At 35.3% G+C, this 144,179-nt stretch overlaps 4 protein-coding genes across 6 annotated transcripts; 2 read left to right on the top strand and 2 right to left on the bottom strand.

Moving 5' to 3' along the window:
- Nucleotides 1-11,838: 11,838 nt before the first annotated feature.
- Nucleotides 11,839-42,604, bottom strand: LOC128990515 (succinate dehydrogenase [ubiquinone] flavoprotein subunit, mitochondrial-like). The gene is made up of 14 exons (XM_054412907.1): nucleotides 42,465-42,604; nucleotides 35,497-35,580; nucleotides 30,465-30,682; nucleotides 26,434-26,534; nucleotides 25,110-25,229; nucleotides 22,255-22,421; nucleotides 21,793-21,931; nucleotides 21,220-21,388; nucleotides 20,406-20,601; nucleotides 19,317-19,514; nucleotides 14,544-14,735; nucleotides 13,483-13,626; nucleotides 12,445-12,558; nucleotides 11,839-12,244 (listed from the first exon to the last, which is right to left on the bottom strand). The coding sequence occupies exons 1-14, from the start codon at nucleotides 42,522-42,524 to the stop codon at nucleotides 12,158-12,160; spliced, it is 1,989 nt and encodes a 662-aa protein (XP_054268882.1). The 5' UTR covers nucleotides 42,525-42,604; the 3' UTR covers nucleotides 11,839-12,157.
- A 17,438-nt stretch (nucleotides 42,605-60,042) lies between these two features.
- LOC128990521 (cytochrome c-2) lies at nucleotides 60,043-65,387 on the top strand. Its single transcript, XM_054412917.1, has 4 exons — nucleotides 60,043-60,162; nucleotides 63,121-63,185; nucleotides 63,897-64,038; nucleotides 65,089-65,387. The coding sequence occupies exons 2-4, from the start codon at nucleotides 63,147-63,149 to the stop codon at nucleotides 65,232-65,234; spliced, it is 327 nt and encodes a 108-aa protein (XP_054268892.1). The 5' UTR covers nucleotides 60,043-60,162; nucleotides 63,121-63,146; the 3' UTR covers nucleotides 65,235-65,387.
- A 7,634-nt stretch (nucleotides 65,388-73,021) lies between these two features.
- Nucleotides 73,022-94,377, bottom strand: LOC128990519 (60S ribosomal protein L19-like). Its single transcript, XM_054412913.1, has 6 exons — nucleotides 94,343-94,377; nucleotides 90,849-90,955; nucleotides 86,846-87,009; nucleotides 84,633-84,741; nucleotides 81,831-81,912; nucleotides 73,022-73,217 (listed from the first exon to the last, which is right to left on the bottom strand). Exons 1-6 carry the CDS (start codon nucleotides 94,345-94,347, stop codon nucleotides 73,085-73,087), a joined length of 600 nt encoding a protein of 199 aa, XP_054268888.1. The 5' UTR covers nucleotides 94,348-94,377; the 3' UTR covers nucleotides 73,022-73,084.
- A 1,726-nt stretch (nucleotides 94,378-96,103) lies between these two features.
- Nucleotides 96,104-134,294, top strand: LOC128990520 (uncharacterized). Of its 3 annotated transcripts, none has more exons than XM_054412915.1 (9): nucleotides 96,104-96,369; nucleotides 113,571-113,797; nucleotides 117,116-117,296; nucleotides 122,995-123,250; nucleotides 130,121-130,271; nucleotides 131,621-131,753; nucleotides 132,724-132,851; nucleotides 133,622-133,802; nucleotides 133,926-134,294. In XM_054412915.1, exons 6-9 carry the CDS (start codon nucleotides 131,631-131,633, stop codon nucleotides 134,022-134,024), a joined length of 531 nt encoding a protein of 176 aa, XP_054268890.1. In that variant the 5' UTR covers nucleotides 96,104-96,369; nucleotides 113,571-113,797; nucleotides 117,116-117,296; nucleotides 122,995-123,250; nucleotides 130,121-130,271; nucleotides 131,621-131,630; the 3' UTR covers nucleotides 134,025-134,294. The 3 variants fall into 3 exon arrangements, 2 of the variants coding, with proteins under 2 accessions (XP_054268890.1, XP_054268889.1); XM_054412914.1 differs by lacking the exon at nucleotides 96,104-96,369 and adding an exon at nucleotides 113,171-113,279; XR_008490535.1 differs by lacking the exons at nucleotides 96,104-96,369; nucleotides 131,621-131,753; nucleotides 132,724-132,851; nucleotides 133,622-133,802; nucleotides 133,926-134,294 and adding an exon at nucleotides 113,177-113,279 and having other exon boundaries at nucleotides 130,121-130,265.
- Nucleotides 134,295-144,179: the final 9,885 nt, after the last annotated feature.

Raw genomic sequence — 144,179 nt, 5'->3', positions numbered from 1 at the left:
CTTATTCGTTGTTCGTACTGACAATTTCTCTACTATTTAAAAGCTAAATTTTACGTTATTAAATCTACTCTCATTATAACTTTCTATAACTCACTTTTTACACCAGTGTTTATAAGATAAAAGTTTTAGGATCTTGAACTTTGAGGAATATGTGTAATCTGATTCTGAAACAATGATATTTCACTTGGACAAAAACACATGGAAAATTCTTGTTGGTAAAATGGTTTCGCCGAAGATTTCCAAATCGATACCAGATCCGCCCGCATCAATTAGGAGATTGCGGCGAACCAATATCTGGTGAGAACCGAAGTTCCTGCATATGCATGTCTACGCTGCTGACTCAGGCTTACTCTTGAATCTCTGGTTGAACTGTTTTATTTGACAATCTTCATTGTAAATTGGTTGTATTCATTAACAAGATATTGACGTCAACTTACATAAAACGTTTGAACTCTGTTTCTTCCTTTATCTAGGTAGCATGCGTTGTTTAATCGTTGTTTAAGCGTTGTATAATCTAAGGCAAAACAATGTATGCGTGTTTTTGACTATGTATGTGTTAAGTATTTTATTTATTTCGATCTATTAAGATTCTTTTTGACATACAATATTGAAGTGTTAATCTTGTATCATCGATGTTTGCAGACCTTTTGTAATCGACAAGTTGGTATAATTCCTTATCGTGTTGAATTTCACACCCATTGTTAAGATGTTTCCTTTTTCACATTCACCATTACGAGTATTCATCAGTCATATTGGATTTTAGTGCCATAAGAGCAATGCTAAATTTGACAGAAAATAATTCGAAGCAGGTGTTGTTTATAAAGATATAGTTTTGAAAATATATAATTAGGTTTACTAGTGTCCCTAGTGCTCGAATTCGAGCAATTGCTAAGTATTACAGGCGTTATTTTAAAACGAATAACAGTCATAATTTCCCATGTTAATCTTATGGAGAAATACGAAACTTTAAAAGGCCCCAGGGCCTCACTCTCTAATTATTTCCCCAAAAAGAAAGTTTCCTGCACAACTTCACGTTACGCTTTTTCCAATGACACCAAAAACATGTAAATCGGTTCAGTACTGTCGGAGGAGTAATTGTCACAAAAATCCTGCTTGCGTATTAAATAAGTATAGATAACATAGAGTACTAGGGAATAAGGAAATCATATTTCTTGTATTTGTTTTTGTCTTTTATTAATAAGTTATTTAATTAAAGGCTTAATTAATGAGCATTAACTAATTAAGTGGAGGGAAAATGGCAAAACGAAAATCTTTACTCCCTATAAAACCACTTAACCTTGATTTTTACAGCTCAATCATTATTTTATCACAACAGGTTGGTTTTTTAGAAATTCTATTACAAAGTTGACATTGCTCTTACTGATGAAGACTCTGTGGGCTCGGCGGATTATGCTTGGCACAACTTCACAATTGCTTGATGTAACGCCTGCAAACTGTGAGTTAGCAATGTAGCTACTGCCATCTTGTTGCGTTTACATATAATTGAAGGCTTTAAAATGTCAATTTTAGCAGCGGCTTGGCAGCATAATGAAGTTTACGTCTATTTGTTGTAAATAACAACTCCTATAAGTTTATACTGTTTCAATAGGCATATAGTTTATTTTAAAACGTACCGATATTTAAAACATATCATAGGAAAGGATTGATAGTTGTACATCATCTCGGCAAACATTTTTGTTGTCTTATGTGCTGCTTCATATGGTAAATAAAATTGTAAACGGCTATTGTTACTGTGGTGAAAGGAATATTATTAGAAAATAAACAAATTCAGGAGAAGAAACACAACTGTATTGAATAATTTGGAAACCAAGTATTTTTTCCCAAACCACAGAGGTTAAGAAGCAGAACATCCGAGGCACGTATTACATTACCGAAGCTCGCCTGTTTTGCATTTTAATTCTTCCCTTGTTTACTTTATGACCATTTAGGATTCTATTTGGTTTTAAAATAATTAAAAGATTATATCACAGGTTTTAGCGAATTTCCTATATAGGGAATAAGCTATTACCGTAGTACTCATGGTAAGACCTGGACGCGGGACCGATTTTTTTTTCGTTTTGAGGTCCCTAGAGGCCAAAAACACCATCCGTTCAAATTCATATATATATATATATTTATATATTTATATATACATATATAGGGTGTCCCACGAAGGGGTTTAAACGTTTGATTTTATATTACGCGCCCATTCATGCACCAAACTTTTTGAAACTTTACTCAGTTTACAAAGTAGGTTCTAAAAATATTCTGGAAAAATAAAAACTCCCTAACCTTAGTAGAAACAAAATGGTTGCATATTGACAAATTTACCAATGTGCTTTCTATAAAAACTACTTTCATGATTTATTATTAGTTATTTATTTATTATTATTATTTATTAGTTATTTATTTATTATTATTATTTATTAGTTATTTGATTTATTTTTAGTTTTCCATTAGGCTATGTTCTTTTTTTATTTAAAAGTTATATTGCCCTGGAAAGTAACAATAAAAATATTTTATAAAACCAAAAATACCTTTTTTAATGTTTTTAAAGTAACGTTTTCCAATATGCCGCCATTTTGTTTCTACTAAGGTTAGGGAGTTGAAAATTTTCCAGAATATTTTTAGAACCTACTTTGTAAGCTGAGTAAAGTTTCAATTTTGAAGTTCTAAGTTTCTAAGTTCGATGCATGAATGGGCGCGTAATATAAAATCAAACGTTTAAACCCCTTCGTGGGACACCCTATATATATGTGTCCATTAGCATGATAACTCGAGCAAAAATGATCCGATTTTGATGAAATTTGGTACAAACGTGTAAACCTTCGTTTATTTGAACGAGTTCGCGATCCAGCATGATCGGACCATGGGAACGGGGGTTTACGGGGGGTTTTATGGGGTAAAAATAGGTTTTTCCCATTTTTGACCCAAAAAACATAAAATTTAGCAATTTCTTTCCAAACCATTTTGTAGAGCTTAATAAAACAAATAATTTAGTATATTGAAGTGTTATTTTGCGCCTAATGGTTACGGAGAAAATTCCAAAAAGTTGTAAATTTAAAATTCCTATGTTATTCTTATGGAGAATAAGTGAACTGTTGTAGTTTGCTTGTTTATGAACATATTTTGATCAAATTTGGAAAATGTTATTATTTCTTACTAACTATTAACATTTTACAAAAAAAAAACAGTTTTACCCTCCCTGATGCAGCAAACCTAAGTAGGTACTTGTTAAACTAATTCTATTTAAATAGGGAATAAATGTTATATTTTTAAGTAGACATTTCAGTGTAAATCCAATCAGTCAAATGGAAATTCGCTTAGTCTGCAGGTTTGCTGCGGCGGGGGTATTTTTTTTTATTTACATAAAAAATTATCAGGACATATTGTATTTAGCTGACATAGTATTTCATTTGAATTAGACTAGTATTTTTGTCCAATAATCAATGTTTGCTTGTAATGCTGAACATAATGTAATTTATTGTTAGGTTATTGTTTTAAACTTTACTCTTTGGCTGTAAAATGCAACTAGTTGCTTGCTGTTCTAAGCAACGGGACAGTGATACTGGAGAGAATTATAACCTGACACCATCAGCGGTAAAACAACAATACACTCATCATTGAATATAGAATTAAACGCAAAACTGTTTCACCCCTTTACAAATTACGCCATTAATTATGTAAACTAAGACGTTTCAATTAGTTTCATAACGTTTTCATTGGGTTAGTTCAATCAGCTATGAGACAGAACAAAACTCAGGATAGTTCAAATTGACAAATTTATTAACTTTTTTAAATTCCACAATTAATTGTCATTGCAATGTTATGTGTAAAATTTTATCATAATAGGCCTACCATGTAACAACTTAAATTCGCAACAATTTTTCTAAAGTAGTCAACATTATTGAAGCAGAGACCAACAAGTACAACAAGAATCCTCACCACAATCAATTAGAATATTGGTCAGACCAAAATTGGTTCCGCACCCTCATGTTATTAATATGTAGAAGCAAACATTGCATTTATCACTGGAGTTCAAGGCAGCTTGTAAATTGCAATACTCCAACATGTCTACATCCACATCTAACTGGTTCGGTTCTAAATAAATACGATGGGACCAGTATACGAATCGAGCATTTATATAGGGTTCGAATCCGAGGCAAAAAAAATAATGCAATACCTTTTCACTTCTCAATTATGTATGTTTGATTAAGTCATTAATTGAATAAAACTAATTATTTACAATAAATTAAATTTGTTATTTTAGATCTACATCATAAAGAGTGATTTTACCTACCTCAGCCAGGTGATTAAACGTTTAACCGTTGATTATACACAGGAGAATAGACTTCGCATCCGATGTAAAGATTTTAAGCAAAAAAAGTGGTTCAATCTGTTGAGATGGTCTTAAACTTCATATTTTCTTGGCTTCAAAATTTTACATTGGATGGAAAGTCTAAGCTGTGTATAGTCAATGACTGTAATAAAGAAAGTTGGGGCTGTGTAAGTGGTCTCTAGAATAAGTTAACGCAAAGGGACAAAGCCCTATATTAAATTACCTTTTTAAATACCATTCACAGGTGCGGCTAGATCATAAGCTTGTTTAAATATGACAGCTCAAAAAGGGACATTAGTGAGAAACCCATCATTGCATCAAATGTACAGATAATTTAAAATAGGCCTAATTAATTTATGGGTATTATAAATTTCACACTGCAACAGTTTGATTTAAAAAAATATTCAATTTTCGATTAGGTCCATACCAGAAGTTTCATCCTGCACGGATGATACGAAAAGTACGGTAAATGAACTATGTAGGCCCTGAATGCTAAGGTACGTTGAATGTGAAATTATTATGGGCCTATTAAATTTAAATCGTAGATTTTAAATAGATATGTTGAATAGAGTTTTCCGATAGTTTGCAAACATAACGTGAATGCAACAACGTAAATCTAAAGTAAAACGTCATTCTGTATGTAATAGTTTAATCTAAACTCGACCAGTACAATGTATTGATAATCCCACCATATTGTTTTACCCCTCAATGAAAGATAACTGGTAAAAAGTAATTCTGTATGCAATGAACTTCTTTCCAGCATGTACAATTACACTGTGTTGACAATACCTGTACTGCTTTACAACACAAATTATTGATAAATCTAAAACTTCTCTCAGTCTGCAATCAACTTCTTTGAAAACATCAGCCAATACGCTGTATTGTCAAACTCACGTCTCTGTGTCATGATTTTTGAAGTTTGTGAAGTTTGATTGAGAACTTGTAAAAAGTCACTCTGAATGCGATACACTTCTTTACAACACCGACCAATACACTGTATTGACAATCCCTTCCTGTTGTTTTACTGTTTCACACTGTAAAAACAGTACGATGAGTTTATTGCACAAATAAACTTCTTTGGCAACATCAGCTAATAGACTTGGATGTATCAACCTGTCTGGTTTTATACTCTTTTCTGAAAGTTAGATTAAAGAAACAGAAGGTCATCGATATGTTCAAGATAAAATAATAATAGTGTTAAGTGTTTAAAATATAGAGAAGATTAGGTACCTTTATAGACCTGATGTTTCAATTAGGTACCATTAACGATAGTTTCATGTGGCAAAACTTCCTCCAATCGGTTTTCAATTCAATTCAAAACTGTACTTTAATGTAGTATCTGCAGCATATTGAAAGCAATTTTAAAATGTTTAACTTATATAGTGTATAATAGCAATTATTTGAAAGCATTGAATTATCAGTTTGTCGTGATGTTACACAGTTTAAGGTTCTGTGAAACGTTTCATCCCTAGAGGCACAGTAAGCACAATCTTGACCCAAATCCAACTTTTTGTGCCAAACTTCACACTCGGTGATTGCAGCTATTCACTCGGATTGCTGGGAATACTTGTGTAACAATTGTAACTCATTTTAACACGTCACAATCGGAAGCTTGGTAAAAACAGTTCTTTATAAAGGAATCCAGGAAATCTTGGACAATCTTGACTATTTAGAACTTTCTTTGTAATCAAAAAACTTAGTTCATATAACTAACAAACCATTTCTCACATATTATTCTAAAACATAAACGTTTATTTACACAATGCAATGTGCTATCAAATTTCATTTGTAAATCATACTCTTTATCATGATTTCGGTAACTTTTTACTAAATCCTTTTTTTCAAACGATCATATGGAATAAAAGGAGATACCCCTGCGGCAGCAAACCTGCCGACTAAGCGAATTTCCATTTGTCTAAATTGGTTTTCAATTAAATCTATTTAAATAACATTAGGTTTAACGAGTACCTAGGTTTGCTGCTACAAGGAAACTAATAAAGTGTATTTTTAGTAGCTTAGTATAAAATAAATAAATTTGCCAAGTTTGATCAAAATATATCCATAAACAAGCAAACTACAACATTTTACAATATTCTCCATAAGAATAACATGGGATTTTAAAATAACAATCTTTTGAATTTTCTCCGTAACCAATAATTGTACAAAAACACTTTGATATACTAAATTATTTGGTTTTTTAAGCTCTTTAAAAAGGTCTGGAGAGAAATTTTGAAATTTTGTATTTAGAGGGTCAACAATTAAAAAAATACAAACTTTTACCCCATAAAACCCCCCGTAAAACCCTGTTCCCATGGTCCGATCATGCTGGTTCGCGAACTCATTCAAGTTTATCCTTGTAATCACCAATAATCATACACTCATCTATTTTCATACTTGGCTTAAACCCCTACCTTTGTTTGTTCTCCTCAACGAGATCTTTCAAATGAGCCATAAGTTATATTAGCAAAATCGGTTGAGAATCCACAGAGGAGTCTTAGAACAAAATTCGTGCTTGCCAATTTTATAGAGCCAAACTTCATTTAAATAGGACAAAAATTGTTCAAGTTATCACATTCACAGACACATATATAACTCTCTCTCTCTATATATAATAAAAATCAAAAGTAAAGCGGTCCCGGGCCTAGGTCTTACCGTGCCACCTACGGTAATAGCTACTTCCCTATATGGAAATTCGCTAAAAATATACCATTGACATTGGATACTGCAAGTATATATCTTGTTTACGAGAAACAGATGTAGCTTTGATTTAGAAAAGTATCGGATTAATATGCTAGCTTCGCTCAATACTGCAAGCAGACAAGTGCATTGTACACCTAGTTGAGAGTGTAGCCTGCATGGTACCACCATTGTCGTCAGTATGTTTTTAAACATTTCAGTCATTTTTTGAAATAGCAATAAAATTTGTTCACATTACTTAGGAACTACCAAGACATCCCATCTATATGGATCAGCTGTCGCCAATTTTTTGTAGTTGTGTGAGCCAGTCACAGATTGCGCTAGTGTCTAAAACTCTATTTTGTACATTATTTTTCATTACTGACATAGTTGCTGGGTCACAACAGTTGCTATAGCTCATAATAAGTCATTCCATCAGTTTGACTTGGTAAAAACCATCATGTAATCGGCAGAAATCAGTAATTTACATCAGCGCAATCTGTAGGTGGCTCACATCAACTGAGACAAATTTTATTAAAAACCTGGCTACAACTTTAACATGGGGATGGAATGTCTAGAGGAACTATAGTTCGGCCGCTTAGAAAGCGACCTCCTCCAGCATTGGTTTAGCATTAGAGCGCAGGTCGTTTTCTAAGCGGCCGAACTATACCTAATTTCCTGCATAACCTGTCTGTCACATTTCTTTTTCAATTGGCATTCTTTTGGTTTACTTTTCCTTTAATTTCAAAAATAAATATTAACAGCAATTAAATTATTCAGCTGATCATAGTGTAACAAATTGTTCTTCATAAGGATAACATGAAGACTTCAAAAGCCACTGGGACGTAGCCCAAAGGAACTTTTTCAAGCGAGTAAGGTCAGTTTGCAAATCTATGTGACACGCTCTTTCCAATGAGACATGATGGTCAAAATCAGGTAATAAATGGCAAAGGAGTTCAAAGAACAAATTTCGTGTTGGCGTATTAATTATATAGAAGATATATTCAAATATCATTATATTTTATGACAATGCTTCCTATGTTGCAGTTAACATGAAACAATTGCTAGGGCACAGATATAAGATGTATCACTGGTACTCAAATCATAATCTGTTAACCTTTTAATATAACAAATATTTTAACTAAGCTTGAAAATATTTTTTACTGTTAAAATGTAAATAACAATATCCAAATATTAAATTGTTGTGTTCTAATTCCCAGAAAACACGTGTGATACATGTTGAACATCTGTATTTAGGAATAGCAGTGGGAGTTTAATATCAGCTTCATCCCTGCAGTGAAGAGCTTCTCAAACAGTCAGAGTATTTGTATATGTAAAGTGCAGCATGATAACGTGGGAGTTTCTGGCTGTCGTGTTTAATTTTGGCCTTCATTTACGAAACATAACAACTTATCAAAACCAGTTGACTACTGTATGTTCAATAATTTCGACCCAAGGTTTAAACACTGACAAATAAACCCTGGAAAAATTCTTTATTTTGCTATCACACCTAAAACCTTTTTAAATCAAACAACTAGATTATTGGGTCTCTTTTCTGAGGTCTTTTTGGGTCTCAACTCTATGTACACATGTTGTCACAGACTAAAACCAATAAAATTATTGTTATTTGCTAAGATACTAATGTAAGATTTTATTGAGCAAATTCCATTTTATACAGGGTGTTTTTTTATCGCACAACCAAGTTAAAAATACTGCAAGATACATTTTAATGATTAAACAACCTTATATTTTGGTATCAACGTTAATTATTCTAACTCTTCCAGATTGGGGAAAACGCCATGTTGTGTCGTATTTACAATAAATTCTTAATGGCCTGTACCTCACTCAATTCTTGTCCCACATTAATATTTGAAACATGTTTCTACGCCAAGCCGTTCTCTTAAATTAGTGGGGACAAAGTTTCAAATTAAATATTTAGATTCCCCCATGTTAATCTTATGGGAGAAACTCCAACTTTGATGGCCTGTGGGGCAAAGCCCGAGGATTTTTATTACAGGAATTGGTGAAAGGGGACGTCTACACAAAAAATACTTTATTTTGACACGTCGTTTGTAAAACTCCGTCCATTATTAACGGAGGAGTAGTGTTTCGTAAAAATCGCCTTCACGTATTATATATAAGGATTGTTGATTACCAGTAGTAGTTTTATTTGTCTGATTAGAGCAAAATCTTTGAACTTAGGTAAATGAATATCATATTTTTCTTTTTGCCTTGCAATCAAAATTTGTTTCATTGTATTCTGCTAATAATTAAGACCTTTAATTTGATATGCTTACGTTACATTTAAGATTTTCTTCTGACTCCTTGTGGGCCGTTCCCCTGAGGAGGTAGTTCATCACTGGATTATGTGTTAAATTATTTTTCACCACACTACGATGTTTTTAGCCGCTTTACAAATGTTTATTGGGGGCCGAAAGCTATGTATTGTTGCCAGCTGTCTTCGCCATTTGGGGGCCGAACAGGTTTTTACATCCCTAGGGCCGAAAATCAGCTGTTTGCTTATTTTATTTTGTCATTAATGCATTTAAATACTCAATCAGTATCCATAGCATTGAAATGGACTTGTTTTATTGTCACCACTGCCTGGCAACTATTTATTATTATTTTTGCATATTCCTCAAATTATTTCTTCACATAACCTTAAAGTTGACTGTTAGTGTGCATTATTATTGTGATGAATAGTGGTAATAGGGTATAGTGTGGTGAAAAATTGCGTTCGTACCACGGACCGAAATGGTTTTGCAGCTCTCAATCGTTTTAAGTTCCTTTTTTAAGTAAAAACTATTTCAAGCCAGCAAAACCTCATTTTCGACCCAAGGTATGAAATTAAATATAATATTAATACCCAGTAACTGTATACTATGTTTTAAAACTCTATTTGTATTACTTTTTGAAATATTTAATAGTCCCAGGATTTTTATTCTACCCTGTATACATATCTTTAGGGAATATTTGAAATAGGTAGTTTTTAGGATATTTTAGGAGAATGTCTCCACAGGCATGTATTGTATATCGTTGATTTTTTTTTATCCTGTGCATTATTACTTACAAATGTAGATTAATAGATGCCGAAAATAAATATTTTAGCCTCTTACTGCAACATGATCACAAAGTGAAAGATTCTAGATTGGAATTTACAAATTATGTTCTGGGCTACATTTATGGGGTCTTTGTCGTTGTGGGACCAAAACACTACACAATAAAGAACAATCCTCAGGCTGAGACTTAGACATAAATCTTTTCTACTTTAGAACAGACCTCATGTACATTGTATATAGACTTCATAGAAAACTATGATGGATCTGATTTTTAAAAGTGAAAAGATTAAAGTAAGTTTTTAGCTTTTCACAATCAAATTCTTATTAAGGACATTATTTATATTAGTTATTTGTGTAACTAGTGCACGAAGTGGCACTTGCTGCACATGAGAGATTGTTTACGGAAAGTTTCTAGAATGCAGCAAAGACAAAGACACTTTGCGCTCGTGTTACACATTATATTTTTCTACAGTTACTTTATAAAGCATATAAATAATAATCTTTCAAACACTAAACAACACGTTTTAAGTTTTAGGTTAGGTTAAATCCATGCATTGAACGAAAATAGAATGTTAAGTGTTAATAAAAAACAGGTCAAGTCCTAGTATCAATAGCCAAAGGCTGAGAAATGCTGCAACAGCTGATCGTAGTCATAGTATTTTTGCGTGTTGCCAACTTATTTTCAAGCGTACAGTGCGCCAAATAAAAGTAGACTGTTTTGTGTTTGTGTTGTTTGGTTGGAATACTGGAGTGAGACAAAGTAAAATGAGTGCAGAAAACGTAAGTAAATGCAGCAATTAGATACTTTGCATGCTATAATCAGTAAATGAATACCCGCTTTGTCAGGTAACTGTAGGAAATAGTTATTTTCCTACAGTCACCCGACAAAGTTGGCTTCCTTGTACTGTTTATAGTACAGAAAGCTGCTAATTGCTGCATATTTATACTTTGCCGTACGGTTTATACTTTGTCGTACGGTTTATACTTTGCCGCACATCAGGATTCCAACAAAACAACACAAAACAGCGTGGTTCTATTATGCACGTAATCCGTGTACGCTTGGAAATAGGTTGGCAACACTTAAAGATAATAATACTATGAACAGCTGATTGACTATTATAACTACGATTTAACCTGTCATTTCGTGTTTATAGTTTCGGTATTTCTGAACTTTCTGAACTTTTCTTTTAAACGTTTTTAAAACATGCCTACGATCTTAATAAACAAGAAAATACCTTTAAAGCATTTTTTTTTAGGCGTGGAAACCACTTCAAATTACAAAAACATACGGAACTATATTCTCAAAACGCGGAGCACAATTCTTGCCGAGAAAAAATAGCGGAGTGATACGGACCGCGGATACTACTTTTTCTAGGGCACCATTTGTGTTGCCAGCTGAACCTAAAAACGTGTTGTATAGTGTTTGAAAGATTATTATTTATATGCTTTATAGTGACTGTAGGAAAAATATAATGTGTAACACGAGTGAAAAAGGCCTTTGCTGCACTCGAGATCATTCCGCACTCGCCTGCGGCTCGTTTGTAAACATTGCTCTCGTGTGCAGCAAAGTGCCACTTTCACCACTAGTTACACAAATAACTATTTTGTAACTAGTGGGCGAAGTGGCACTTTGCTGCACACGAGAGAAATGTTTACGAGTGTGGAAAGTTTCTTGAGTGCCGCAAAGGCAATTTGCACCTGTGTTACACTTTATATCTTTCCTACAGTTATTATAAAGCAATTGGTGGGAAAAAAAACTAAATATGGGCTATTACACTTTTATTAATAACCAAACACTTAACTATCTATACAATCAACCAACACAATATAAAGTGTAATGGTGGAAATGGAATATTTACAAATTTAATACAAAACGGATCAATAAAACCCCCACTCCAAAATTCCGGCTAAGGTCGTTCCTTAAAAAAATAAATACTCTCACAATTCATTTATCTTTGGAGATTCGAGTGTGCGACATTGAATAAATAAAAGCGATCAGCAGTTCATGCTTTGATTAGAAGTTCAATACTGATTTTTATCGATAAGTACTGAAGTGTAATACTAAAGGTTGAAAGGATCACACTTAGTAAGATCTAATAGCTGGAGGTACAGTAGCTGCTTCCTTCTCATCCAAGGTCTTGTCAATCACAGGTCTGTATTCGAAGATCACCTGGACAGATATAAAAAAGTCTGGATTAAATTGAACTCTATTTATTTAATTTATTACTTAAATTTCAATTGAACAAAGAAACTTGGTAAACAAACCATTTTCAATTTATTTTTAAACCTTGATACAAACTCAGAATGATTGCATTTCAGAGCAACACTAGGATAAGTAACACATGTGTAGTTGAGTGTGGTTTACTGTACCTTTCCAGTTGAAATGTCCATCTTGGTGAGGGTATGCTTCCTCCAGTGCTGCTCCATAGGTTTGGGTGTCTGTCCCTCCAAAGGCTTGCTGTAGTCGTATTCATCAACCCTTAGCTGCACAGTAACACAACATTAGTCACTGATTACATTAAGATGTTTATGATCAAATATATACATTTGAATTTTACTTTTAAGAATTAATAGTCAGCTACAAACTGTTCAGCATTTAAGAAAAATTTCAGCATTCACTAGTTAGCAACAAGAATACTTTCTAAACATACTCTATACACTTTGCTTTGATGAAAATACCTATGAGTATTCTTTAAAATACTAAACCTAGACCTATTTGTCTAGGTTGTCTGTAAGAGAGTGTTCAGTAAGCTTCAGTACATCAAGGTCTGATCCAAACTAATTGGGAGTAGGCACTGTTTGGATTTGATTACCAAATGGTTTTATTAGTCATAAATGCAGTAAATTGTGTAAAAATTAAATTATTTATTCTTATGGCTTCAAATGGTCATTTATTGGTCACGACATCAACCCTTGCAATCATGACAACACTGTGTGATGGTCACGACAACACGCATATCACGTTCAATGATCATGTAACCACCGTGATCATTTCAAGTCAACATTGTGATCATCTTCCGTGATCCAAGCAACACTCATGATCATCTTCTGTTATAAAGTTCTTCTTCTTACACATCGGCCTTAAAAGGGAATTAGTGGAATGCCGTTAATAAATGGACCTTCAGCCAATGGCTATTAACATTATTTCAAGTTTTCCGATTCCATAAAAAGCTTCCAATCAATTCACTGAACTTTTTCTGGTCATAGTGGTCATCAAAATTATTGTACAATTTCTCACAGTTGGCTTGGATTAGTGGAATTGAGATTAGAAAGACTTTTGTGTGTTATTGTAAAAAGTCAAAATGGGTAAAACTAGGTATCAAGTTTTGACCAATCAGAAACAGAACACACAACAAAACAGGTCTGTTGAATGTTTGTATTTTATCAAGGTTTAAAATGTTTTCTTGCCTTAAAGTCATCTCTAGCATGGGCTCCTCGGGACTCCTTGCGGTTCTCAGCAGAGAATATAGTCTGCATGGCGTTGATCATCAAGTTCTGCAGTTCCAGAGTCTCGACCAGGTCAGTGTTCCACACCAGGCTTCTGTCATGAACCTGTCGTGAGAATATCATCACTATATATCATACAAATAAAATTAAGATTTACTTGCTAACTTGGTGGATTGATCGTTTGCTTAACGACCTTTAATTTGATGTGCATATCAACCTATGCTTACTTTAAAGATTTTCTTCTTACTCTATGTGGGCCGCCCCCTGGAGGAGAGGAAAATTGATAATTGCTTAAAAAGGTAGGTTTTTATGATAAATATCTAGATACAAAACTGTACCACCGTATCTACGTTGGTTAAAAAAAAATATTAAGCCGTTCCGGGACTTTTTTAGCACACTGTATGGATACCATCAACACACATGCCTAAGGCTTGGAACTGGCCTGTGGAGTGCTTAGTAAATTTAGTAAATTTTTTACAATTTAACAAAATTTTATTGAAATTGTCTCCTGTTTGTGTCTAAATACTAAATTTTTGTATAAATACCTGCATTCATGCAATCCAGATTGTTTCAAAAGAGCTACAAGTTAATACTCACATCAAGGTCACAAAAATAAACACAAATAACGTTAAAACAACATTTTTTATCGTCTTGTGGCGTCAACTTTGCCACAGCTGTTTAATTCTCTTCCTCATTTTAATACTTTATTGGTTTGCAACAGCTATTGATATATTTCTTGTTTTGTTTTTCTGTTATGTTGTACCTCAAGTAAACTATTCTTTTATCAGTGGAAGAGTCTCTTTCTAGTGGTGTACTAGGCCTATTTTATTTAGAGATTATTTATACAACATCATTGATGATTCTTTTTACCTTAATATGTGTGAGCGTGTTTAATGAATTGTTTATGTTGACCTTTAAACACAGCGACAACACATTCAATACTGGCCTGAAGCACAACATTTGACACTACTGTCGCTGATTTTTATTCATTAAAAACCCCAACATTACTCTAATTAGCCTACCTTGACATCAGAAAGGTCTTTGTAGATAGCCTCCATCTTTCGGCAGCCGGCCTGTAGACTCTCTGCCTCTCTGAACACAGCAGCATGGGCCTGCATGGTCTTCTGCATGTTGAGACGCAGAGTGGCCGTCGGAACTGCTCCATCGGCAAACCTCACCCCGTCCAGGTTAGCGACTGAAGCTTCTCCAGCATTCTGTAGCAATACCAACATAAGACAATACAAATTACTAAAGAGAAAGGAACACTCTGAATAGTAAACATTTTTATCATTGCTGTATATATTTTGTTTATTGATAGATACTCATTCTCACACCATAAGTCAGGCCTGAGTGTGTAGCAAGGAAATAAAAATATCTGTCAGTATAAATTGAATCTTTCGAGTGGCAGGAAAAAATAGACATTTCCAATTGTGTATTAGTACAATTTCCGCACAACCATCGCTTTTGCTATTTTGTAAAGTTATTGAAAAAAATGCTGCAGGCTTCATCATTTGTTACGGTATTCAGAGAAGAGTAGAAGAGCGGTGAAGTTTCTGTCCCTATTGCACTAACCTACCTAAACAGCATCCTAATGACATGCTTGTTATCATCTGTTAGATAATATAACTATTTTTGGGTGTCACTCACCTTATTGAAATCAGAACACAGTCCTTGTCACCACAGTTCATCGCACACGCACAAACACAGATTTCTAATAAGCGAGTTTCCATTTGCATGTTTTTATTTTCAATTAATTATAGCCTATTTAAATAACATTAGGTTTAATGAGTACTTAAGTTTGCTGCTACAGGGAAGGTAATAGAGTGTGTTTTTAAATACTCTTCGCAAAAACATGGGAGTTTTAAATTTACTTTTATTGAATTTTCTCTGTAACCAATAAGCATACAAAAAAACGTTGACATACTAAATCTTGTTTTTTAAGTTCTTTAAAATGGTCTATATATAAATTGGAAATGTTTGTGTTTTGAGGGTCAAAAATGAGAAAAACAAATTTTTACCCCATAAAACCTCGTTCCCATGGTCCGATCATCACTGCCTCGTATGCATTGAGTATAGGAAAAGATGCTCTTATATTTATTTTGTTCTCTCTGTGGTAATAGCTACTTCCCTATCCATAGGGAAATTCGCTAAAAATACGGCCAAAAGTATAAGTAAAATAAGTTCGCTATTGTCATTTTTTGTATGTGCTTTGTAAATTTCAAATTCTTCCAGGGTGTCCAATTTATTGCCTTTTGTACATGTGTGAAGGATTTCCAAGCCAGTGTTGAGGTCATTTAGGTCGTGATTATTGTCCATTAGATGTTGGGCAAATGTAGACTTTTGTTTGTCAGCTTTCGGTTTCGGATGATGCTCCTTATATCTAGTTTTAAAAGTGCGCCCCGTTTTTCCTACATAAACACTAGGACAACTAGCACATTTAATTCTGTATACCCCTGACCTGTCACCCTTATCAATAACCTTTCTCGTAACATTAAGTTTGTTCATAGTCTTGTTATTTGTCCTAAAAGTTAACTCTACACCATGTCTTTTTAATTCTTTGGCCAATACATTCTGTAACGAATGGGAATATTCCACACATACATACTTCTTATCATGCTGAACTTCATTATTTTTATTCCTATTTTTACACTTCTGTTTGTTAATTAATCTGTCGATCATATTTGCTTCAAACCCATTAGCTGTTGCTATGTGTCTAATGATATTGAGTTCTTTCTGATAATTAGTGGGTGACATGGGGACGTTTAGCAGTCTATACACCATACTGTTGTATGCTGCAAACTTTTGTGAGGGTGGATGGTAAGAGGTGTTATGTATTGTCTGGTTTGAAGTAGTTGGCTTCCGGTATATGCTGAAATCTAGTCTATAGTCTATTTTCTCTATGGTCAAATCCAAAAAATTGATCTTATTTGATTCTTCTACTTCCATTGTAAATTTTAAATTAGGTGATATGGTATTAAGATAAATGTGTAATAAATCCAGTTGTCTGTTATTTCCGTTGAACAAAAGAATTGTATCATCAACATATCTGTGGTACTGCAATATTTTTTGCTTTTGTTTGTTGTAGTCTGAAAATATAAATTCATTTTCTATATAATTTAAGTAAACATCGGCAAGAATACATGACAGCGGGGAACCCATTGCTAGGCCATCAGACTGTGTGTGACCTCAACACTGGCTTGGAAATCCTTCACACATGTACAAAAGGCAATAAATTGGACACCCTGGAAGAATTTGAAATTTACAAAGCACATACAAAAAATGACAATAGCGAACTTATTTTAAATGACAAACTACAATTCAAATCACATGTAATTTTCAATAGTATTTTAAGTCAGAGGAAGGATTTAAGACCAAGAGGGCAAAGTACAAATGATAATGCCGCCACTGACACGACACCGCATGAATGACTCCAGTCAGCTACTTGCTCTTGTGCGGATATGTCTAATCAACAGGCCTGTTAAGTAAAAAACCCCCGTTTATGTTTATGTATGTGTACGTCGCGTGTGACAGTTTGTGTTTTTGTATATTAACGATGCCACTTGGCTGAACGTCTGATGATGGCATGGATATGCTGAAACGGCCGTAACAATGTTTCAACTTCTATGAGCTGATTGACGAAGGTAACCTTATATTTGTGTTGATTGTTATCGACAAAAAGTACACGGTATGATCAGGCGTACATAAAGAGAGTAATGTATTCACTGGTAACCCCCCTCCCATATTGCACACTCAGTGGTTAAAGTAACTGGAAGTTACCTTTACAGAGCATCTAAACCTGGATAGGACATAGGAATATTAAACTACATCTGAACCCACAACATTTGATAATAGTAGCCAAACTTCCAGAGTTCATTAATTCTATGATTAATTCTATTAGTTCTACGATTGGTATAAATTTAAAATCCTTATATATAATACGTGAAGGCGATTTCTAGAAAACACTACTCCTCCGTTAATAATGGACGGATTTTTACAAACGACGTGTCAAAATAAAGTATTTTTTGTTTAGACGCCCCCTTTCAACAATTCATATAGTAAAAGTCCTCGGGCTTTGCCCCACAGGCCATCAAAGTTGGATTTTCTCCCATAAGATTAACATGGAGGAATCGAAATATTTAATTGGGAACTTTGTCCCCTCTAATGTGAGAGAACGGCTGGGGGTAGAAACTTGGTAGAGGTGTCCAAAGAAAGATCTTGGTCTGTAGATGAGTTATCAAAAGAAAAACTAACCAAAATCCCTTAGGACTCTGCCCCAGAAGCCTTTAAAGATCCCTTCACAGAGTTGTTTACATTTTGGCCATGTGAATAATACTTTTTAATGAAACAGCTGTACATTTTTAAATTGTATTTCAAACAACACATATTTATTGGGAGCTACTGAATTCTACGAAATAACTATTTGCAATATTATTTTCTGATTTTAAAATTGATTTTATTCTTTATCATGTCAGGTTTTGCAATATAACGTTACATTACGAAATCAGTGGGAAATGATTTTATCACAGCAATTCTGAAATTATTTTTTATTGAGCTATCTTATATCTATTGTACGGGTTGGTGTCTGCCTTTTTCACTACTTTAACCTACATTTTATCATTTTATTCTACACATATCAAATATTTATGTAGAAATATCTGCTCTTATCGTGTCTAATAAATTCCAAACATAGAAACCTTGCCTAAAATGGTACCCATCGGGACAAACTATTTGCACCTGCCTATATTACGAATTTGGTTGGCGCACTGGGTTGGTAACATTATTGAAAATAACACGACATTTTTGCTGTAAAATATTGTACAAAGAGAAAATACTATTTAAGCAGCTACTGTCATGACAGAAAGGTCATATTCCTTTTAAGCTTGATCACATAATCCTTTATAAGATACGTTGATTAACAATATGTAAACGTCAATATATACGTAACAGCCAATTTAAGGTATTTTTACTTTTTGGAAATGTCCCATTGCTATGTGATTTGCATTATTTGTTGCCAATGAAGCCGCCAAGACCATATGAACTAGGAGGCTCCTAACAGTTCAAAAATAAAGGCCAACTTCACTTCAAGTATTCCACTACACCTAACATTCCGTAGAGAGATTATATTGACAACTTTACGTTATTGATAACGCTGAGACAACTAACTGACATCCCGCATGTCAACAAATTCCAGCTTTAACAGTAACCCCACAATCAATTTCTCAGAACTGTGTTAGAGGGTTCATTCATTGGCACAGAAGTACGATATGAACTGACGTGACGTGAAGAAGGATAAATCAAACTTCCACTGTAACGGATCCCTTTGAAGTTAGAATAATATGTCTTCCCAAAAAATATTTCCTTTTCAAATAAAATCATATTACACTGATGAAATCACGGAAGTGTTTAACTACAAAAGATCCACCAATACGATTACTATTTAAAGGTTCTTCCAAAGGGAGAGATACCAGACAACATACTAATAATAACTCTGATGACTTACAGTATAGGAAATATTTTAATCATTGAATGAGCAACCAAATTTGGCAAACTAACGCAATTAATACCCTTATTGTTTTTACACTTATTACTCTTTAAACAATGCTAAATGCTCAAAATATGTATATGTCACCCAATTTATCGCAGTTACATGAATTAACGTAAGCCTTGATAGTAACCGTTGATTTCGACGGGTTTCGCCTAAAGTTTACTTAAGTATAGTGTTAAGTATAGTGTAACACTATACAGGCCTACTACCCTGTCATGATTTCAAATTATTGAAGATTTTATCAACTGACCGGACTGAGATCTCCAATCTTCTCGCCAGGCTTGTTCTCCTCAGCGATGGCCTTGGCACAGGCACGTCCAAACACAACCAGATCCAACAGAGAGTTGGCTCCCAGCCTGTTGGCTCCATGTACAGAGGAGCAACCGGCCTCTCCACAGGCGTACAGACCTGGCACAATGGCGTCCTCACCGTCCTTCAGGGTGAGCACCTACAGAGGATAACATTGTAAAAATAAATAAAGATACTCGGAACAATAACTCATAGAGTTGGTCAAGACCAACAAATTTGAGAAGCAGGTTAGAAAAATATTTGGCATGATATATTTTTCCCTGGATTTTTCCGGAACTGGATTTTCTTTAAATATATTGAAGCCCGAGCAAATAACATCGCTAAGCCACCTAGTTAACAAATTTCATCAATTTGAAAAGAAATAAAGCCTATAGACCTAGTTATTAATTTTGTGTAGGCCTAAACTTATTTTCCCTTTTGAATCTTTTTTTCCCTTTTTGTCTCACCTTTACGTCCTAGGACGCTAGGCTTTAGCCCGGAACTGTTTTACACATTACTTCAAGCTATTCCTAGAAGTTGGCATTATCACATAAAATCCATTGATGATTAGCGGGATTCAAACACAGCACCTCAGAGACCGAAGCTTGCTGTCCAATCCCTTAAATGAAATGAAAATACTTCTTTATTGAGGCGAACTTAGGACCTCATGGTCCTTTCTTAAAGTTAACCTCCAAACTAAACTAAAAGATTGAACTATATAGGCTTTTACAACATTGTGAAGTCTTATCTATGTTATGTATAGTTGTCCTCACAATTCTTGTGAATTACTCCAAAGTACGTTTTACTCATTTTTTTAGCTTTCTGTTTTCATACATTGGTATTTTGACTGAAATAATTGTTTTGAGACTTCGATATGGTCAAAATAAGGATAGTGGAAAAAGTGTAACAAGAAAGTAAAAGGAGTGCATTGCACGTCCTGATGATTTAGGACAGCTAGTGTCACTGAGACTGCTTCAGTGCTACACAAGGCTTGTGAATAGTTTACATGGTACCGTACGGTGGATAATAGAGTATAGCGGCTGTTACACACCTGACCCTTGTAGTTGGTGGGCACACCACCCATGTTGTAGTGCACGGTTGGCAACACTGGTATCGGCTCCCTGGTGACGTCCACTCCAGCGAAGATCATGGCAGTCTCAGAGATGCCCGGCAGCCTGGTAGCCAGCTGATCTGGAGGCAGATGGTGCAGTTGCAAGTATACATGGTCCTTCTCTGGGCCACAGCCTCTGTAATAGTGTATGGTTAGGAAACCTACATAGCAATGCATTCAGTTTAAAACATATTGGAAGTAAACCTGGATGGACATCTTGGTTGGTATTTCATAACACACAGCTATGTTATTACATTAAAGACGATACTGTTCTTTTAATCAAAAGGTGGTTCTGATTAGCAGGATGTTCTGAAGGTTTTGGATCAGCGGGACTGTGGTGTAAGTTAGTTGTATTGGGACCGAAGCAAAAAAGAATTATTTGAAGAAAAAAATTCATATTCTTAGTCACAAGTTGATTAGTATAAAAATAAAACTACTGTACATTCATCTATTTTATACTTTTTTAGTCTTAATTACAAGGATAGAAATTAATTTGACCAATGTAGGCCTATATTTTTTAGCAACAAATTTATGTAAATTTTTTTTACTATAATCTTTATTTTTATTTTGCAGTTTAAAAAAAGAATTATTATGTTGTATGACCCAAATGTACAACAATCTACCAATCTAATACAAAGACAAAGCTTAACAAGGTGTGACAGTTCACTAAACAAACTAGTTACCCGGCACAATTGCATAATTTAGTTTATCATATCCATATTTTTATAAAATGAACACTGTGAATGTGAGTTACCTGCCCTCCTTGATCTCAATGGTCATTGACCTGGATACAACGTCTCGTGAGGCGAGATCCTTGGCCACGGGGGCGTAACGCTCCATGAACCTCTCTCCCTGGGAGTTGATGAGGTAACCACCCTCTCCTCGGCAACCCTCAGTCATTAGACATCCGGCACCATAGATACCTGCAACCAAGTATAGTCCGTGTAAAACCTTTTATAGTCTCACAACAAATTAGGCTATTATACATAATTAAATTATACATAATTCAATATCAGTTATTATTTTTAGAGGGAACAACAGTGATTAAATTTCTGAAAATAAACACAAAACTACATAGGATTAATTAGAAGATGTGATTCATTCAAATACAGTGATGGCCAGTCCTTTAACTGTCCAAATTATTCCAGATGTAGTCATATTACTAATTCTAAAACGGCTGAGTTCATAAGCATCCTCTCCAAATGTAACTCATCAATTAATTTAGGCCTAAGTTGTGATTACCAGAACAAAGCTGGCAAAACATATTAAACGCAAAATATTACCACTGGCTAACACGATGGAAACAGTAACGAGTATCTGTACTAACCAGTAGGGTGGAACTGGACAAACTCCAAGTCCTCGTTGTAGAGGCCAGCACGAGACACCATAGCTGTACCGTCACCAGTGCAAGTGTGTGCGGAGGTGCAGGAGAAATATGCTCTACCATAGCCTCCAGTAGCTAGCACCTGAGACAAACATAGGCCTATATTGTTTACAAACTGACACAAGAAAGCTTAAGTACCACGCTTAAGAAATTACCAGGCATAAAATGTGTCTAAACTTTTCGTTTATTCCGCTCCTGAACCTGTACTTGTCCTTTGATCTTATCAGTTTGACTTGGTTAAAAAGTTAGCGTATTCGACAGAAATCGAGTTAAGTAGTTCCCCAGCACACTCTGTCAGCGGCTCAATTCAGCTGTGTTAATTCTAAAACTGAGGGATAGAATCTGTGGTTTTATCAATAATAACTGTACGAGTAATCCTAAAATAACAGCAAACTCTTTTCATACCGTGTTCTTAGCACGGAATCGATGGATGGATCCATCTTCAAGGCAGAGAGCAGTGACTCCCCGACACTCGCCTCCCTCCATGATCAAGTCGAGAGCGAAGTACTCAATGAAGTAGTTGCAATCATAGCGCAGTGACTGGCCATATAGGGTGTGCAACAGGGAGTGGCCTAGTGTTCAAACAAACACCGTCATGAACTAAACAGCTAACCACCATCGGAAAGGCATAGAGCGACATCTTTGTAATCAATTTGGAAAAGCGTTGTTAGATAACATGTCTACACAATTAACACCTTTTGAGGTGTTGAAATGAATGCGATAGCTAAATTAAGTTTACTTGTCATAACTGAAATAAGGTTGCAAAAACCAAGAATACAAAAAATTTAAGTTTATTTTAATCTGCTGAAGAAAGCAGTCACACACTCTTTATCTATACTATTATATAAAAATCTAATGGTGTCTGTCTGTATGTGTATTACTAATAGGTGCAAAAACTACTGAACCAACTGGGCTAAAATTTGACAAAAATATAGTTACCATACCAAGGACCATTATAGGAATATTCACATTTCGATACAGACCGTAGGCTTTGCCCCTTTGGCTTTAAAAGTTCTGATGTGAAGATTTTAAAAGTAAATATTGATTGGTCTCCATGGCTGTGATGAGAACACTAACAATGTTTGTTTACATTTGCTTTGACATTTAAATGTAAACAAGAAGAACTGCTAAACTGCATATTTCACAACTTCAGACAGCTGATACAAAGAAATTAAATATAATATTTTCCATAACTTTGAGGTAGGTTTGTTTTAATCTAACCTTTTATCATGGATTATTTATTCTAAAACTATGTCAATGATTATATAAAAAAATATTCTATAACCGTTGCTGTATCAACTCCTGGTATCAACTCCGGCTCTACTTTGGATTTTTTTAAAGCGTCTAAGTTATGAAAATAATATTATTTATATGATTTCATTGAAACAGTATGAAAATTACAATGTATAGATGTTTTATATGAATTTGGAGGCTACTTTAAATAAATTCTAACTGCTTAACATGTGTTAGATTAACTTAACATAACTTGCACATCACATTTTTTTTTATATATATATGTATGCTAAATTAAGTTATTGTGTTTTGCTAAACCTACGATTAAATTAAACTAAAGAATATCATCAATAACTAAATTGTACGTCGTTGATTTTTGTTTTTTAAAATCTGTTGTAGCCTATATGTGTAACTATAATAAATTATCAAATGGTAATACAAAAAACTCTCATTTTATCTTAACATAGCTTTCAGTGCTTTCAGTTCACATTTACTTTATTTGATAAATTTATTATTTGTGTTTTGCCACTCCACTGATTAAATTAAACCAAGGAAAATATCATAAAACTAAGCAGTACACTGTGTTCCTTTGTTTCTAAAATCAATGAAATATCTGTTACTATGTTTACTTAATGGTAAGTGTGCAATATGTAAAGGCAATGGAAGATGGAACTGATTAAAAAAACTGGTTTGTATATTAAGTTGTTTGTTGATATTTTTGTAGAGTAGAATCAGAGATGCAATGAAACATACTGTATTTGCTATTACATTTTTTAGTCCTTGATGTTTTTATAATCATATTAGTTTTGTCTACTGTCTTTAAAGCTAAATTATTTGTTTAAAATTTTTTATAGTATCTATAGATATAGTTTCTTTAATATTTCAAAAAACTGTATTGTCTTTAATGCTAAATTATTTGTTTAAAATTTTTTATAGTACCTATAGATATAGTTTCTTTAATATTTAAAAAAACTGTATTGGTAAGGCACAGCAATATTTCTAAAGTTTATAACAGCTGACTTAGTTTTGCTAATAATTTATTGTGAGTGAAGATACTGAAGATGGAACGATTTGTAATTTAATTTAAAGAAGAGAAATTTTTAAAAAATGTTCATTTAAATTTAATAATTAGTAATAACTTCAAAATTGAAATTTAAAATGTCAATAATAAATAAAAAGATATGTAATTAAGGGAGATGAAATGGTGGTACCGGTACCCACTACTTACCAGATTTAAAGTCATAACTTAAACGTTTCTAAAAGCGTTGGCGGATGTGTAACTATTATATGCAACAGATGTAAAGATTAAAATGTATCTATTTTGTGTCCTCTTCCCGTTGCAAAGCACGGGTACAACAGCTTGTTAGTTATATAAATAAAAATCAAATAAACAACTTGACCATGTTTTGGCCATCTTATCTTATTTACAGTAAGCGCCTTCTTATACAAATTTAGGGGTATTCGATGCATCGAAAATGCATTAAAATTCCGATTCAAATCGATGCATCAAATCACGATTCGATTCATTGGGGATCAAAAAACAATGAATTCGATTCATGAGGGAGTCAGTATCAATAAACAAAAAACTCCTGCAGAAAGTCAATGCAATAACCGCAATACAGGAGCGCGTTGTTGCGTTTCCTTTGAGAAGGATATATATTTTTTCACCTAAAATTCATACATGTCATATGTATGAATAAGCCTAATACCACATCAACAAAAATTTGCGTTACACAAATGTGGTAAATTTTAATTAGCCTATTGTTTTTTCACTCCATTGACAAGTATTAATAGAAAAATGCTGTATTGCTTTGAATCGAGTTGCATCGATTCAAATCAAAAATCATTTTCATCGAATCGTTGCTTCAAATCGAAAATATTTTGCTGCTTCGCACATCCCCAACACATTTAAACTGAGACCCAATCAAATATTAATTTGACCCGCTCAATGTAGCCCAAATAAATAGGATACATATGAGATTTACAAATCATAAATAAAAATACATCAATGTAATCATGACATGTACCTGTCCTATCTGCCACACAGCAGCACCTATGCGCTTGGCCACCCTTGCCAAACTTAAGACTCTGACCTCCAAAAGCTCGTTGGTAGATCTTACCATCGTTTGTTCGTGAGAACGGCATACCTGTAAAAATGTACAAGAAATATTACTAACCATAAAATAATTTCCACTAAAACATTTATGGCCAATGTATTTACAAATTTTACAGCTTGTAATTACAAGCATTGAAATCACTGAAAGAACTGAGATTTAACATCACCAATGTTTTGTGTATAATCCTGTCATTATTCAAATATGCGACCTATGTGGGACTATTTTTTCGTATTTATAATGTATATACGAGGTACGTTTGGAAAGTAAGTGTCGTTTCCCCTACTCTCCGGCGTAGTGCTGCGATCGCAGTTTAGCGCACACCCAGTAGTTACTCTGTGTCAACCGGAAGGAAATTACGCCATTTTGAACACGCTATTGTTATCGTACACTTTGTAGCGCTTGTTCGTAATGGCTGCATTAATTCAGAATCTTGCCAAATGTGAAATTCGATGGGTGATTTGTTTTCTGAATCCAAAAAACTTTAAAACAATTGACATTCACTGACAAATCTGTGAGGTTTATGGGGACAATGTAATGAGTGATTCAATGGTGAGAAGATGAGTTCGTCAGTTCAATGAAGGGCGAGATACAGTGCATGATGAGGAACGAAGTACACGTCCACCTGTGGTAAACGATGAACTGATTAGTGCAGACAATGAAAAGATTAAAGAAAACTGTATGTTTACGATAAGTGCTCTTACACGTGAATTTCCACAAGTTTCACAGTAATTTATGAGAAGGTTACTGAAAAACTTGGCTTTTGTCAACTTTGAGCACGTTGGGTACCTAAAACCCTTTCTGAAAGGGACAAATCAGCCAATGTGTATTGAAGACACTTCTTCAGGGCTTTGGCCTTGACCATCCTCTGTACAGCCCTGACCTCACTCTAAGCGATTTTCATTTGTTTTGCAATCTTAAGTCTTTTCTTGGCTGTCAGAAGTTAATCTGCGGTGAAGAGCTGAAAGAATGTGTTACCTCATGGTTAACTACACAGGTGGCAACATTCTACGAGGAGGGTATACTCAAACCTCTACCGCGCTATGACAAATGCTTCAAAAATCACAAGAGTTGTAGATATTTTTAAAATAAATGTCTTTTCTGTATCTGTAGCCTACTCATTATTCCTTTATTTCAAAATAAAACTTACTTCCCAAACTTACCTCGTACAATTTTTGAAATAAAACATATTTTGATTTGATTTATTTGACACTTTTGTTACACGAGAGAGACTTACCGTAGTTTTCAAGCTCGATGACAGCTTTAGGGGCTTCCCTGGTCATGTAGTGGATAGCGTCCTGGTCCCCCAGCCAATCAGAACCCTTGATAGTGTCATACCTGCAACACACATACTCATTAAGTATGAGGTATAACTAAACATAAAGATGGTACAATAATTAAAAATTAAAACTATAACAAACTATGTATGTTTTGAAAATAAAATTGGGTAACCTACACTAAGACAATCCATTTCAAGTAGGTAGTCCAAAGGTGGTTGCTTCAAGATTTTAATTTTTTTCAAATTTTTGTCCTTTAAATTAGGCTACATATCATCAGAAGTACAAAAAATACAATTGTTTTATTTTTATTTTATTTTTCTTCTGTATGGCGATCATTTTTTGTTGCTAGAATGCCCGTTATCAGCTATTTCAGAGCTCTGCGTTAAATTTAATTTAAAGGTCTAAATACCTGTTTAAAGTTTGATGCAATCATGTTACAAAAACTGATATTTAAGAATATTTTTTTTCATAAAGCAATTTTTGACTATGGGTTCAAAAATCTAAACAAAATTTAAATTTCAAAAGTTTAATGTTTTCTGGAAATAAAAATTTGGCTCAGATGTAGTACACAGAGCTCTAAAATCGCTGAAAACCGGCATTCAAGCAACAAAAAATGGCCGCCATACAGTAGAAAAATAAAATAATTGTATTTTTGTACTTCTAATGATGTAGTGATAAGAGTATGCAGTATCCTACTCTCAAGAATCAAAATATGATCCAAAAATTAACTTGAAGCAACCGATTAATTTATTTCTGGACCACTTGATATAGATGGTTCAAGGCTTGATTCCTTAATTTTGGGTTCCTTTGATAAATTATTTTAATCAAGATCTCCTAAGATCGTATAGAAAATGTCTAGTAATTATAATGATTGAGAATAGGCCATAAACCCATAATCTTAGGTAATAGAATGAAATAAAAATCAAGCCTGTACTAGTAGTACGCTTATTCTGCGCGTAACGGGATGAGTGAACATGAGCCGAGCGCAATAATGAAAGAGTCCACCCACACCTAGCCTACTTACCGGTGTCACTGGTGAACACAATAATGTTATTTGTATGGGCAAATCAACCAAATCTCAGTCAACAACAATCCTAACTTCTCGTCCACTAATTAACGAAAGTCATTGGTAATATACGTAATGGATTTCCAACAGTTATCGATATGAGGTAAATCCATCGTTCCTGTACAAAACGTCTTTTGATTAAATAAAACCTATTTCCATATCTGTTATGAAACCTATCATAAACAAAACTAAGCCAAACTGAACTAATCTAACTTAAATAAATTGCCAAAGCACAGTGTAAGGAATCTCCAAAAAAATATCGTATTGCTAAAAATGATGATTTATATCAACGATAGCACTATTATATCATCTAAAAATGATTAAAAATCCAAAAAATGTTCATCTAACTAATGAATCTAAATGCCATTAACGGTTCCCACACTAAGCACTGCTCGAATTTACCACTTCCATCGTCGTGGACCTGTTTCCCTCCCTTCCCCCAGCATTTTAGTATTGCATGTACAACCACCACAAACTTTTCCCACACTCAGAACTTCTCGCATTTACCAAATCCTTCCCCACTTCCTACGACGTGGACCTCTTTTCCTCCCTTCCCATGGCCTTTTGGTATTGCAGATGCATTTATCTAACTGCCACCAACGGTTCCCACACTCCGCACTGCTCACCTTGACTACTTCTTTCACCACTTACTACGCCATTGACCTGTTTCCCACCCTTTCCATAGCATTTTAGTATTGTAACTGTTTCATTGCAGATACATAAATCTAATTGTCACCAAATGGTTCCCAAACTCCGCATTTCTCACCTTGACGCCTTGACTACTTCCTTTATCACTTCCTACGTCGTGGAGATGTTTTCCTCCCTTCCCATAGCATTTTAGTATTGCAGGTACATTAATCTAACTGCCACAAAGGGTTCCCACAATCCGGACTGCTAGCCTTGACTACTTCCTTCACCACTACCTACGTCGTGGACCTGATTCCCTCCCTTCCCATAGAATGTTATTATTGCAGATACATTAATCTAACTGCCACAAAGGGTTTCTACACTCCGGACGGCTCGCCTTGAATACTTCCTTCACCGCTTCCTACGTCTTAGACCTGTTTCCCTCCCTTCCTATGGTATTTTAGTATTGCAGGTACATTAATCTAACTGTCACAAAGGGTTTCTACACTCCGGACTGCTCGCCTTGACTACTTCCTTCACCGCTTCCTACGTCGTGGACCTGTTTCCCTCTCTTCTCATAGCATTTTATTATTGCAGATACATTATTCTAACTGTCACAAAGGGTTTCTACACTCCAGACTGCTCGCTTTGACTACTTCCTTCACCACTTCCTACGTCGTGGACCTGTTTCCCTCTCTTCCTATAGTATTTTAGTGTTGCAGGTACATTAATCTAACTGTCACAAAGGGTTTCTACACTCCGGACTGCTCGCCTTGACTACTTCCTTCGCCGTTCCTACGTCGTGGACCTGTTTCCCTCCCATCCTATGGCATTTTAGTATTGCAGGTACATTAATCTAACTGTCACAAAGGGTTTATACACTCCGGACGGCTCGCCTTGACTACTTCCTTCACCACTTCCTACGTGTCGTGGACCTGTTTCCCTCCCTTCCCATAGCATTTTTAGAATGGCAGATTCATTATTCTAATTGTCACAAAGGCTTCCCAAACTCCGGACTGCTCGCATGGACTACTTCCTTCACCACTTCCTACATCGTGGACCTGTTTCCCTCCTTTCCCATAGCATTTTTAGAATTGCAGATACATTATTCTAACTGTCACAAAGGCTTCCCACACTCCACAGCGCTCGCCTTGACTACTTCCTTCACTACTTCACTACTTTCTACATCGTAGACCTATTTCCCTATATTTCCATAGCATTTAAGTATTACAGATACATTAATTTAACAATCATAAAGGGTTTCCGTACTCCTTTCTTTTCACTGCTCACCTTTTCGCTTCCTTTACCACCCTCTACGTCGTGGACCTGCCCCCCCCCTCGCATAGCTTTTTAGTTTAAAGATATACCAACATCTTTGAATATTTAATATTCAATGCCAACATTAAATTGAATAATGTAAAAAGCTGCTTTGTTCTAAATACATGCATATATATTTTTAATTTAAAGGTGAATTTTAATACTGAACATAAACGGTATATAACTGCCTACTAATATTGTTAAGTTCAATTTAATTATCTGAAAGTTGTGAAAATTAATTAGCTTGAATAACATTATTCTGAAAGCTGTGAAATTATAATGATATATATTCATAGACGCCAACTGTTTACTCCATGAATGAAATAGCTTAGAGTAAAAGTCATTCTCTCTGTCTTAAGTAGACAACAAAATTGTTGGTCGCAAAACGTAAACAAATAAAAAGAAGAAGAAGGTAGCTCCTAATGTTATTCTTATGGGACGAATTTAAAAATGTTTATTAATTATTTTATAATTAATACTGAGCGGAATCGTCTAGAATTTTAATGGTGTCTTCCCACTGGTGTCATAATTATTTGTGCAAAATTTGAACGCTATAAGTGCGACGGTTCTTGAGTTTTTGGTGCGAACGAACACACACACACACACGGACAAGCGGACAACTTTTCTCCGACTCCGCTATACACGATACATTGTTATATCATTTGAAAAAAACATCATGAACTATTCGCCAAAAGAATTTTTTTCTATTAGCCTATAAGCTTTCTGTAAAAAATTATAGCATTTCAATAACATCAACCATGTGAAGCATGTGAAATTTTACATCGGCCAAACGTCTAGTATTGTCGCAAGCTGGTGTAGTGGTAGAGAATGGGCTTCAGTCCCTGAGGTTCTGGGTTCAAACCCCGCCAATCACTAATGACTTGATGATGCAGCAACCCTCTCGGTTTAGTCTGATGTGTTTAAACCTTGACGTCCTGTGATGTGAAGGAATGACTAGGTATTGTCTAGTTTACTAACATGTGCCACTGCCAGTTGTCCTCCTCCATGTTGCCCAGGGCTGCATTGATGCCTCCCTGAGCAGCAACAGTGTGAGACCTGGTGGGGAACAGCTTGGTGATGACGGCTGTCTTGAAACCCTCGGCTACTAGACCAAACGCAGCGCGCAGCCCTGCACCTCCGGCACCAACCACCACCGCATCATACGTGTGGTCAATCACAGGGTAGTCCCGGGAGATCTATAACACAGCAATTGTAAGATGCAAAAAACCTTAACAATTTAAGAATTAAGGAAAATTCTAATGTTAAGTGTTTTGAATACCATTAGCTATGTCTGTTCTGTAATAGCATTGAAAAAGATACACAACTCTGACATAGACATCAAATTGCTTGTTAAAATTGCAGTAATTTGTAAGCCAAATAGAATTTTGTATAATTAAAACATCAATAGAATCCTGCTTTCCATTAAATACGTTTGAGAACATTTTTGCAAAAGTTTATCCATATCAATTTGAAAGTGATTAACAGAACTAAAAGTAAACAATAGGCATACAAAAATCCTCTTTGCCACGTTGTTAATTACAAAGTGTTTACAAATTAATAGAGGAGACTTGTGCACCTGTTGCTCGAATTCAAGCAATTGCGAAGCAGTACAGGCGTTATTTCAAAACGAATAACAGTCATAATTTCTGATGACTTTAAATTAGTCAACTCAAAAGCAATGTAATCAATCACTCCAGTTATCGAAACTGAAAACTAACTCACTCTGAAAAACAAACGCTCTTGTGTGTATCATGTGTTACTATGAACAGCTGTTTTAATTAATACAAATTATTCTTCAAGAAGAACTGGTAATATTGGAATTAATATTAATTTGAAATAACAACTTCACCAATATTTCTGAATTTTTAATTTTTATGAGGCCTTTCGCCAACTATGCTGGCATCATCAGACACATCACAAAACTTTTGTGATGTGTCTGATGATGCCAGCATAGCTGGCGAAAGGCCTCATAAAAATTAAAAATTCAGAAATATTGGTGAAGTTGTTTTTTCAAATTAATACAAAATTATTTATCTGTTTGAGTAAACAAAATTTAATCTCTATAAGAAATACATTGGGATTTTGATGGTCTGTGGGGCAAAGCATGAGGACTTTTATTACAGGAATTGGTGAAAGGGGGCGTATACACAAAAAATACTTAATTTTGACTCATTGTAAAAATCCGTCCATTATTAACAGAGGAGTAGTGTTTCATAGAAATGGCCTTTGCGTATTATATATAAGGATTTGAGGGCAGTTTACATGTCAATTGTTTACTCCACAAAGTTCATTTTAGTTTCTAGGTCAGACATAAACTGAAAACTCATTTGAGAAACACATCTTAAATGTAAACATTCTTGTCATCGAGACTGATTGTACAAATATACAATACAAAGGTTGGGTATGGTTAGGTTGGTTAGGTTGTTTACTTCAGTTAGTATTACAAAAATAATGTAGGCCTAGTAGTTTTTGGGATTACTAGTTTCCTGTCGTAAGACCCATTCTCAAAGCCAACATCAAATTATAGTCTATATCTCACAGATGTATTCATCAATAAGCTCACGTTTAAAACATAAATTTTGTTGAGCAGCTTGCGTCAGTTTATCCTGTAATTAAGTGTGGTCTGCGGGTCTGCCTAGCATTTATTAGGAAGGTTTTTTTAATTTTTTTTATCGAATTTCCCTATAGGGAAGTAGCTAGGCCTATGTACCTATGTAGATGGCGCGGTAAGACCTAGGCCTGGGACCGATTTACTTTTTTATTTTGATGTCCCCAGATGCATATTAAAAATGATATATATATATGTGTGTGTGTGTGTGTGTGTGTCTGTGAACAGGGGCGTCGCCTTGGGGGGGGTAGGGGGGGGAGCCTCCCCCCCCTAGAATCTGGGAAAGAGAAAAGTTGGGAATTTCCTTGCCACGAGTTGGGACAGTTGGGAAGTCAGATACAAGAAAAATATATTTTTAAACTAAACAAAATTTAAATATTTGCGAAAATCCATCAAAGATAAAAATTTCTTTGACTTGAACAAATAAACTTGACGCTTCTTTGATTTCATTTAACTTTGATTAAACTAGGCTAAACCATGGCTAAACACGCCTTATTTTAAGAAATCAATAATCAATTAGCGGTATAGCTTGTCGGAATTTCATTTACGAGAAATTTTGTTCCTTATTGGACGTATGTTGGCTACCTTGATCCTGTCCTGTGTTGATGATTCTGAATGATTCGTCTGCGAGACTACGAGTTTGAATTTTGAAAGTGCAAGCAATGTAGCTCTTCTGTTCAATTATGTTGTTTAATTGTTAGTGTTTAAAAGAAATTAAAAAATATTTTTCACGTCAGTCACATGAAATATATTTTATACCTTTTTTTGTGGTATTTGGAGCAGGCTAACTGACCGGAGTACTTACTAATAAGCAGATTAAAATAGTATTAAAGATAGGTTTTGTGTATCGGTATTACCTTTAAAACTCTTATTTTTTAATAACCTAAATGGAATATTTATTCTCTGAATATATTTTAAAAATCTACACAAGTTATTTATCATTCCTAATTAAGGATTTACAAAAATGAATCAACTAATCACTCTGAAACGGATCTACGTGGACAAAACATAACCTAAAATTTGATGTTTGACTTTCACTCTAAGTTTGATTTATGTCTTAGTTCTAGTTTGATGAAGATGAAGGTTGGCATTTTTATTGTATGTATAAGTTTATTATCAACCAAGCTGAACGTTTTTATTTTATACGAGTCTTATTTTAGGTTTATTCTTTTCTAGACTAGAATAATATTATTCACAACACTGATATTAATATTTCATCATTACAAACTTGTTTAGGCCTACCCTAGTTGTAAGTTTTATGAAAGTTAAAATGTTGATATTAACTTCTAAAAGTATTTTAATTTCATTATTTTGTAATAAAATATTTTTTCTATACTAATTTGTACTATGAGGCTTATTTTATATCCCTAAAATTTTACACTGCTAGGTCTGCTACCACAATGGTTCGTAAAGTTTTTTTTGGATTTGAAACATTACTTGTTCAAGTTTTTTGAAGTCATAAAATTTCATTATGAATTGGTAGAAGTTTTAGAAATTGAGTAATTTTGTATATATGTAAAACTAGCTATGTTTTGTTAATGCAAGTTTATAAATACTGAATTGAATGTTACTGCAGTGTAGTACAATAATTTGTAGATTTTTTTATAGAACAGAAATTGATTTCTAAAAAAAAGTTGGGAAATCTATGTTAAGCAGTTGGGAAATTTGAGGCTTCTCCCCCCCCCCTGGAATTTAACCAAGCAACGCCACTGTCTGTGAACACGATAACTTGACTAATTTTTGTCCTATTTTGATAAAATTTGGTTTGAAGGTGTAAGGCGGGATAAAACTTGAATGAGTTCGCGAATCAGCGTGATCGGACCATAATATGGTCCGATCACGCGAAATCCTGTAATCCATAAATTTCAATATATGGGGTAAAAATTGGTTTTTCTCATTTTTGACCCTCAAAACATAAAATTTTTCAATTTCTTTCTAAACTTTCTTAAAGAGCTTAAAAAACAAATAATTCAGTATATCAAAGTGTTTTTGTACAGTTTATTTGATACGGAGAAAACTCAAAAAATTGTAAATTTAAAATTCCCATGTTATTCTTATGGAGAATATTGTAAAATGTCTTAGTTCGCTTGTTTAAGGGTATATTTTGATCAAACTTGGCTAATGTATTGATTTTATACTAAGCTATTATTATTTTACTTAAAACATACTTTATTATTTTCCTTTGAGCAGCAAACGTAGGTACTCGTTAAACCTAATGTTATTTTAATAGATTAGGCCTAGCCTAATAGAAAATCAATTCAGGTAAATGGAAATTCGCTTAGACGGCAGGTTTGCTGCAGCGTGGGTATTTTTTTATGTTAACTTTATGTGTCAGTGTTTATTTATTTATAAAGACGTCTGTTGGATTTCACAGACTATAATTTGATGTCGTATTTGAGAATTTGATCTTAAAAACTGAAACAAGTAATCCCTAGACTACTATAAGACTGAACAGAGGAATGTTTGTAACCTATCATAAAAATCTATTTTTTCAGTATATGGCTATAGTTAAGTCAATGGCGACCAGCCTTGAACTATTGTTAAGAAATTTTTTTTTCTTAAAACTTCAAACGTTTCAAGATAATATAGCTGATAAAAAACAAACTATTTGAATTAATTGAGGTACATGACTTATTGTTGCTACAACAATATCTTTTGTGATAAAATTTCAAATTGCTCACTTATCTATATCATGTCTTATTAACAGCAATTCAGCAAGATTAAGTAAAAGTACTTTGATTGATAATTGATAAAAGAGAATACCTGATAATAATGAGTTGTGCTACTGACATCAAGCTATACTAATATAACAGTGAAACATGCAGCAAAAGCTGTTTTGCATGCCTAATGTGACAAAGCTTGTTTAAACACAATAGGAATGCAGACTATCCATGGATTAATGATGCTTTATAACAGGTCAATGTTACAGCAGCAAGACCAAGATGCTAGATATTAAATTTGAAGATGTTTTTAAATCAAAAAATTTCTATATCAGTGGCATATAGAGTCAATAGAAAAATGTTTCTGATAATATTTTGTTTCAAATCAAGGAAATGGAATTCTTCTTTGCAATAAAATGCTTTCTAAGGACAAAAGTTAATTAACATTTTTTTCAACTTAGTCAACCTAGACTTTGACAAAAAAATGTATTGTTAAACAAAAATTTAATAAATAAATATATGCCGTGTTAAATTTCTAACTAGGCTCTGTATTGTATGAGTAGCCTATTGAAATGCCCTTAACTTTTTTAAGAAGAAATATTTGAAACCATGAAAATTAACACATGCACTACCAACCATTCTCGGCTTAAACATGGTAATCAGAGAGTAATGACTGGTCACTGTGACTATTAATTTACTGATGTGTTAACAATAAAACTATGTAATGTTAGATGTTACTCACATTCTCTCCAGGTTTAGCAGAGTTTTGGCCATCGACAGTAAAATGGATCTTCCTGGTGGTGAGCACAGGTCTTCCCACTGCACTCTGCAACACATCCATACAGGTTTAATAGCTTAACATTATAATCAGGGCTTTCAAAGGGAAAAATTCAGGAGAAATCACAATGTTAAAGGACAAACTAAGTATTAAAACTAATGAAAAAAGTGTAGGCTATTAACTTAAGTTTGCTGGTGATAATAATGTTTAAAAGTTATTTTATAGATATTAAATTCAACTTATAGATATTTAAGAGGTTACTGTATGTAATAGCCTTTTAATTTGATGTAATACCAAGCTATCAGAATAGTTGTCGAGCCTGTTACTCACTTCTTAACACAAACTTATTAAGATCATTAACAAAAAAAAACAGAACTCATGTCCCTTGAGAAAACCCTGTCCTTAATTCTAACGGAATTAATAGTATTGATTTACGAGAGTTGATTGGGAGAAAGGAAGGAGGGGTAGGTAAAAGTAATTTAACTTTCACATGGCATCATGAGGATAAAAAAACAAGCCTGTATAAAACAGGCTTTCATCAAAAAAGTCCTAAAAATGGGTTAAAGTACTGAAATGCTAGATCAGATATTCAACAAACAAAGAATCACCCCTATCCTAAAAACCTCCGGGCCCTCCACAGTTTATTTTAAGCCCCCCATACACGGGCGAGCATGTTGGCGGACACGCTCGTGAACATGTTCGGCGTTTCCAACAGACGGTCGAGCATGCTCGCAAACTTGTTTGCCGCCACCACACAGTACTCACTTCTCTCGTGCTGTGACAGTCCGACGAGCCGAGCGCCGAGCCTAACATGCTCGTCGGTACGAAGGCTCGCAGACCCCACACACCGCCAACATGTTTGCCCGTGTATGGGGGGCTTAAGGAGGACCTCTCTAACCAAGTTTTACCACAGACAGGGGAACTCTTCATTAAATACACACCAAACCTTACCTAGACAAGATTCAAATCCTTGGTCTGTAATACTATTTCCTAATTGGGCAGATAACATCTTAGATCGCTCGGCGATCAATTAACATACAGGTCTAAGTATTACACCAAAAATTCAGACAATTCTTACAAAAACTTATTTGGATTGGATATGAGGAACAAAAAAAAACTATCATTTATCTAGACTGTAGGCATGGATTTTATATAAACTTCTGCATCTTAAATTTGGCAAAGAAATTATTTATAAAGGCCTTTTTTTTTAAGCATTTACCACAAAAACACTGTGAGGTAAGAAAGAAATGAAATCACAATTCCAAAAGAAATTATAAAATTCCAGAATGAAAGGACAGAGAGCCAAGTTCACAGGCTTTTTCAGATTTCCAGGACTGAAATTCCAAGTTTTACAGAACAGTACCAGGAGTATTGTATTAAACATTAAATTTATTAGATATGATATTTAGCTAAATTAAAAATATGTGTTATGCACGTTAATCAAGGTGAACAAATTTTGATGATAAAAAGAAAACATTTTAAAATACACTTTTAAATACACAGATTGCTATAAAAGATATCATTATCAGCTGTTTTATTAACTAATGCTACAAAAAGGCACTGACGATGATAACATGGATAGGCCTATTTTAAAGGGCTGTAGGGCAGAAACTGGATTTTCCCTAGCTTTATGACCAACTCCAATCGATTTCTCGTGGCCAACTACCTCATAATAAACAAAAAATTAAAAACCCTTGGACAAAAATAAAAGTTTGTCCGTACAAGCGCTTATTTTAGATTATAGGATTTAATCCAGTAAATTTGTATTTAAATTCACTCATAGCGAGAAAGTTTTGGGGTAGTTTTGATTTTTTCCATTTCTTATGTATTTTGGGGTGCTGAATCCGAATCTGAGGTTTGCCAACAAAAATTCTTGACGCAACATTGACAAAAATGAGAAAAATATGGAAAAAATGATATTTTTTGTAATATTTAGCTTATAACTCAGAAACTATCAACTTTTTGTTATTAATCTATATTATAAAAATTAAAGTACACAAAATTTGCTACAAAATGTACCCCTAATGTGGAAATCTCCGATGAACCGTTTAGGCTCCAGATCTATTTGAAAATTGGAACATTTTGTGTTAGTTTTTAAATTTCTCCAATTATTCTGTCAATGACACATATTCATTGTATATGCCCAGGCAAAGGTCTTATATAAATCCAAAGTGTTAAAATTGATTAATTTTGTGTTACTTAACCGTTGACTTTTTATTTAGTGTACAGAAAAGTTACACGAACTGTTGCCGTTTAAATTATCCTCGCTCAGTGGGTTGTAATGAGGCAGGTTCTGGCAAACGTTTCGATGCATTATTTGTGAGCATTCTAGCTTGTTCATCTGGAAAAAAAAATTAAAAGTAAAAAAATACACATAATAATAAGTGATACCAAAATCATAACTATCAAAATTAAAATAACAGCAATCTGTTAATCATGTAATATCGTATGCACCTGATGACGTGATATTTAGATATACGTAAATAATAAAATGTTATGTAGGCATATACTGTTGCCAAGCATTTACATTGTTTGTAGATTTAACAAGTTAATAAATAAAGAGATGTGCGTTTGGTACTATACTTACTTTCTTACTTACTTAGACTCTAGCATCACAGCCCATTGTACGTCCTCAATCGTATTGGCACCCATTATAAAATTTTCTGTGTAAAATTTCAAGACCGATGCATGGCTTAGAGTGATTGGCACCGTTACCATAGGCCAAAAATATTTTTTTTTTCACCAGAATGTAAATGTAAACTCTAAGCGAGTTATGTCCACACAGGTGCTTGAGTTGGGGGCAGTGAGGCAACGTTGGATTTAGTTTTCTAGCCAAAATTTGTATTGACTATCTTAAGTCAATTAACCCTTACCACTCTCATGTAGGCCTATGCCCTACGCCCTAGGACCTACAATCTATCAAATCTACACACAATGTAAATGCTTGGCAACAGTATATGCCTACATAACATTTTATTATTTACGTATATCTTAATATCACGTCATCAGGTGCATAAGATATTACATGATTAATTGATTGGTGTTATTTTAATTTTGATAGTTTTGATTTTAGCATCACTTATTATTATGTGTATTTTTTTTACTTTTAACCTTTTTTGTCCAGATGAACAAGCTAGAATGCTCACAAATAATGCATCGAAACGTTTGCCAGAACCTGCCTCATTACAACCCACTGAGCGAGGATAATTTAAACGGCAACAGTTCGTGTAACTTTTCTGTACACTAAATAAAAAGTCAACGGTTAAGTAACACAAAATTAATCAATTTTAACACTTTGGATTTATATAAGACCTTTGCCTGGGCATATACAATGAATATGTGTCATTGACAGAATAATTGGAGAAATTTAAAAACTAACACAAAATGTTCCAATTTTCAAATAGATCTGGAGCCTAAACGGTTCATCGGAGATTTCCACATTAGGGGTACATTTTGTAGCAAATTTTGTGTACTTTAATTTTTATAATATAGATTAATAACAAAAAGTTGATAGTTTCTGAGTTATAAGCTAAATATTACAAAAAATATCATTTTTTCCATATTTTTCTCATTTTTGTCAATGTTGCGTCAAGAATTTTTGTTGGCAAACCTCAGATTCGGATTCAGCACCCCAAAATAGATAAGAAATGGAAAAAATCAAAACTACCCCAAAACTTTCCTGGTAAAAACACAAATTAACTGAATTAATTTGGGAACCTGAATATTAAGAAATACTTAAAGTTAAACTTTGCAGTTACTAGAGTATAATTATATAAATGAATTGGTATAAATAATTGGTACCATAATTTTGATCAATAATGTGGAAGTTTAATTTGTGTTTTCACAAAACAACTACCCGTACGGTACCGTTTGATTACACAGCTTATTACAACTTTATACGGTATGCACTTACAAAGATATAAGTTTGACCCCAGAAGCATAATCAAAGTTCATTGATTACATAACCCTGCAATGCAAGACTAAACAAATCTACAGACAGATAACCTCTAAGTGGGTTAATTTTCATGAAAAAAGTCATTATGGAAAAAAAACATCAAAAAACGGTTTTCATTGCTGGTATCTGATAACTTCTGTGCTTCTATGAGTTTCATTGTCAGTTCTTCAAATCAAAATATTTTGAAGTTAAAGTTTAGTTCAACAGTATCAAGATACGGGATAGTATTTTCAATGGTGGTACTGACATCCAAATTTAATTTAACTTTACTTATAGGCTATTGTTATCAAAAAAATCTTAAGATTTAAGATTAAATTAGCCTACCAAATGAAAAAATTGTTTAGTCCTGACCTTAAAAAAACAAACAAAAAGTAAAGATAATACCAAGAAAATACACAATGGATGGACTATACTCACAAAATGTTGATATTTTTAGAGAAAAGAAATACAAAAACTGAATACTTAAACTACGATATTCTTGAGTATGGCAGATTGCGTGAAAATATTACAATAATATAGGCCTAACTTATATGGTTCTTATGTCTATGCAATCAGGGGTGATATTCCACTACGGCCGTTTCGGAGATAACTCCATCGTCAGGTGCGTAGTGGTACACTAAACTATAGTCTTGTCACATTTAACAAAAAAATCTTCATTTGCATTGCGTCATGTGGGGGGACAGGGGTCTAGACTTTACCTCAGCCCAGTCACGATCAATTGTCAATGTCCCTTCATGTTTTTCGTGTTTTTTGTAATGTGTGCCCGTTCCGTGTCTCGTGTTTTGTATATGTTTTATTTATTGAACTCTGTTTGTTAACGACCTTCGAATGAAGTGATCACTTTGGGCCTGAAGATGGTTCAAAATAAGAACCGAAACTAGTTGCCTAATTCAGCAACAAAGGATTGCTATTGCAGGTGTTGTAAACATGTGAGAAGGTATTTGTAAGTATAATAGGCCTACAGTAGGCCTAATCCAGAGGCTAAACAAAAACTATTTTAAAAAAATTGAATTTATTCTCGTAAAATACAAGTAATAGAGGCTATGCCACTGCCACTTCAATAACGACATGATTGTCTTCATTTCAACCCTCAACGTCTGTTAACTAATTAAGTTAACGTTGCCATAGTGCATAATCCCATCTAGTGCATAATCCGACAGTGCATAATCCCACAGTGCATAAAAGTGAAAGCGTGCCACAGTGCATAATTTCATGTAGACTATAAGCAACTAATAAATAATATGCGTAATTAAGGAAACCCTAAAAATGAGAGATTCCATGGTTGTAACAATATTTTCTTTAGCCCTAATACTGCAGTAAAGTAGTTATCATTGAAACCCTTTTATATTACATTAAGCTCAGCTAATCTAATCTAATCTAATCCAGGAACCTAACCTAAGTTTAACCCAACATCACTCTTAATTTTCAAAATTGCATTTGATAACAGAAAAGACATGTGAGGAAGATAGGTCAGACTTTATGTGGGTTCATGACTGTATTAAGTCCTTTAAAGATAGGTTAGATAAGGTAAGTTAAAGTTTAGGTTATAATGAGCCGACTCATTAATTTACGGTACATGCAGTCTGTTTAAGTGGGTGAAACAAAATAACTTAAATAGCACTGCAAGCAATTTTGATATTGTTTATTTCATTGCATTTCACCAACTAATTTCAATTGTGCAAAAACAGTCTAGAGGTAGCACATAAATTAAAGAGTCGGTTCATATAACCTAAACTTTACCTACTTTCCTAATCTAAAATAACTTCAAAACACTAAATACAGTCACGAATCCACATAAAAACCGACCTACCTTCCCCAAATGCCTATATAAGAGCCTATTATTTAGTTTAAAAACTAATTGATTGTATTCCGCATTAACACACTCACTCCTGGGTGTCTCGTGACTCTGCATACAGAGGAGTGTGAGGGCCGGTAGGCCTACTGAACCTGTTAACACACTCCCTCCCGTGTGTCTCGTGACTCTACGTGCAGAGGAGTGTGACGGCCGGTACTGAACCTGTTGAGGCTCTCCTTACTCAGTCCTCAGCCCACATACGGACCCAGCCAACCGCCACCAGACTACGCCATCAGTACCGGTACCGCTAAATGAACCTTAGATTCGTAATTTTAACCTACGTTTTATAGCCACTTAACTTAGGAATCTCTCCGACAAAAACCGATTGCATTTTTGGATTCAGCGTGAAAAAAACTGTAGGCTAGGTAAATTAAGTTAGACATATAAAAATTACATCACATCCCAATGCAGACACACTAAATAATTGCCAATCAATCAATAATTGTGACTTAGGCTATTACCGGTAACTTTAATTTTAGAGTGTAAATAAGTTAGGCCTATTGCTGTGCAGATCAGCATTCCTAATACAACATAAAAATACAATTTAAATGATCGTTGTTTATTATTAAGGCTAAAGTAGCCTTAAAATACAAGAACATCCAAATTGAATTCAGAAGAAACGGGAGGGTTGTCTTGTGAAACGTAACGTAAGATATCTTGGCGCTTCAGAGGCTAACTTAATCAAATAATGAATTTCCATAATCATAGATGGATATCAGTGATTACTGGTCTATTAAGGGTTTTCACAATCACTTTAAAAGACTTTTATAAATTCCTATCATGGATGAATGTAGCTTATAATAAGGCCTACAAGAGGAATTGCTACGGGTTAGGCTAAATAAAATATGCAGTTGATTGACTAATAATGTTATTGACTCATTATAAACATTAAATACACTATACAAATACTTGAAACCAATCTAAATATTTATAGAAAAAACTTATATAACCTTGTGAAATTCAAGGAACAGAAAAGCTTAAGCTGACTAGCTGACCAGGTGCCTTAATAACCGACATTACATAATCGGTGAAATAAAATAACAAGGACAGTTATAAAACAATAAACCAAATTTCTACCTATAATTATTATTTTTTCTTAGAATGTATAGCTTAGATATTTACCACGCTAGCAAAAGCAGAATTCTTCCCCAAGACACTGCACAATTTCAAAATTCCTGCCATGGTAAGAGTACTAACACTAAGGTCAGTCAGTCGCCTAATCGCCTCCTCTCCTCCTGATGGCGAATTGGTTGGTAGGGAAGGGAAAGTGAACTAGAAAGACGACAGCCGACAGGAACAGCTGATTGACATTTAGATTGTTTTTGTTGTGCTTCAGGATACCAACAAAATAAAATGTATTCAACCAAATTGACAATACAATAAACTATATATATATATATAATCCAATGTATGTTTGTTTGTTTGTTTGTCCTTTATGGACTCCAAAACCGCTTGACAGATTGTAATGAAACTTTCAGGCATTATTAAGCATTATTCAAGGATGGTTTGTGTGAAGTTTGGTGCAGATCCGTCAAAAGGGCTCCGCCCCAGTGGAGTGGCTCTGGAATTTCCCATGTTAACCTTATGAGTACTCATATTTAAAGGGAATCAAAGAATCTTAATAGCTGGTTCAACCATAGACAAAAAGAACTGTCAGCCGTGCTGCGGTTGCCATGGTTACCATAGGTTCCGGCGCACACCGCTGTAGTTTACGTAGCGCGTACGCCGTAACTACCGTGATGCTCCAAGCGTTGTGCGCCAGAACGATAACCGCAGCACAGCTGACGGTCTACAACAACTAATTTGCTACTAAAAGGTGAGTGAGCGTAACGAACGAACTTCAACCTGGAGGCGAGTTAGCGTAGCGAACGAGCTAAGCTGAAGGCAAGTGAGCGCAGCAAACGAGCTCCAACCTAGAGGTGAGTGAGCGTAGCGATCGAACTTCAACCAGGACGTGATTGAGCCATGCGAACGAGCTCATCTTGAAAATGAACGAGCTTTTGACATAAAACCACATTAGGACAGGACGACGTCTGTCGGGCCAGCTAGTAGAGTATATTTTTTGGCTCGTAATACATAATTACACGAATCCTAGAAAAATACCGGTATGGATCATAAACATAAACAAATGACGTTGTTGGCCCGAATCCTATACTAATAGCATTGAACATATGTTTTCGCAGTTCCATTTATGCAATGTTAAATAATGTTTATTTTGGGGGCAAAAACGTCATTTGTCAAAGCTGAGTCCGTAGTATGAATTGGGAAGTTCTGAGGTTTTCTTTTCAATGTCTATCAACATTAGAAGGAAATGTGACAAAAATCACACAACGTTGTGTTTTTGGACATTATTTGTAATTTTAAAGGTTTCATTACAATCTGTCGAGTGGTTTTGGAGTCCATAAAGGACAAACATACAAATATACAAACATACATTGGATTTTATATATATAGAATATCAGATATTAAACTCAGCAAAGAAGCGTGGGGTCTCATAGCTTATAATGTCATAGCTTATAATCGTGAATTTGTTCCATAGCTTATAATCTTGAAAATGTGGCATAGCTTATAATCAGTTATAAGCTATGCCACACTTTCACGAAAAATTATAAGCTATGCCACAATTTCTCTAAAACGTTATAAGGTATGAAACATTTTCAGTTTCACAACTTATAATGGTCAAATAGTGGCACAGCTTATAATTCCAAATCTGTTCCATAGCTTATAATCCTGATTTTGAGTCATACCTTATAATTCTGATTTTGGGGCATAGCTTATAATTGAGGAGAATGTTGCATTGTGGGAATGGCATCAGCTGCTCGCTTCAGTCAGGTCTACCATATATACGATATTTTATGGTAGGATACGATAATTATTGTAATTGACCGTACTGACAACTGCGATATGGTATTTTATAACCTAAACATTTATTTATTTAAATGTTATACACGATTTTTATACGAGAAATGGCAACAATTACATGCTATAGGACAATGAAAATGCAAGAAATATTTATAGTGAGAAGTTAAAAGATATAAAAATGAAGTGAAGTGAAGGATAACGGCATTAAAAATTATTAATGAATCTTGTCAATGGTCCGGCTGGTGTTGACAGAAGATAAAGGAGAGGAACAATAATTATTAATAAATTAAATTGTAAACATCAACAAATTCCAAAACTATTTAATTGTTGTGTTGAAATCCAGTAAGTTGTGTTTTAATCTAATCCTGTTCCTAGGCCTTGTTATTCAAAGTAACAAAATGCAGTAGGCTATTGCTATTATTTGCTTGAGTGTTATTAGGTTAAGTTAGTAGGTACAGTTGTCTAGCCTACTTAAGCTTAAGTTAGCTGTGACTTAAGTTACAGATTTCCTGTGACAGGCATAAACAATTAACTTAATAAAAGCATTTTTCAATGGTCTGTCATGAATGGCCTTGGATTGAATGTTGACAAGTGTGTAGTCATGCATACTGGACCATACATTATGATGCAGGAATTGAGTAAATCTGCTATAGAAATCACCCTTGATGGCATGAGATTGTCTGTTTGCGACACTGTCAACACACTTGGTGTTGTACTTGACAAAGACCTCTCTTTTTCTGACCATGTCACATCTGCAGTTCAACGTGCAGTGGGTAGACTGAGAGGTCTTAGCAGATTTAAAACTCTACTGCCAGAATATGCCAAAATGGAACTCATGCGGTCCTTGGTCCTCCCAGCCTTTACATATTGCTTTCCTGCATATGGAAACAGCATCTCTAAGGAGGATATGGCAAGAGTTCAAAGAATTCAAAATTCTGCAGTAAGGTTCATTTTTGGCCTTAACCGCTTTGACCACGTGTCCTCCTTCCGAGATGCTGCAAAGCTCATCCCAATGGATGAAATATGCAGGAGGCTGACCTGCTGCCTGGTCCACAAAGTGCTCACGCTGGGAGAGCCTCAGTACCTCAGCGAGAGGCTTAAGTACAGGGGGGAGATCTGCCTGCGTGGTACTCGTTCCGACCGCAGGCTTCACTTTCCTAAAGTGAGGCTTGAGGTTGGAAGAAAGTCATTTTCTTATTTTGGCCCGCAGTTGTATAATGGCCTCCCTCAGGACATAAAGAGCTCCAAATCGTATGGCTCATTCAGGGCCGCAATGCATAAAAACAAATGTAAATTATAAATGTTTTTTCTTTGTAGTTTTTTGTATATTAAATTTCTGTATATATTAGGTTAGTTTAGTTTTAGTTTGACTTGAGTAAGTTTGAAAATCATGTATATGAAACTCGCTTGTAAATAAAGGCCTTTTTAAAAATTTCAGTGAATGTATTCAACGATCGAATGAGTATCAAGTGTTCGAGTAGGCCTATATTCCCAGGCTATCAAGTTTGGTTATTAATGAAATAGCCTAATTGAAATATCGAATAATCTAACTGATATTTTTCATTAACTTAGAATGAGTGTAGGACGTAAACTAAAGTGCAGCCTATTCAACTAATGACTTAGGCCTACATTCTTAAACATGGTGTAGGTGTATTAACTTAAGTAGGAATTGTCTGTTTTTGAAGCACTTAATTACAAAACAAAAGTAAAAGAGGCTAAGCAGGCTTCAGTGGCTGCTTCTATCTCCAATGCAGCAAATCCTTGTAAAGCAGCTTGGGATTTTATTAAAGCCACCAAATCAAAGCCCGCTGTTAGTGGCAAAACCTTTGCCCAAGCCGAAGAATTTAATCAATATTTTGTAAATTCTGTAGAGGAACTCATAGGGGGTTGTAGCACATCCCTAACGCCAAGTACTAGTACCGATAATGTAGAAAATAGTCTTAAATCAGTCCCAATTGTACCTTTTAACTTTTCTTGGAGGCCTGTGACGCCAACTGCTATCATTAACATTGTGCATAGCTTCAAACTGTCAAAGAGTAAAGATTATTTTGACATGACGATTGAACTACTTAAGGGTATAATTCATGTAATTGCCTCTCCCATGGCTATCATCATAAACACCTGTTTGTATGAGGGGGTGTTTCCTGACGCCTTGAAAATCTCCAGAGTTGTACCAGTTTTTAAAAAGGGATCTCATGATAACTTGTCTAGTTATAGGCCTATAGCTATAATTCCCATTCTGGCAAAGGTGTTTGAGGCTGTCATGCTGGAACAACTGTATGAGTACTTTGAAGTCCATCACCTGCTTGTGCCTGCGCAGTACGGCTTTAGGAAGGGCAGATCCACTGTTTCGGCAGTGGACTCCCTTCTTCAGGTAGTGCTTAAATGCTTTGAAACCAAACAAAATACTTCTGTCTTGCTCTGTGATCTTTCACGAGCTTTTGACTGTGTCTCTCACCAAATTCTTCTTATGAAACTTGAAAGATATGGCCTGCAGAGTGGTGCACTCGACGTACTCAAATCTTACCTTAGCAATAGACAGCAGATAGTATGTTGGAATGGTAGAAATTCCACCCCTTTGGCAGTAAATCATGGTGTCCCTCAAGGCTCCATATTGTCACAAAATCTCGGGATACACCTTTTGTAACAAAAAAATCAAGAAGGTCTGGTATTTTTTGACGATCAGAGGGCCAATATGTCGGTTCACCTGTCGATAGAGTATCAAGGTTCCGTTCTTGGATTGACTGCAGTAGTTGTCGACCCCTAGGAGTTGCCAGACGGGAGCCCCATGTAGGATGTTTGGCATTGTAGTCTCCTCCTGATAAAAATTTAATAATAATGACCTGACGCATACCAATAATAATGACCATTAATAACATTTCATCTTCAAGCGTTCCCCATTCACAGGTACGAGCAAGAGAATATAAATCTGTCACAAAATCTTCTGCAGTTTCTGTTAGTCCTTGTTTTCTACGTAGAAATTTGGCTCTTTCATAAATAATATTCTTCTTTGGATTGAAGTGCCCATCAAATTTGTCCATGACTGTTTTATACTTTGTTTCTTCGTTGGTCATTTTGAAGGATGAGAATATTTCTTCTGATTTTGGGCCCATTGCATATATGAGTGTACTCACTTGTTTTTCTTCAGATGATTGATCCAAATCACTAATTGTTCTAAATCTTTCGAAACGTTTTTTCCATGGTGACCATTCCGCTGGTTGGAAGGAAAAAGGTTCAGGCATTCTTACTTGTGTATGAGCCATGATAAACTTTTTTGATAATGGTAGATACCACAAAAGTTGTTGATATGTTTGTATAGGTAAAAAAGTTAAATTTCAGTGTCAGTATATTAATTAATACATAAATAGTTGAAACAACCAAAGCCTTTGGTTACCCCAAACTATGCAAATACCGACTGCGCCATGTATTAAACCCATTAAATCAGAATTGATCATGATAGAATAATCTAGGTAAAAGTATTTTATTAGTATCAATTAACTCCAAGTAAACAAAAACAATTAACACATGATAATAAACTAAAATGACAATAGTCAGTAGAGCCAACCATTACAGAAGGTGTAAGGCGGGATAAATCTGAATGAGTTCGCGAACTAGCATGATCGGGCCATGGGACCGGGTTTTAATGAGTTTTATGCAGAGAAGGGGCTTAGGCCAAAAAATGGGGTTTTCTAATTTTTTACCCTTAAAACACAAAATTTATCAATTATTCTCTAGACCTTTCTAAAGAAATTTAAAAAAAATAATATGTCATCATGTATCGTGTTGTGTATAACTTAGCGGAGTCGTGGATTAGTTGTCCGCTTGACTGTGTGTGTGTGTAAGTGTTCGCATAAAAAACTCAAGCTAACCGTTGCATCTATAGTGTTAAAAATTGCACAAATCTTAATTATGACACCAATGGAAAGACACCGTAAAATTTAGACAATTCCGTTCAGTAGTAATTATAAAACCCTAAAAATACATTTTTAAATTTGTCCTATAAGAATTACATTCTTCTACTTTTTATTTGTTTATGTTTTGCAACCAACAAAAAGCTTAATTTATATTTTACTCTATATAAATATATAGGATATATTTATTTTTATAAATCAAACTTGATAGCTTTATTTTACACTAAGTTAATGTTTTAATAAAAAACACACTTTATTAGTTCCACTTGGGTAATGACACTTGGGTCCGAGAGAACCAGTGGCCTTCGAGTTTTTAAGTTTTTATTTACCAATCCAAATATATGTGGAAAGAAAATATGCCCTACCTTGATTCATTGTTTCTATATTCTGTTTTTAAATTACTTTTAACAAGAAGAAGGCCTGAATAATGTACACTGCCTATTTTTGTTCCAGGTAAATTTTCTAGTTTAAAGCTTGGAGCATTACAAATGTTTGGTGTTAATGTATGAGAGTACTTCACATGTAAACAATATTGATGAATTGTCTGCTTATTTGGGGCCAAATAAGAAGGAGGGAAATTTTCTTGGAAAAGAATCGGAAGCAATAAAGATACCGGTAAGTAAGTTTGGCTAAGCTATCAATATGACTAAGAAGCATTTTCAGTCCTTGTTTAACATTAACTTATGATATGTGCTGTGGCGGTTAAGTTTTTATATTTGGGAAAAAACACTTTAATCAACTTACAGCACTGTTCAAGTTTCAGAGTTACCTATGGTGACAGAATAATACAAGGCATGTTATTTAAGTAAGTACTGTTTTTAAATTTCTCCGTTTCAGTGCTGCGATTGGCATTTTGGACATTTGTGCTGTGTATGTGCATGTATTGGCAATCCTGCGCTGGAAATTCGGCAAAAATCGGCTGTGTTTACATCCGGTTTAGAGCATTCAAAACGGTGCCGCCAATTGAGACTGCCGTCGCCTGTGAAGTTTGCGATGTACCGGTAATTAGATTTCTAAGTGCTAAAGGTGTGAAAGCCATTTAAATTCATTGACAGATTAGTGAAGTGTATGGGGAGAAAATTATGAGTGGCGGAATGGTACCTACGCAGGTGGGTAAGGGCATTTAAAGATGGCTGCACCAACGTTCATGAGGAGCAACGCACAGGGTAGCCATCTGTCAAATTGTCATGGTGATTTCCAGGATGTGAATCCGTTATCTTCGGAACCGGAGACTTACGCTGTACAACTACACCAGTCTAAATATGTGGAAAGACCAAGTTATTTGTTTATAGTTTATTGCCCCCACACAACTGGTAACAATAAAGTAGTTTCACATCTTTTTGTGGTAAAAAAAAATTAATACCAGCACAGAATTAAATTAGTTATTTTTCCCCAACACCCATTAAACCTTAGATACATCGATTGCTCATACATAGGAGCTTGAACAAAAACAATTATACTAGTTTGATGAGACACCGTGCTTGTCAGATCATGTGAAATGAGAAAGGCTACTATCTTATTAGTATTATAAATGTGAAAGTTTGTGCGTTTGTTTGTGTGTTTGAAGTTCAATCACGTGTTGATTACTGGATGGATTGGGCTCAAATTTGGTATGATGATAGCTCACATTCACGATTAACATAGAGGCATAATTTTTTCTCAAAAATCCTTTCGGGCTCCACCCCAGTGGCTCTAGAGTTTCCCATGTTAACCTTATGAGTACTCATATTTAAATGGAATTAAAGAATTTAGTCAGCTGTTTCAACTAAAAAGGTTGGTTCTATGATATGCAAAGGCATTTAAAGTTATAAGATTTACCAACAGGATGCAGCACTATTATTTTTTTTTTCATTTATGAAAACAGCTAATTTGAACTAAGCAGCAACAAAAAACTGTGATACACAATGAGAACTGTCTGTTTACAGTTATGTTTATGGTTTTTAATTTCACGAATAATTTTTGATATTTTGTGAATCTTTAATAATTAATTTTTTTCTTTTGTTTGGGTGAGGTGGTAGAACATTATGGCTATGGTAGATGGTAGATGTGTAATACTATATTCATAGACAATAGAGTAAATATAGACAGTCAAAGAAAGGTTTTGCAATCTGCCGCTAGAGCGTTTTTGCCGTTTGATATCAGTTATCAGTATTCGATTCAGTGTCGTTGTCGACTACTTGCCAGCTGTTACCAGCACTACCACTCTTGCAAACGAAATGATTACTATTCGCTATTGTCATCTTCTGCAATCGCGTCAAAATCATGAACATCTTCTGCGGCTGTGTAGACATCATCATTGAATGCCGTGGTCACGAAACGTCATCGTCATCCACAATTGCAGCAAAATTGTGAACATCTTCAGCGGCCGTATATACAATCGTCTTGCGCGATCGCAGAAAAGACGTGATCATTTCATCATCAACGAAAACGTTGTCTAGCACAGTCGCGGTTTAAGAACATCTCCCGCGGTCGTATAGACACATCATCCATCGTCTTGTGCCGTCACGGAAACTTGATCGTTGTCTAGCGCGATTGAGGTAAAAACATGAAATTTACCGACTTTGATATCAAAATAAAGACTAAATCCCAACTTTTCAAGACCATTTTGAAATTCAATACTAATACCTGACTTTCCCGTTTTCCCTGACTACTAGACATCCTGGTTAAATTTTATTTTGACCTTGCAAATATAAAACAAAACCTTCCAATAAACCACTTCCTAAAATTATGGATTAATAAAGAAAAACTTTGAATCATTGTAATGAAACTACAAAAGTATAACAAATATATGTTTTAAAAAATACAATAAAAGATGGCATTTAAATTAATTTACTGCTTAATATTAAATAAGTCAGTAAACTCCAATTCCGGGGGATTCCTCCAAAGTTGTCAACACTAACTCCCAACTACCAAGTTGTTATGGAAACGGTCGCTAGCACTTGATGCTGCAGCGGCGTGTGTCGTAACTACACATTACCCCTGGCGGTCGGTGCCGGAATATACGCTAACCGCAGCACAGCTGGCCACTCTACTCCTGCCCAGTATGGTCAGACCAACTAGCACATGGTTTTATGAAGCCGTACTTGGGCTACCGCTGTATGGTTTCATCATGACATGTATTTCAATCATTCACTGGGTTATAATTTGTATGTATTTGAATGGATACATTTAATACTTAATTGATAAAAGACTATGAAAACCGTTTAGTGCTCTATGGTGTTCTATAGTGCTATGGTGGACACAAGAGCGTAATCTGATTTGGTTCTACAGTACTTTACTTTACTTTAATTTTAATAGTAGCATGCTGTTAGCAGGTTTGTGCTGTGCTGGGCAAGTGTGTGCAATATCCATGGAAAAATTATGTTGAATCCTCTCACCTTGTGCAAGGATCCTTTAGGTCAATCTCAATTTCTCTTGCAGCAAAGTCCAGGACAAATTAACCACCAAGCTAACAAGACACCCCTTTCTCTATTTAGTTTTGATAACAATTTTGAGTTATTGTTTATTTGTTTCAGGATATCATGACAGAAGAATGCAGAAGGGTTGCTCAGCTATTAACTTCGCCTTATAATCTTTATTTATTTCAATTGTGTTGTAAGAAGTATTTTTTAAACAGTAAAACTTTCTCCAATTTATAGACTACCTAATATGATTCATTGTTGTGTTTTATTAAGGTCTTTACCCTTATCTAAAAAATATTTTATAAACCAAAATGTTTAATGTTGTTCGCCTATTATTCTTGATGAAACATTAAAATACACTCCATTATTGAGCCTAATCATATTGATTTTCTACTTAAAAAAAAGTAAGTAACACAACCAAGACCAGTCCTTAAATAAAAGTACTTCATAATTATACCAGTAAGACATAATGGATTTCCAAATTCCTCCCTAGGAGTTAATCTGCATCCGGACAACCAAATTTTTAAGATTATTATATTTAAAGAATAGGCTTGCTAATACAAATATTATGTTCATTTATAACTTTTTTCTCATTATCTATACATAAAATTGATTAAAATATGTGAATGCGACTATTATTACTGGTGGGGAGGGGGCGCCACAACCACGTTTGCTCCGGGTGCTGCCAACCCTAGGGATAACCCTGATATTTACCTTAGGCGGCCTAAGGTAAATATCAGGGTTATCCCTGATTATGCGGCCTAAGTTAGGCCCCTTTTATGCTCAAGTTTGGGTTGCAACTAAGGCTTGGTGTGTTGCCCAAAACAAGCGACAAGCAAAATTTAAATTTCTTTCTTTTGTACCGAATGTGATGCAATATAAACAGCAAATTAGAAACGCAAATCCAGTCAGCTGATTAGACATAGGCGACTTACCCAACGGCCCTACGACGTGGTGGGGAAAGCTTCTAGCCAAGGGTCTGTCTCAGTGACCAGTGTGTCTCCAACCTTCCTATACGTGGGGTGAGTTGTTAAGTGGAGTCGTGCAAATCAATTCGTAGTTTGCAGTGTTAGTTGGCAAAAATTTAATTTTCAACAAACCCTAAAGCCTATATCCCGCAGGGATATAATTGCCAGGGATATAATTTGTTTGGAATTAAATTAAGTTAGGAAAAACTTATTTCATCCTCACCAACTTATACATACCGCTCCCGAAATTTCACGTCTTAGTTCAACCAAAATTCAATTTGTCCGCATTTTGGAAAAAAACTCATCCGTATTATCTCTGATTCCTTAAGTGTTTTGTGTCTGACGTCCAGTTGTAAGTAACTATATATTATTTATTGTATTAGTGTTATAATTACTCTTAGTGGGTCGTACAAGCCGTTACATTTTATGTTATGTTTTGGCCTCCTGTTCTTGAGCACATGTTTTCAGATTCAGATACTGATAAGTACATTTTGTATCCATTTTGATCTAATTAATTGGTATTGATACATAGTCAGTGATATTATTTTTTATTCCAAAAAATAAATAAATGTTCAATTATTTGTGATAAAATTAACGTAATTTTATTAAAATGTTTGTATTATAATCATCATTGCACACACATTGTTCCCATAACACAGTATTATTCCAAACAAAAGGTTACAAGAGTATAATTGCCAATGGTGAAATTAATTGGAAAATTTAATACACTTGGAAGGGCTGCAGGTTTGATTCTGGCTTGCGATTGTAGTTAGTGGGAGTGTATTCCAATATAGACGTATCCGCCATAACACTCTTTAGCTATAAATAATAAATAATCTTTCATACGATTGCCTTGAATTACGTACAGTTATACTGTAACAAATTGGACAATGAGATCTACACTTCAATTTTATAGTCTTTCAGGGTGGCTATAGTGACGTGGAAATGTCAGGGAATATTAAATATCTGGAAAAGTCAGGGAATTTTGTCATAAGTCAGGGAAAATTGTAAAATGTTTAAAATAATTGTTAGTAAAGTTCGATCTGGTGAAAGTACGTATGCCGTGTCACGGAAAACTAAAAAATATGTTTGTACAAATAAATTTTGTGTTTTTGTACAAATTAAATTTTGTTATAAACTGTGTATCATCTTATCAAACTCTGTTTAATTTTATTAAAGCAAGCTGCAAAGTTTAAATACTGTATAAGCTACAAGCCTGTATCTATAGATTTTATGTATTTTTTTTCATGTCAACAAACATAAGATATTCTTCAGATAAAGATTAGTCCTTTTGAAGATTTAGTTAGTATTAAAATTGTAATTTTGAATTTGTCGATCAGGGAAAGTTTTAAAAAATCATGGAATCGCCAGGGAAAAGTCAGGGAATTTTTCAATGTGATTTCACTAGACAAAAAAAACTAGCATTTGTCTTTGGATTTTGTGAGTGTTGGAACGTCTCAAACATTAAAATTTCAAACCTTAATGTCACTGTCGCGGCTATATTGTAACCGCGCCAATCACTTCATTCCTCTACTGAGAGGTTCGATATATGAGTGAAAATTTAAAAACGTACGTTTTCATGTCCCTGACCTTTTACTTCGTAGATACTGGATTTGTAGTTTATTATTATGTGTTTTAATATTTTTGGGACGGGGGCAATATGTTACACACATTTATTTGGTTTTAAATAGGTTCTAGGTATTTTTTCGTATTTTTAAAGTCTCAAAATTCACGACCATGACGTGTCCCTAGGGTACATTTTCCAACTTTCACGCTGTTTTTAGGCTAATTATTCATGCCGAAATATATAAAGCCATATTTTTATGTCATCAATGGTTATTCAACTTACAAAAAAGGAGCACATTATAATTGAGCGGAGCGAGCGAAGCTCTTATACGTCGACTCTTATGCATTTCGTAATACGCAAACTCCTCCTAGACGGCTGAATCAATCGTTTTTAAATTTTGCATGGTGATAAAGACCATATCGGTGAGTGCCAACATCTATATGGCGTTAAAAAAGTCTCTCAGGAATCCGCCCCACTGGGTCTCAAAGTTTCAATGTAATCCTTATAAAAACAGTATTTGACACATAAACAAAGACATATGATCAGCTGTTGACTTTTGAATACGGTAGATAAAGAAATAGCTGATAGCATTATTCCACAGATATTAGAACAGAAACGGTATGGATCATAAATATAATCAAATGACGACACTAGCTTGAGGTCCGTGACGTAGGAAGTGGTGAAGGAAGTAGTAAAGGTGAGCAGTCTGGAGGGTGGAAACTGTTTATGACGATTAGATTAAGGTATTTGCATCCCTAAAATACTATTGGAAAGGAAGGAAACAGGTCCCCGACGTAAGAAGTGGTAAAGGAAATAGTAAAGGCGAGCTGTTCGGGGTGTAGGATCTGTTTTTGACCATTAGATTAAGGTATTTGCAATCCCATGATGCTATGGGAAGGGATGGCAACAGGTTCGTGACGTAGGAAGCGGTGAAGGAAGTAGTAAAGGCAAGCAGTTCGGACTATGGGTTTATATATTTATGACGATTAGATTGAAGTATCTGCATTCCTAAAATGCTATGGGAAGGGAGGAAAATAGGCCTGCGACATAGGAAGTGGTGAAGGAAGTAGTAAATGCGAGTTGTTTGGAGTGTGGGATCTGTTTATGACCAATAAATTAAGGTATTTGCAAACGCAATAATGCTAAGGGAAGGGAGGGAAACAGGTCCGTGACGTAGGAAGTGGTGAAGGAGGTAGTAAAGGCGAGCAGTCTGGAGTGTGGCAACCTTTTAAAACAATTAGATTAAGGTATCTGCAATCCTAAAATGCTAAAGGGAAGGGAGGGAAACAGGTCCGTGAGTAGGAAGTGGAGAAGGAAGTATAGTAAAGGCGAGCAGTTCGGAGTGTAGGAACTGTTTATGATGATTAGATTAAGAAATCTGCAATCCTAAAATGCTATGGGGAGGGAGAAAAACAGGTCCAAGACGTAGGAAGTGGTGAAGGAAGTAGTGAAGGAAGTAGTCAAGGTGAGCTGTCTGGAGATTGGGAACTGTTTATGACGACTAGATTAAGGAATCTGCAATCCTAAAATGCTATAGGAAAAGAGGGAAACCGGTCCGCGACGTAAGAAGAGGTGAAGGAAGTAGTAAGGTGAGTGTGGGAGCTGGAAACCGTTTGTAGCAGTTGGATTAATGTATCTGCAATGCTGAAATGCTACGAGAAGGAATGGAAGCATGCCCACGACATAGGAAATGGTGAAATAAGTAGTAAAGGCTAGCAGTGCTGAGTGTGGGGAATGTATGTGGTAATTAGATTAACGTATCTAAAATACTAAAATGCTATGGAAAGTGATGAAAACAGGTCCACGACGTAGGAAGTAGCTTATGAAGTAGTAAAGTGTGAGCATAGCGTGAGAACCGTCTTTATCAGTTAGATTAATGTATATTTAATCCTAAAATGCTATGAGAAGGGAAGGAAACATACCCCACGACGTAGGAAGTGGTGAAGGAAGTAGTAAAGTCCGGCAGTGCAGAGTGGGGGAACCGATTGGGCAGTTAGATAAATGTGTCTGTAATACTTAAATGCTATGAGAAGGGAAGGAAACAGGTCTATGACGTGGGAAATGGTGAAGGAAGTAGTAAGGCTAGCAGTGCGGAGTGTGGGAACTGTCTTTGGCAATTACATTAATGTATCTGCGATCCTATAATGCTGTGGGAAGAGAGGGAAACAGGTCCACGACGTAGGGGGTGGTGAAGGAAGTAGTAAAGGTAAGCAGTGTTGAGTGTGGGAATGGATTAATGTATCTGCAATGTTAAAATGCTATTGGAAGAGATTGGAGACTGTAGGTTAAAATGATTATGAAGCAGGAATCGTTACATATTTTCGATACATGCAATCGTTTACAATCGAAGTTTACAGCTGAGTTGACAACAGCGGATTTTTACTCCATAGAGGCTAAAAACTATTTTTACTCCCTAAAGAGTAAAAATACTACTTTAGACCCTCAACGCATGCATAAAAACGACAATATAATATGAACCCTTGATGACTCCGCTCAATTTTGTGGATGCCTCTGCGAACGCTACCTAGTTTTATTGTCATTGCAAACTGACTACCATGATAAAATAAGTCTGTCCCTCGATTTGGCGTCACGACCATTTGGGGAAAATCTTCTACTTTGGAGCACGACAGTGGCAAGCCTGGCGTCGATGGAGTCAGTTGGTTTTAGAGACTAGTTCGGGGTGTACGTCAGGATTGTAGTGCCGGTCGTTTCGAGTTGAAAGGAGGAATTACAAGATTAATAAAGGAAAGATTGTGTTTTTTGTAATTTTAGTGTGTCCATGACCGTACATAGTCATTCGATGAAGTAGACATGGTGTTAATTTTTGTTTATAAGATATTTCAATTGATAGATTAATCTAGAAGTCCACTTTGTATCCTCGAACATGAGGTGCAGGGCAACCGCCAGAACAGAGCCAAATAACACGTAATTTCACGACCAAAGTTTCACGACCATCGCGGGTTTTTTCACGACCAATCTAGCCTTATGGATTATAGTGTGTTTGGTCGTGACAATAACTTTAATATAATTGTAAATTGAACAGTTTAGTTCAATTGAAACACATATTTTTATTATAACTAACAGTATAATTGAAGGATTGTTTAGAAAGATTTAGATTATTTCAGAAAATTCACGACCGTACCGCTTGTCCCTGACCATCACGTTTATGATTTCTATCATAAATTAATTTAAAAAATTAAAATATCGTCATATTTTAATGTTTTATACAAAAAAGAAGCACACCTCTATACAAACATAAAGATTTTTCGGGTCTCGGGTAAGTTTTTTCGGAGTTATACAAACTTAAAAAGACATTTAATGTTTTTTTTTCAATTTTTTGAGTTTTTTATTTTTTTCTAGAAAGACCAAATATACCAAAAGCTCAATGACCTTTTTATTGTATAATGGTCATAAAATTAAATTAGTTTATAGCAAAACATAGTTCTAAAAATAATATTAACTATTTTTAATTTTCATTTAAACGTCTGTTATGGTCGTGACAGGATTTTGTGTTTTTCCACTAAAGATGCTCTTTTAAAAAAAACTACCAAAGATATTGCGTTACCATGGACATTTTATGAAACTTAAAATGTTAATGAAATAAAAATAATAATAAAATTTTTGAAAAAAGGGGGAAACAATTTGCAAAGTGTTTTTCCTGAAAACGTACGTTTTTAAATTTTCACTCATATAGTAGTGATAACTTTAATGGCAAATATATTAGGGTAAAAGGCCATACATTTCGTAACACATCACCTTGTGTCATCGTTATATTATAATTATATTCTCCACTGAAGTTGTTTTTAAATATATGGAATTGTGATTTATTTACTGATTACCATTAACCTTTGGTATTTCAATCCTAGCATAAATATAGTTCTTTCAAAGAGTCGTAATTATAACCATAATAAGAATCCACTACAAAAGATACACCTTGGGTGCAACACTAAGTTTAGTGTGGTAGTGTGCAAGGTAGTCAGTGTAGTCTTAAGATTGTTTTCAGCCTTGGAAGAACTAAACACTACCAAAAGAACGTCCCCTAAGGACTTCTGGGTGTAATTTTATTCCACAGGGCCCACTAAATTTTTATTTAACATCAAGCTTCCACTGCCAACACTCTGTTGTAATATTTTTGTTCACTTAGTTCTTCCAACCCAGGGGCAACCAATTTGTAAAGAACCAGTCAGTCGAGAGGTATTTGAGAGTATTTACGAGTAAAAATATATTTCAATATTTATATATTAAATATCTTGTTAGAAATCCGTTTTTTTCTTTACACTTTTACTTAGTACTGAATCATTTAATCAATACAAATAAAATCTTAAATGAACTTATTACATTACTACATTATGACTATTTTGGTAACTAAGTGCCTTCTTGTGTCAAGTTTTGCTAATGACGTAGTCGAGTTCAGTATGGATTTTAGAATTTTAGTACTGTTTATAAATACTTGGATATATATCATTTTTGATATTACATAAATTACATCAATGGACAAAACTATTGTCAAACGTATGTTTCCGATCTTTGGGAAGAATATTTTAATTTTTCTTGCAATAAAAAATCATGCTTGGGTTACTTTTTAACAGAAAAGTTGCATTAACTTTTGAAACATAATGTTTACAGAAATGGGGGTTGCACTGTTTTGTAGTTCTTGTCCTGTGACACTGACCGCTACATGACAAGATCGTTTTATTTGGCTAAATGAAGGCGTAAACAAAGAAATAATAAGAAACAAATTGTAAACAAAACATGACCTCTATAATCTACATTGCACCGTACAGAAATAAAACTAAAATTTGGGCTTAAGCTGCTCCATAAGTATGACAAATCTATTAAACATGTTTTGATTATAGTTATAGATCAAACATTAAGTCCCTTAGAAGACTTGTCATTCTTGTTGAAAAGCTGAAGCCAATTTTATTGCTATTCTATGCCAACTGTAGAGGTTGTGTTTTTTTTACAATATGTTTCTTAATATTGTTATTTCAGTTATTTAAAACCTAATTTAACCAAATAAAACTATCTAATCAAAAAAAAATAACTGGTCTCCTAGTTATATAACCAAACAGTAAAGCACAAATCATAAAATTACCCTAATATAATAGAAACAAGATTTCGTTTACACTAGCGATCAGTGTCGACGTACATGAAATAGACACGAAAAACAAGCTTCACAATCAACAATGGGAAGAGAAGTCTACTTATGTTGCATAGTCTACGGTTTTATCTATGAAAAAGTATTTTTACACCGGTATTACACAATATTACAAAATAAATATTACCTATACAATAGTTATCATGCATAGCATAAATAAGCAACACGAGCAATATCAAACTTATGATAATATATTTCAGCTTACATAATTAAAGTAAAACAGCAGATACAACAAATTATTCTATTATTCAACAAAAACCATGTAATATATACATCTATTACATATGTCGTCCAGGAGTAAAAAAAAACTTGAAATACTTTTGGTTTTGCTACGTTGGCTGCACTTAACGCGACTTCTTATTGCCGAGTAGCGGCTGCTAGTCGATACGATAATTTGAGGACCATCGCACGATAATTTTTTTGTCTACTCAGGATCGATCAGCTGTCCCATCCGCTATGACGTAATTCCCGCGCGTTATAAGCTATGCCACGTTTTTAAAATTATAAGCTATAGAACAAACGAGATTTTATAAGCTGCAGCACATTTGAGCTATGCCATTATAAGTTATGCCACATTTTAAGAAAACCGTTATAAGCTATGCCTCATTTCTACGATTATAAGCTATGGAACAATTTAAATTTTCCATTATAAGCTATGCCACATTTTCAAGATTATAAGCTATGCAACAAATTCGCAATTATAAGCTATGACATTATAAGCTATGACATCGTACCCAAAGAAGATGAGGTTATGGGGATTTCATATGGTGACGATACACCACAATCAACTGTTTTCTGTTAAGTTGTCTAAACTGAAAGTTGCGTCAGATTTGCCTGTAATTTGGTCTGCGCGTGCAAATCATAGTTTTTTGTTCCGGAAGAAGTCTTTTGAGCTTTCTGCTGTGCTCGCTTGCGGTTCGGTCGTAATCGCTAAGGTCAATCTTTTTGACAAGGTAAGTTGCCTCCCATTACCATCGATTATGTTAAAATCACTTTATAATAATTCTATAAAAGGAGTTAACATTAACATTTTAGTTAATAGAATTTTTATTACGCAATCCAATCCATTTCCACGTATTTTTCTATGTCTTGAGGTAGGTAGGTGGGCCTACATGCAATTTAACCCTATTGATTTTTTTAGAAAGACTAAACAAATTTGGTGTAAAGCTTAACATTAGTTCATGGTCTTAAATTTTGTTGTTTCGTTATGATAAACCTGCAAAATAGTTATACGCAAAGTTAATTATTTGCCAAGGTCAAATGATGAAATTGGGGTCACAAGTTCACATGTTTAACCTTGACACATTTTTGCCCTATTTTACCTCCCAAAATATAAATAATTAATTAATTATTAATTTATTGGAAATTGCGATCTCAGGCTAATACCTTGTATTGTAACTTAGTTGCATAATCAACGAGCAAACTAAGAATAACAGGCCTATCTTGTTTTAAGAGGGATTTCAAGGTTAACTTAGTCTTTAAGCCGCGTTTACACCGGAGTTTCAAACAAAAAGTTGCAAACTTTTATTGCAAACAGCAGTTGCAAACAGTAGTTTCAAATAAATGTTTGCAATTTATATTTCATGATTTGTTTCCATGTTTTATGAAATTGTTTGAAATAATTTCGACCTTGATTATGACTCGCCTCGTTCTGGTTCCTCGGATCAGTCCTTCCAAGGATTTCAAGTGTAGAGGATGTTATTTTAGCCACGGCGGCGTGTGTCGTGTTGTCAAAGAAACGTAGGCCGAGACGATGCTGGGTGAACATAAATTAAAATTATTATTAATTTTTAAAGATTACAAGGACTTAATTATAACCCATTTAATTCACATGAGACGTTATTGTGATTTTTAAATTAGACGACCTTGTCATTTGAGGTTAGTGTTAATTCATTGACAATCAAACAGCATTTTTTCCGATTAATTTACTGAGTCGAGACACATGGTGGTGCGAGTGATAACGTGAGTGAGAGTGGAGGTGGCAGCGTAGGGGATGGTGGAGAAATCTTTCTGTTTCGTGTTTCAACGGCTCATATTGACCGAAACTATTGTTGCAAACAGAGAGTTTGCAACTCCCTTTGATCTTTACCGACTTCAAGTGGAAACAAAAATTTCTGTTGCAAACACTGAAAAACTGTTTGCAACAGCGAAATGTTTCGCCTAAAAATGTGCGTTTTTAGAGATGTTTGCAATTTCTGTTTGCAACTCGTGTTTCAAACTCCGGTGTAAACGCGGCTTTAAGAACTTACTTTTTTGGGTACAGTTTCGCAGAAAAACTACGATATATTATCTGATGAAGTATTAGTTTGATATAAATAACTTATCATATTGCATTATACTGGGTACTGGTACACTTCCATATCTGTTGGATCTAAAAAACCGAATGAGTAATAGGTATTGATTATTCGATTGTTTAATTCGATATATTGTTTGGTTAGTTAGGTTAGGTTAACCTTACCTAACTAACTAACCAAACGATATATCGAATAATCGATCGATATTTCCATTCGGTTGTTTGTGCCAGTGCCATCAGATATGGAAGTGTAGACCTACCCCATATACTTTTTATAAGATGTAGGCTAATTAAAGACTTAACGGTATCTATTGAATAACTTACTGGTTATTCAGTCATGTTTGTATATTTTCAGCCATAAGAATAAGCCTCTAACTCAACAGGGTCTTTTCAAGAAGACTCTTCACGGTGGTTACGTTATTTTGGTTTATTTGAATTTAGCCTGGTTTATTAACTTAGTTCATAAGTTAATAACAAGCGAGAAAAACCATTTATAATTTCAAAGAGAAAAATTTATAACTTAAAGATGTCAGTTTAATTCTTTTTGTGTTTACTTTTTTATGATTTTAGATAGGCTGAAAGTTTTATTTTTTAAATGGTAAGTTTTACTCTAGTACCTTGTTTGTGATTATCATAAGTTAAACTAGGCCCAGGCCTAAACTGAATGAAATTTAACTTAACCAAACGTAAACGTCACAGCGCTCTGTTAAAGAGTGGCAGACAACTCAATGTGAAAAGACCGATAACATAAATTCAATTTTTATATCAATGAAAATTTTATCGATATTTAAGTAGCTTATATCGAACCAATATTTCATTCTATTGTATTTGCATACCTATTTTATTTGTAACTGTAGGCCTTATGCCTTATTTAAGATTAGGGCTTACATAACTTAAAAAGCATTGCCAATCCTGCTTAGGTACCATCTATTATACTTGTTCCACTAAATTCATTAGAAAGATAAATTTATTCGATCATTAGGCCTAAACATCATACAATCATGCAATAGATCATGTCAATAATCAAGCTAACTTACAGCTATAAAAGGTTTTTAAAATAAGTTACATTGCTTAATAAATAATACAGGCAGGCTTACTCAATAATAGTCTATATGCATTATAAACGTGAGTATAAAAAATAAGTTAGATCACAGTTAAGCATAGCTTATAATATTTTGGCCCATGAAGACTAAGATATTAATAGGCCTACCTAGTTAAAATTACTTGCATACCAAAGTTAATACTTTATTTACTGGTTTGTACTAAGTTAGTAGGCCCTCTAATTACATGTTTAAAATGGAGATTAGCTTTGTTATAAATCAACGTAAACTTATTTGTTCCTAGCCCTGTTTTGATAGCGTTTCCATATCACCTATAGTACCATGATTGACCCAGAGGTGAATGAAATGAGTTGCGTTAATCAAAGCATCGGATTATTTCATTAACTGTGATTATTAACTAACTTAACCAGACTTTGCCTGCCACTCCTAACGCATATCTTTAATCACAGTTCATGAAGCTCTGCACTGTTCATGCATTAATGATTCACAATGATTCATGTTCATGGTTGTACAGTGAGCAAGCCCTGATTATAAACTAAAGTAAAATTATTTTACAGTCAAGTTTCCTCGCACTTGAAACAAAATGAGTGTACCGGCTGGAGATGCTGAGAAGGGAAAGAAGGTAACTTAATAATTCATAATAACTAAACTAGTTGTTAAATCAAGTAAAGATTCAATTTATAATTCAATTAAATGAGATAACAAAAATAAATTTTTTCATCGAGAAGTTATGGCAAATTTTATCTTGTCAAAATTTTATAAAAAATAATGGTTTCTAATGAAAATTAGCTTGCCTAAGTAAGTGTAATAGAAAATAATGATGATATTTTATGGAATATTCTTAGCATTATTTAAAAGTTAAAAAGCATTTTACCATCCACAATTGAACAAGCATAACTGCTTAATGATCTTTATTTCATCACCTTTTTTTTTATCAACCTATTGAAATGGGTTGACAATGACGTTTGCCCTTGTAATGTTATTTATTGACATGTATAAGAAATCTTGTGTGAAGGTCCAAGTTATCAATTTATTGCAGATGGCAGTCGATTTGTTTTTATCAAGTGATTTAGGCCTATCTGCCAATTTACTGTTTCTCATAGCTATTGACCTATTATTGTTATCATTCTTTTTAACATTGGCACAATTCACTATTGTACAATAATTATTGTTATGCCTCTAAGCATCTAGGGTACAGTAAATGAAAATACACAATATTGCTTATGTACAGTATTATATTATTGTACATTCTATTATTGTTATTTTTAGTGTGTCCCCCCAATTGTGAATGATATTGGTTTGTTACTGCTAGTTTTGATGTCCTGGTGTGTAGGTGTTTGTGCAAAAATGTGCGCAATGTCACACAGTCGAGAAGGGAGGAAAGCACAAGGTTGGACCTAACCTGAATGGCCTCATCGGCAGAAAGACAGGTCAAGCCGCTGGGTTCTCCTACACGGACGCCAACATCAGCAAAGGTCTGATCATTCTCCGCTACTCATATAATCATCTTAGAATTACCATAAAATATCTTAAACTGTTTAAAATAACAACATCACAAATATTTTATGAATACCAAGAGTTTTGTGATGTGTCTGATGATGCTGTTTAAAGGCCTCATGAAATCAAAAATTCATTACATATTATGTTTTTATTTTAAATTTGACTCAACCCAATATTACCAGTTCTTGAAGATCTTTAACTGTGATGACTCATGCCTATACAGTGCTGTTAGAGTTTTAAGAGTCCTTGGAGCCTAGACGTTCTAACTCATAAAACAATTAAAAAACTACCAAGCAAATTGCTAATCTGTATACTAAATATTTAAATTACAATCACTTTGGTATTTAAAAAAATATTTTGAAGTGGTAAATAATTCTTCAGCGGCTGTTTAAAAATAACAAAATTAACATTGCTCTTATGGCGGGCAAATCCAAGATGCCCGTTGGCACATCCAGCAAATACATCCAAAACAAGAAACGGCATTTTTAATCCCACAGTTCAACTTAATAGATATTTGTACATTATAATCACTTTGGTGTTTGAACAACTATTTTTGGATTATAATTCTTCAGCAGCTGTTTGAAATTATCCAAGACTGCTGCAAGCCTGCAAGGACTCTTAAATAAAGTTAATCAAAGAAACAGCTGTCATATAACCTGATATCTCGTAGTTTGTCTTAACAACTCTACTTTAACTGTAAAAAATGTGGTTTCCATAGCTCCAGTAGTTTATTTTTAGTTAAGTAGAAAAATGCCTGTAAAGTGCATGCCTAACTATGTTTTACTTACATACCAAGGAGATATTCAGAGTTAAAGTTACCTACAGTCTACAGAATCAGGTTTAGGTGAATTAAAGAACCCAATATCATTTGCATGACTATTCAAATAACTGCCCAAAGGTTTGATTCTATTTAAAAAATTAAATTAATACATTTGAGTACCGGTAATTGAACACTTTTACAGCAATATAAAATGTTTTTAAGAGTTTGTTGTCTTTGTTACCAATAAATTTGATGTTCGTTGCAGGTATCACCTGGAATAAGGACACATTATTTATTTACTTGGAGAACCCCAAGAAGTACATCCCCGGGACCAAGATGGTGTTCGCTGGAATCAAGAAGCCACAAGAGCGAGCTGATCTTATCGCCTACTTAGAGCAAGCTACAAAGTAGAAGAATAATAATTGAACATGTGTAGGAAAAGTTATACAGACATTCGTGTCAACCACAACCAGCAGGACTAATATTGAAGCTGTATTAGGATCTTATCATTTTGCTGTATTATATATATTTATTTTCTGTATAGTAAATTATTCTTTTATCTAAGGTGTGTTTAAATGTAAAACTATTCCAAAGAAATAGGGATGCAGTATTCCTACATACATTCTGTTAATGTTCCAAGTAAAAATTTAAACAAGTTTTTGACATAGAAGTAGAGGCAATGAAACTATTAATTCTCTGTTATTAAATAACTGCCACATTATTACATTATGATTTTCTATGAAAATTATGTGTTAATAAAATGTTACTCTGTTATTGTCAAACAAAACTGAGTCTCATTTAGTCCTGTCTTTTCAATTGAGTCTGATCCTCTTTATAATATGACATAAAAACTCTAAAATTGAAGCCCTAATACTCTATCTTATTTTGAATTAATCCCAATCTAGATTGTATTATTTGACTGATTCACTATGATTGTAATCCTAATATAAAATTTAATACTTAAGTTTACAGTGTTTACCCCACACCTAATGGCAATAGAGTTTTTACATACTTGCCAGTGATGATTAGGCTATGACAACATTTTCTAAATCAGCAATAATAAATACATATCAAACCGTTTTTAATTAGTGCCGAACATTTTAATATTTTATTCTTTAAATGAACACTGTGATAAGTTTGTTGTTTCATTTTACTAAATCGTTTACAACTTAATTGCTTTTATTGGGTAACTAATAAGCTGATTAAATTGTTGCAACTTATACAAGTCTTTGCACAAGTAAGAAAATGGAAATACCCTATTTATAACAATAGGAATATTAAGAGATTGTTGAGTTACATAAGCCAAGGTTAGTGAAATAAGTTGCATAATCGTAATAGTCTGTCATTATTGGTCTCTGTCTCTACTAATACAGAAGCAGGTTTTCCCTCTCATCTACTTATATAGAGTCTGGGGTCACATGAAGACTGTTGAGTTGTAAATAGCAATTTTAATAGTCCATTGAAAATATTTTCATCTCAATGGAATAGCACACTGACATTTCAGAACCATTCATTTATTTTTGCAGAAACTGTTTTGTAGCTTAATCAAATGTTAAATGAATTCCAAACTTGTATTGTGTTGAAAAATATTTATTTACATATCCTGGCTAAGGTAAAAAATTAAATTACCACATTTAAAAAATGTATGTGTCAACGTTTTGTTTGTACATGATCTCCTGTATGAAGTTCCGTAACACAGTGAGGCAAGCGGCCAACAGTTTGAATTATTTTGGGAATGCACTCCTCAAACTGGGTCACTCAAAGCGAGAACAGGAACTTTTGTCTGTTTTGTGTGTTGTGTTTATTTAATCTTTTTTGTTTATTTTCCTGAAAAAACTTATCAAAAATAATTAACAGACATATTTATTTTATAGAGATAAATATTTGCCAACTAGTTATACCTTGACCTATAAGTCCTTGAGCTTGGCATTTTACACATTGATTGAAATGTTGCTTCATTTTTCACTTGTATCTAATTTCTTATCAGTAAGGAATATTTGTTCAAGCCAATCAACAATCAAGTTTCCACATATAAGTAAAAGCTAGATGATATGTAGTGAAGATATTTATTTGCAAACACGTTGTGGTAGGTAGGCCTACCTCACAATTGATCAAGGTTGACACAGGAAATGTTCATGTTGTACAAAGGTTGTGTAGATATTGAAGATCAAACCTGCTCTCTCCATTCTGGTTATAGTGAAAATATGTGACAATCCTAAGAAGAAGAAGCAAGTGTTTAGGCTGCCGCAAATGTGGTACATTCTTCACATAAAATGTACAATACAGCAGAGAGCCTTATTACCCGAGGTAGCCTTGCGATGTCGCCAGTGACAGTAGCTGGCGACGCACTTGCTACCATACCTAGTAGCCAGAATTTGTCTAGTTTTATAGCCAGTGGCGACCATTGTGATGGGGCTTGGTAGCCAAAGACTGGCTACCTTCGTGTAATAACATCCATAAGAATTAATGTCCCATGACAAGCTGAGTAGCCAGTTCGGTAGCTGGCGACGTTGCCCGGCTACCTCGTGTAAGCTACAGTGTCAGTCAATGTGATCAGTCCATACCAGTCTGTTGACTCTAGGACTACGTAAAACTAAAAATTATGGACGGAGCAATCTTATTTGGAACTAGCAATCTGCCCGTTCTATGGGTGTACTCAGGTGAAAACTTAATTTAATTTATAACAGTTGGTTAGCATATCAAGTTAAAAATTTCTTTCCAAATATGCAGGATAAACCATTATACACGTAGCCCAACTGTTGTAATAGAATAGAAAATAAATAACTCTCTAAATTAATTATTTTATGTTAATTTATAAGATTCGAAGTATTAAATATTAAGTAGGGCCTACCTATCTTCTGGACATCTTACAAACAAAAGCTCTTTTAAAACAATATTTAGGCTCTTTCAAGTATTTTATAGCTTTTCGGGAGCTGATCTTATTCATTAGTGTTTTAAAAAGTAGTTAAAGTTCTCCAAAGAAATTTCCGGACTTGCAGCCACATGGAGTTGCCCATGTAAAAATGCAGGAAAGGTAATATCCAGCTGGTAATATTATACCTTAGCTATGAACTGGCCTTGAGTATTAGTGCCATAGCTAAAGCTGAAATTACCAAACATTGAGTTCTTTGAATTTAGAATGGCAGCACTTAGTCTAATAGATTTGAATTTAATTTGGGTATCAGAGTTCGTTGCTTAGGCTTACTTGAAGAACAAGTCAAAACCTTACAGCCTCTAATGCTGTTACACAAACATTTCACATGTAACGTTCCATTACGGTACTCGATCAATTTGATAGTATGTTAACATTTCTTATCAACACTACCACTGATTTTTGTGTAATGTGGGGGCAGTTCACTTAGACAACAGACAATTTAAAATATTGGTACAAACTATTTAATATTTTTCCTACCTAACAATGTACATGTTCTCTCACTGATTTGAGAGAGCAAAGTGGCCAATTCGCTCACCAGTGAGACAATGTTAACATTGTCTCACTCTAATTACTTTGTCTCACTCCAGATTTGCAACGTGAAGGCACGAAATAGTGAGCGCGTAACATGAAGAAAAAGTCGTATGCGCGCGAAGTACGTTGGCAGCACTGGCTGTAAATCAGCTGGTCAGCTGTTGTACTGTTGTATCATTAAATGTCACATTAAAAGTTCACTTCTGTGTAAAAATATGTTACGTTTCTTTACCAATTTATTTGTTTTATGGTAACTGTAGGAAAAATATAATGTGGAACTCGATTGCAAAGTGCAATTGCCTCACTAGTTGCACAAATAACTATTGTTGGATATCAGTTTTTTTCCTCATCATCTGATATTCCAGCAAAACTTTCGCAAGTCATGGGATAATACAATATGTTCGATTTTAAGCAATCGACAAACTCTTGGGGTCTTAAAAGTTAAACAGCCTGTCAAAGTTCAACATGTAAGTTCTCTAATAGTTTTTAGATGGTTTGACTCATCACTGTTCACTGATACACCGGATACTGAGGATTCATTCACTCAGATGGGCTTACTTTAACTAGCGTCTCGGGGGGGCTGGTCAAAAACCAATGAGAACCTCTTCTGTGAAGGAGGGGGGAATTGTGGGAGAGGCCCTCACGTCGATTTAAGGAAAACTGTAAAATAAATTTTTTAATTATAAAATTAAAAAACGAATGAAGGTTTACTAATCGAAAAAATAGTTCATTCTGGTCATAAAATAAAATTATAAATGCCTCAAATTCTAACAAAAGATGTAGGCCTACTTAAGACGTAATCACATTCTAAGCGTCGTTGACAAAAAGTTAGTGTCACCGTTGGGATTCGATCTGGTTACCTCTTGGACATCAACCAAGTACTCTAAACACTACACCACGCACACAGATGGCTGTACTTTGTATCGTTGCGGTAATGGTGTTCCCCCAAGAGAGGAGAGTGACATCGCGCCCCCCACCCCTTCGCAAAAGAGGTTCTCATCGGTTTTTGACCAGGTCCCTGAGACACTAAAGCTTACTTTATACTCTCTGTTACACTTCACAATAAAAAACCTGAAATTAAACTAATTTACCTAACCCGCCATGTTAAACTTCCCTATCCCAAGCGTGATGTATACAACTTCCTTACTTCTCGAGTGATGTAAAGTTGGAAAAAACTCACTCGGTGATGTAATGAAACCCATTTAAATAACATTGAGTGGATAACTTAAAAAATATACCTCTATGGAGCCAACGACCTTCAACGCTAGAAATCAGCTGTGTGTTTGAATTTTATTGTTATGCTTTGAAGAATTTTCCTAACCTAGCTTTTGTTTGTAAATGAACGTTACTGTTAGAAGATGAGTGAAATTGATAATGAAGCATATTGCTCGTAACCTCCTGAATATTGTCGGGTCAGGTAAAATCTTGTACGTTACACGTTACGCAAGAGCGTGTTTACATCACTTCGGTGAATTATGCAACTCGCCTTCGCTCGTTGCACAACATTCACCTGCGTGATGTAAAAACGCTCTTACTACACTTGTAATGTAAATAGCTATAAAACCCTTTGCAACTTGTATCCTTGGGTTCGTCATGTTAATGTTTAACCCAGTAGAAGCAATGACTATACACAGAATAGACTTCCCATGTAATGTATTTAATTTGAATTTTGAATTTGAATGTAAAAATTTGAAAAAAAACGTGGTGCTATCTCTTGAGATGGTCTACCAACTAATGGCAATATTCTGTGTTAACCCTTCCAGGACTATGGACATCCGTCAATCTTTGTTTACTTTCCGGGCTGAAAACAGATATATCTGTCCCGAGAAATTTCTTTTCTGGGCCAAAGACGGATAGATATCTCCGTCCAAAAAACAAATTGATATACAATGCTTACAATACGGTAATAAACATTACACTGCATTATAAATGGGTTATTTTGTTTTTGTGGTTGGCAATAATAATTGCCGCAGCTGTTTCGGCTATTTTGCACCATTGAGTGTGCGTAAGTAAATATTGCTGTCACTTCACACATGGGTTGTTAGTGAGTGATGTTTACATTTTGTGTTTTGTACTTTATTTTTATGTTATTGAGCTTAAGTTACTAATGCAAACTGTATGAAATTGGAAGATCTTATTGAGATGCTTAATAAAAAGTATGTCTGAGGGGGGTTTTTAGTTTGCAGTGAAAATAATAGTATGGAATGTGAAGGAGGTTTATCATAATAAACCTGAAAAACAGTCTTTACGTAGTAGAAGTCTTGGCGGGGAATGGGATTGAGGGCATGGTAGCGGAACTGAGTGGTTTAGATTTTCTTCAGAATGATAGATACATTTTTATGGATAAAAAAATAAAGCAAGGGAAGGAATAGCCTAAGATTGACGGATATATCCGTCTGCCGCCCACAAGAATATTCAAGATTGTTGGCAGTGTTCTTATTTTGAGATTATCGCTCCGTCCACCTTATGTTTTTTGTGGGCCAAAGACGGATATATCCGTCAAATCAAATTTTATTTTCTTCATAACTTTTGTACAAAAATTAGTTCAGCCCTAAGGAAAATCTTTTTATGATCCATGAATTATTTCAAGTGAAATACAAAACACAACCACTTTAGTTTTTAATTTTTGTCAAAAAATAATTAAGCTCCAGCCTTTCATTTAATTTAGCCCTGGAAGGGTTAAGTGATAATGATAAATCAATCAGGAGTTTGCTATGATACTGCATCCATACACGGTTAGGCAAAAGTCTGGTACCCCCCAGTTAACTATTTAACCCGTTGCAGTACGAAAACCAAACTCGGCACATGTGGGACGGGTGGCGTCGTCCTGTAATCCAGCTACTAGGTCACGAATTGTGGATATTTATAGGCATGCACTGTGGATGTGATACTCCCTGGTGTGGATTAACGTCTGCACGAGTGAGTAATACGACTTTCCGCAGTACTATCCTGATAATTAGACCAATTCGTATATACCAAGGAAAAAATGTGGTTCGGATTCCACTATAAACTGTAGGTCCCTTAGTTGCCATTAGCTGTATGGGCTATTAACCAGCTGTGTGTAAGGAATGTCGGCCTTAGTCACTAACAAGACTACAAGATCGCGCCACTCATCCTACACTCATCTCCATTCATACTGGCTTAAAATACCTACTATGTATGGTCGCCATTTCATCGAATAGTATTAACATGTATTAAGTATTACAGCATGAGAAATTGCACTTTTTCATCACAGTTACAACTTTGCCCCAGCCCCCAAAATCAGGGTATACGTCTACACTTTAGAGGCACTTAAACAAGCAGGCTAGTGTATTAAAAAAACGGGACTTTCCAGAACTATTTTTACATGTTACAGCTGTATTGTTACTTACAAATTTTTTTTATCGATGAACTGAGGATATTTTATGTAAAATTTGACCACTTGTTCAAAGGTGGAAACCCATCTATGCAACTAAAGGAAAAAAATGTTCTTACAAGGTGTCTACCAGTTGATCAAACTAAATTTCAGTGATTGACACATTAACACGTTTTATAGAAAATTTCATGAGATGAAAAATTCATTCTCTCATAGTAATGAGTTGGAATTTACTATTCATAAAATTTTTCCCTGTATTAAGAGAAATTTGCAATTGGACTCAACTGTGTAAAAATGAAATCTCCAAAACAGTTTTGTCCTTACAATTTTAACCCATTTGCGTCATGTTATTTATTTACCAAAAATCCCAGTATCAATTAAACATTAAAAAGAAAAAAAAAATATTAGACCATTTTTTATGTTTTATAATATTTTATAGCTGAAAATAATAATGAATATATTGTATACAATTATGTATTTTATATGTAGTACCGGGGGACCGAGCCATGGCTCGGTATAGTTTATTTCGGTAAGTCAGGGGCTCAGTCGTTAGCGTTACGGACTTCGGGCCCAAGGCAGCGATGTTGTGGGTTCGTATCCTGGTCACTGTCGCAAACATTTTATCAGTAGAGTTCACCTTCGTACTGTACCGGCTAACCCCTTGCTTTGCTAGATAAGTTACTTGAGCAGTTAGTCTATGTGGACGGGCAAGGTTAAAAGAGGCCGCCAATCTCTTAAAAAAAGTTGATTTTGATTGTAAAAAGATTTTTAAAGAAACTTGCGTTTTATGTACAACTTATTTTGGCTTTTATTATTTAAGTTTCAGTGGGATTTCAATTTAAATTATTATGGAAATTTTTCTGAATACACAACAAATTTTGTAAACTATAAAGAGTGCATACAATTGTAAAATCTTCCCTTAAATAAGAGTGAAACATTGAGTTGGCGTACCAGTAAGTCAGCTGTGATACCGGACATAACGTTCTGGTACGTCATCCGATGCAAATGGGTTAAGCCAACAAATTACTATTCATGCCTCCCTGATCTGAAAAAGTAGTCAAATGTTACTAGCCCTGTAGGAGTGTTAAAGGAGAGTGATTTCTATGGATGAACAGTATTGAACTTTAACTTCGGAACAAGATAACATTTTATATCCTGATATTCAAAGCGGGATTTCCCCCTGCAACAAGGGAAACTTATAGTCTTGAAAAATCAAGCATTGATCATAAAATCTTGTATAACAACCTTGAAGACAAACTATAACTAATTAATGTTGGATCTCATAACTAGCTTCAAATTTGAGAGTCAGTGTCCTCTTAAATAGAGTCAGTACTACAGCTTGTAATAGTAAGAGAGCAGGTTCCAAAAATTAAACGATTCTTTTAAGGATTTTTGTATTTTCCCAACAAAATATTCTTAAAAAATCAGATGAGTTAAAATTTACTTCTTCGCCGCTGCCGCCTCATCTTCCTTCTGGTAGGACTGCAAAAGTTCTTGCTTCTTCTGTGTTAATCGCTCGGCACGTCGCTTCTTGGCTTCCTTCACCTTCTGTCTTCGAGCCTCTGCCTGGTCACTGTAATCAGATAGGTACAACAATTAGTGAGTGTTGCTTAACAACATACAAATTCTCTTGAAAACTTGTAACATTAAATGAACCATTGGCCTATTTTAAGGGAGCCTTTCCAGGATGAATAACGTGCAAATAAAATTTAAGGGCAATTCCAGGTGTTCATGCCAAAACTCGCATCTAAAAAAAAGTTGTACTTGTGCATTATAAATTGTTCACAGAACAAAAATTAACTCATATTCAAGAATAAAAATACTTTTACAACCTCATTTTAAAATGTTAGTGATGGTTTTGGTACCAGTTTGTTGTCATTAGAAGTTACCGCAGACATAGTGATTATAACCAATTTTTTGTTTTGTTTGGAACCAAGTATTTAGAATGTGATTTTTCATTTTGCATTGTATTAACAAATGCCCTCTTCCCACCGGGCTTCCTAAACAAGTTCCAACATTATCAACATTAAAGGTATTTAAACCACTTTAATTCAAAATATATCCATAAACAGGCAAATTACAACTGTTTATTATTATATATTTATTGAGCGGAGCGAGCGAAGCTCATAAACGTTGACTTTTATGCATTTCGTAATACGCAAACTCCTCCTAGACGGCTGAATCAATCGTTTTCAAATTTTGCATGGTGATAAAGACCATATCGGTGAGTGCCAACATCTATATGGCGTTAAAAAGTCTCTCAGGAATCCGCCCCACTGCGTCTCAAAGTTTCAATGTAATCCTTATGGAAGCAGTATTTGACACATAAACAAAGACATATGATCAGCTGTTGACTTTTGAATGCAGTAGATAAATAAATAGCTGATAGCATTATTCCACAGATATTAGAACACAAATGGTGGTATGGATCATAAATATAATCAAATGACGACACTAGCTTGAGGTCCGTGACGTAGGAAGTGGTGAAGGTGAGCAGTCTGGAGTGTGGAAACTGTTTAAGACGATTAGATTTAGGTAGGTATCTGCATTCCTAAAATTCTTTGGGAAGGAAGGAAAACGGGTCCGTGATGTAGGAAGTGGTGAAGGAAGTAGTCAAGGCGAGCTGTACGGAGTGTGGGAACTGTTTATAACGATTAGATTAAGGTTTCTGCATTCCTAAAATTCTATGGGAAGGGAGGAAAACTGGTCCGTGACGTAGAAAGTGGTAAAGGAAGTAGTCAAGGCGAGCTGTCCGGAGTGTGGGATCTGTTTATGACCAATAGATTAAGGTATTTGCAATCCAATAATGCTAAGGGAAGGGAGGTAAACAGGTCCGTGGCGTAGGATGTGATGAAGGAAGCAGTATAAGGCGAGCTGTCCGGAGTGTGGGTACTGTTTATAACGATTAGATTAAGGTTTCTGCATTCCTAAAATTCTATGGGAAGGGAGGAAAACTGGTCCGTGACGTAGAAAGTGGTAAAGGAAGTAGTCAAGGCGAGCTGTCCGGAGTGTGGGATCTGTTCATGACGATTAGATTAAGGTATTTGCAATCCTAAAATGCTATGGGAAGGGAGGAAAACAGGTCCGCGACGTAGGAAGTGGTAAAGGAAATAGTCAAGGCGAGCTGTCCGGAGTGTGGAAACTATTTATGACTATGAGATTAAGGTATCTACAATCCTAAAAAACAATAGGACGGGTGGAAAACGGGTCTGTGTCGTAGGAAGTGGTGAAGGAAGTAGAAGTAGTCAAGGCGAGCTGTCCGGAGTGTGGGATCTGTTTATGACCAAAAGATTAAAGTATTTGCATTCCACTAATGCTAAGGGAAGGGAGGTTAACAGGTCCGTGACGTAGGAAAAGATAAAGGAAGCAGTAAAGGCGAGTTTTTCGGAGTGTGGAAACTGTTCATGACGATTAGATTAAGGTTTCTGCATTCCTAAAATGCTATGGAAAGGGAGGTAAACAGTTCCGTGATGTAGGAAGTGGTGAAAGAAGTAGTAAAGGCGAGCTGTTCGGGGTATGGGATCTGTTTATGACCATTAGATTAAGGTATTTGCAATCCTAAAATGCTATTGTAAGGGAGGAAAACAGGTCCGCGACGTAGGAAGTGGTAAAGGAAATAGTCAAGGCGAGCTGTCCGGAGTGTGAAAACTATTTATGGCTATGAGATTAAGGTATCTACAATCCTAAAAAGCTATGGGACGGGAGGAAAACAGGTCCGCGATGTACGAAGTTGTGATGTAAGTAGTCAAGGCGAGCTGTCCGGAGTGTGGGATCTGTTTATGACCAATAGATTAAGGTATTTGCAATCCAATAATGCTAAGGGAAGGGAGGTAAACAGGTCCGTGGCGTAGGATGTAATGAAGGAAGCAGTATAAGGCGAGCTGTCCGGAGTGTGGGTACTGTTTATAACGATTAGATTAAGGTTTCTGCATTCCTAAAATTCTATGGGAAGGGAGGAAAACTGGTCCGTGACGTAGAAAGTGGTAAAGGAAGTAGTCAAGGCGAGCTGTCCGGAGTGTGGGATCTGTTCATGACGATTAGATTAAGGTATTTGCAATCCTAAAAGGCTATGGGAAGGGAGGAAAACAGGTCCGCGACGTAGGAAGTGGTAAAGGAAATAGTCAAGGCGAGCTGTCCGGAGTGTGGAAACTATTTATGACTATGAGATTAAGGTATCTACAATCCTAAAAAACAATAGGACGGGTGGAAAACGGGTCTGTGACGTAGGACGTGGTGAAGGAAGTAGTCAAGGCGAGCTGTCCGGAGTGTGGGAACTGTTTATGACGATTAGATGAAGGTTTCTGCATTCCTAAAATGCTATGGAAAGGGAGGTAAACAGTTCCGTGACGTAGGAAGTGGTGAAAGAAGTAGTAAAGGCGAGCTGTTCGGGGTATGGGATCTGTTTATGACCATTAGATTAAGGTATTTGCAATCCTAAAATGCTATTGTAAGGGAGGAAAACAGGTCCGCGGGTATCTTGGTATCTACAATCTTAAAATTCTATTGGAAGAGAGGGAAACAGGTCTACGACGTAAGAAGAGGTGAAGGAAGTAGTAAGGTGAGCAGTGTGGAATTTGGGAACTGGAAACCGTTTGTAGCAGTTGGATTGATGTATCTGCAATGCTGAAATGCTATCAGAAGGGATGGAAGCATGCCCACGACATTAAAAATGGTGAAAGAAGTAGTAAAGGCTAGCAGTGCCCCCGCACACCCCACACCCCTGTGGGCAATGTTTGTGGCAATTAGATTAACGTATCTAAAATACTAAAAGGCTATGGAAAGTGATTAAAACAGGTCCACGATGTAGGAAGTGGCTTAGGAAGTAGTACAGGGTGTCTACTACATTCTGGATAAAAAAATTCATGGACAATTCCCGTACATTTAAGGACACTTTGCCGTAACCTTTGTCGGTGTCATTACCGAATAATTTTCCTGATTTGTCAAACTGTATTAATCTTGTTATTCACTGTAGTTGTACCAGAGTGAAAAGTAAATAATAATAGATAAGAGTTAAATTTCAAAATAGAAATTTATTTAAAGTAAACAAACATAGGCCTACCTATACTTTAGGTAAAGCTTTTATAGTGTAACAGAGAAACGCAATCATTGTCTCCTGCGATAGGGACAAATATCTCCATCGGTCACGGAAACTTCATAACATAGCTTATCCGATCCAGGCGGATTAATTTGGTATGATTCGCCCTGGCACAATGTTAGGTTCTCGACTACTTTTGAAAAAAAAAATCTTTAATGCATATTGTTACTCAGTTCTTAGTACAAAATCAAGGTATGGTAAGCGGCTACCAATAAGCACAGAGTAAGATTATTGTATTTTCATTTGAAAAGTTAATATCGACACATTACAATCATTAGTTGTTTATCTTAGGCTCAATTACATTTTCTTAATATATTTTACAGCTCTTTCAAGAAAAATACCCAGGCCTAGACCTAATTATTTAGGAGGGCCTATATTTTTAAACTGAGTAACAATGAGGTTATAATAGCAGCAAAGTCACTATCATCATTCTAGTTCATAAGATTTAGATTGCTCAAAGCATACAACTCAATAAATAAATATGGGAAACAAAAAACATTGAAACCTGAATAGCCAACAATATAAGACAAAGATACAGAAAATGCAATGACATAATTTGAAACCAAGTAGGCCAGGCCTACATAGCGATAAAACATTAATGCAAACAACAATGCTTGTGGTTTTGTCAATTGAAAATAAAATATCTATAAAAAAGGGTTTAACTTACAAAATAAGACTGTAGATTATTTACATGTTTAATATGAAACCATAAACAGTTTTATGATGGCACTAGGCAATGGCCGCAAAAGTAAGAAGTGAAATTTAACAGCCATTATAAAACTATTATTTTCATAATAAAATAGGTTTGGGGTCTAATAATAATTACCCTAGTAATAAATAAAGAAGTTGTAAAGGAATAAAAGTGATACTGATACAACTTTTATGAGCTAGCTGCTGAGTCAACAGTTCTTGGAAGTACTTGACTTGACACTTGATTGTAGTGATAAAATATTAATGTGTTTGAGATTGCTAATGGGATTTTTATTGCATAATTACTCTAGTAATCAATTATGAAAATGTAAACAAACATCTGATAAACCTTTTATGTGCTCCTAACCAACTAGCGATCAATAAAATTATGGCCCAATAAAAATTTAAGGACATAGTCTGGCATTTAAGGACAATTCCCGTACATTTCATGGCCAGTAAAAAATTAAGTACAATTCCCGGTTTTCCCGGATTTCCCGGTTGGTAGACACCCTGTAGTAAAGTATGAACATATTAGGAGAACCGTCTGTGGCAGTTAGATAAATGTATCCTCAATCCTAAAATGCTATGAGAAGGAAAGGAAACAGGACCCACGACGTAGGAAGTGGTGAAGGAAGTAGTAAAGGCTGGCAGTGCAGAGTGAGGGAACCGTTTGGGCAGTTAGATAAATGTATCTAATACTTAAATGCTATGAGAAGGGAAAGAAACAGGTCTATGACGTAGGAAATGGTGAAGGAAGTAGTAAGGCTTGCAGTGCAGAGTGTGTGTGATCTGTCTTTGGCAATTACATTAATGTATCTGCAATCCTAAAATGCTATTGGAAGAGATGGAAACAGGTCCACGACGTAGGGGGTGGTGAAGGAAGTAGTGAAGGTGGGCAGTGTTGAGTGTGAAATGAATTACTGCAATGATAAAATGCTATGGGAAGAGACTGTAGGGTCAATCCATTTCAAGTGGTCCAAAGGTAGTTGCTTCAAGATTTTTAATTTTTTTTATATTTTTATCCTTGAAAGTACATATCATTGGAAGTACAAAAATACAATTATTTTATTTTTATTTTATTTTTCTACTTTATGGCGGCCATTTTTTTTAAAGTCGAATGCCCAATTTCAGCGATTTCAGAGCTCTACGTTAAATTAAATATCTCTGGTTCTACCAATCCTAGAACATTAAAATAAAAACCAATCTCTTCAGAAAGATCTAAACTTTAATATGGTAATATAGTTATGCACTTAAAACTAAATATATAGGTCTAAATACGTGTTTAAAGTTTAACGCAACAATGTTACAAAAACTGATTTTTAACAATTTATTTTTTCATAAAGGCAATTGACTATGTGTTTGTTATTTTTTTATCTGATAGTTATAGGAGTGTACTCCAAATTCTCAAAGTTTCAAGTTGTGGACTTGCATAGGGTTTTAAATATAAATTTTCAAAATCTTAAAATTTTCAAAATTTCAAAAGTTTGACGCTTAATATCTCTGTTGGGCATGAAAATAAAAATTTCAAATTTGGCTCAGATATAGTACTAAGTAAGAGTATTATCCTGTAATAATTTTATTTTGTGGACTCAACTGGTTTTAATGTTATGAAACATTGAAAAGTACTCAAATAAGCATTATACGTGTAATAGCGTAGGAAGCATAATATTATATTATAATACACTATCAATGTATTTGTTTAGTAATGTTATATTTTAATAATAGATTTTAAGCATTTTGATGTTTTAAAACACTATACTTTGTTGTCTGCCACAGTAAAAATCTGTGAAAGGGTTGTGTTCAGGGAATTGGTAGATGTCCTTCAATATTGAAGTTCTAGTTTTTTTTTTCATTTTTTGCTAATTCTTCATTGTCTACATAAAGGAATTGAATGCCTTAAAGGTGTTTTTAACAAAAGTTAAACATAGCCTATCCTTAGCATTCAAAATTTGGTTGTCAATGGTATATTGTAGACTCTATTAGTGACTTCACTCTTTGTAGTGCCTCCTACACCATCGGAAAATAATGACTCTACTTTAAATTTATAGAAATGGTTTTTAAATTAATATTGTTTTGGTTTTAAACTCTATGTGATTTATTTTCTTTTAATTCATTTATGTTCATAAATTTCAATTAATACACAAGTCAGCCATGTTATCTTATGGGACGTCTGGCGCTAAACAACACTACTTGTGACGTTGCAAATTCTACCAGGCCACGGCCTGGATTTATAGGTGGCCGTGGCTATACAGTATCATAAAACAATTTTTTTACTGAAATATTCAGTCACAGGTACTAAAATACCAGCTGCGAGGCATTTTTTGATACACTACTGCGCACGGAAAAAATGCCTGCAATGGTGTAGGAGGCACTACAAAGAGCGAAGTCACTAATAGTCTACAATGTACCATTGACAACCAAATTTTGAATGCTAAGGATATGTTTAACTTTTTTTTAAAAACCCTTAAAGGTATTCAATACTTTTATGTTGACAGTGAAGAAGTAGCAAAAAATGAATTAGAACTTCGATTTTGATTCAAAGGACATCTACCAATTCCCAGAACACAATCCTTTCACAGATTTGTAGGTACATACCTGTGGCAGACAACAAAGTAGAGTGTTTTAAAACATCAAAATGCTTAAAATCTATTATTAAAATATAACATTATTAATAAAATACATTGATAGTGTATTATAATATCATATTACGCTTCCTACGCTATTACACGTATAATGCTTATTTGAGTACTTTTCAATGTTTCATAGCTTTAAAACCAGTTGAGTCCACAAAATAAAATTATTACAGGATAATATTCTTACTTAGTACTATATCTGAGCCAAATTTGAAATTTTTATTTTCATGCCCAACAGAGATATTAAACGTCAAACTTTTGAAATTTTGAAAATTTTAAGATTTTGAAATTTTGTATTTAATACCCTATGCAAGTCCACAACTTGAAACTTTGAGAATTTGGAGTACACACCTATAACTATCAGTTAAAAAAATAACAAACACATAGTCAATTGCCTTTATGTAAAAATAAATTGTTAAAAATCTGTTTTTGTAACATCGTTGCGTTAAACTTTAAACAGGTAATTAGACCTATATATTTAGTTTTAAGTGCATAACTATATTACCATATTAAAGTTTAGATCTTTCTGAATAGATTGGTTTTTATTTTAATGTTCTAGGATTAGTAGAACCAGAGATATTTAATTTAACGTAGAGCTCTGAAATCGCTGAAAACCGGCATTCGACTAACAAAAAAATGGCCGCCATAAAGTAGAAAAATAAAATAAAAATAAAATAATTGTATTTTTGTACTTCTAATGATATGTACTTTTAAGGATAAAAATATGAAAAAAATTAAAAATCTTGAAGCAACCAATTAATTTATTTCTGGACCACTTGATATGGATTGACCCTGTAGACTGTAGGTTAAAATGATTATGAAGCACGAATAGTAACATATTTCAAGAAGTATTCAATCGTTTACAATAGAAATTTACAACTGAGTTGACAACAGCTGATTTTTACTCCATAGAGGCAAAAAACTAATTTTATTCCCTAAAGATTAAAATGCTACTTTAGACCCGAAACGCATGCATCAATGTTTTTACTGCAATATGACAAAAACAATATAATATGAACCCTTGATGACTCCGCTCAATTTTGTGGATGCATCTGCGAACGCCACCTAGTTATTTTTTAATTTTTCTCTGTAACCAATAACCATACAAAAACACTTCAATAAACCAAATATTATTTTAAGCTGTTCAAAATGGTCCCGAGAGAAATTGATTGGTAAATTTTATGTTTTGATGAGCAAAAATGAGAAAAACTAATTTTTGACCCTGGGCATGAAACCCCAACCCAGGTTCATCGTCATATCCTGCGGTCACAGAAACGTTATCGTCGTTTCCCGCAGTCATGGAAACATCATCGTCGCCATGCGCGATTGCGACAAAATAACTAAAAAATCCTGTGGCCGTTTAGAGTTTGGACATCATCATCGTCTCCCGCGGTTACGGAAACATCATCGTCTCCCGTGGCCATGGAAACGTCATAGTCGTCTCCCGCGGCCATGGAAGCGTCATTTTCATACGCAATCAAGGCAAATTGAAAATTCCCGGTAAAATACAAAAATCACGCATAATTTCCTGATTTCCAGGTCAGTGGACACCTTTTCTGAAGGTGAGGCGTATAAAAAAGTGTTGAATTCTGGATACACTCTAAATTGTGAGGTTGTTCTGACTTGGTGAAATAATTAACTGAATCTAAAAATACTCAAGGTGTTTCAATACTTGAACAAATTCCTCATTAAAGTAGGTGTCCAGTAGTTTAACTTGACGAGACAATTAAATGAGACGAAACAATTTTTACAGCTGAACATTACTTACTTCAACATCTTTGTCCTAGCCTTCTCTGCCTTCTTCTTGTGAATGAACTCCATGAGTACACGCTTGTTCTTGAAGACGTTACCTGAAAAAATCCTTTGAAATCATAAATTGGTATGGAATCATTTATCGCCAGTTTAGCACCATAACTGAGCAAAAGATATCATAGGTATATCATATATATATGATCAAAACTTATCATACAACTCAACTACTGTTTACCATATTTTTATTTATTTCAGTCGATTCTCATATGATAGAGATATTGTGTCCATGGAGCATTGTAAACATTTTAAACATACAATGAATAAGTCCATAGAGACACATAAAACATCACAAAAGTAAAAGTAGAAATTTTCAAGGTCACTGACCACTTCTTCAACCACTGGAGATTGGAGAAATGGCAATGTCAGTTGCAATTTGAATCAATCAATTATTTAAGATTTAAGACACCACTATGTGCGTATTTTAACCCAAATATGAGTGAAGGAAGAGTGTAGGATGAGTGGCGCGATCTTTGTAGTCTTTGTTAGTGACTATGGCCAACATATTCCTTAGACACGGCTGTTAATTAATAACCCATACAGCTAATAGCCATGGTGGAAGTAAATAAGGTGTGCTATTGCGCATCGTGTCCGGGTGATGGTGGTACGGGGCGGGGTATCGTGACGTCACCTTGGGGGCAAACAGCCTCGCAGCCATAATCGAGCAGTGACACTGCTCTAATAACATCATAATTTTAAATAGTTAGTACTTTCTTAGCTACGAAGAATTATTTATGTCAAGCGGCAACGGAGCGTGCTCTCAGCCGAGGCTATCGTTTATTGGATAAAAAGGCCGCGCCGTAGCTATATATTAAAAGGATATTACATTTTCAATCAAATATGTAATATTAACATGTTAAAGATACAATGAAGTTTTACATTAAAATGCGTTGCAACATTTCACTTTTTTACAAATTAACACTCTTTTATAACAGTTTTTACTAAGAAATTTGTAGGAACCTAAATGAATAACAATTATTTACTTAGTTTATTCTATTTTACAATCTTATAGATAAATTTTCAACCTGGAAGTAATCATGTAAAACATTTATCAGCTCTGGATTTTTATAAACTTTTTAAGTTTCTCAACTTCTTTCTTTTTTCTCCACTAGCAAGATTACATTTTCTTAGCTTTCTGTTTCTTTGCTTTATTTAGATATAGGTTCCTAACCTTTGCAGAACTGATATCTACTGCAACTCGTAGTAACCAAAACAAAAACAACACACGTGACCGTCTCCCACCCACCACCCCCGCATCTGAGCCAAAGTTGCGACATAGATAACAACCCCAGTGTAATAGGATCCTAGCAGTCGAGTTAAACCGATAATATGACAGTTTTTTTATTTATTATAGTAATACAATGTTTACAATGTATACAATCACCCACTTATTTTAAACGGAATATATTTTAATACTTTGTTATACTTGTCTTTGCGTTAAAAAAAATTTATTATCTAAACCATTTCAAGCAAACTTTGTTTTTTGTTCATCAATAATGGTTTGCAACACAGTTAAAATTAAGAGTAATTAAGATATAATTAACACAGCAATTATATCTTCTCTGTGAACTATTACAAAATAATCTGTATTTAAAATGGAAAACCCATACTGAAGTCAACAGAACTACAATTTACACACATAAAATGTAATACAGGAATAAAAATATCACCACTACCATATTCATAAAACTACATTATTTGTTGGATGGTAATGTGTGATTATACGTGGTAACTGACTCGACTCGCAGCGCACGCTCCGAACTTGAGCTCATATAACTACGCATGTCTCAGGAAATAATGCCTCTAACGGTATATAGTTAAATAAAGTTAAATTTGAATCATTATCTAAAACTGTCCCGCTGTTCAAATGATTCTAACCAAATAGTACGTGATTTGGTAGCCGACTAACTTTTTCATGTTTAGTTTTAAGAAAGGCCAAGTATAAAGAGTGATTTCACGGTTATATTTGTACAATTACTAACAACTTTTTCACAACACGCATTGTCCACTTGTAATTTTTTTATGTCCATGTAAATTTTATATTTTTTTCTCAATTCTAACTGTTCAAAATGTGTTCAAGATGTTATTCAAGCAGCGTCACACTGAGTTATATACGCGCGTGAGGCGGTTTTCCCCCTAAGGTGACGTCACGTCGACGAGTCTCAAACTCGTCCGGCTGAATAGCACACCTTATTTACTTCCACCATGGCTAATGGCAACTAAGGGACCTACAGTTTATAGTGGAATCCGAACCACATTTTAGCCTTGGTATTAACGAATTTGTCTACTTATCAGGGTAGTACTGCGGATAGGCGTAGTACTCACTAGTGCGGACGTTAATCCACACCAGGGAGTATCGCATCCACAGGTCATACCAATAAATATCCACAATTTATTATTTCACGGTAATGCTAAATCTTTCCTTTATGAACAGAACCTTTAAAGGATTGTGTGCTAGAGAAATGAAAGAGGATTAAAAAATCATGTAACTGAATTCGGTAAACAACATTGAAAAATACCTAAATGCACAGCCCGTAGAAAGATGACTATAGTCCTACCACTTAGAAAAATACCACGCACCTGTTTGAGTTGCGCAGGTTCTTTTTTTAAGTGGTAGGCCTATAGTTTATTAGGAGGTACCGATTGATCAAGTTTTGACTTTTATAAAAACTAAAAACCTTTTTCTTAAAGAAACTTTTTAAACAAAATAAGTGCAACATATTTGAATGCAATATCACTTATTTATTTAATAGTAACAAACCTTTTGCTTTCATATACAGTTGGTGATAGAGGTGACGGTCTATCTTCTTGGCTTCCCTGTACTTCTTTAGTAGCCTTCTTAATACCCTCATTCGGTTCACCCACAGAGTCTAAAACACAGCAAATGAATATTCGAATTTAAGTTTTATAATACAATTTTTAAAGAAGAAACTTTATATTTAAATACAATTAATAAACCACTCTGTGAAATAAAAAAAAAATTATAAAATGAAACAATTTGGTAAAAGTTTAGCAGAATCATGAGGTTTGAAAACATATTCTTAGGAGGATTTTTAAGCCCGACGCTCGAGGAGGGAGGAATGGCATAATATTGAGATTAGAGAGTGCTACAAAGATCCAGACATCATAGTGGAAGTCAAAAGTATATGGTTGAGATGGTTTGGACACTATGAGGAGAGAGCAAAACCCCACCACGAAGAACAGACTTGAAGGGTGTCTAATTTATTTCCATTTTTAAAATCAAGACTAATTCCAGACTTTTCAAGACTAGTGTTTTCAACAATTTGGTGATTTGTCGATACAAAAACTTTTTGATTCTCTATACCAAACCGATACCGTACCTAAAGAATACAACTTTTTTATAGTTTACCAAATTTAATGAATTGTTTATAATACACTAACCCCCATCTTTGTGTCACAAAGTATTTTTGAGATAATGGGGAGTTTTTGAGAGTAAAGAAAACATAAATGCAGCAATGAAAATTCTAGCCAGCCAATTTGAGTTAAAACCCTTCTTAACACATTAGGATCAAAGGTAAATGAAGATCTAACAAACAACAACAAAAAATCAATAAGAGAATTTTATTATTGGGCCTACTAGAGGTGAGCCATCCTCAAATCTTGATCATCTCCTGCGGTTGTAGGGACATTATCGTCAACTTTTAAGATTAGTGAAAAATCCTAAATATCCTTCTCAGTCATGGAAAGATCATCACTGTCTTTTGTGGTGGCATCAAAATCATAAATATGAAAATAATCACCGTCATCGTCTCGAGCAGTCACGGAAATGTTATCAACAATTCCCACAATCGTGGAAAAATTACGAATCTCTCCCACGTTCATGTGGGCATTATCATCGTCTTTTCTGCAATAGCGCCAAAATTCTTATAATCTCCCGCTGTTGTATAGACATCATCGACTCCCACGGTCACGGAAATTTCATAGAGGTCTTGCACGATCGTGGTCAAAATACTGTCTGTCACGGTTATGTGGACATTATCATATTGTCTTCCGCTACCGTGATAAAAATCTGATCATATCTCGCGAACATGTAGACATCATTATCGTCTTCACGGTCCTGTAGACATCAGCATCATCCCGTGATAGCGAAGAATTTATGATCCCCTTTCCCGTGGTCGTTTGGACGTTATATCGTCGTCTTACGTGATCCCTGAAAAATTCTGATCATCTCTCGCCAACATGTAGACATCATTATTGACTTACTTGGTCACAAAAACACCATCGTCGCACAAATGTGGTAAAATTTTGAGCATTTTATTACATTTTACATGGTCCATAAAATTTCTGACTGTGATAACAAAATAAAGACTAAATCATGACTTTTCAAGACCGTTTTAAAATTCAATACTAATTCCCAACTTTCCCATTCCTCCTGACACTACTACACACCCTGATTTGATAGAAACCCCGAAGGCAGAAGACCACCAGCTTAACGCTTAGCTTAGCGAGGACGGTCTAAGCTAAAATGGAGGGATGAAGTCCAAAAATATATTAGAAGACCGGGTTTGTGAAGGAGTGAAAATAATACTTGCAAGAAAGAGACACCTGGAGGCAGCTTGCGTGAGCGAGGCCAAATACAGTCTCTTAGGGTACCGTAGCCACTCCAATGAGGCCACAAAGTAATGAGGTAAAACTACACTTCACAGGATTAAAACAATTGATCCATTCCATTTTACAACTCTAGTTTTAAAATGAGCGAGAAGTAGAGAATTATGTTTCAACCTCAGACATAGTGACAATGAATAATCCTCCACTAACTTAATTGGGAATAAAAAACTTCCATGTAGGAATATTTGAGACGTTAACAAGCCCTTTGAATAAAAACGTTAATTTTATGAACATTAATCATATTTAAGGATATAACTGAATAATATTTTAAAGATTGGTGTAATAATTTATAAGACTCCACTTAAATATGAGAACATTATTATATCATTAGACAGCTTCCCTTACCTTTTGTGGCATACGAGCGTTGGCAGTACCCTTCCTCTTACCAAAGCCACAATGACGACCCTTTCTTCTGGCCTCAGTGTTTTTCCTGACTCTGGCTCTGGAATGGACTGCAACTGGCTTCTTGATGATCAACCCATCTTTGATTAATTTACGAATGTTTTGGCCTGGAATTCATAGATACAATTTAGTATTAGAGTTAATTGGAGAGAGTCCAATGAAACAATAGCATTCATTATGAAAGATTAGTATGAAATTTATGAATTCTTTGTTCATACTTTAGGCAGGTACAGACATTTAGTGACTGTACCGTAACTAGGTAGACGTAGAACACCGAACCCTTGAAACTTACAATAACAAAATTGGTTAAGATAAGGTCTATGCTATCAGTAGGCTTCTATTACTGGTTTTTACTAACAAAAATCCTGAAACAATTGGGAATAAATTTGCCAAAAATAGGTAGAGGGTTAACATTATTTGAATACACAATTAAAGTATATACTATACAATATGCATACCCTACAGTAACTATAATATGATCTGATGATGATACTGTAGGCTATTATTGTAAACTAAAATTGGTTAAGTAAAATTTCAGAATCAAGATATTTTTAGTCTATATTTTATTTGTTTTTGTGAATAAAATGTGTAAAACCATGAGGGAATAAATGTTACCAATAAGTAAGGTAGGGGATCAATGTAACAAGTAAATAAAGATTTATATTAAAAGTATGGTCTGTGCAACTTTACACATAATTACCTGTATATATAGAGTAATTAAAAAATAATGGTGCAAAACTAAACGGTTGGTACGTCTGTTTCCGTGATTTCAAACAACTAATTGTCACAACAATGGAAAGGGTGTGTTTATAAGTTTGTCTACAACATTACAAGGTTATGTTTTGTCTCAGCTGAGTACCACAAAGCCTATTAACAAAATCGAAGAATATCTTATTTATTTATTCTTTCAACGGTAACACCATTTTCAAGCCCGGCGCATATTGAGACACAGTCGGAGCAGCGCTGGGCAGTGTTTTGTAAACCACGTGTTCGCTAGGACACGCGCATATTATGGCGCAGCGCAGGGCAGGGCGCAATATGCAGTCCCACACGTGGACTGCGCGCACTTGTGGTCGAGTCACAAGTGTCTGTGCCGCATTGATCACCTGCGCCGGGTTGACTAGTGTTTTGTGACGGATCTAGAGGAAAATTAATAGAAATTGTGCGTTTTTATCTAGTTTTTACGTTACCAGTCATAGTAAGTATGTAAAAGAATGAAATCTGGAAGAAAATACGAACATCAATAAACATTGTAAATTTGTTTGCCCTTTCTTTCTTGTTATCTAGTGAAGAAGTAACAATAAATCTAGATCAGCACATCTGACTCACAACTCAAATCCTAATATTTAACAACATGTTCACACAAGTAACTGTATCACTCATATACGATAACTGTATGACACTGCTTCCCAATATGCGATGTCAACTGTGCAACACAGACTTTTTGCCCAATTCTGCCCTGTGCTGTGCTGCACTGCCCGGACCGTGCCGCACAGCTCAATATGCGCCTGGGTTTACATTATAATATACATTAAATAGGATTAATCACTTTATAAACATAGCATAATTACATAGCATATCAACAAGAATCGAAGCTATCATGGCCAAGATCGGTGAGTTTTGGCTTGTTAGTAAGCTTCAATGATTGTAATAACTGCACTTTGTAAGGGTTTTGTCTCAAACGCTTGCGTAAATTTGTTCACTGCGGTAGTTAGTTCCCTACAGGCTTTGACTGTTGAGGTGCGTAATCTTGCTTTGATACTATTCACAGCGTCTGGCGGGAAGACGGCTCAAACTCTTTTTGGCACACAAGCATCCAGTTGTCAAATTGCCTCATCCAACAAGCTGTGCATTTTCAACGAGGAGCTGCCTTTTTAAATTTGGTCCAAAGTTTCGCAAAGGTTTCGCTGAACTCTATCAATAGCATTTAGTAAGAGCAAATTATTGAACATGAAATGTTTTTTCTTGTTTTGTAGTAGCCATTTGTTGGAAGGCATCGTGGTAGGCCTATTCAACTAAGCAGCTAAGATATAAAATAACATTGATAAAAAAAATATACAAACATACCCTTTCTATTCGTGTAACAATCAGCTGTTTGAAATGACGGAAACAGACATACCAACCATTTAGTTTAGCACCATTTGTTTCAAATAACCCTGTTACTTAAATAGCCTTGGCCGTCTTAAAAAAAAACCTGGATTCTTCTAATTCCATGATATAACAAATTGTACTAAATCCACTAGAACTCGCCCTAAGACACAATAAAAATCTCACCTCTACATATCGAACAAACTGTATAAGCCAACTTGATTTAGGAAGAATTTTTGACATTTAACCTCTACTTAACAAATTTTTTGCATCTTTCCCTTGAACGAAAAGAAACAAAATAAATGCCAATCGTCGCTAGATATTAACGCTCAGTCAGATTCTATTTTCTTGTCTCATTTCAGTTCATTGTGCAAGTCAGTGGCAGTGGATTGTGCAATGGTTGAGCTTCAGAGATTATGGGTGAGAAAAATAAGAGGAAACAATGAACATTAAGCGTGGATACTTTGTGCAAAATTAAGTGAGTTAAAACAATCAAGAAAAAAAAAACCAAATTGAGAAAGAGTTTAACATATAGCTTAGCACTAATATTTTTATAAACAAAAGATAAGTTTTACGACTGAAGTTTACTGTGTTCGGAAATTAAAAGGTTGAAGGTGTGAGCTAAAGGATGCAGCCTAGAGGAGTGTATGCTTGGATGGCCAAAGCAACAACCAGACAAAAGTATTGCAATAAGCGGCCCAATTCTTCAAGAAAAGTCCAAGCAATTAGCTACTGAGCTGGGACATGAACAATTCCGAGTTAGCAGCGGATGGTTGTGAAACTCAAAAAGAAAAATTACATTACGGTACTCCCAAAAATATTGTGGTGAAAGTTCAAAAGTTGATAGTGGTGTTTGTTCCGAGAGGAAAGAAGAACTTTTCATGCTCTAATTAGACTGGATATGAACCAAAATATTTACAATGCTGACAAATTGGACTACCAGATTAAGTCTGACTACAGTTAAAAATCAGAAGTTGAGAGTATTCAAAAATATTACAGTGTTGGTTGGAACACTTCTTTTTATTTGAAGGTGATGCTGTACTTCTGTAGTGTACTTTACCATTACAATAGGCCTATGCATAATAGTAGTGATTTTATTAAAACCAAAGAGGGAAGCGCACTAACAAACTTATTTATTTCAAGTTAAATGGAACACAACAACATCGAAATCTACAAAAACCTTCCCATGGATCAATAGCATCGTTTGCCTCAAGAGCAAGAACAGGACAGTTTCACAATCCTATTTCTTTCAATTTAACCTCACAGAGTCACCCCTGTGTCTCGTTTGTCAATTGGAAGAAGAGACTCTAGAACACATCCTCCTGCATTGTCCCAGCAAGTCAGATGGGAGAGATGAGCTGAAGGGAAAACTCCAACCTGACTGTTCTCTCAAAAGATTCCTGACTGAGCCTAACTGTTGGAGATTAGCAAGCCATGTACATGAGAGACACCGTGTGGTCAGCATCACTTAAAGCTGGAAGCACGCACCAAGAAGTTGTGGTTTAATTGCCTACTACTGAACAATAACTTACATGTATACTAAACAAAAAATACACCCACCGCAGCAAACCTGCTGAAGCGAATTTCCATTTGCCTGATTTGATTTTCATCCATGTCATCTATTTTTTAAATTTAGGTTTAATGAGTACTGTAGGCTACCTAAGATTGTTTAAAACATCTACAATACCTATATACCGTCAACTTATTGTGCCAATATTAACTTAAATATTGCCCCTATATTAACTTAAATATTGTGTTTTAACAAGGTCAAACCTCGACCCAGTGAAATTCCTGCAAACCTAACCCCAAAATAAGTCAAATGATTTAATAAACTATGTCATTACAAAGAAGCACTTACGGGAGTTTGTGTTGGCAATTTCGTTGATTTCATTGGGATCAAGCCACACCTTTTTTTTCCCACATCCCATAACAGAGGCGGCAAGCCTCTTCTGCAGCTTTAACGTACTGGAACATAGAAAATAGAATCAGTACTGAGTAAATGTGGATAGCACATAAATTTGATACATGTGAGTTATGTGACACTTTGTGTATTAACCAGGAGTCTTCTGCATTAAGTTACTTGTAAGTTTGGTGAAAAGGCAGGAGCTCCACGTCACCGAAAGTAGGCCTATTTTCAACTTAACTGTGTAACCTTAATTTACTGAGTTTTTGTTAGTTTCTACGTCGGTTTAACTGGAAAACCCGTTACCTATCCGGACTGGCCTCGGTCCTGATAAGAGGGAGTCTACTATGAATTTGAATGGAGGTTGTTTTCCCTGGGGACCTCATGAAACAAAAAAGTAAATTGGACCTGGGTCCAGGTCTTGAGAAAATCTATGGAAAGTAGAAGACCTGGTACAGTAAGTTAATAGCTTTTTCACTATATGGGAAATTTGCTTAAAAGGTCAAGCAGTGTATTTCAGAAACAATGTTGGTGAGTGAGCGTAGCGAACGAACTTCAACCTGGAGGCGAGTTAGCATAGCGAACGAGCTAACCTGAAGGCCAGTGAGCGTAGCGAACGAGCTAACCTGAAGGCAAGTGAGGGTAGCGAACGAGCTCCAACCTAAAGGTGAGTGAGGGTAGCGAACGAACTTCAACCAGGACGTGATTAAGCCATGCGAACGAGATCATCTTGAAAATTAAGAAGTTAAACGGGGCAAAGCCCGCGGGATTATAAATAGTCAAAGGCAAGACAACGTCTGCCGGGTTCAGCTAGTACCATATAAAATCTAATGTAGCCTATAGTTTGTTTGTTTGTCTTTTATGGACTCTGAAACCGCTTGACAGATTGTAATGAAACTTTAAGGCATTATCAAGCATTATTCAAGGATGGTTTGAGAGAAGTTTGGTGCAGATCCGTCAAAAGGGCCCCGCCCCAGTGGCTCTGGAGTTTTTTTTTATGTTAACGTTATGAGTACTTATATTTAAATGAAATTAAAGAATCTTAACAGCTGGTTCAACTAAACAATTTGATTCTGTGATGTTCAATAGCATTAAAAAGTTAGGCTAATAGGTTTACCAACAGGGTGCAGCACTATTATTTTTTTAAATTTATGACAACAGCTAATTTGCAACGAAAAGGTGAGTGAGCGTAGAGAACAAACTTCAACCTGGAGGCGAGTTAGCATAGCAAAGCTAACCTGAAGGCAAGTGAGCGCAGCGAACAAACTCCAACCTAAAAGTGAGTGAGCATAGCGAAAGAACTTCAACCAGGACGTGATTGAGACATGTGAACGAGCTCATCTTGAAAATGAACGAGCATTTGACATAAACTTAAAACCACATTATGACAGGACGACGTCTGTCGGGCCAGCTAGTTATTAACTATAAAGGTAACCTAATAACCTTAACTTACAAAGGCTAAAAACAAACCAGGACTACTATACGCCTAACTAACAATCAGAAGTTAAGTTATGAAAATATTTTAAAAAAACAATCCACAATTTCTTTTAAAAATCTATAAGTTTAAGAACATTCAAGGCCTACCTACCTTTACATAACCAGAATTTAAAATTAATAAGTTAAGTGCATATGGGGAATAGGCTATCAAACAGAATTTTGAAATGTTTCACAGCAAGTTTAGTTTGTTAAGAACAATATTTATTTATCGTAGTTGTCAGCTGATAAGTTTCAATTTGTTAATATCAATATATAAAAAGAAATCATCGATAATAATGAATGTTCCCTTTAACAGAAAAGTACCTATATAGCCTAAAATTTGAACAAATGGTATTGGGCCTCTGGGGACATCAAAATGAAAAAAGTAAATCGGTCCCGGGCCTGTGACTTACCGTGCCACCTAATAGACTACTTCCTGTTCCCAATAGGAAAATTCGCTAAAACCGCTAAATTTGATACCGTAGCTATAAAATCGAGCTAGGCTCAACTTATAGGCCTACCTTGTGATACACAATATTTTGAAAGCGGACTATGGACCTAAGGGCGCAGCCCTAAGTTAGTATCACACTATAACTTAGGCTATATCACTATAAAATATACATAGTGCCTGACACCTACATCAAGAGAAAATCTTTGTGTTGCTAGCCTAGTTAGCCTAATTAGCGTTTTGGATTTCGGTGCTGGGGGGTCAGGTTGAATTCCCGGCACATGAACAAAACTTAAATGGGTTTGGACTGCTTTCCTTCAAGTTTGCGTTTGAAAAAACTTGGGCCTCAATTAGCTTAAAAGTTATAGGCTAAATGCCACTGGGGTAGACAACTCAAATCTATGTTTAGGTGTTACTAACTACTAACCTAACCTAACCTAACCAATCCTAACCCAAAATAAAGCCCGCATTCTACAATGGCTTAGAGTCACCCGCAATGCTAGCGCCATGCGGCAGTACTTAGATAAGTAGCAAGCGGCCGCTTTTCCTGTTTTTATTTTACTTAGTAGTGGTCCGATCGTAATACAAATTTCATATTCTTGTTCAGGAGGAAATTCCGCACAATTTGAGTACCCACAACATGGGTTTTGGGCAAAAAATGATTTTACCCGTTTTTCCCATTTTCCTGGAAAACGGGACGTTTCCGCCAAAAATGAATATCGTTTTTGGAATCAGCACTAAAAAACGAACAGATTAAAAAAAAAAATTAATTTTTAGAGCGTTGACTGGAGGTCAACAGAATTACCAAAATAATAATCACGAAAAATAAAACATCCCTGGAGGTTACTTCCGTGATGCGAGCTCTGGAAGGTTAATGCTGTCTGGGTCTAACATATAAAAATTCTCAAGAGTGTTTCGAAGTTCAGTGATTTGGAACCTGTAAATAGCCTAGGCCTTAGTTAGGGTAGTTTGTTAGGGACAATAAGTAGGCCTAACCTGACATTTAAGGCTGAGTTGAAGAAGCCAAGGCCTAAACTTAAGTTACTAGACTTGACTCAGTTACATGGGGTGGGAATGTACATTATGATCAATAAATATAGGCCTACTTCATACTGGATACTGGACAAAATAAAACTCTCAAGTTCGGGATGAATCTAGCCCAGTTAATTATTCTCTCTCAGGCTAGGCTCTGCACCCCCCCCCCCTATTTGAAGAAACCCTTGACTCTTTCAAAATGTTGTTTTTAACAATATGTAGTAATTCAGCTCGATATTCTAGCAAATTGACTGCCTGTTTCCCAATTTGTATAGTGAAAACATTTGGCAGGCCGTACGGCTACGTCGACACCTGGTTGAGAGACTGGACATTTTACGAGAAGTTTCACTTTTGGAGGGTACAAAATGTTCGTAACTTGCTGAGGCTTAACATAAGAGTTAATATGTTTTGTCGTCGATGTTAACGTTTCATTATAAGATTCATATTTTATAAAAATAAGTAAATTTATTAGAAAACAACGTGGTCTTACCTCATGGCTACACTACTTCGGGAGCATAAAGGAAATTGAACACAGGCTGTTCACCGTTCAACATGAAATATACAGGTGTGGCAACAGTATTTCACGTTTTGGTATGTACACGTATAGTGTATGTATGTAAGAACTGTTTTGTATGTGATCTCCCCTTCCACTAAGGTGATCTCCTATCTTATACAGATGATGAACTCCTATGATTAAAAGGATTTATTTGTATAATCAATCACATGTATTATTAATCTCATGACTCTTTGAAGATATATAATCAATGATAGTAACAAACATGTTTTGACACCTAGGAAAAATTTAACTACATTATTAAAATGTTTAGTAGCATTCCCGTATAACGTTTAAATGTTTACACGAATTCAGGTTACTCTTGTGTACCACAGCTCTTTGTTGCTAGTTGGTTAGAATTAGCTGTAGCATTGACTATTAATAGTCAAATGCTGTAGTCATAAATGCAAAAAAATAATAGTGCTGTACCCTGTTGGTAAACCTTATAACTTATTTAATGCTATTCACGTTCGCTACTGCAATAGTACGACGTGAGTACGACATTTTTCTTTCACATGGAACAGCGACGCACATATGCGACGGCCGGTTTCTACCAAGGCCTCGCTGGAAAATCACTAGAAAAAAGTTTTTCTAGTGGAGCCTTGTTTCTACCTATAGACTGCCGTCGCATATTTGCGTTGGGGTTCTAATGTTATTAAAATGCTTATATCTTTGTAACGGTCTATTTGAAGACACTGAATTCCCTGCAGTGGTCTACGGATATGTCTGACGCACAACTGCGTCGCTTATGGTCTGTGGATATGATGATTGGTGACGTCATATGATAGTTGGAAAAAGGAAAAACCACTGGGAAAAACTGGTCTTTACTTTTCTGCATCACTTTATGTACAGTATGCATCGTATGTATGCAGTTCAGCAGTATGTATGCTAGTATACTGCATTCATATGTAGCTTTTATATTTATTCAGTTATAAACTGTTCTTGAATAATCTGTTTTTTACTTACTTTCACCTCAAACACAAACAAAAATGAACTGTCGCATATATAAGGCGTTTGGGCTATTTCAAGAAAACTATGATAATAATCACTATTTTCTTCGCTGTAGACCGGGCGTCGCAAATATGTGACATTACAAAAGGTTATCAAAAATACAAAAAACAAGAATAAATTAATAATTTACAAACACGATTGCAGCGTATTACCACAAAGGATTTAAGTTTTACAGGTTTTCTCCCGTGGTCTTGTGTGTACTGTCATAGATAAAAGGAGTATTATAGACAATCTATGGTACTGTTAACCAAATGACCGCCGGTCTATGTGTAAGATTCAAATGTATACCTCGGTCTGTGGCACGAATACTAGAAATATTTCTCTAGTATTCGTGGTGTGTGGCAATGACCGCAGCGTCACATATATGCGACGCTGAACGTGTTAATAATATTATAGAAACAACTCAAGACTGAATGCCAAAACATAATTGTCCGTTAAGTTATTTTTCAATACTAAAATAAACATTTGGGTAAATAAGGTTTATAATCAGTAGTATATAATCAATGGTATACTAATTTATGATTTATACGATTAGTAGGCTACAGTGAAACATATGTTCTTCAAAATTACTGTAGAATAGAAATTGAGTGTTTGTTTACCACTTTGAATGTTTTGTTTTGGTTTGTTTTTGGTTTGTTGTCTGATTTCTACTAGTATATTGTTGTTATTGTTGGTGGATTTGTGTGTATTTCAAGTTTTCTCTTCAGAAATACAATTTTTTACAATTATAAAACAGAAAACCGAGGTTAAAATTAAGTCAAACCCTATCAGATTAATAATGGATCTTAAAATTATTGAGTTATTAGAAGGCATAACATATTATTTAGACAAAACTGGCTACTTTAGTACACTTGAGAAACAATTTGAAGAATTTCATGTGACAGATGTGTCATCTTTCCCTTATATAAAATGTGATATACAAATAGATTTCCTTAAACTAGGAGTGATATCAGGTAACTTGATTAAGGAACCAATTTGGTTGGTTTTTGATTGCTTATTGTTGAATTTATGTAAGTTAAGCTTAGCCTAACAAACATTTTGCAAAATAACCAACCATTTATATCAGTTAAAAATCATCAAAATATTGCGTACAATATAGGCCTATTTTAACATTTTAAAACAGAATTCCAGCTTTTAGACATTCCAAGAATATATATTTCAAATACAATATATATTATACAACATGGATTATACAATATATTATTTTGAGCTGTATTTCATAAAATCATCAAATTGATACAGTTGCAACTTAGGCCTAGGGTGTTTAACTTAGGCTATGTGGGGGGGGGCGGACATTTTTCCTTATCGCTTTGGATTGGCTCCCTTGAAAACTTTCCTATGGGTGCCTATAATATAATTTTCTCCAAAACATTTTATTAAAATGGTTGCTTGTTGATCCCTTTTACAAACTTATAGATTATAAAGTGGTGACTCTATTGTCAGCCAATTTCTTTTAGAGAGATATCTTAGTTTTATGACCGTAGTCTTAATCATTAATTTTCAAGTCTGGGATTCAGTAGCCACTGTACTTATTTTTCGTGGATCCCCAAAACCTAAAACACGGTTTTAAATTGGTAACTTAAGATATGAACGTAGCCAACACCAATTTGAACATGATACTTATTGTCCTACATAATTTAGGCCTAGGCTAATATATTTTGATAATTATTTAGTTTAGCCTAGGTGCCTCCAAACTAATTTTTTATTTTGATGTCTAACGTTATAGTTTTTTACTTCCTGAATCCAAATATAGGCTACCATTATTTTTCACATTTATTTATGTCTAAGCGTACTTCATCACTGAGATATTAAATAAAGGCCCACTAACTACATTGTCTTCCGTGTTATCCCCAGTTGTAATAAACTCCATAGCATAATAAATTTAATGCTGTGAAGTGCTTCTTTACTTATAAACCTCTTGTAGACTATTTTGTGTCTTAAAACCAGTGGAATTTTGCAATTTTTTCAGGAAACAGTCTAAGCCCTGATTGTGTTAGTACCTAACATTGACTTTTTGTGAGACAGAATCATTAATTGTTACCGGTAGCCCAATAGCAAATGACAACTGGGTCCAAAACCAATCTTGCTTTTATTCAAACCAGCTAAACTTAATCAGCCCCAGCCCAGCAACCTGAAACATAATTCTATAAAATACCTATAGGCCTATTGAAAATAATTGAAATATTTTATTAAAACAAATGTAAGCAATCATTTTTTGATCAACCTTTTTACTTATTCAGGGTTGTGGGTTATCTAAGTAGGTATACATTTCCTTTTTTATACGTGTTTAAATAAAAGCTCAATAATCAAAGAAACTGGAAATTGGCCTTGTCTAAAGTACTGTCAAACTACTCTTGCGAGCCCACTGACCTTCCCACACGTACTAATAGTTGGCCATATATAGTCCCGATTCATAACAGTGGAAATCCTTCAGAAGTGGTGAAATACAGGCCAATCAGTATACTAAGTACCGTCCATCGGAAAAGTGTTTGAGATGCTGGTTTTGACAAGATCCGAGTCATTTCTAAAGCCGCTTACTAGCCACCAACCTCCTACTTTTTGAAAATCATTTCCTATCAGCCATGAGAAATGGTAGGCAAATGGATGTCACCTTGTTTTATTTTGAGAAAGCACTTGATAAAGTGGCTTACACCCAGGATAAATCACTAAGTGGTTGAGTGGACTTGTTGCTAAACTCAAAGCCTATGGCGTTGATTGGCTACTCCTTGACTGGAGGGACTAATTTACGGGACGCCGCCAGTGTGTTAAACTGTCTCACTCCAACTCGCTAGAATGTTGTCAGACAGAGGTCCCTCAAGGCTCACTATGTCCATACTTATTCATTGTATTAATCAATGACCTTGTAATGAACTGAAGGTGCACAATCTGCTCTTTACCGATGATGTTAAGATTTTTACAGAGGTGTTGAGCTATGAGGATGCTATGCTTCTGCAGACTAGCCTTACATCCATTAATGAGTGTTGCATTTCCAACAAAATGTCCCTGAATATTACCAAGTGCTCAATCATGACATTCGGCAGATTACGAGAACCGTCACACCACATTCAATATGCAATAGATGGTCAGTTGTTAAAACAAGTCTCAGTGGTCAAAGATTTGGGTGCTACCTTTGTGGCGAATCTTACCTTCGGCAACCACATTGACGGCTTTGACGGAAACCCGGCTTTTGGGTTTTCTCTTTCTATTAACCTGTGGGCTGAGCAATACTTGGGCGCTCAGGACTCTTTTCTACTTTCTTGTTCACCAGCTTCTTGAATAGGCCTATGCCTGCCCAGTTTGGTCTTCTTATCTCATCGGGCAGATAAATCAGCTTGAGAACGTTCAGAGGAAGTTTTTGAGATTGGTTGGAGTTTGCCAGGGTCTGCAATATTGGGAGGTGCCCGAGGCACAAATGCAGGAGGACCTAAATCTCCAGGATCTTTAAGCGAGGCGCTGAGCATGTGACGTGGTCTTCCTCTCTAAGCTTTTAAATGAGCTTTTTGATTGACTGTCCTGCTTTGCTGTCTGAAGTAGATATTCGTGTTCCATCTGGAACAAGATCCCAAGACCTATTCGGAAGGAGGCACTATGCACGTGGATATATATACCATGGATCCCTAGCAAGGATGTTTCGTAATGGGAATGTCTTCTGTACCAGTTTTGATATCTCCTCAGACAGCCAAACTGGAAGAGCAATCAATCTGGAAGAGGGTTCTGGCTGAAATCCACCGCTCATCATAGTTATGGCCATCCACAATCACTGCTAGTATCATTGTTTCAGTCCAATATTTTTATACCAATCTTGTTATTTTATATATTTAAAAAAAATGGCTTTTCTTTTCCGAGTTCGTTTGGTTCTCCTACCCGACCGATTTTCATGATTGAGATCTCAAATTGAAGGTATGCACTCACAGATTTTCCATCAAGCATTGGCATATATTTATCCATAATCCCAACTCGGCTTTTACGTAAACAAAATTTGCTCCTCATGTATTTCTTATTGGAGTTCAAGTTGTTGTTTCTTTTCCTAGTTCGATTGGTTCTTCTACCCGACTGATTTTCATGATTGAGATCTCAAATTGAAGGTATGCACTGACAGATTTTCCATCAAGCATTGGCATATATTTATCTATAATCCCAACTCGGCTTTTACGTAAACAAAATTTACTCCTCATGTATTTCTTATTGGAGTTCAAATTGTTGTTTCTTTTCCTAGTTCGTTTGGTTCTTCTACCCGACCGATTTTCATGATTGAGATCTCAAATTGAAGATTTGCAACAAATTTGCACTCACAGATTTACCATAAAGCATCGGCATATGTTTATCTATTATCCCACTCGGCTTATACGTAAATGAAATTCGCTCCCCATGTATTTCTTATGGGAGTTAAATTTGGTTTCTCTTTTCCGAGTTCGTTTGGTTCTTCTACCCGACCGATTTTCATGATTGAGGTCTCAAATTGAAGGTATGCACTCACAGATTTGCCATCAAGCATCGGCATATGTTTATCCATAATCCCGCTCGGCTTATACAAAAACTAAATTTGTCCCCCTTGCTTTTCTTATGGGAGTTAAATTTGGTTTTTCTTTACCGAATCTTTTAGCCCTTCTACCCGACCGATATTCATGATTGATGTCTCAAATTGAAGGCATGCACGCAAAGATTTCACATCAAGTATCGGCATATATTTACCTACTGTATATTACTCGACCAAAAAACATAATTTGATTCATTTTCAAATTCATACTTTAATTTAAGATGTATTTCACCAGTTATAAAATAAATAAATTGGGCGAGTTTTAAGCAAACGCAAGGTGAACAATCAACATAAAAATTATTTTTCATAAGGCTTACTCAACAAAAAAACTTAATTTTATTCATTTTAAAATTCTTACTTAAATTTAAGATGTATTTCAACAGTTATAATTATATAATCCAATATATTTTTGTCTAAAAACCTTCATTGAAATACTGGCTTTCGTTTAAGCTATTAGTTATTCAAATCGGACGAGTTTCAAACAAACGCAAGGTGAACAACGAAGAATGAACATAAAAATTATTTTTCATAGGGCTTTTCTATGATTAAAATCCATAGCTTACTCAATCAAAAATCATAAATTTGATTTTTTTTATACATTATATTTTATGTTAATGCAGTCTTTGTTATTTTTGATAATTTATACATTTATTTATACTTCTTGTTTGTTGTTCATGTTCATTGGTTGTTATGTATTGATTTTTCTTTGAAATTTATATTTAATATGCTTTGTACCTGATATAAATGAGCTCATTTTTTGTAAATACAGTACTTAAGCCCGTTGTTTTCCTATTTTGTTTCGGGTCGCCGGAATTTTATCCCCCTGGAATTTTATCCCCCTGGAATTTTACCCCCTGGGCAAAGCTGATGTCACTATGACATAGTAACCTGAGCGCTCTAAAGTTTGTTCGTGGCTTTTACCACCGCGGATTTGGAAATCTAATGAAAATATACAGAGCGTGATGAGTTAGATTAGATTACATAACGAACAGTTGGTCCCAAAAATCAAATCCCGAAACTCGATTATCAAAATTAAAATTCAAAACCTGTTTGGTTAGTTAAGGTTACAAATAAATTAAGATAGGCTACTTAATAATGAAATGTTTACTATTATAAATTAAAACTCAAAGAAGAAAATTAATCATTCTCACTTATTTCTATTTCTAACCAGGGGGTAAAAATCCGAGGGGTAAAATTCCGGCCTATACACTCTAGGTTTTTATAATTTGATGTCTTCTGATTAAATTCACAACTGTGAAAATATACATTTAAAATTCCACTTTTAATCCATCAAACTGATGTTGTGCAACTCAAAAGTTCGCGGCCAGAATTTTAACTCCTGGTTTGTGACGTCAGTTTTGCCCAGGGGGTAAAATCCAGGGGGATAAAAATCCGCTACCCCGTTTTCCTATTTTGTTTCTGCTAAATTGTATTTATTTGTATTGCATGTCATTTACAAGAAAATTTGTATTTGTATTTAACTTTTAAGTTAGTCATCATTGTCCTTATTGTAAATTGGTTTTTGACCGTTGGAAGGTAAAATAAAATAAAGTTAGTAGGTTTAGTCCTACTGAACAGGGGTATCTATTTTATTGTAATTTCATCATCATATAGGTATCCTAGCTTAATAGATGGAGCTGCATGTGGAGTTGATAGGTAAAGTAGGACATTTTCTAACTGCAATTGAAACTTCAGATCTAACAAAAAACCACTAAGTGGTAACACTTTCCCCGCCAAGTCAGCAATCCAAAAAAGATAATAAATCATTACTTTTTCCGCCAAGAAAAACAATGTAATGTATGTAAGTTTGGCAACTTGCCGGCAGACTTTTGCTCGATCACTTTAAAAATACCATAAAACTAGTTTCATTGAGCAAGTATCTCTCCCATTAGTACATTGCTAGGTGAGAGCTTATTTTACAAAACTTGACCTTATTTGTGCCACATTTCATAAAATCATAATAGTGATGGTTTTATATTTACTGATTACCTCGAAATTATTATACTTAGTTGGACTAATTAATTAGAGAAGTTGATTTGTGAAATTATCCACGAACGTAACTTAAATGAAAAAAAACCAAGCAAAAGTCTGCCGCCAAGTTGCCAAACTTACATACATTACATTGTTTTTCTTGGCGGAAAAAGTAATGATTTATTATCTTTTTTGGATTGCTGACTTGGCGGGGAAAGTGTTACCACTTAGTGGTTTTTTGTTAGATTTTATTTATTTTTGTAGAAAATTAACCGTTCAAATAAAAATACTCTTTTCTCTGAAAAAAAAAAATAAATTTTAATGCTAAAGTTGACTGAACTCTCGATCTTCCGGTAGTCTTTGCAGAGGGTACCGGTTTTGTACTCTCATCCTGCACTTTTTTGACATTTTTGGTCTGGCACCACTTCCTGTCTCTCACATAAGGAGCCGAAGAGGAGTCACAACTTGTGTTGTAAAGTGGAAGGTCAGACCTGTACTTCTGCCTTAGTCTGTTGTATTCGAGAATGGCGGATTTCTGAGGCTTCACATCTCTTGGGTTAAAGTTAATAAGATGAAGCCCTTCTAATGAAGTCACTCGTGACAAGGCAACATATGATTGGCCACATGTAAATATGGACTCCCCAATATCAATTATTACGCTATTTAAGCTGAGGCCCTGGCATTTGTGAATTGTAACCGCGTAGGACATCGATATCGGGAATTGCTCTCGATACACAAATGCGTTATCCATAACTTGAAACTTGACGTTTACTCGCTGTAGGTGATGGGTAATGCCACAATCAAAGTTAATTGTCACTGAGTCTACGTCATCAGAATTGTCTGTATTAAACCTCAACCCCGTTACTGTTCCAATGGCGGAGTTAACTAGCCCCACAGTGACGTCAATGTTTCTAAGCAACATAACTTTAGCACCAACCTTAATAGGAATAATTTTCTCCATACCAGCCGTTCTGCTGCAGTCAGAGTTGTAAGAGGACAGTATCTTTTTAACTTTGTTTTGTTGACGAGGTAGACAGTCAACTGAGTCTTTTGCAACCAAGTTGCAAACAAGGACCACTTACAAACAAGGACTGTTGCAAATGTTGCAACAGGACCACTTATTCTATTGACCATTTCATCATTTATTATGGAGCATTGGTAACCAGTTGAACAAAGACACACAGAATTGTTGGGTAAAGCAGACAAGTAATCTCCTAATAGAGAAAGGTTTTCACAAGCAGTTTTTCCATTAAGATGTATTTTCTTGCTTTCAATTAGACGGATGTCCTCAACGGTCATATTGCCTACTCTGACTTTGCTTAACACATCAGCAAACTTAGAATCTTGAGCTTGTCGCATGTTTGTAGTAAGTTCATCATAAGAGAACTGTTCAGACCAGATGTTAACACAAGACAGAGAGCCAACAAAAGAACTAAGTTTGCTACTGTCAAGTTCAATGAATGTCGAGAAATGAATGAAGGGGAGTCTTCGTGTACTGGTGGAAGTTGTAAAAGGTCTCCAAAGAGCAGTATATGTTTTTTACCAAACCAGCCGTTACTTTGGTCTGAGGTGTTGAATATTTCACACAATCTGAGATTTATGTACATCAATGTTAGATTGGAGACCATGGACACTTCGTCTATTATGAAGAGCACCACATCTTTCAGGTTGGATCTCAACATTTTTAAAACATCATCAGTAAGAGCTTTGTACTTTGGAGTTTTTCCATGCTCAACTGGCAGCTGAAACACTTTGTAGATCGTAGAACCATTGATGTTGTAAGCACTTAGTCCTGTGGGAGCTGATATTGATGTAGAGGCTTGAAGACATTTTTTAGTCCAAGAGCTGATAGTTTTTATGAGAAAACTCTTACCAGTACCTCCCACACCACTTACAAAATGTCTGAGAAATTTATCTGTCCCATCAGAGTTTGCAACAACTCGTTTGACATAATCAAACACTCTCTTTTGGTCGTCATTGAGTTTTTGGTATTTTTTCTCAAACGGCTCGTCATTCGGCGACCAATTGCTGTCCCTGACAGGCTGGGATGCGGGGACAGGTTCATTAAAGGGCTGAAAGGCTATATTGGATGGATCAGCAACCTCTCCTTCTTCTGCATTGATCTCTTCAACTCGGTTTTGAATTTTGTCTCTTGCATTCTCCGATGCCGCAATAATGTCTTTTAAACGTTTGTCATAGTTGAAGGCTTGAGTGAGAAGTGTCCGCTTGGCCATAAAAGCATCTGTGTATGTTTCATGAGACTCTTTCAGCTCATCAGTAGATCTCCAACAAAGAAACATAAGAAGTAATGCATGGTAGTATTTTTCAGGATCCTGAGTGGGGCTGTACTTATAGTGATTCAGTAAGCATGGTCTGACTCTTTTAGTGAGGAATTTGCCTGAATTCAACTTATGCACTTCACGGTCGCCTTTAGGTGGTTGAGCAGCTATATCGTACCATCTCACAAAGTCGTATAAGTTCATATCTTCTAGTTCGTCTGGTCTAGTTAGGTAGTGGTCATCAACCCACGACTCGTAGAATATGTTCGATATCTTTTACTGTTGTAACAAAGTAATAACTGCTGCTTCTACTGTTCTGTTAATAACAGCATGTACAAATTCTTTGAACCAATGGGCCATCTTTGATTTGATATTTGTTCATCATTGGCTGTTGTCCAACCTGAAGATGTCTTTATGGTACAAGTGTAATGCCCTCGTGATATTGCATCTCCGTGATGAAAAATTGCTGCTGTAGGTCTATATGTTTTATTACCTATAGTCACTTGAGCACTTGGGACTCTACTATGTTTGTTGCGGTTATCTTTTGTAGGTTGTTGTCAAAGATTAAAAATTGTAAGATAACACAGCGGTTTGACTTTGTAACGTGTACCTTGCCCAGGCTCGATCCTCGTTGGCCGCATTCATCATTACTGCACACATAATCTAACAAGGGCTCCCAGTTGTTTATCGTAAGGCTTAAAAGATTTTTTAGCGTTACCTTACCAGCCACCACGGGGATTCTGATTATATTGTCTGTCTCTTCTTGCCCTGTGAATGTGTAATGACAGTGCTGGCATTTTGTGGTTTTCACCGTGCTGTATGAGATGGCTTCTATAATGCCCTTGTTTGTCTCCAATAAGTCCAGCAAGAACAAAGCACAGTCTTGCTGCTCTGTCAGGGTATATGTATTGTTGTTAGGGAGATTTCTTATAACCACTGTATCTAAAACAACCTCCGAGGGAGAAACTTCGTAATCATGAAGATGTTGTTTTAACTCAGGACAAATTAGTTCAGAGTTCTTTATTATCTCTCTGATGTACGGAACAGAATACAGTATCTGAACTGCAACATTCGCATAACAAGACACACGATCATTGTTCTCAAACCCTCTTAATGCTAAAGTTGACTGAACTCTCGATCTTCCGGTAGTCTTTGCAGAGGGTACCGGTTTTGTACTCTCATCCTGCACTTTTTCGACATTTTTGGTCTGGCACCACTTCCTGTCTCTCACATAAGGAGCCGAAGAGGAGTCACAACTTGTGTTGTAAAGTGGAAGGTCAGACCTGTACTTCTGCCTTAGTCTGTTGTATTCGAGAATGGCGGATTTCTGAGGCTTCACATCTCTTGGGTTAAAGTTAATAAGATGAAGCCCTTCTAATGAAGTCACTCGTGACAAGGCAACATATGATTGGCCACATGTAAATATGGACTCCCCAATATCAATTATTACGCTATTTAAGCTGAGGCCCTGGCATTTGTGAATTGTAACCGCGTAGGACATCGATATCGGGAATTGCTCTCGATACACAAATGCGTTATCCATAACTTGAAACTTGACGTTTACTCGCTGTAGGTGATGGGTAATGCCACAATCAAAGTTAATTGTCACTGAGTCTACGTCATCAGAATTGTCTGTATTAAACCTCAACCCCGTTACTGTTCCAATGGCGGAGTTAACTAGCCCCACAGTGACGTCAATGTTTCTAAGCAACATAACTTTAGCACCAACCTTAATAGGAATAATTTTCTCCATACCAGCCGTTCTGCTGCAGTCAGAGTTGTAAGAGGACAGTATCTTTTTAACTTTGTTTTGTTGACGAGGTAGACAGTCAACTGAGTCTTTTGCAACCAAGTTAACGACAGGACCACTTATTCTATTGACCATTTCATCATTTATTATGGAGCATTGGTAACCAGTTGAACAAAGACACACAGAATTGTTGGGTAAAGCAGACAAGTAATCTCCTAATAGAGAAAGGTTTTCACAAGCAGTTTTTCCATTAAGATGTATTTTCTTGCTTTCAATTAGACGGATGTCCTCAACGGTCATATTGCCTACTCTGACTTTGCTTAACACATCAGCAAACTTAGAATCTTGAGCTTGTCGCATGTTTGTAGTAAGTTCATCATAAGAGAACTGTTCAGACCAGATGTTAACACAAGACAGAGAGCCAACAAAAGAACTAAGTTTGCTACTGTCAAGTTCAATGAATGTCGAGAAATGAATGAAGGGGAGTCTTCGTGTACTGGTGGAAGTTGTAAAAGGTCTCCAAAGAGCAGTATATGTTTTTTACCAAACCAGCCGTTACTTTGGTCTGAGGTGTTGAATATTTCACACAATCTGAGATTTATGTACATCAATGTTAGATTGGAGACCATGGACACTTCGTCTATTATGAAGAGCACCACATCTTTCAGGTTGGATCTCAACATTTTTAAAACATCATCAGTAAGAGCTTTGTACTTTGGAGTTTTTCCATGCTCAACTGGCAGCTGAAACACTTTGTAGATCGTAGAACCATTGATGTTGTAAGCACTTAGTCCTGTGGGAGCTGATATTGATGTAGAGGCTTGAAGACATTTTTTAGTCCAAGAGCTGATAGTTTTTATGAGAAAACTCTTACCAGTACCTCCCACACCACTTACAAAATGTCTGAGAAATTTATCTGTCCCATCAGAGTTTGCAACAACTCGTTTGACATAATCAAACACTCTCTTTTGGTCGTCATTGAGTTTTTGGTATTTTTTCTCAAACGGCTCGTCATTCGGCGACCAATTGCTGTCCCTGACAGGCTGGGATGCGGGGACAGGTTCATTAAAGGGCTGAAAGGCTATATTGGATGGATCAGCAACCTCTCCTTCTTCTGCATTGATCTCTTCAACTCGGTTTTGAATTTTGTCTCTTGCATTCTCCGATGCCGCAATAATGTCTTTTAAACGTTTGTCATAGTTGAAGGCTTGAGTGAGAAGTGTCCGCTTGGCCATAAAAGCATCTGTGTATGTTTCATGAGACTCTTTCAGCTCATCAGTAGATCTCCAACAAAGAAACATAAGAAGTAATGCATGGTAGTATTTTTCAGGATCCTGAGTGGGGCTGTACTTATAGTGATTCAGTAAGCATGGTCTGACTCTTTTAGTGAGGAATTTGCCTGAATTCAACTTATGCACTTCACGGTCGCCTTTAGGTGGTTGAGCAGCTATATCGTACCATCTCACAAAGTCGTATAAGTTCATATCTTCTAGTTCGTCTGGTCTAGTTGGGTAGTGGTCATCAACCCACGACTCGTAGAATATGTTCGTTGAACTTGGGTCCATACTTCGTATCTTGTCGATTTTTTGTAGTCTTTTGCGTCTGGTCATGCCTACATCCAACCATCTTATTGTTGTCTCCGGGTCCGTGCCGTACAATGGAATGCCCAACAGTGTGTCACTAGCTTCTAAAGAACCACACTCACGGTTGTTTAAAGCTCTAAGGCCAACGTTAAACAGTCTACTAGCTAATGATTTTGTAGAATTAATCTCTGTAAAAACTTGGCCAGCATGACTTTGTTCACTTTTGGTAGTGTACTTTGTGACATACCAATGTAGGATAGAAGTGCTTTCGCCTACATACTGGATGTCCACGTTTCCATTCCAAGCTAGCAACACGGCCGGGTTGTAGTCATTGACAAAGCTCTCGCTTGGTGTTCTGGGTAGGTCATAAAGACGTGACTTAGACTTGAGAGCTTTTCTGCCAGCTACAGACTCGACAACGTCACGCAGAACAAGATTCCCTGTGATTGGCCGGGGGAACCCGAAACGACAAGCCTTACGAAACCCGGTTTTGGTTTTCTTTGTCCGCATACAGTACGAGTTGTGGTGATGCATTTGGTAACTTGTAACTCTGTTGTTGAGAGTAGGTGAAACGGATGCATTTGGAACCTTGCAAGTAATGTACTTAAGGATAAAGTCGGCTACTTCTGCGTTGCTGGACGTCCCCATTACAGGAGCATTTTCTACCCACAGAAGAAGATGGAAATGTTGGAGACCTCTGCTTTGGTATTCTCGCCTGTAGAAGTAGTGACTTACTTTTCCTAAAGGAGCAGCATCAGAGACAATAAAATCCAACATTGCCTTGAACTTTATATGGATAAACCGTGACGCACTGATAGGATCCATAGCCACAAGTTCACTAGTTTGTTTTTTTTCTGCGCCTGGAACACTCCGGTTAACTTCCCTAATGAACAATGCCATGTCATCCCAGTTCCAATCGCTTGGGCTTATGGTTAAAAACCATGTAGCTGGTCCATAATGCTGAGCCATGCAATTGACATCATTTCTAGGCTGTATCCAGTACTGGCTAGTGTTCCTGAGTTTGGAGAATACTGATGTCAGGTTCCCCTCTAATTCTCCCGATGCAAGGTTGTTCAAACAGTCTCTAGCACTAAGAGAGCCACTGAATCCAGTGACGTTGAGCTTGTGGAATACTCCTTGTCTTAACTGCCGAAGGTTTGCATCGTGCAGCAAATAAAAAAGGTACTGCTGATTCAGTCTGAACTGAGAATGCTTTGAAAGCAACCGACATTTGATAAATTCAGCAGAAGAGAGTTTAGTTTCTCTGGAATGAAACTGGCCAAATTTACCTTCGGGATACAAATCAGGGAAACAAAGCACGTCAATCTCTTTGTTTTCATGACTAATCGGAGGTTCATTCACTTTCAGCATCTTATAGAGCTCGGTGTCATCACTATAAGATTTTGACTCATGAAGAGCGTGGATTGTATAGTGAGACTCTTCTGAATCCCATTCCTCGTGAGTTACCTGAGTTAATATAGCACGTCTATGTAGTATTTCCTGAGGTGGCAGTTCGTTTTGATGGGTAGATTGAAACAAATTTGTGTCATCATTAAGGTTGAAGAGTCCTTCTGGATCTGTAGGTAGTACGATGCTACCATAATGAGCGTTGTTTTTCTTTAAGAAAATTAAGGCTGCGTGTACCTTATCCACACTAACCAACATTTGCCAAACTTTCTTTGCTTTGGTCGGTACCCCTCTGACCAAAACGTACAGCTCGTGGTTTGGATTCAGAGGGTCACTTGGTTTGGGCAATTTTTGCAGGGTTTCTTGAAGGGGTAGTGGCAAATGAAAACTTCTTCCAACGACTTTAGAAATTTGTTGCTGAGCTCGACTTGTTCTTTTCCCAACTGTGTTCATTTTTGTAACAACCTGAAATGCTTTGGCTCTCTGAATTAAAACTTTTTCATAACTGTTAAGGCAAGTTAGCTCTTTCGGCTGCGCACAAACATAGAGATCGTTAAGAATGCAAGTAGGAGGCATCTGACCTTTCCTTAGTTTTTCGAGGCAGCCCCGACAAATCCATCCTGTTTTGCACTCTTCTTTCTTTATGTCTTTTATTCTTTTCCATATGTGTCCTACAATTTGATTTTTTAGGTTTTTCAAAAGGCTTACTTGCTGCTTACTAAACAACTTATCGCATGAGACACAGGGAAACACTGGGGTTTCAGAAGAACGCTTCTCCAATGCCTCAAATGCTTTTTGATATTTTTCGAACAACTGAGACTCAGATTCAGGGACCTTGCTTTCACTTGTGTCATCTGTAAGAAAGGCTTTTGTTTGCTCTTTAAATTCCCTTTCTATCGAAAACAACACGTTCACCTGCACGTTAAGAATACCATTTTTAATTAGCATAATCTTCTTAGTTATTTTCAACAGTCGGTAAATTTTGGAGACAAGACTACGAATTGCAGGAAAGTGAGGATAGATTGTTCTCAGAAAAGGAAGTTTCGAAACACATGCTCCTGAGTAACAGTCCAAAGAGTGAGGATGAACACCTACACGAGATGATACACCACTTTGACATGAGTGCTCTCCCATGCTGACAATAAGCTTAGAACCTTTAGTGAGAGAGCTGGCAACTATTTCATTGTAAAGAGATTTAAGTTGCTCTAAGTGGTCAGGCTCAATGAAGCACATATCTGAGTTGCATTTCCACTGTTTCTTTGGAGAACTATGAGCTGTGCTGGGCTCATTACCAACAGTTATTTGTTTACCAGGAAACACTCTATACGTAAACTCCCACAAATAAGGCTCCGACGTGGAAACATGAAGACTGTGCCCACACAACGCCTCAACATTGTCTTCAAACGTGCTTGTTGCAGATAGCTTAGCAAGAGACTCTTTAGCACGATTTTGCAGGCTAACAAATAGCTTAAGGAAATTGTTTTTGTAATTTTTATAAGCATGCAACACCCATTTCAAGAGCTCTTTAGCCCTTAGCAACCTTTTGGTATAACCTTGCTCAAGTATTTTCTTTGCTATAAGTCTGGCTATTTTCTCACAATTTATTTTCCCCAAGAAAATATGTGAAGCTGCAACAGTTTTTTTAATTTTCCTTTTTGCATTTTGTAATGATTTTCTTTTCCCATCAGATCTATTTCTAAAAAAAAAGCGTCTGCTTTGATAGGCTGCACACTTTCGCACCCTTTCGTGAAAAACCTTAAGTTTATATCGCAAGCGAAAGTGGCCAGGGTGTTTTGCACAAAGTACTTTGTAACGTCTCCTGCGATTAGATTGTTTCATTTCTTGTTTTGCACCGTAGTTTAAACGTTGTTTAGCTTTATAATATTCTGGATCAGTAGAGTATTTCTGACGCACTCTAGCCTTGTGTGGCTCAGGATCAGTAGAATACTGCTGACGCTTCCTAGTCTTGTGTGGCTCAGGATCAGTAGAATACTGCTGACGCTTCCTAGCCTTGTGTGGCTCAGGATCAGTAGAATACTGCTGACGCACTCTAGTCTTGTGTGGCTCAGGATCAGTAGAATACTGCTGACGCTTCCTAGCCTTGTGTGGCTCAGGATTAGCAGAATATTGCTGCCGCAACCTAGCTCTGTGAGGTTCAGGATTAGCACTGTACTGCACACTTTTTCTTAACCTCTCAGTTTCAATATTAGCTAGATAACGTTTTCTGGCTTTGGATTTTTCTCCTTTAACATGTTCAAGGTACCAAGCTTTAGAAGTAGAACTCTTATTAGTGGATTGTATGCTAGCTTCTTCTGTTTTTCTTTTTTTTATAGCAGGGGCGTTTTCTAAATACCATTCTTGTTTTCTTTTTCTTGCCAGTCTTTCTTTAGAAGGCATACTGATGTTAGATTAGAAAGAAAGTAAATGCAATTAAAACATGGACGTGGTATCTTACCAAATGATCCTAAGAAATGTTCTCAATCATCTCAATGTTCTTGAACTAGATCTCTTCACTAAACATAAACAATGCTGCTCTTTTTGTAAAAATAAACAAGACATCAAATTTTTTTTATTTACAGCTGGTAATTAAAAATGGTTATAAATAGTTTGGGTGAAATATATAGACCACGGCACAACTACATCTCATTTCATTTCAATAATATTGTTTGTGTAGAACTAAATTCTACATTTTTTGGTCTTATCTGCTATAAACCAATTAAAAACTTTTTGACACACCTACCAAAATTACTATTTAACAAAAATTGCTACGTTGGAAGTTTTTGAAAACATGTGTTAAACGTATAGTCAACAGGGTGGTTGTTTCTATTTATGATTTTGTCAAGAATATGTTTATTTTAAACTAAACACACACTTTGAAACTGTATAATCTAGTCATCATCCATTAATATAGGTTCTGTGTCTGGGGCTGTAAATTCAGCAATGTTCATCTTGAACAACATAAAATGCGTTGGTGTTACATAAGTGTTCTGATAATTAAACCCGTATATCTAAAGACTAGTGTAAATTGAGCCCTTATTATAGAAGTAAAAATGTAATCAAACAGTTTAGGTTTGTTGGAAATAGCATAAGGCAAAACGAATATTGAAAAACTAATTAATCCTATATTTACATTTTAATTGCTGGTTTAACATACGTAAAGTGACTTTCCCGATTCTTTTATTTGTTTTAGTGTATCAAAACATAAAACAAACCTTAGTACTAGTACTAAGTTTCAAGTTACTAGGTTTCATATGTTTTGATAAGTAGTATTAAACTGTTAAAAATGACGAACTGCTGTACCAGTGTACCATCGGTACACTGCATTTTTCAATGGAAAGTATCGGGGAATATCACTGCTCTAAGTAATTTTATATAGTAAGTAGTTCAAATCATTCGGTATACCTGAAAAAATACTTTATGAAAGTTTTAAAATAATTTTTCAGCTGTTCCTATGAATTTCTCTAACATTTAAATTAATTGAGATTTAATCGCAGCTGGTCCTTCTTTTGTTTTGATTTTAATCCCATGTTATTTAAATGGGCCAAAATCGTACTTTGAGGGCTTGCCAAGGGTTTATGGTTCAACTCACCGACTTGAGACCCTCAAAAGGCACATCTACACGTTAAGGGCTTTCAAACAACATAAAGAACATTAAAATTGAGCCAGTGGTTTGGGCTGTAGGTCCGTCAACATTCAAGGAGAAGGAGAAGGAGGAGAAGGAGAACACGGAAAATTTGTGAATTTTCAAACTAGTTTTTCTTGGCTCAAACACAACAGTTTTTTAAATTCTTTTTTTTATTTTGTTGAGGATGAGTGCCCCTATCCAATAGATGAACAATTATTTTAATAGCTTTTGTTTCTTCAGAGCTATAGACGAGTGAAAAAGCCACTTTGTCACGTCAAGTATATATACACTGCAGCAGCTGTGTACCGCTGGGGGACTTGGCGGGGCGGAACGCTGCCGCGTTCCTTAATCTGCTTTGATTGTGGAATTTGTTAACACTTTCTATATTGTGAAGGCAGCTTTTACATGTTTATTTGTATTTCATAAATATTTTATAATGCATGGGACAACTGTTTCAGGAAAAGTTGCCGCAATATTGTTGAAAGAACCATATCTGGCACAGCAACTATTCAATAAAGTTGTAAATTTAGCAGTCAAATCAATGAAAATTCAAGATAACGTGAATGTTGGCCTAGCTCAGATAAATATAGAAGTCACAATTCCCCTGATAAAAGATATCATGCTGTTTTCAAAAAGATGCTCTCCTACATCATCTGGGTTATTTGTTTTCCGAGGAGTCCTAGTGTCCTGCACAAAACCAACAAAGTACTGGTGCGTCAATAAAATAGTTCGGGGTTAAATATTTTACAACTCATTTCAATCTTATGTCCAATAATACCAAAGTCATCATAAAGATTAAATTGACCTTATAAGTTATTTGTAATTTAAATTATAGAAGTTTTATATTATGGTTTTTAAATAAATTTAATCTAAAAATTATTTAATTACTCCTCTACCATCTACAAATAAAATCAATACTGATTTTATTAACTTATTTAAAGTTAATCTTTAAGATTGGTAGTAAAATTGCAATTTTGTAGAATAAAGCCATATTTTTTGCAGTCGAAGTGCAGTGTACCAATGTCCACTAAAGAGCTGTTCAGGTCATACTGGAGAAAGAGTATTCGGAGAAAAGTCTGCCGGCAGCATCTGCTGCTATTGCGGCTGTAGCAAAGAGGAATACTTACGAGCCAGAGAGAACGGAGATCAAGTCTTAGCTGTATTTGTAAATTTAGATGCCTTCCAGGTGAACTTTCACCGAAATGAAGGAATCACAGTTTCACTAAAAGGTAACTAAGGTTCGGTCAAGTTTTGTCTGTAAAAGTACTTGCTAATTTTAAATTTTTACTTTCAAATTTCTGCTGGACACTAACCGTTTTACCTCTGTAAAATAAATCAGAAATGCACCGGCCATAATCTCGATTTATGCACTTATAGCTGTTCGAATCTGCTTAAACTAGATTTTCTTGTCACTATTTGAACATTTGTGACCAACTTGAACTGACTGATGAAAGGACTGGTGGAACCTGGATTATAAATTAATTCAGTACCTATTTAAATAATTTGTATATTTGTACTTTTCACTTCAGTCTTTGGTTTATTTATACTTGGACTTAGAATTTTTCATTTATAATTATTTACTTATCATTTCAGAACTATTAAGTGTACAAAGTGTTAGCACTTTGTGTTCAATATTATATACCCCTGCTGCAGCAAACCTGCAGACTAAGCAAATTTCCATTTGCCTGATTAGATTTACACTTAAATGTCTCCTTAAAAATATCACATTTATTCCCTATTTAAATAGAATTAGTTTAATAAGTACTTAGATTTGCTGCAACAGGGAGGGTAAAAGTATATTTTTTTGTAAAATGTTAATAGTTTAGTAAGAAATAAAATTTATTTTCCAAATTTGATCAAAATATGTTCATAAACAAGCAAACTACAACGGTTTACTTATTCTCCATAAGAATAACATGAGAATATTAAATTTACCATTTTTTGGAATTTTCTGCATAACTATTAGGTGCATAATATCGCTTTAATATACTAAATTATTTGTTTTTTAAGCTCTACAAAATTGTTTGGAAAGAAATTGCAAAACTTAGTGCAAATGTTTTTTTTCGTGTGCGAAACTAAGTGTGAGGTATCGTTGGCTCAGTGGCGGATCCAGAGGGGGGGCAAAGGGGGCGACGGCCCCCCCCTCGGGCATACATATATATATATTTTACTGCATCTAGGTAATACAGTATACACATTGAGTAAAATAATTTGTCACACTAACTTTAGACAAAGAAATTATATAAAACTGCCATTTTCGAGACTTAGTTTACACAAATGTTTTGGGCACCCTCCCTTGTGACTGTTTCTAGATCTACCACTGTGTTGGCTAGGGGTCCACTTGTCCTCCTATGAATATTACACACGTTCCTAGTTAGTGATCAGTCTTGTTTAGTGAATGGCAAGCTACATTTGTATTGCAATTGAATACAATGTAAACAATTATTTTTATTTAGGAGTTTTAATTATGAAAAACTGTGTATCTTTCAAACAACACTCGACTTAATTCCAATTATAAAAAAATATTAAAATTTTAAGATTACAAAGTAATATATATATTCCTTTGTTATTGTTTTGTTGATTGGTTTTTGGTGTTTACAATATTTGAAATACAGTTTTTGAGATATTTGTAAAACAAATTTTTCTTGTGGGTTAGGTTAAGTTTTTTGTCATACTTCAGAAAAACCGACTGTTTTCAATACTGCAACACTGTACTATATATATAGCGTTGGGGGCTAGAGCAGTTCATATTCTCCATTGTGGACTTAAGAGAATCTAGGTAAAGCCGACATCAGCAGTTCATTATTATAGCTATAAAAAGTTGTCTGCTAGTTTCAACAAAGTAATACTATCCTATTATTACTAACATATTTTGTTTGTTTTTATCATCGTGTTATATTTCAATAGAAACATAGCCCTTTAAATATCGACATTTAATTTGCAATGTAAGAGGATTCAAGTAACAAAATATGTAGGCCTATTTATTATTGTGTTGGAGGAGTGATACATATTGCATCTTTAATGTCGTTCACAAATGATCAGTGAAAAACTTCTCGATTAGCATCGTACGTGTTATTGAATTAACTGAAAAAAATTAAAAGATATACGTCTAATAACACTTTTAACAATATATTTACACTTACTACTGTCGACTCACAAGACGGTAAATACAGTGGTGGTGATAAGAACCCACAAATTTTTTCACCAGGCCCCTCTCTCCCAATAATCTTTAAAAATATTATCCTGGGTTTCCACATAAGCTTGCACTTGGGATCAGCAAAGCATCTCCCGACGCACCGAGGCGTCATCATCGTCTTCCATGATCGCGGAAAAATCCTGAATATCTTCATAGGATCTGAATATTAGCATCGTCCTCAGTGACTGTAATAAAAATCATGAATACTTCCTGCAGTCAGAAACATTATCTACCGTGATTGCAACCAAACTCAGGACATCTTCTGTGTGGTCATGTAGACGACATCATCATCTCCTGCGATCACGGCCAAATCCCTAATATCTCCCGCGGTGACGGAAACATAATCTTTTTCTGCAATCAGGTAAAATTCAAAATACCTCCGGCAAAAAAAAAACGTCGGCTTCTGCAGTAGCGTCAAAATCTTAAACATCTCGCACGGTCACTGAAACATTAGTATTGTCTTCCACTATCGCTGCAAAATATTGAACATCTCCTTTGGCCGCAGAGACATCGTCATCATAGTCACCCGAGGGGGAATGTTCTCATCGACATCCGCGATCGTGGTGAAAGTGTGAATCATTCATTCGCTTGGGTGTGATCCTCGCAGACACGTTCTACGGTTGCAATGTTATCGCAATCGTAAAAGCTCTGCTTGAGCTCGATTTTGTAACTCTCTCAAGCGACAGCAGTGCTAGATCTCTCAAGGTTTTAACAAATTTATATCATAAATACTAACAGTAATACTCATATAAATTTTGTTTTGATAGGGGGGCCCATATGGCAGGGCCTGTCACTGGTCACGGGTCTGGGTCCAGGTAAGATTTCCTGAAAATGCCGGTCCAGGCTCACAGGCCCCCCCCCCCCAGCTTATGAGCCTCCCCACCCCATGCCCGCTATCACTGCCTACTATTATTTCACAATAAATTACATTTAGGTCTACATATTAAAGTTGATATATTTTAGCAATCAGACCATATCTCAATCTTCAGACCGTATCTCAGTGTCTTTAGAGGCAGTCTGAATATAGCACCATAGAGTGCCAAAATATATTAAATACTAATTATACTATTATGTAATTTATAATTTATTGTCAATTGAAAATTGACATAGTTGTGTTTAGGCTTAAAAATCAACAAAACATCCGGAAAGACTGTGAAGAGGAAATGAAGGTTTATAGTCAATGGTACTATATGTGTGTGTGTATGGTGATGTTTGATATTTGACAGAGGGAGGTGGTTTCTGCTGGAGCAATTTCTGCTCCACGGCTCTTCAAACCTGGCTACGCCACTGAATCTAGAATTTTTGTTTCATCAAACCATATAATTTGTGATTTTACTTGTGTTTGTTTCAGATAATCTGATTAAGGACTTAACCCTTGGAGTATGCTATAATGTGACCGTAAGTCACAAATGTTCCCGGTTCATTGCCTGGGGAATAGAAAGAACAATTTCTGAAGCTCAGTGGCGATTTGATCATAATCTACCTGCTGTGGGAATTCCACAGACTATCAGAGCTCTGGAGAAATATTTGATGTAAGCTTAATTTACATTTTTTTGTCATGCTTGAATGATTTGTAGTATTACTTAAGCAATAATTGAACCATATTATGTGAAATTCTATCTTAAGGGTTATAAGTGGTTACTGGTTATAACTGAAATATAAATTTGCTTGGAATGAACTTTACAATTCAAATAACATAAAATTAAGGATTACCTCTAAATTATAAAACACTCAGTCAAATTCTTTGTTGGACAACTTCATGGACATAACTTGGACAACTAGCTGTCACAAGTTCTTTTTTGATGATGATTGTCTGGTCTAATGAAACCTCCTTAAATGAGTCGGCCACATACTAAGCCTATACAACATTTAATTCAGCTTGCCAATGCAAAAGTTTGTTCAAAGAATGTGAGCTAGTTAGGCCTAGTTTGCCCGGGCTAGGGGTACAAGAGGTTTTAAGTTTGTTGGGGGTGTAAGCAATAGAACAAATTATCTCCAAAGGAAATCTCCCCACTATCTGTTTTCACTCTTAACTGCCTGGTTCCTACCTGTTGATATAACTCCTGTTCTTGATTTTGATAATGTACTTGATCGTGGCTTTGTCTTTCTTTGCCAGTTTATTTTGTCCAATCCTGTGAGACACATAGTTATCAGTTGGCTTGTTATTATTGATATGTTTTTGCATTTAGTTTTGTATTACTGTATTTATTAGGGATGGTTGGGTCTCAAAAATTATGGGAAACATGATGGAAAATATATTTTTAGATTTTCAGACCGAATTGCACTTAATCTGGTATTTTCTCGGAACTGGGTCTGTGCCAAGGTTCGATCTCTCAGCAATTTTGCTGCAATTATGAGTGACGATGTCAATTGTCTCTTCCAAAAGATAATCACGATTTCGCAGTGAATGTGTGTTTCAGTAATCTCAGAAAACATTTACCAACTCGCCATGTTTAATGAGCTGTTCTATAAAAAATCATGCCGCTTACCACAACCAACATTTTGAAGGCTGCTACACCCTTAAAGCCCTTCACAAAGTAAACCCACATCAAAACCCTTATATGCAACCAACTGGTCTTGAGAAATTCTGAATTGCTCACCATTTGGTACTTAAAACAAAGTTCCCCTCTGGTTTAAATTTAAGATAGTAAAAAAGTGATTCAACTCAGCTAAATTTAAATTTTCTTTTAGGCTTATTATGGATATTTATAGGCATGCACTGTGGATGCGATACTCCCTGGTGTGGATTAACGTCCGCACGGGTGAGCACTACGACTATCCGCAGTACTATCCTGATAATTAGACCAATTCGTATATACCAAGGAAAAAAAGTGGTTCGGATTCCACTATAAACTGTAGGTCCCTTAGTTGCCATTAGCTATATGGGCTATTAATTAACAGCTGTGTCTAAGGAATGTCGGCCTTAGTCACTAACAAGACTACAAGATTGTGCCACTCATCCTACACTCATCTCCATTCATAATTGGCTTAAAATACTTACTTGGTATGGTCGCCATTTCAAAGAAAAGTATTTAAGTATTAAAAAGTAGGCTATTCTTATTTTTCTTTGATCTGTACTCAATCATATGTTCTCAAAATTCAACTACTTGTAAACTGTTCATATTTATTTGTTTTGTTCATTTTTACATTTTTCATCAATTTCTCTCTGCTTGAAAACTTTTGTATTAAACAAAAATTCACACATGTTTCATTTTTCATCATTCTTTCAAGAAATCCTCAAGAACAATATACAAGTCATTTGGCATTTTCATCAAGAAATATATATACATATATACACACACACATATATACAAATTTGAACAAATAGTGTTTTTGGCCTCTGAGGACCAATTTTTTATATTTATCAAAATAAAAAACTAAATCGGTCCCGGGCCTAGGTCTTACCATGTGACCTACGGTAATAGCTACGTCCCTATAGGGAAATTCGCTAAAAAAAGCTCAATCAATTTGATCGTTTATCAAAAATTTGCCATTTTTAAATGTTACGAGTGCGTGTGTCAAATTTCTATGGCTCTAGGGGGTAATTTTATTGGATGATTCATATCAAAGGAGGCGGGTCACAGATATCTCGCGAGCATAAAGTGTGTCACATGCAAATCCCTGTCTTTACTTCGACACAACATGCTCTGTACAGTTTGATATTCTAAATTCCAAAAGAGGTTTGTGAATTTTCCTAATTAAAAAAAAATCTGTTTTATTTAATAAATTAGTTAAAATTTTGATATTTGGATATTTTTTTGCATTTTGCTTTATATTTCTTTTATTCTATAATATCTGTTTTGACAACAGTGTTTCCAAGGGCAATGAATAGAAAGATATTTATGCCATAATACAAATTAACTTTACTGTATCTTGTGTTTTGTCAGATAAAATGTATATACTGTATTGTGATATTCTAATGTTCCATTCTTGTAGGGAGGTTTGTCCTAACTCCCCCTGGGCCCTCACAGCAACCCTTTCCTCTCAAATTGCCTCACATCGCTATCCAGACAAATCCTTCCTACAACTGAAAACTGGACTACTTCTGAGTTTAGCATCCCAGGTATACAAGATCATTTCATAGGTAACCTTGGGTTGAAACATTTTTGCATCTGATCTAAGTGAGGAGTCTTAAGGTGGTGACACACTATCGATCTTTTCCCCGATCAAGACCCCGAGCCGAGCAGGGAGAAGGGAGAAGGGAGATAAATATCAGCAAAATTTCACTCCCAACATTTCCCCGAACAAGACCAAGACCAGACGAATTCTACCGAGCACGGCAAAAGGGAGTTTAGAGAGAGATGGAGAGTGTGTGCGAGTGAGAGGGCGTTAAAAGTCGCTTTTTGAAAACTTGTCGCAAAAATAAAATATTCTAGAAAGGATGCTTACTTATATGTATTGATTTTTATTGGTTTCATTCATTGAAATAACGATACAGAATTATCATTTTAATTGCCTTTAATAATATTAATGTTTATATTAATTTTTGAAAGAATTTAAGACAACATAAATTACTTAATTCACTTTAATATTATTGATATAATTGATTTAACGGTTTCTACATTTTCAACCTTGACCAAACAAACCACAACATTACATCTTTAATGATCATAATATATAACGGCAACATATTACCCAACATTTATTAATTTTACCAATTAAAGGGTCTAATTGTCATATTAAATTATAACTCAACGCTAGCACAGGCGGCCGCTCGGTGCGGCGCTCGCGACGGCGTACGGAGCAAAAGGGTACCGTGACACACTACGAGTATCGTACATCACTCCGTACATCAGACCGTTCTTTTCTTTGATCTTTCACCAAAAAACCGCCTCCAGAGCGCTCGTCTCCCTGCTCGGCCTGATGTCTGGTTCGCCATCTGGATCGGTGTACGGACCCCTGACACACTATCGAACATGCTCCCTTCGACCTCCCTTCTCCCTTCTCCCTGCTCGGTTCGGCGTCTTGTTCGGGGAAAAGATCGATAGTGTGTCACCGTCTTTAATCTCAATAAATTCTATATGCTTTAGCAAGAACAGATTGGGCTTGGGCAGGAACTTGGCTAGGAGTGTGGAAGGCGCTGCTACCTAATTAGTTCAGAGGGCTATATTCTACCCAAGGTTGGAATGGAAATATATTGTTGTGTGTGATACATAACATTTAGTATTTGGGTTAAAATATGCATCTAGCTTGCGTCCCTATCTCAGTGGTAGTTGAATTCATTGAATTGAATAGTTGCGCAAGTATAAACTAAATTGTATATATGATTACACAGTAGGTACCAGTTTGTTTAATGCACCCTACTCATTACTCTTTAGAGGTTATCAAGCTGATCTAAGTGCTTTACATATTTAGTACCTGGGGACCGAGCCATGGCTTGGTGTGGTTTATTTTTATCGTAAAAGCAATATATAAATTAAACTCACGTTTAATTTACAACTAATTTTGGCTTTTATTATTTAAATTTCAGTGGAATTTAAATTTATTATGATGGAAATTTTAGCCTGGCAATCCTCATGACATTCATTTATTTTACAGTCGATGAAAGGTCGCTCGTTTATAATATCCTATACTTGCATAAACATTGTTTAGACATTTCGTTTAAATTAAAACAGCTGATTACTTTTTGGATTAAGTTTTGGTAGGAGAGAGCCAAGTTAAATAATCAGTACTTGATCGGACTTGGAACTATTTTCACTTATATTGAGTTATCTTCAGTGTAATCTTTGCTCAATAGTAACAACTGATGTTTTTCCTTTTGCACTGTATTTTGTCTTTTACTAGTATACTGTGGGTCGATGGCTAATTATAAAGACATGTTACAACTTACAAGTCTTTTGTTTACTTTTTCCTTGTTATTTTGTTCAACCAACATGGTTACTTAGCAACCCATAAGGCCAATGTTAAAAAGTTTTGACTTTCAATTTCATTTTTCTTTGTAATTAGATTTTTGTTGGCAGTTTTAACTGCATTAAACATGTTTTTAGGCTAGAAATCAATTGTTTACAACATTTGAAGAAAATCGTCAAAGCAGTTTTCGAGATCTTTGTGCAAGCAAGCATACAAGAAAACATTGCTCATATAAGAGTATAGGATAACTAACTACTAACATTGAGTAAAAATCTATAAACCATCATTATACTTACGTTAATACTACTGCTTCCAATGTGCCAATAACAAAAATAAACAAAAGCAAAATGAAAATTTAGCCTGAGATTCTGTGAAATGTATTTAGAAAAATTTAGGAACATATCTATGACAGTTTGTAAAATAACTAGTAATTATTAACCCTCCGAGTGTCACGCGTCATAAAAACGACGCACAACACACTTTGTGTAGGGTCACGCGTCGCTTTTAAGACGCACAAACATCGTTTACGGCGAAGGCTCTATGACTGACTGAATCGGATTGAACTGGATCGAGTTAGGTATCGTTCTTTCCGTAATATTCTAAGCTTTCTGCAGGGGTCTGTCTCTAAGCGCTATTCATTTTAGTTCCGAAAATATTGTAGCAGACAGCTGACGTGCGTGTATTTGTAAACAGCTAGGTTCCCCCGGACCGATGACTGATGTGTTTTATTACGTTTATCATTGTTTTAGTGATATAAATCAAAAGTAGTGATATACGTGGTGCATTATAAGAAGATTTAAGTGGTTTTGAAGTGCTGGTTGATGATCCTGAAGAAGTAGGTAGTGATATTGATGTAAATTATCAGCCAGATTCCTAGCTATGGTTAGGCTATGCATTCTTAGCTAAACGCTATGTACTGAAATCCGTTTTTCGCTCATAACTTATTTATTTGATAACTTACCTCGCTATATGATTATATATTTGTAATCCTCATTAAATTTAGAACAAAGTGGCTATTTCCAAATATTTATAGGCCTATAATTTATACAATTTCATTGAGCGCGAACTTATTTTTTTTTTTTAAATTTTCAAAATTATATTTTTTTTTACCTAAAAATTTTTTTTTTTTTTAAATGTTCCTTATGTTTTATATATAATATTGAAGCCCATGATTTTCCAAACAAAATGTTATATAGAACATTAGAATTAACATTGTTTTAAGCTTCTCAGATCCGTTTTAATAAAACCTTGCAAAGGGGCCAAAAATAGGTGGACATTAAGGCCTAAACTATGGACACTCGGAGGGTTAAGTATTTTGAATTTACGGGGATTTATGCTCCCTTTTCCTCTCAAAGGACTTACATTCTACTGTTTTTTCAGAGTGAGGACCTCAAGCCAGTGCCACTGTTGGCAGTAGGACCGGACTGCAGTGTTCTGCTGTACTGTGCCAGTCAGCTGTCCCGACGCTGTGTCTCTGTCACTAGTGCTGCACTCTGTGGTACTCTCGGCGCAACTGCAGGAGAGACGTGGCTTGAGGCTGGTCCTCTACTGCTGGCTTCCGGTGGTGTCTGCTACCTTGGTGACTGGGCCAAGTTTGGCAGCGGAAAATCCAGTGTGGCCTCACAAATTACAGCAGGTATGTCTAAGTAATTTACGTAAGTAAAGAGTGTGAACTTTTGCTGAACTTAAAAAAATATCCAACACGATTGTGTTATGTGTGTGTGTTTACTAAATAAATATACAACACAATCAAGCATACACCTCACCATTAGAAATAATTAATTGTAGCCTAATGTTGATACAATGCAAATTGTCAAGGCAATAAAGTATCTATATATATTATTCAACAACATAATCTTTTCTTTAGTAGATAAAATTAATGTAATAATTAGTACAGTCAATGAAGGTAAAAAAGTGTAAACTGTGTATTTATCCAATACATCACCGATTTTCATAAAAGTTTACCTACTTATTATTGAAAAAAAGTTGTTCCTCACAAGTTTTCTTTATCAAATGCATATTTTCCTAACTATTCACAAAAAACAAGTATATACCTAGTCTAAAAAACAAGTATATAGTTTGACAGTAAAAAAATATATACTTTAAGAAAAAGGTTCATAATTGTCCTGAAGTCTGCATTTGTGATATTAATAGTTTGTTTACTTGGTTGTCACCTGATTTTATATAGGGATTATTGTTTTATGTTTACTTTATGATTTGAAAAACCGTACACTCCCTCTTATCCAGACACCTTTTAACCGGCGGAAATGACATCTCTTTAACCAGACAATTTTTATCAGCACATCGGTTTAACTGGACTAGATCGGCAGGAAGTGGACGGTACTGAAACGACTGTTCTCGTGGGAAAGATTTGAGACCAGTGATCACGTGTCTAAATACGTAATAATCATATCCAGAAAACCGTTATCCGGACTGGCCTCGGTCCCGAGGAGTCCGGTAAGAGGGAGTCTACTGTACAATGGAAGAAGTTTGCTCACAAAATGGTTTTTTGTTTTTAATTTAGTATATTAAGGGCACAACATGGAGGCAGCGGTAAAGAACCAATGAACTGAATAACAGATGTGTATATATATATCTTACATTACAATGTCAGACTCAGAAGACTCAAATATAACTTTAAGAAAAGAAAACCAAAATCTAAAATGACACAAAATTCAGCAACACTGGATTTAATTGATAAATCTATATAATTAATACGCTACATGAAACTTTGTCGGTTGAACTCCTCCGCCATTTCTTAACCGATTTTATCCATTGACGTCTCATTGAAAAGAGCTTGTCGAGTAGATTTGCAAACTGGCCTTACATTTTTTAAAAAGACCCTTGAGCTCTGCCCCAGTGGCTTTGAAAGTTCCCATGTTATCCTTATGAAGAACATAATTGTTTACATTTTGATCAGCTGTATAATTTAATTGCTGTTATTTATTTTTCAATTCAATGAAACGCATTGAGTTCATTTATTTACTATTTGAGTCTGTGTAAACATAACCCCCAAGACGGATCGTGTTAGTATGGTTGTATCTTAAATTTGTGTATTTATCGTTGTTTTTTTTGTGTCGCTATGAAGGATCGTGTTAGCATGATTGTAACTTAAATTTGTCCATTTATCATTGTTTGGTGTAGCTATAATTTGTTTATTTGTTGTTTTTTTTCCCTTTTTTAAATGCCACCGACGCGACGACAACGAAACATAGACAGGAGGCGTACTCGTGATAAGCTACAGAACAGTGGCAGGTAAAAGGCTTAACTCATCACAGTCAGCACCTGACCCTGGACAATCTCAACTATTAGGTTACAAATGCGCCCCAAAACTACTTTTCGTTCTCAATTGGTCCCCTATCAATGAGCTGTGTTGCCTGTACAGCGAGGCATTTTGAGAAGGAGGAAACCGGCCGGAATGCTTTAGGTTTATCAATAACAAAGATAAACATGGACAACCTTATATGGCTATTTGCACAGAAAACATTAGTATGTTTTCTGTGCTATAAGTCAGGAAATGATTGTAGAAAACATTAAAAAGCAACTCCAGGGTATGAAATATGATGCAATATTTACAGGAAACGAGGAAACGTTGATAACTGTTATATAAATCGTGAATATCTTTTTTTGTTACACGCTGATAATCTTTGAGTTGACTCTTTTAAACTCATTTTAAATATGACTGTTATTTGTTTTGAAATAACTCCTTTATTACTTTGCAATTGCTCGAATTCGAGCAACATGTGCACTAGTACTCCTTTAAACCAGAAGATTGGGGCCCATGGTTGAAAAAAGTTTATTAGACACAGAAAGCCTACCAATTTAGATCAAATAGATGGAGAGAAACAAGTCAATTTTCTAATAATATCCATGGGATATAATGCAGAAAATGTATTAATAGCAGCAGGAGTAACTGAAGAAGATTAATAGACTTGCTAAGTATTTTACACTAAGGGTAAATCTTACCTATGAGAGAGCAAAATTCAACAAAACCAGAAACAGAAGACAAAAAAAAACTTCTAATTATTTTTACTGTGGAGGACAGAGACATCCTAAGAAAGAATGTCCTGCTCAGAATATTGAGTGCTAGGATTGCAAGGACACTTCAGCCAATGTTGTAAAAAGAGACAGAACAATAAATACAGAAAACCAAAACTGAATCAAATTCAAGAAATTACTGAGAACAGATCGAAACAGGATAATAGAAGTGAGGACGGGTATCACATTAATAGAGCTGAAGTTAAGAAAATAAGAGCGACAACAAGGAACTACAATAAACAGAAAGAATTTGAAATAAATTTGATGTAAAACTTGATGGGAAATTGGAACACTTCAAGATTGACAGTGGAGCAGATGTAACGATTGTGCCCCCAAGAATGGCTAGAAAAAAATTATATATTGACTAAATCAAACATTGTTTTAAAAACCCCTGGTGGGAAGTATTTAACAGTTTTAGGTAAATTTGAAGGTGTAATTCAGTATTCAGTATAAGATTAAAACAACTCGTCAAACGATATAAATAGAATTAATGGTAAAGAGGAAGCATTGATTGGGAAACCATGCATCTCAGCCTTAGGGTTCTTAAGGGTTATCAGAGGAGTTAAAAATGACATCCAGATATCAATACAGAGCTACAGCCATCATGAATAAAAATATCCAAGATTATTTAATGGGATTGGTAAGATGAAGACAGGAGCTCAACTTAAACTAAAACAAAATGTGGTGCCGATGGGGTTAAAAACACCTAGAAACATACCTATTCCATTAAGAGACAAAGTGAAAAATGAACTTAAATGAGTTCTGTCTTGTCCGCCGTGTAACCTGCATCGGTTTGTCCCGTGTTAAATGTGGCCGGCCTATCAATAGTCTTATATGTTCCGTAACTTGTGTTTTTTAAATAATAAACTTTATGTGTTAACCTGTATTTATATAATGATGAAGACTTCCGTCGGATTTTTGACCAGTTTCTACATGATGTTTTGAAAAGGGATTTGACAATGGGTCTTTGTACCCGTAACTAGTCATCCATTGACTAAAAATAAGACTGAAGACGGACCAAGGTACGTAACCTATTATATATTAAATGACTGGTTGAAGCGGGAACCATTGAAGAAGTTTGTTGACCTATACGGAATTTTGTCATCCAATGATGGTAAGATCTAAACCTAATGGTAGTTTAAGAATATGCATTTATCCTTCTGCTTTGTATAACTAATTACATAGAGAAAATAACGTTATTAATACTGTTGAGGACTTACTTGGTTGTCTAGGGAATTCCAAATGGTATTCAAAATTAGATGCTGATTCAGGATTTTGGCAAATACCGTTAGATGATGGTTTCTCAAAATTGACAACATTTATAACCCCATTTGGTAGATGTTGTTTTAAAAAACTTCCTTTTGGAATTTCAACAGCCCCAGAAATATTTTGAAACAGGATGCAAAGTATTATTGGAGAAAGGAGACATTCCAGGAGTTTTGTTATATGGATGATAGTAATTACCGGAGAAAGTAAACCCGAAGTAAACCCGTGGAAGTCAAAAATCCTCAGACAATAGTAGACTATTTCTGTAAATCTTTTCACCAGGAAATATGTACGTTGGCTAAAGATAATGTAGCCCCTGTGTTGCCCACTGATCTCGAAGCGAGTCGCTTTGTACTGTCTCCCACTTCTGCGTCTGAGGTTCGTGAAGTCGTCTTATTAATAGGATCAAAAATAAGTTCTGGCATTGATGAAGTCCCATGCAGCCTTCTCAAACTTTGCAATGAAAACATCTTTGAAGCATTGGCCTGCGCTATTAACAAGTCGTTTGAAACTGGTTGCTTTCCTGATTCGTTGAAGACTTCAAAGGTTGTCCCTGTATTTAAGAAAAATGATCCTCTTAACGCAAGTAACTACCGGCCCATTTCTGTCCAGCCTTGTTTTGGTAAAATCTTTGAGATTATTTTTCTTAAAAGATTGCTAAGTTTTATTGAAACAAATAACATCTTGTCAAATAACCAATTTGGGTTCAGAAAAAACATGTCTACCTGTGATGCCATTTTTGCCCTTTTAAAGGAAGTATATAACCACCTTGACATATCTGACAGCTTACTATGTCTCTTTTACGACATGACAAAGGCTTTTGATCTTCTTGACCACAGGATCCTTCTGGATAAGCTGCGAATGCTTGGCATTTCTGGAAACCCACTGCGATGGATTTCATCGTATCTTAAAGATCGGCACATGATTGTATCCTTGAAACACAGAGGCCCTGACAACATCCTTCGGACATATAAATCGTCTCCATCACCAGCTCTGAACATCGGTGTCCCCCAGGGATCAAACCTTGGGCCCATCCTATTCCTGTTATACGTGAATGACTTGCCTGGCTCCATATCATCTGGAAATTTATGGCTTTTTGCCGATAACGCATGTCACCTAGTCCCAAGCCCAAATCGGAACATCACGATTGAAAACGCCCAAACTGGCTTGCTTGAAATGTCAACTTGGTGTAGCGAAAATCATCTGGTCCTTAATTCTAGTAAAACTAAATTAATGGAATTTTATAACAGGAAGAAGCCTGAACCACCTCCGATATTGACCTTGGACGGGGTGCTACTTGAAACCTGTAGTGAAACCAAATACTTGGGCTTACACATTACGGAGAACCTTAATTGGGGAACACATGTCGATGCAATAGCGCCCAGACTGTCATCTGTCACCTACCTGCTGTTTAGACTTCAAAAGCTGGTTGACATCGAGATTCTCCTTAAGGTTTATTATGGCTGTTTTCATAGCATAATCTCATATGGTTTGGTATTTTGGGGTGGTTGTAGTGAGGCAAAACGCATCTTCATCCTTCAAAAGCGTGCAATTAGAAGAATATGTGGAGTCCATAGACGGACACACTGTAAACCTTTGTTCCAAGAACTGAACATCCTCACACTTCCGTCCCTCTTTATATTGGAATCCGCATTGCTTGTTAAGAAGAACCCCAATATTTTTGTAACAAACAGCATGGTCCACAATTACAATACAAGAAGAGCAACAAATCCACATGTACCTCAAGTAAATTCCACCCTTGCAAGCAAGAGCCCTTACTTCAACAGTATAAAAATTTACAATAAATTGCCCCAGTACATCACACAAGAGCCCTCTGTCAGCAAATTCAAGAACCTGCTAAAAACATTCTTAAGTCAAGTGGCCTACTACAGTGTTGATGAGATATATGTCTAGGCCATGTACAATCTTGAAGAGGAAATGAATCCATCTATATAAATAAATATGAAGAAATGTATAAAAACCTGACGACCACGTCGCTGATGCGATACCAGTGGGAATTCTCCAAGTATCCAAGTATCCAAGTAACATGACAGCAGACTTGGCAGAGTGTTACAAGAATTGGAAAACGAAGGAGTTACCTTAAATGACAAGTGTGAGATAGGAAAAACACAGATTTCATTCTTAGGTCACATTATTTCTTCTGGAATGATTCAAACATATCCTAAACACATATAGCCCAGTCAATAAATGTTTTTTATCGCAACTAAATGGTGGAAAGCTCGATTTTTTATGTGTGATAGAACCACTTGAGAGGTGTATTTTCCCAAAAGTCCCCACTTCTACCCCTTGAGCTTCCCCCCCCCCCCACCCCCCTCCAAACCTATAAATTGCAGTGTTTTACTTAATTGATCATAATTTGAATGCCATGTAAGCTATTGAGCTCAAATTTGTTTTGTTTTATTTTTATTAATTTTCCTACAACTTTTATATTTATAACATTTTTCTAAAACCAATACTTAGGGAGATATAAAATTTAAACTTCGTTAAAAGCTTTGTTTCAGAGTGCAAAATTGAGTTTTTCTCTATGTATACCTACTTTTAAATAGAAATAATACGCAAATATGGTTCAAACAAATAGAAAAGGAGGCTCATGCAATAGTTTGGGCATGTGAACGTTTTAAACATTTCTATAACAGGATTGAAGTTTCAAATTCAGACTGATCACAAACCTCTGATTCCTCTTTTAAGTAGTAAGGGTTTGGATGAACTGCCACTAAGAGTTCAGAGATTTAAAATTAGATTAATGAGATATTCGTACGACGGGTACCAGGAAAACAATTGCCAACTGCCGACTTGTTATCAGGAGTTATGACCCCCAACCCCCCCCCCTTGGCTACGCCACTGCCTACCAGAATTGTTAAACCTACCAAGAACACATTCATAGAAGAAGTTTAAGTGGGAGATGTCCTGAAGTCTGCATTTGTGATATTAATAGATTGTTTATTTGGTTGTCACCTGATTACTCTTTCACCCCCAAGAGGTCGAGAAGGGGTGGCAACACCACCTAGGGTAAAAGCAACCCCTGGCACAGGGTGGACTTTTAAATAGAGGACAAGCTGGACCTATATTCCAATTTTTATAAAACTCGGTGCTGTATGGGATAAATACACGGGAAAATGGTCATTGACTGGACTAAGTGTGCTTCATCATCATATGACTTATGTACTTTGCTTGTCTCTAGTGCTAGAGAGTGGTCGAGTGGACCTGGTGCCACCATCAGAACCTCTGGTCAGTTCTCCCCCCTCCCTCCCCTTCCAGGCGGCTGTCTGGACATTCTGGTCTGGAGACAAAGCGACCTCCTGCGCCCAAGCTCAGCTGCGTACACTTATTGAGTATGATCTTTTATATAAAATGTCATCAAACATTCAAAATCCACTTAGAAGGCATTTACTTGTCACCAGACTCATGGAGCTGTTCCCTGATCATTGATATTGTTCAAAATATTTTTAAAATATGCTGTGTGTACAACTACCGATGTTAGTAACCCTTAAAATGACTGTAGACTTATATTTGGGAGCTAATATTGGTATCAGTTGTTTGTTTGTATGTATACAATTGCACTTGTTAGGACTTTTTTAGGATCAAATGATTTATAGGAGATAGTATGGATAAAATCTCTGAAGAAACCTTTAAATGTGTCACCTTTATCTCTATTGTCCAACATGCTAATATCAACATTTTCTTGGTGCCGCTGATTGTGTGGTTCTGTATATTGATCATGATGTGAGAATATTTACTTTGTGAGGTACCAAATTTTAAGGGGGGTAAAACCTACTGTGAATAAATAAACACCGGAACATACCCGTTTTTCATCCACAATAGCCTATACCCTTAGGCCTATATGTTGGCCATAGCTTGGCTTTGGGCCAAAGAACGTAGGCCTAGTTTTAAACACAGTGAACTATACAACACACACTCACACGACATATTTATTAATACTAGAACTCCAATTCATCAAATAAAGTTAAACCAACCGATTTTACGAATATTTAACGCCGACGACAACATAACATAACCTCAACACTGATGTTTGTTGACAGACAATGAATGAAAACTGGACCGGCTCAACAGGTGAATATCAGGCTAGGCCTGACTTTGTGAATACTAGTTTATTCCCCCCCTAGAATTTTACATGACAACTTCCTGAAAAAGAACAGTGGTAAATTCAATGACCATAATTTAAACTGCCCCTAAAACATTTGAGAGTAATAATCCTGGTGCAATTGTAATTAACTTTCTGTTACACATCCTGTCTAAGCAGTGGAGAATATATAGGCTAATATAATTTTTTTTTTGGGGGGGGGGGGCAAAATTTATATGAGGTAGGGTTAAGTAATGTTAAGTGGTCATTATACTTTATTTCATTTTTGCTGCTCATATTCAGAGGTTAATACGAAAAGTATCACTGTATGTCATGCGTGATTAATTAAAATAATTCAGATTAGTACTTATGTTCTTTTTGAAATCTATTCATTATTCTTGGGGAAGCCCTCCCTTAAACTTGCCCCTGTATCTTCGTTTTATTCAGACTTGGAATTGTAGGGCTTTCACTATATTTAGAACAATAAAGCAAAAAGGTCTGAGGCGAGAAAAGCTGTCTTTATATTTTACTGAGCACAAAATTTAAGATCTTATTGAAGTTATTAATCATTTATAAATTTCCTGTTCTAATTATTTCCAGAGTTTTTGGAATGCCATTTATTGGTGACGGAGGGGCGGATATTGAAGTGGTCGCTGACCATCTTCTCTATGAAAGCATGCAGACCAGAACAAGTAAGGTGGAAGGTGCGATACCAGAACAGGACCTTAAGGAGGTTTGTCAATTATTAAATTAATCTAAGTTACTTAGGCTATATAAATCTTCTCAAACCTTATGAACAAAACCTAACCTAAACTAGAATATATTAATTCAATTAATATAAATATATACACTAGGTAAAACCCGTTGAAATCGACGGTTACTTTGGAAAAGGTTTTAAGTGACTTTTGGAAATCAATCTTATGTCCCATTATTTTTATGTACCTACAGCGATAAATCTCTCGCATGTGGAGAAAAAAGTAGGCCTAGGTACTCGGAAAGGATCCAATAGAAGTTAGTGTATTATTCATCCCTGCCTTGTTTTTAATGTCCCTTGCTTGTATTAGTTATCGAGACACAAAAATATACTGTCAAACTATTTTATTTATTCTTATTCTTTTATTTATTCTTATTCTTATGCTAACAAAGAATACCACAATGTGATTATAAGTTAAATTACTGATTACCCACTGAAATCATAGACTTAAAAGGTGAAGGATAACATAAGTGAGAAAGATAGATTAGTGGCAGACCTTATTTGAGGGTTTGTACAATGTAAAATTACTTCTTAAATCTGCAACTTCATAAAACTTTCTAAGATTTGCTACATATTTTCAACACAGTCATATTGGGATAGCATTTCTGGAGTTTGATTTTCAAGCCACTATAGTTACTTATTATTTATATTGACATTTTAAAGATATCTGACTGAAAATTGGCAAATCTACATGACAAAATTGTGAAGAGGTTCATTGCCGGTACCTTTTACATTGCCTTGTGAGTTGTGACTATTCTATTTGTAGGATGAACAAATGTGTCAATGTTAACACATCATCATCAGATCGCACATATAACTTGAATGATTAAAGAATCACTTGGATAGTCACATCATAGCTTTAAAAATTCATAAAACATTTACAAGACACGGATGAATAAACTAGTTGTTTAAACATTTGATGTCATTTCCATTTCATTTTATCTTTCAGTACCTCAACATTGTATGTTCGTACAAAGTTCAACTAACACCACAAGCAAAGAAGCTGTTAAGAAACTACTTTGTAGCCAGCCGAAGAGAGCGCCCTGATTGTTTACCTTTAAATGCTCTAAAAACACTGTAAGTTTTTTCTATAAGCCCTTTAGTATTCTAAATCCATATATAAAGCCCAAAGTACCCATGAATTTTTGAGAAAACTACAAGTCACACCCCCATAAACCATAACCATGTACTTAAAATGTTCGTCATGACGAGAAACCTTGCGCCAAACTATCCATTATTTCATAAATTGCCCTTCCAAATTGCTTTCCAAAGGGAACTTTCATATACCTAATGTTAAAAATACCTCAGCTGTACTTATTTGTATGTTATTCTTTTTAATTTATTACCTTACTAGCAGAGTACCCGTCCTTCATACGGGGAATTTTAATCTAATTAACTTACAATTATACAATATTAACTTTGGATTTTTTCTAAGAATGGGAAACCAAGTTTGATATTTATTGTGAAAACTAAGATATTTAGCAGTGATGAGAGCTGCTAAAATGAGCTTGCAAAATAATCTGTTGAAGGTGTACTCATTAAGTTGTCCATGCATTAATCAAAGTATTTCTCCTTGGATAAAAAGTTAACACTACTGATATGAAGTAAAAATCTTGCAACCATCGTAAAGTGCTTCTTTTTTTAGCCACAAATAAAGGCAATTTTAACTAAATACTTTTGCAGTTTTATAAATCACTCCATGCTTTTGTTCTATTAACCAATTATTGTCATAAACAAAGAGAGAGAATAAAACATGAACGCTCACAATTTCTGTCATTAGATGGTCGTACCATTAATCTTATTAATTTTATTCTCAGATCAAACCATAATGATTCTTTTCTCTTCAGGACCGCTCTAGCAGAAGCTCACGCTCGCCTGTGTTTGCGTACCATTGTGACCTACGATGATGTTGTGTTGGTAGTGTTCCTATATGAAGAGTCTATTGCAGCACTCTATGGTACTTCACTAATGTCCCCACCTCCATCAATGCTTGGGGCTGATAGTTCTAATTTCACAATTACTGAACAAGTAAGAAAATATAAAAATATTTTTTTTAAGCAATGTGTTGATCACATTTTTTTATGATTTGAAACGGTTTACTGTGTGTGTTAAACTGTATGTGCAGTTTGATTGTTATATTTTATCTTTCAGATTACACTGACATTAAAAAACTTCTCAATGTGGCTGGATCAGTATGTCAAATCGCTCCTGAGCGAGGGTTCAGTCAATTGCTCCTTGCCAGAAGAATAACAATGCTGCTGTTTTGGTGGTTGAGAATGTTTTCTTGAGAAAACATTAACAGAAGTTTGAGAGGAAATATGCTGAAATATATCTTTAAGTTGTTAATAGGAGCTTGATTACCACTGGGTTTTAATCATCTCTACCTTTAAAAGTCTATTATTTTTTATATTTTTTGTAGGTTTTAAAAACTATTTTCTTTGTGTATAACTAAGACCGTAGTTTAATATTGTGTTTAACTCACTGTCAAGCCGCAAGATGGTTTCTTAGATAAAAGACACAGCCACAATGGTTTCTTAGATAATAGGCACAGCCACAGGACAAGGTTTAAATGGATGTACGTCCTGTGGCTGTGTCTTTTATCTAACAGGGGCTGAATCATTATTTTTGTCTTGCTGTAAATTGCATAATATCACATTTAAGTTGTATTAAAGTCTTAAAGGGATTTCTGTTCCTTGACAACATATGTAATTTTCCCAAATTAGGTAAAAATTAGAAAGAAAAGCTATTTTTGTTTGCCAATTTGGAGCAAAATTACTGCTTTACAGTAGTATAACTTATATAATATCCATTTACAATGTACTGTATTTTTTTTCAGTTAAAATTTAAATTTCCAATTACAGTGCATCTTGAATAATGCTGATACTACGTGTTAGAACCTAAAACCACGTTAAAACTAAGGCAGGCTAGGGTTATGGATTATCTTGTGGTTTGCATACAGTAGTTTAAGTTTGAGCGAATATTCTCTCTTATGTGATTTATGAATCCTATAATAGAAAATAGTTTTAGCATAATCAAATGAATGTTAACAAAAAGAGAGGAAATTTTACCTCAACATATTAGTTTGTGTGTTTGTGATAAAGTTTAAATCACCATTTAGTCTAGCGCCTAAAATGTATTGTTAGTTAAGTGACATAAGTTAGTATGTTAAGCTGTACTTTGTTTTGTTATTCAAAATTCTGAAATGTTTCCTAAACTATTTTCCAGTTTGTATCTCAGTAATAGAATCCGCAACTATGCATTATGCATATAGGTTAGTTGGAAAATAAACTTAGTTTCTTACAGAAAAATGTTACCCACAGATCAACTTTTAGGTCACAGATAACCTATCTTCAGTCAAACCATGAGCTGTCTCCTTGTACTAAGTTATTTATTAAAGCTATATACAAATATTTTTGTAAAAAAATATTTCTGTTGCTTTATTTTGTTTTATTTTCCCCATATTAACTGCAAAGTGTACACGTCCAAGGCAGAAGATACGTGTCCGGTAACCGGACGTGGATTAGGCGGCCGGCAGTTAGTTACTGTCATAACCATAACCTAACCTAGGCTAGGCTAACCATTAACCAACCAAACTTGCTGACAAGACAAAGAAAAAAAATCAAATTAAGGTTAAATTCACAAATGGCAGGTTGTTAAATGACACAAATTTTTGCAAATAACACCGATGCTTCGATACTTGAGCATGAGCAAAGTTATTATATACATGTTATTACCCATTTGTTTTATTAGACTGTATTTTATAATATAAGTTAATGGAAATTGTACGTATGTAGGTACATCATGTTTCTTTTTTTACCTAACCCGCCATGTTAAACTTCCCTATCCCAAGTGTGATGTAAACTTCTTTACTTCACGTGTGATGTAAAGTTTCAAAAACTCACTCGGTGAGGTAGGCCCTAATTAAACCCATTTAATAGTTATTTGTGCAACTAGTGAGGCAATTTCACTTTGCACTCGAGTTGCACATTATATTTTTCCTACAGTTACCATAAAACAAATAAATTGGTAAAGAAGCGTAACATATTTTAACACAGAAGTGAACTTTTAATATGACATTTTTTAATGATACGACAGTACAACAGCTGGCTGACCAGCTTATTTACAGCCAGTGCTGCCAACGTATTTCGCGCGCATACGACGTCTAAGTTGTCTGCATGTTACGCGCTCGCTCACTATTTCATCGTGCCTTCACGTTACAAATCTGGAGTGAGACAAAGTAATTAGAGTGAGACAATGTTAACATTGTCTCACTGATGAGCGATTGGCCACTTTGCTTTCTCAAATCAGTGAGAGAACATGTACATTGTTAGGTAACTGTAGGAAAATAACATTGAGTACACACCTTAAAAATATAACTCTATGGAGCCAACGACGTTCAACGCTAAAATTTGTTTTCAACGCTTGAAAACAATTAAAATAGTCCAGGCGCTGAGGGGGTTTGAGCATGCATAAAAGTGTAACGAAATTTGACTTTTGATTGTTGCTATGGGTACCTAGTAGATGAAGAAAATCGATGTTGTCGCATTTCTAGGTGGTTAATAACATGGGGGGGAAGGGGGTGAAGTTGGGGGGCCGCCCGGGGGGCCGCCGCGCACAAAATAGCTTATATCTCGAGAACCAAAAGTCATATGAATACGTTAGACACCTCAAACTGTGCAGAAAAATGCATTCTACAAATAGATTATGTAGTAGTTTCACAGAAATTGACAAGAAGTTACTAAAAATTATATTTTTTAAATTTACGATAAGTATAATCAGGAGTATAATGGTTTTTGTTGTTGTTTAGAACCATTAATTTTTAAATTGACAACTTTTGAGAGTAGTACACTATAGGTAAATAGTACTTCTGTATAATGAAACTATTGCGGTACATAACTTAACAGCTATACAATCCTCAGATCCAATAAACATAACACAAACAAAGGCGCAAAACGCGTCGCGGTCATTGTTCCTGCTGCCGTAACTAGTAATGGCGAGTACAGTTCAAGCTGAGACTTATATTATACTTTTAGAATGATGGAGATTCTGAGGATTCATTTGCATATCTATATATATAAAATAGTATTGAGCGACTATTATGTAGCGGGAAATATGGTTTGTAAAAGAAGAGAGTTCAAAATATATTTTGGTGGTGGATCGTTTCCATCACCATCTGAAACTGCAATAAATTCCCTACAATTTATATATCTCCGAATCTGAGGTTGGTTATAACAATTTTATGTAGTTTTGAAAAGGTGATAAAATTATGTTTTCGTAAAAGAATGTTAACATTTCACATTCTGACGTAAATTACTCAGGAAATTTCGATTTCAACAACATTTAACTATACATTTTTAGAAAGAGCTTTTACTCTTAAATTATGCAGTGTAACAAGGCTACAAATACAAGCTAGGAATACAATGGAAACTCCATGTACAGTATCTAAACTTAAATTTATTTAATTACAATACAAAATTGATTGTAAAAGAAAAGAAACTAAGGGTTCACAATAAAAGTTTACAAAGGGTGCAAATTAATTTACTAAATTAAGCTTTAGGCTAGGCCTATTACAATAGTTCTAATTTAGGTTGAGGGGTTATATTGCATGAATCTTTATCTCAGGTGGGGTGATCGAGCGGCGTTTGAATTTAATTTTGTGATTATATATAGCCTAATTAAATTTTGTTTTGAAATATAAATTATGTTCGAATTATTTTCTGAAAGGTTAATTAATTTATGTTATATATAAGCTTCTATTAGTTTCTTGACTTTTAAATTATGGTACAAAAGTTCAAAAGTTAGGCTTAAAAGTGTTGTAATGGCTTCGATCCAAGGAAAGAAAATGTCTACTGGAGTGATCTCACCAAAATTGACGTCTTCTTCACAGTTAAATTTCTTGATGTTGTGTAGTTATTAATATTTGTAACAAGGACGGATCTTCTTTAATCAAATTTCACTAATTTATTCCAAATATATGCACTTAAAAAAAAATTTATATTAAAATATGCAGTTTACAATTTATATCTTCATACTAGCTCAGCACTCTTAGAAGTGAGGAAGGTTTGATGCATTGTTGCATTCACATATGTCAATGCTGACTTTATCACGGAAAATTGTAGGCCAATGTTCACACATATATTATAACAATTTTCATTTGCCATAGAGCTAAATTTGAATTTTGACAAGTTATTTAAGTAAAATTATATTGAAATTGAAGCAACTTTGTTACAAAAAGTTATAGGTTATTATATATTTACATTAAATAAGGTTATTTGAAAATGTTCTATATTATAATGTATTGAATCAATTACCTATTGGTCTGTTTGGCCATATATTATACAAGGTTTGATAAAGAGAGATGGATTGACATATTGATAAAAGTAAAAACATATGGTAAAAATTAAATTATATTCTATTGAAAATTTTTGTGAAAATACTAAATTGTTACAGCAGTATAATATTTATTTACTGTTGATGCAATAAATTTATTTCTTATACAACAATTAAATACAATTTGGTAAATAAAGTAGTTTGGTAGTTTTTTATAATTTTATTTTTATGCGTATTAAAAAAAACATTGCTATTTCTACGTAAGGAATCATATTTTACACAACCTTAACATTTGGATAATATGGATAAAAACATTATTTTTATGATTTTTGCGGGTTGATTTAAACATTTCTAAGTTGAATAATCCAAAAAATTGCAAACCTCTTGCTACTACGCCTAAAAGCATTGCTGAAAAATATATATTTTTATATTCTACATTTATCACTGAAACATAATATATAATAGATATCTACTTATATGGGCATGTAACTGTTCTCTGGTGAATTATATGGTACCACTACAAAAAGGGCCAAAATATAACCACCACTGGTACCCAGATAGGGTCAAGGATTGAGAGATAAGAAGTAAAATTATAATGCTTCGAACTTCAACTATAACTTCAGCTGTTCAGGTCAATTTAATTGTTAACGATTGGTGCGATGATTCGTTGCATTACTGTCAGAGACAATGAGGGGTAAAGAAAAAATAACCTCTCTTTTTAAGTTTTGAGTAGTGGTTTTTGGTAATTAAAATACTGTTGCAGGTTAATTAATGCACACAACTCGCGTAAATAGTGTTAACGACACTCGTAGAAGTTTTTAAGGCACTCACCAAGGCTTGTATTTAACATTTTCTACTCGTATCGTTTACACTACCTTTACGCGATCGCCGAAACAGCTGTTGCACCAATTGTGCAGCCTGGTCAGATGATGGAAACGTTCAACTATATTCAACTATAATAAATACTACCCAATTTTTTATAAACTCTCTTCTTTTACAAACTATATTTCTCGCTACATAATAGTCCCTCAAGACTATTTTATATATATGAAAATGAATCCTCAGAATCTCCATCGTTCTAAAAGTATAATATAAGTCTCAGCTTGAACTGGGTGAGGTTCATAATGTCCAAATTTCACAAACTCCAACGTCTAAAATATTAAATAAACAGTGCGTTTCATAACCTCCAAATTTCATAAACTCCAAAACTATAACTTTCAAATAATCACCGATTCACAATGTCCAAATTTCACAAACTCCAACGTTTAAATATCAAATAAACAGAGCGGTTCATAACCTCCAAGTTTCATAAGCTCCAACGGTACAGTCTCTGCCAGAAGTCGCTGCAGAGGTTGCCGTGGTTCGGTATGTAGGCGCTACACGTTCTACTGTTGTAGCGGTGTAACACGAAGTATCATTGTTGCTCCATAATTGCTTTCTTAAGAGTATAAGTATATATTCTTAAGAGTTCCCATAGTCCGATCATGCTGGTTCGCGAACTCGTTCGAATAAACGTAGGTTTACACGTTTGTACCAAATTTCATCAAAATCGGATGATTTTTGCTCGAGTTATCGCGCTAACGGACACACATATAAATATATATATAACTGATGGTGTTTTTGGTCTCTAGGGACCTCAGAACGAAAAAGTAAATCGGACCCGGGACCAGGTCTTACCATGAGTACTACGGTAATAGCTTATTCCCTATAGGGGAAATTCGCTAAAATGTAAATTTGATTTGCACATTGTGTGCTAACACATATTTGAGTCACACATCTGAGTGTTCTTCAATCATTAAAATGTACGTATAATCAGTAGTTGAGCGCTGGCGAACGGTGCCTGCTATCTGACTGTGGCAACCACTAGAGAGACTTCTGGCCCAGACTGTACCGTTGGAGGTTATGAAATTTGGACATTATGAACCGCTCTGTTTATTTAATATTTAAACCTTGGAGTTTGTGAAACTTGGACATTGTGAAACAGTGATTATTTGAATGTTATAGATTTGGAGCTTATGAAATTTGGAGGTTATGAACCGCTCTGTTTATTTAATATTTTAAGCGTTGGAGTTTGTGAAATTTGGAGTTTATGAAACGCTCCCCTTGAACTGTACTCGCCATTAATAGTTAAGGCAGCAGGAACAATGACCGCGACGCGTTTTGCGCCTTTGTTTGTGTTATGTTTATTGGATCTGAGGATTGTATAGCTGTTAAGTTATGTACCGCAATAGTTTCATTATACAGAAGTACTATTTACCTATAGTGTACTACTCTCAAAAGTTGTCAATTAAAAAATTAATGGTTCTAAACAACAACAAAAACCATTATACTCCTGATTATACTTATCGTAAATTTTAAAAATATAATTTTTAGTAACTTCTTGTCAATTTCTGTGAAACTACTACATAATCTATTTGTAGAATGCATTTTTCTGCACAGTTTGAGGTGTCTAACGTATTCATATGATTTTTGGTTCTCGAGATATGAGCTATTTTGTGCGCGGCGGCCCCCCGGGCGGCCCCCCAACTTCACCCCCTCCCCCCCATGTTATTAACCACCTAGAAATGCGACAACATCGATTTTCTTTATCTACTAGGTACCCATAGCAACAACCAAAAGTCAAATTTCGTTACACTTTTATGCATGCTCAAACCCCCTCAGCGCCTCGACTAAAAGGGCAATTTATGAAATAATGGATAGTTTTGGACAAGGTTTGTCGTCATGGACGAGCAGTTTTGTCAAAAGTTCATGGGTACTTTTGGCTTTATGTATGTCGATCAATACATTTTATCATTTAAAAAAATAGTTTTATTACAAACCAAAAACATATAATCGCTTAAATAATATCAACCGTATAATGTGTGTCTACCTACACCCGTTTCAAAGATCATAGCATTTAGATTATTTAAACAGCCAAACATTTCGTTTTTGACCACTGCACTGACATAACTCTACACTTAAGCCCTTTATAAAACTGAAAGCTCATAGTTTTTTGACGTTTTGAATTTATAATTATTGACAATAATAATGAAATGCTACGCAATAGTGTTTAAGGCTACATATAGGCATGTAGGCTACGGGGAGTATTAGGACATCCCCCACGCCTCACGGATCAAACTGGATGTTTCAAGCGACATCATTTTCGACCTGCCAGATTTCTGGATCAGTTTGGATGTTAAATAAAGAACTACCATCTGACCACGGATCAGTTTAGACACACGTTCATGTGCATTCATGACACGTCAAACGGTTCCAATCAATTACATAATTATTCCGGTTAATGACTCAAAATCCATTCAAGAAGAAGTTAGCAGATCATACACTCTGGAGCCTATACTTCTCATACTTCTATACTACTCTTTTTGACGTGCGAATAGCCACTTTGAATCTAATATACTAGTGATCCAGGGCTAGAGATATCTAGCCCTGCTAATAATCTCTACATGTGTTCGGGCGTTTTTTTGACAATTGCATTGAAATAATAATACAAAACATGTTTGTTTTTCGGGCCATGGAATGAAATGAAAAATTAGTTATTTATACAGGCAAAGATTAATCATTTGTTTATGATCCATGTGGTTTCTACTTCATGATCCGTGGAATCGTCAAATAACACGCCCATTGTGTCGCATCGTCAAAAATTACAGAACGTCTTTGGGGTTTCCCAAGAATACTTACCCATGTAGCACAGATGGTTGGGCCAACGTTGGTAAATTGTGGAGCCACACAGTTGGCCAACGTTAGAAATGTCACCTCTTTAAACTGTTTTCCAGCCAACCATTGTCCAACAATGGCCCAACCATCCAAAAATACTGATGGCCAACTAACCATAACACAACTGATATCCAACCAACCGTTTTATTTCACACAAAATAATAAAGATTAAGTACGAAAAGCATAATTATTAGTTGAGTAAATTGATTAAATAGTTCATAAAAACAAATTTTGAAAAAAAGCTAGAACAAAATTTTTTGGCCCAGACGGGTCTCGAACCCGGGTCCTTCGACTTATCAGCCTCTTACCTTACCACTGAGCTATCTGTGATTGTTGATATAGAGAGTTTTCAAGTGGTGAAAGAGTAGCCGACAGTTGCAATGGTCGCAATACTTCAAACATTTTTGATACTACACAGTATAATATGATTCTGTTAATCTGTTAAGGCATCATAAGTAGTTATTTTTTTTTTTTTGAGTTAGAGAGGATACTGGTATTTGAATATAGATTAATTAATTACCGTTAGATTATTAATGCTATTATAATTGACTGTTATATGATTAATTACTCTTTCCCCTTAAATTGTTGCAAATAAGTTAAAAATATAAATTTAAAAAATATTTGCATTATTATAATTATTAAAATTCATTGTTGTAGCCCCGGAACTGTAATATATAAAATATCTGGTTTTACAATACCTTTATCAGTTCCAAAAACTTTTGGAAACTTTTGTAACTGATAAAGGTATTGTAAAACCAGATATTTTATTATAATTATGTTGTGAAAGCTAGACCCAGAGAATGAAAGTCGTGTAAACTCAACTATGGACCATCGTTGGTCCAACAAAAGTATCTTTTGTTGGTCCAACGGAGTGAAAAACGGTTGGACAACGGTTGGCTTGATGTATGATACCCAGCAATGCATATTAATGTATTTCATTAACAATGAACCAATGTTGGTCCACAGTTGTAAATATTGGTTGGCCCAACTACGAGATATACAGTTGGACAACGGTTGGTTGGTTGTGGAAGCTCCAACCAACCATCGACCAACTGTCCCACAGTTGGCCAACGTTGGCCCAACCATCTGTGCTACATGGGTACTTTCCGTGTCCGGAAATCAGACATCGCGTTTCCAAAAATTAGCAACCGATATGGCTTTGTCATTCGCGAGGGGCCCATTTCATAATAAAGTACAAACTAATATTATTAGTAAATCAGCTGATCGCGCAATGCAAATCTAATGGAAATTACAAGCTACAAGTTGTAACTTGTAACTTGTAGTTTATAGGTGTCGCATCGTCAAAAATTACAGAACGTCTTTGGGGTTTCCCAAGAATACTTACTTTCCGTGTCCGGAAATCAGACATCGCGTTTCCAAAAATTAGCAACCGATATGGCTTTGTCATTCGCGTGTAAAAGATCATCTAATGTGCAAGACTTGTCTAGGCGTGGGCAGATCAGCAGATGGCCAGGATCCTGAACAGAACCACACGAGCACAAGATGTTTCCTTCGTCTGGTAAGAGACCCCATTTCTGCATGTTTGTCTTGCATTTTGGTACCTCGACCTTAATTCGATTTAGGATCTTCCACACCGTGTAATGAAGGCCTCCACCAGGAGCCAGTTCCTCCTTGGCTGGTATGGGAGGGTTAGTCATAGTGGCCTCCCACCTTGCCACCCGGTTGCTTGAGAGTGATCCATCCAGGACTCGTGTCCGTGATAAAAAGCTCTTTCTGGACCGAAGCCGTCGCTCTGCAGGTTGGTGGTCGTGTAATGGGTGACGAGGGTCTGTATCTTGCTAGTCCTTTCTGTGTCGGCAGCGACATCACGTCGGATTGATGGAGGGGCGATCCCTATGATAGGATAGAGTTTGTGTACTGGGGTTAGTTTCAAACACCCAGTTACAATCCGAGCCATGTCATTGACTGCAATGTCAACCTTTTTTGCATGTGACGATGCATTCCATACTGGTGCAGCGTACTCCGCAGCCGACACACTGCGTGCTAAAGCTGAGGCTCTGAGGACATTCTCCAAGAATACTAGAAAAGACCGGTTTTCCTCAATACTCTTTATTCAACATTAGTGTATAATCTTATGCGGTAATCAAATATTCTACGATTTCGAACAGTCGTAATTATCATATTGCTTAGTAAAAAGTCCCATGGGTATTAAATAACCAATGTTAAACTATCATGAAAATTAGACCAATTCGTATATACCGGTACTAAGGCAAAAATGTGGTTCGGATTCCACCATAGTGGAAGGAAAATACACATGGGCTTCCACTATAAACTGTAGGTCCCTTAGTTGCCAGCTGTATGGGCTATCAATTAACAGCTGTGTCTAAGGAATAAGTCGGC

This window comes from Macrosteles quadrilineatus, unplaced genomic scaffold (assembly GCF_028750875.1).
Source record: "Macrosteles quadrilineatus isolate MER2022 unplaced genomic scaffold, UCM_ALF_1.0 Scaffold_3__2_contigs__length_128488019, whole genome shotgun sequence".
Lineage (NCBI taxonomy): Eukaryota > Metazoa > Arthropoda > Insecta > Hemiptera > Cicadellidae > Macrosteles > Macrosteles quadrilineatus.
The sequence above is the reverse complement of the archived record's forward strand: the minus strand, read 5'-3'. Positions and strand labels throughout refer to the sequence as shown.

What these genes read in the sequence shown, in the direction of transcription:
- LOC128990519 (XM_054412913.1), bottom strand. An exon ending in ACGCTCGTATGCCACAAAAG is followed by an intron (nt 84,742 to 86,845) that starts GTAAGGGAAGCT and finishes GCTGTGTTTTAG; the next exon opens with ACTCTGTGGGTGAACCGAAT. An exon ending in ACTGTATATGAAAGCAAAAG is followed by an intron (nt 81,913 to 84,632) that starts GTTTGTTACTAT and finishes GGATTTTTTCAG; the next exon opens with GTAACGTCTTCAAGAACAAG.
- LOC128990520 (XM_054412915.1), top strand. Translation starts at nt 131,631, where the DNA reads ATGCCATTTATTGGTGACGGAGGGGCGGATATTGAAGTGGTCGCTGAC. An exon ending in CAGAACAGGACCTTAAGGAG is followed by an intron (nt 131,754 to 132,723) that starts GTTTGTCAATTA and finishes TTTATCTTTCAG; the next exon opens with TACCTCAACATTGTATGTTC. An exon ending in TTAAATGCTCTAAAAACACT is followed by an intron (nt 132,852 to 133,621) that starts GTAAGTTTTTTC and finishes TTTTCTCTTCAG; the next exon opens with GACCGCTCTAGCAGAAGCTC.
- LOC128990515 (XM_054412907.1), bottom strand. Translation starts at nt 42,524, where the DNA reads ATGGCAGGAATTTTGAAATTGTGCAGTGTCTTGGGGAAGAATTCTGCT. An exon ending in TGTCCAGTTCCACCCTACTG is followed by an intron (nt 21,389 to 21,792) that starts GTTAGTACAGAT and finishes ACTTGGTTGCAG; the next exon opens with GTATCTATGGTGCCGGATGT. An exon ending in CCACCAACTACAAGGGTCAG is followed by an intron (nt 19,515 to 20,405) that starts GTGTGTAACAGC and finishes TATCCTCTGTAG; the next exon opens with GTGCTCACCCTGAAGGACGG.
- LOC128990521 (XM_054412917.1), top strand. Translation starts at nt 63,147, where the DNA reads ATGAGTGTACCGGCTGGAGATGCTGAGAAGGGAAAGAAG. An exon ending in ATGCTGAGAAGGGAAAGAAG is followed by an intron (nt 63,186 to 63,896) that starts GTAACTTAATAA and finishes CCTGGTGTGTAG; the next exon opens with GTGTTTGTGCAAAAATGTGC. An exon ending in GGACGCCAACATCAGCAAAG is followed by an intron (nt 64,039 to 65,088) that starts GTCTGATCATTC and finishes TGTTCGTTGCAG; the next exon opens with GTATCACCTGGAATAAGGAC.